Raw genomic sequence first — 144,179 nt, forward strand, 5'->3', positions numbered from 1 at the left:
AAAAGTTACTCTAGATGACAATGGAGTCTATAGACGTTGTAGAAAAGACTCTAAAGACTGTATAATCCATAACAGACAGTTGCTCTTGCCTAGGCAGTCCTGGCCTGGATAAGTATTACATAGTTGCTCAATCATTTGAAGTATACATTGGAATACCAGCAAAGACATAATGTGACATATACTGCAGCATTCCCACTATGGGCTAGTCACTATAATACACTGAACATACTCTGTTAGTCACTACAAACATATACTTTTTTGTGCAAGGTTCAAGAAAGCTCTAGTCACTATTAAAGTGAATGTACCTGCCTTAGGTACACCATGGAGTAAGTCAGAACACATTTTGCTGAAATATCATCATATGTCTTCAGCTTAGCGCACACATAATGTGAATGGGGTCTTAAAAGGGCTCCCTGAAGGTTGGTCATGTCTGTACAGGGCACTATGGTAAAATGAGTTAAAACAAATTAGTTAAATGACACTAAGTAAGGTATCTGTATACTTATAAATGATACAGTAAAAGAAACAACATTCTACTGTTAACTCAACTTTATTAAAACTAAAACGCAGCAGAGAACATTTGACGTCACTTTATAACCACGTGCTCAAATTCCACCAATCAGCATCCTCAACATTTTCCCGGTTGCTAGGACGACGATCAAACACGCGAACTGTAACCAGGCCGAGTTGCCTTATGGGTAAAGTAGTTTTTTTCTCTTAGCAGAATCCCTGTTTACAATGGCAGCGCTGTGATCGTTAGGACTACAATACCCAGGCGTCTTTGCGCTGCAGTAGAAACGGCTGCTCTAAGTCCCGTAGTGGTCCGAGGTGCTAAATAAACAACGAACAATAACGCAAGGTAAACCGTGACTGTAATATAGAAGCGATTTTATTCTGTATATACCCGGCTTGTAAATTGTGTATACTTCTGTGTGTTAGATCTGTTTCTGGGAGATCAGCAATGTAAGGCACATTACTATTTCCTAATCTTTATAAGTAGAGGATGCATAGCACTGTATAACTGCATAGATCTGGTTTGTCAGGATTCTGGGAAAGCTGGGTGACCGCTCCTATGGAGACTAATAGTGGTGACTGGCAGGTGCTAGTGCATTATATAGTGTTCTGCACCAATACCTTACAGATAACATGCAAACTGACATATAATATATGTAAACTGATTAAAAATGCATAAATCTATATAAAAAAAAGTATAAAGCGTGTTTTATCGTTCCGTGTAATAGTACCCTAAGAGTTATAGAGACTGTGCTGAGCTGCAGCATGCAAGCCTCCTCCGCCCCCCCCCCCCACCCCTCCTAAAGGGATTAATCAAGGCTAGAAGCCAAGCCCTGTACCTCAATCATGTAGGGCAGGGAGAGGTGAGGGAGGAAGGGGGCATGCATGCTGCAGCTTATCTCAGTCTTATCTCAGTCTGATTTTATAACTTCTTTTTCCACACAATATCAATAGGAGATTTTTTTTTTTCCAGACGCAATACGGTTTCCACATCAAGTTTTTGCCAATGTGACCATATCCTGAATGGGGATTAAAAAAAAAAAAAAAAAAGACAAATTTGGTCAGCTCTCCTAGAACATCATTCACACTAGGCAGGAGCACGTTGCTATGGCTGGAATTGCAAACACACAAAAACACAGAAAAATGCACAGTAAATGGGTAGTTTACACCATTTAACCAAGAGCCTCATTATTTTTGTGGAAGTTTTTTTTTTGGCAGTTTTTTTTTTTTTAAAGGGAACCTTTCACGCGGGACGCAGGTGCAGAGCCCCCCCAACTCCCCGGTGCAGCCCCCGGATACTTACCCTTTCCTACAAGTCTAGCTCCTGGAACCGGTCCCGGGACAGAGATATCGGCGCCCGAAGCTGTGCGCTCGCTGTATGCTAATCAGCAGAGATGAGTCCGATGCCCATGGAGGATGAATGGAGCCATCATTCTCTATGGGCATCGGACACATCTCTGCAGTGCGCGCGCACCGCTTCCGACGGGGATATCTTCGTCCCGGGACCGGTTCCAGGAGCGGGACTTGCAGGAAAGGGTAAGTATCCAGGGCTGCACCCGGGGGTTGGGCGGGCTCTGTGCCCACGTCCCAGGTGACAGGTTCCCTTTAACTATTTTCATGTCTGTAGTGGGTCTGTATCTTGCCATTGCGGTGAGCTGTTGCATTTTTCTGTGTTTTTGTGTATTAAAAAAAAAAAAAGCCAGAGGAAAGAAGTTCACTGTCTCTGACTTGAACAGTTGCAGTGACATTAAGTATTTTGGCTGCAGTGTCACATTAACAGTGTATGGTGTGTCATCACAGCTGTTTTGATGAGATGGATTGACGGCGAATTTAAAGGGATACTCTGGGGGAAAAAAATATTCTTAAAGTGTACCCGTCGTCATAAAAAACTTTTGACATGTCATAGAGACATATCAAAAGTTTTTATTGGTCTGGATCTGAGTGTTCAGACCTGTACCGATTGTGAGAATGAGACGGGAGAAGAATGCACTGAGCGCGGTTCTCTCCCAGCTGTGTGTCACATGATGAGTTGGGCTCATAATGTAAGTCTATAGAACCCGACGCTTTTCACTGGCACAGAGCTGAGAGCGGATCATACTGCAGTGTTGTCCTCTCCCTGATCGTTCTCACGATCGGTATGGATCTGAACACCCAGACCTTGACAAATCCAATTTTTTATTATGACAGGTACACTTTTAATCAACGGTTGTCACATCATACAGATTTGTAAATTACTTCTATTTAAAAATCTCCAGTCTTCCAGTACTTATCAGCTGATGTATGTACTGCAGGAAGTAGTGTTTTCTTTCCAGTCTGACACAGTGCTCTCTGCTGCCACCTCTGTCCATGTCAGGAACTGTCCAAAGCAGTAGCAAAAATATCTTTAAAAAAAAAAAACTTCTCCTGCTCTGGACAGTTTCTGACATGGACAGAGGTGGCAGCAGAGAGCACTGTGTCAAATTGAAAAGAATACACTACTTCCTGCAGGACATACAGCAGCTAATAAGTACGGGAAAACTGGAGATTTTAAAATGAAGTAGTTTACAAATCGATATAACTTTCTGACCACAGTTGATTTAAAGTAGAAGTCCGGTGAAAATTATTATTAAAGTATTGTATTGCCCCCCAAAAGTTATACCAATCACCATTATACACTTATTACGGGAAATGCTTATAAAGTGCTTTTTTCCCTGTACTTTCCCTTCTGCTGCATCAAGGCTTCACTTCCTGGATAACATGGTGATGTCACTTCCTGGATAACAAGACAGACCCCTGATGAAGTCAGCACTCTGCTGACAGAACCCGTAGGGTAGGGTTAGTACCGGGGTCACTCTCATCTCTTTATAGTCTTTTACTCTGGTTGAGACATTTTTGCATGCATGATATACTTATTTTGTATATACCATTTCATGTATTGTGCAATTTCATTGTTATTATTGCATGCTGGCATGTCATATTTATTCATATAGAGGATCCCGGTTGGTGGGGAGATTTATTGTATTCTCCCCCCTTAGAGTTTGTTTTTATTGCTGTAAACAGCTTCTCTTTTTTTCTGTGTGTTTTCTCAATTTTTTGTATAATAAAATCTTTTCTTACATATTATTTTTGGATGTGCAGAGCTTTTCTTTCCTCAGATTCTTTTTTCTTTTTCTTTTGTTTAGTATAATTTGCTGAGGTAGCTTGCACTCCTTACTATTGCTTATGATTTAGTGTGCGCTCACACTTTGCATATTGTGGTGTCACTTCCTGGATAACATGATGATGTCACTTCCTGGATAAAAATGGTGATGTCACTTCCTGGATAACATGGTGATGTCACTTCCTGGATAAAATGGTGATGTCACAACCCGACTCCCAGAGCTGTGCGGGCTGTGGCTGCTGAAGAGGATGATGGCAGAGGGACACTGAGGGACACAGGGCACTGGAGGGACACTGAGTATCCCCGTGCCATCATCCTCTCCAGCAGCCACAGCCCGCACAGCTCTGAGTGTCGGGTCGTGACATCACCATTTTATCCAGGAAGTGACATCATCATGTTATCCAGGAAGTGACATCACCATGTTATCCAGGAAGTGAAGCCTTGATGCAGTAGTAAGTGCAGGGGGAAAAGCACTTTATAAGCATTTCCTGTAATAAGTGTATATTGGTGATTTGTATAACTTTGGGGGGGGGGGGGCAATACAATACTTTAATAAAAATTTTCACCGGACTTCTCCTTTAAAACTTTTTTTTTTCCTCTGGCGTACCCCTTTAAGATCTCGTAATTTTTTTTCTTTTTTAATTCTCATAAATCATCATTGATAGAAGTTAGCGATTACCCCTTTATGTTCATCAGTAAAGTGTATTTTGAAGGGATTGGACTCTGACCAAGATTATGGCACTTAGACACATAGGAATACAGAATAGGCAGACTTATAGTGCGGAAAAGCTGGGTGACAAAACACTCAGCTTTCTTACAAAGAAATGAGTGAATGTCATGTACTGTCAGTACAGTGGTCAGTAGTACATCTATATACCTAGATAGGAGTAAACGGATCTTCTTATCACAGGGCTGCGATGAAAGACATATAGCCGGGGTGTGGGGGGCACCACTATACAGTATATCGCTGTAAAGAAATCCTCACTCACCGGGAAGGCGATACCCTGGCAGCTGACAGATTAGAGCAGAGACAGACAGCGTGTGGGCAGCACGTGGGCACACTACAAGGAAGAGAGAGATCAGATGTCACCTTCATTGTCTAATGCAACAGAAACACACACAAGCAAACACAGGGCGGCTGGGATACTGGTGCAGATAGGGTCAGATCCCCTGCGGAGAATATTCACCAAGAAGAATTAATAGGCTGCTGTGCTGACAAGTAGCAGATCAGATGCTGATCTTATTTTAGAGATTAGCATTGTCACCAGATCCGCTGAACACAATATGGGGCATGAGGCATGACCGTCCCTGGTGCATATGTGGAATTGTCTTTATCCAGCATATTACCCACATTGACTTCAGTCCCGGATTACAGCTCCCTATAGATGCTGATGCTACGAGCATATGGTTTACAGTGGTTTTATAGATGTGGTAGTGCCATACCCCTACCTGTATATTACATTGCATTACTGGTGTAAGGCTGAATGTAAATCCCCAGAATGAGCAGTGTGCAGACACTGAAGCAGCAGGAAGTGCTGACATATTTCAGCTCTGATGCTTTCAGAATTCTGAATGCAGCTCTGGAGTATAATATAGGCTGTATTCAATGTAGTAACGTGAATGTATGTACACAGTGACTCCAGCAGCAGAATAGTGAATGCAGCTCTGGGGTATAATATAGGTTGTAACTCAATGTAGTAACGTGAATGTATGTACACAGTGACTCCAGCAGCAGAATAGTGAAGGCAGCTCTGGGGTATAATACAGGTTGTAACTCAGGATCAGTACAGGATAAGTAATGTAATGTATGTACACAGTGACCCCACCAGCAGAATAGTGAGTGCAGCTGTGATGTATAATACAGGATGTAACTCTGGATCAGTAATGTAATGTATGTACACCGTGACCCCACCAGCAGAATAGTGAGTGCAGCTCTGGAGAATAATACAGGATGTAACTCAGTATCAGTAATGTAATGATTGTACACAGTGACCCCACCAGCAGAATAGTGAGTGCAGCTCTGGAGTATAATACAGGATGTAATTTAGGATCAGTAAAGGATAAGTAATGCATTGTGTTTACATTTATAGTGGCCAGAATCTCAGATTACAGACACAGCATGTATATAGGCATTTGCTCCTGGGCTCTGATGCTTAAGGGGGACCCCAAAACACGTCTGCCACATAAGAATAAGTCATTGTTATAAATGGCACACAGTATATGTTACAGATTGGGCCCAAAAATGTCAAGCTCAATATGCCTGCCATCCTGGTAACTACACATGCATATTATACCCGGCATGTGTACCTCACTGTACATTTGTACAGTCTGAACAGTGACCACCAGCCTGAGTTGCCCCACAAGTCAGAGGACATGATGAAGTGTCTTCATAAATTCAGTGCAGTCATTTCCATGTACTTTGTCATTTGTTCATCATCAATATGAAAAAGACATTTTCTGCAAATAAGCCAATTACATCATTGCCATAGAGCAGTATTGCAGGTCACCCGGGCCCATCTCCACCGCCAGTTATTGCAGGCCTTGCGCCATTACTCACTTGCCGCACTACTTGTTCCCATTATTCTGCCGCCTCATTAGCCGCCATCCAGTATTCACAAGCAAAGAGACCCTTATAAAGTACATAAAAACTTCAGACCGGATCAGTGACTGTGACAGTCATCATAGGTTAGGGCTGTCATATTTACTGTGGACAGGGATGGATGGGGATTCATTAAACTATAGAGAACATTGCGCTCCATAGGGTTGTAAATCCACTTATCCTGCACGGTCACACAAAACACAAACTCTGCATATGTCTTATCTATTCCAATTACTGAGGGCGCATAAAGGCATATCTATATAAGTATAAAAAAATCCTTTAATCTGTCCTGAGTAACAGTTTATAGGTGTCAGACTGTCATATATGTACATGGAGTCCCTTTCCTGACATCTTTGCCTGTTGTCTTTACATCCTTGGTCTCAGCCTCCTTTTCTTGCATACATTCCCTGCCTGGCCTCCATATCTGATGTCCCTGCTTTGTTTCCTTTCCTAAAGTCCCTCATATGAGCCTCCTTGCATGATTTCCATGCCTGATATCTTTGCCTAGGCATCCTACCTGTCATCTGTGCCTGGCCTCCATGCCTGACATCTTTGCCTGGGCTTCATACCCTTCATTTCTGTATGGCCTTCATGCCTGACATCTTTGCCTGGCCTTCTAACTTTACAGCATTGCCTGGTCTCCATGCCTGACATCTTTGCCTGGCCTTCTTACCTGATATCTCTGTCTGGCCTCCATGCCTGACATCTTTGCCTGGCCTTCTTACCTGATATCTCTGTCTGGCCTCCATGCCTGACATCTTTGCCAGGCCTTCTTACCTGATATCTCTGTCTGGCCTCCTTGCCTGACATCTTTGCCTGGCCTTCTTACCTGATATCTCTGTCTGGCCTCCATGCCTGACATCCTTGCCTTGCCTTCTTGCCCGACATCCTGGCCTGGCCTCCATGCCTGACCTTCTTGCTTAATATCCTTAACTGGCCTCCATATCTGGCCTTCTTGACTGACATCCATACCTGGCCTTCTTACTTAACATCTTGGCTTGGCCTCCTTTACCCAGCATCCTCAACTTCTTTAAAAATTGGAGATGTCTTTACAAACGATTGGATGTCCTGCTCACATACATGGATCCCTCTGCAGCCGTTGAGGCTGCTAAAGTGACAGTGAAGAGCACCCAGGGTAGGATGTGCTGATAGGGAATAAGCAGCAACAATAGAAGAACAATAAGAGAATTTTGTTGATGTAAGATATGCTAATAATTGCATGTTTGGGAATTAAAAATACAATTCGATTTGTAGGATAAACCCTTTAATGGGACCCTTTAAGAGGCCTCATCCCTGTTGTGATAATCGCAGCCCTCTGCCCCTGCAGTTACTACATTGTTCTACTGACAGGGTGAATGGATCAGAATTTTTTGTGATAATAGTCTTATAATGACTGCAATTATGTTATTATGATACAAAGTGCGAAGACGGTAAAATAAAAGTCACGCATCGCGGTGGGAAAAGTTACAGCAGGTAATTGCACTTTTCTATGTGTTACCGTCGTGGCGTCTTTAATGTCAGACTTGTATGTTTACAGATGATTCATTACGGGAGATGCATTAACCTGATAGTCCATCTCCTGAAGAAGTACAGGCCAGACGATCAGAGCCTTGAGCATTTCCTGGAGGAATCTCTAGAAGACTTTCAGGTAAGAGCATGTACTCTTTAAAGGGAAGTCACTAACCTGCTTATATGTCCCTATAGTGCACAGGGCCAGAGAATAAAAGTAAGGGTCCTGTTAGATGGGCTGATGAAGGCCCTGTCAATATAGATTAGCGCTCGTTTACTGGGCCTATTACACGGCCCGATAATCGTTTAGGAAGGGCTGCACGGACATCATTAGCGATGTCCGTGCAGCCCTTGCCCAAACAGTTAATACATTGCCTGTCCATGTTCCCAGTCTTCTTCTGTGCTCTGTATGTGTCCCAGTCCTGTGGCTGCAGCTTCAGAGCGGCATGTCTTACCTGACAGAACACTCAGCCAATCACTGGCCGAGATGCATGCAGAGCGCAGGAGAACACCGGGAACACGGAAAGGTAATGTATTTACCATTTGTTGAATCGTCAGCCATCGGCCGTGCATCGCCATTGCACGTTGGGATGCGTGGTCGGTGGCCAATAATTTTAGATCTGGCCCTAAAGAAAGATCGTTTCATCAGCTGATCGTTGTCTTTATTACACGGAACGATTATCGGCGGAATCAGACGATCATCGCTTTGTGTAATAGAGCCCCAAATCTCTCACCTTGATCCCCAGCAACATTTTCTAAAATTGGGCATTATAGAAGGGGTTGTCCAACACAAACATCTTAAAGGGATTTTCTCCCAGAATTTCCTATTATACCAATGTCCTATAGGTAAGTTATTGCATATGCCTAAACTATTAGCTTGATATATACATGATATACATTGCCCATTCATTCCCTTGGCTTCAGTAGACAGATAATTGCTGTTTGGCTGATGCTTAGTAATGGAATAACATACCTAACATTACATTATTAAATGAGCCTGACTCCAATGCTGTGACGTCCGTTCTTGCACCAGCCTGCGGCATGTACTGAATGCCAAGTGGGCACAGGATTGTGTAATATAAAGATGTGTCGTGTAAATGTCATGAGAGGATGTACGAGCTCTGGAGTGGAGGAATAGTTGTATTCTGCTGTAATTACTTCTTCAGATCCCAATGTATTCTTTTTCTGTTGTTTTAGACGAGACTTTGTGGACAGTTCAGTGCCAGTACTATCCATCATATGCCTGTGAGAGGCTCTCCTGTCCACTAATCTGCCATGTAATAAAAAAAAAAAAATAGTCATACTTACCTGGCTGCAGCATTGCGCTCCTCTCTCTGCTCTGTGGGCACGAGTGACGCCTCTTGTGTCCGGAAGCATAATGATGCCTCTGACCACAAGAGTCGTTGACAGGGTGGGCAGCCTAAAGCTTCTTGCTCTGTCAGGGTGGGTTCACACTGAGGAATTCTCGCGATTCCGTGGCAAAATGTGTGCGGAATCCGCAAGGAATTCCGCCCGTAAAGAATGAACATTGTGCATGTACATTGGCTTTAATGGGCTTTCTGCTTATTTGTTCACACGGCGGAATTTCTGTGCTTAAAATTCTGCCGTGGATCCGCTTTCCGCCTAAAGAATTGACATGTCAATTCTTTCGGCGGATTCCGCTAGAGGAATCCTATAGCAGTCAATGGGGCTTTAATTCTGCTTGAAATTCTGCTTGAATTCCGCTCAAATTCTGCTCCTATTCTGCCAGAGCTGAACAGGCGAGGAATTTCAAGCAGGAAACTTTCTGCTTCTATTCCTTGAGAATTCCTCAGTGTAAACCCACCCTTAGTGACCATGCTGCTTTTAACCGCGATCGCTCATTAGGAGCTCTTGTAGTTAAAGGGCAACTCGCAGCACGTAATGCTGGCACGGGGGGCCCACTCTAGCTCACAGGGGTCTGAGCCTGGTGGGACCCTCTGCTGAACCAGCTGCAGCACCAGCAATATATTTGCCTACGCGCTTCTGTAAGTCCTGCAGGAAGTGGTGTATTCTTTCAGGTCTGACACAGTGCTCTTTGCTGCCACCTCTGTCCGTGTCAGGAACTGTCCGTGTCAGGAAAGCAATAGCAAATCCCCATAGAAAACATCTACTGCTCTGGATATTTCCTTACATGGACAGAGGTGGCAGCAGAGAGTCACATTATTATGAGCAACATCTAATATCCAGAGTAACCGCCATGTGCAGCATGGATAACACCTAGGACTGCCAGTGACTCAATAAGATCCTGATAGGTTGTCACAGGTGTCTGGAGCCATGCTGACTGCAGTGTATCCCGCAGCTGCTGGAGGGTGCATGGAGGAGGATCCAAAGAGTGAACATGATGATTAAGATGGTCTCAAAGATGCTCAGTTGGTTTAAAGTCTGGGGAATTAGGTGTCATGGTAGTACATGGAAGTCTTGGTCAAGCTCTTCCTGGCTGTGTGACATGTTGCATTGTCTTGCTGAAGGATCCCATCCACCCTGGGGAAAACCATCAATCAATGAATTCCTACCTATTTGGGTTGAGAGCGCCTCCACATGGAGAATGCTGTAAAAACACCTCTTCGATAATAACGCTGCCACCACCAGCTTGTGTTCTTGCAGCCATGGAGTTTCCTAGAGGCTGTACAATAGCCTACAAAAGTCATGCCTGCCTTAGGGTCCTATTACACTGAGCGATTTTTAACGACTAACGATAAACGATCACAAACGAGATTGTTTATCGTTAACCTGAAATCGTTCACCATATTACACAGAACGATAATCATTAGTTACGATCGTTACTATGATCGTTTTTGCGATCGTTACTATGATCGTTTATTCCTTCTGATCCCAGAAAAATAATGAACAATGTGCAATTACACTGAACGATTAGTGAAAAAACGCGGAACGAATGTGGAATTACAGCAAACGATTAACGATAATTTTAGGGTTCAGATCTACATCAACGATCAACGCCATACGAACGATTTTTCGATCGTTGCTTGCAATTACGCAAAATGATTATCGTTTAAATTCGAACGATTTTTCGCACGATAATCGTCCTGTGTGATAGGGCCCTTAGCTAAGGACCTGTAGAGCATCTGTAGAGAGCCCCCCGACCACTGTGCCCAGCATAGTCTGCTTTCCAGCAGTTGTAACACTATCTGAGCAGAAGAAATAGTCTAATTGCTCCTGTGAGACGTCTTAATCGTGTTACAGTAGGTTCTTGTGTGGCTGCCAGCGCTGGAGTGACATTCATAATGACTCATTTAATTGTGCACTTGAAGCCCGTGCGCTCGTCTCACTTTCCGCGAGCTTCAGAGTCGGAGATCTGATATTAGAATGTCAAACAGATGTAACTCCGAGTCATAAATCTGTCACCAGAAAATCCAGAAATATAATTGAAAATCCTGACAAACATCTGAATCATCCGCTGTCTCCAAAATTCTGAGTATTTCATTGTCTAATGACAGATGTTTAATCCACGTCCCCAGAAGTGAGGTAGGTGCTTGGCCTGATGGGATATACAGCTGATTACAATGTGGCATCACTTCTTATGGGATTAGGCAATGGATTACCCATGGAGCATCTAATGCGGAGGAAGGCATATATATATTTATATATAGGCCCGCCTGCTACTCACCTCACTTGGTTCCCATATTGTGGAATATCCACATCTAGTTGCTGGGCAGTTGGACTCTTCTTCCTCTTCTGTGTTGGGTTGAAAAGCCAACTGGTACCTGGAGATGATGTCAGGCCAGGTGGCCTATGCAAAAGGGTATCACCCCTCCCTAAATTGTCTATTCATGATGCTTTGTGTGGTGGCTCTTGCTCATATGCTGTTCTTCTTGTGTCTGATTCCTGATTGATCCTGATTGTGTTCTTGATCTTATTCCTGGAGATCACTGCTGCTTTGCCCTTGAGATTGTTTGACCAGTATCTCTGGTGACCCTTGGCTCCATTTCTGTCTATATTCCTGTATGACCCCTCTGGCCTGTTGCATCCTAACCGCTCTCCAATGGCTTTCATCTAGACTTTGCTACCATTTCATGCTGCCCATCCATGACATATGTGGTGACCACAACCTACATGTACTTCTACAGCAAACATAATACCTCCTTGTTGGGATTAAAAAAATTTTTTATTGATGACCTTTCCTTACAATACAGAGTTGCATTTTTTTTTGGGAGTTCGCGCAACAAAATTGCGTATTGTGTATGATAGACAGAATCATAAATCCCCCCAACAAAAAGAATAAAGAATAACAGCTATTGCTCTTACATACATAATGTAATAATATGTCACCCCACCTAGCGTTCTTTCAATTCTTCCTAAGAACTTTACTTGTCTGCTCGTCCGCTGCTGGTGGTCGCACATGCTCAGTAGCTCAGTCTCTCCGGCCAGATTCTATTGTACATTGGCAGTAGTAAAAAACAATAAGCAAGAAGTCTGTCGTATTATAAAATTCGGCAGCCGGCAGGGGGGAAATTGATTACAAGTACTAACTTACCTCTCCCTGTGCCTGCGATGAGTGGCAGGACCGGCCCCAGGACTGTCCCGGCTGATGGACTGACTGCTCAGCCAATCAGTGACTGGAGCAGCGTCTTACCCCAGTCACTTACTGGCTGAGCGGCCAGTCCATCAGCTGGGTCGTGACGTGTCCTGGAACCCACCGGAGATCGGCCAAACTTTTCCTTTAAGTATTATAACCTGCACTGGTATTACTAGTGTGTCCCTTTCTTCTCATGAATGAAATAGTCATTAGCTGATAGGTGGGAGTGTTGGGGCGTCAGACCCCCACTGATCTATTATTGATGGTCTATTCTAAGGGATATCCTTCTCACGTTCCTACTGCTCTGCATCCCTGTTTGGTATGTTCCATATCATGAAGGTATTTTCCGCTATAATGTTTTGCTTTGTGATATGGTTCTTTACCAAGTATTGTATTCCTGTTCGCTGAGCTTCAGGGGCCCCCACGTACCACTGTACAGCTTCTGCGGTATAGAATTTTTTTTTTCTCACAAATTCTGGCGATTTCCATTTTTATAGGGTTCTTAGACACTTGAATGGGTTTTACGTCAGTCATTTGCATTATAATTAGTATAAATCCCTAGCGAGGTTTTGTCATGAATGCTGCAGAACAGGCTGGCCGACATGGAAGCCCAGACACGCGTGTGTGCAGCTTTATAGAGCTTCCCTCAGAGGCCACTGATATAATGTATTCACAGGTGTAACATAGAATAGCACCAGGGGGTACTATTCATATCAATCTTCACAGCCCATCAAGAGAATGACTAAAATAAGTGAAGACTAACAAACTCAGACTGGATAGTTAGAAGGAGGTAGGACGTCATTATTGGTGGTAACTGAGTATATAGTGTAGGATTATACAGAAAGTAAAAAATTCTTGAGGACTTTACTCTTGAGAGGGTATAAAATTAGTATAGAAATTAGTATGGAAGCAAAAATCACAGTTTATAACTCCATATTCATAATCTACATAGATCACTTGTTTGAAGTGCTGTACTGCAAGTGCTGCAACCTCCTCCCACCAGGAACAGCACCATGTGTGCCATAGTGGCTGTACCTGGTATTGCATCTTGTCCTATTCACTCAGAGTAACCACAGTTATCACAGACTGTTGAGCGTTAAAGGGGTTATCCAGGGAAAATCTTTTTCTTTCAAATCAACAGGTTTCAGAAAGTTATATAGATTTGTAATTGACTTATTCTGAAAAATCTCCAGTCTTGCAGTACATATCAGCTGCTGTATGTCCTGCAGGGAGTGATGTATTCTTTCCAGTCTGACACAGTGCTCTCTGCTGCCACCTCTGTCCATGTCAGGAGCTGTCCAGAGCAGGAGAGGTTTTACATAGGGATTTACTACTGCTCTGGACAGTTCCTGACATGGACAGAGGTGGCAGGAGAGCACTGTGTCAGACTGGAGAGAATACACCACTTCCTGGAGGACATACAGCAGCTGATAAGTACTGGAAGGCTTGTGTTTTTTTATACAATTTACAAATCTATATACATTTTTCACCAGAGTATCCATTTAAGTATATGGGAAAATGCATTTTCTATGTATAGCTGATCCATCTATTTTATGTCCATTACCTCCTCCTAGACTCTTAATAATGATGAAGAACAATTTGTCCTTGATGTTCTTTCTGGATGTGTTCAGTACAGAAATCTACTGGATGTCGTTGTACAAGCTTTTTATGCCCGAGATGGGAAGCATTATCTACTGTCAGAGCAGAGTTTGTATGCTGGTAAGTATGCCAGGTACAATGGATGAGCATGGTGCATAGAAGGCAATGTGAGGAGTGAATGGTATAAAACAGTGAAGACTTTAAAGGAGGAGATTTACCAAACATGGTGTAAAGTGAAACTGGCTCAGTTGCCCCTAGCAACCAATCAGATTCCACCTCTCATTTTCCAAAGAGTCTGTGAGGAATGAAAGGTGGAATCTGATTGGTTGCTAGGGGCAACTGAGCCAGTTTCACTTTACAGCATGTTTGATAAATCTCCCCCTTTATGCTTATACTTTTGTGATGCCCCAATATGAAGACATTCTGGTATCTAGCATATAAATATGATGTTAGTGTTATAAATGTTCTCTTGTTACACATTATTATTATTATTGCCATTTTACACTTTCTTTCTCTTTTTTTTGTTGCAGTAATATGTTATATTGTTGTATTTAAGCTTGAAGATTTTGGTCTTCAGACCTTTAGTAGAATCATCAGATACCAAGATTTCGACAAGATGGTCAAGGTAAAAAAAACATACAGTACATTGTAAAAATCCAAAGCATAACAAGCTTTTTGATAAAAGAGAATTTAATAAACTTTGATATGTCTTTACTTTGGCGGTAGTTTTTCTTTTCTGACTGTGCTTTTCTGTTAGGTGCAGGCGTCAAATCACCCTGACAATCAGTGATTGGTGACCGATCCTGTGGATACAGAAAACCCCTTTAAAAGGGGTAGTTCAACCCCAAAAATTTCAATTTCAAATCAACTGGTGGCACAAAGTGTGATAGATTTTTAATTTACTTTTAATAAAAATCTCAAGTCTTCCCATATTTATCAGCTGCTGCACATCCTGCAGGAAGTGGTGTATTCTTTCCAGTCTGACACAGTGCTCTCTGCTGCCACCTCTGCCCATGTCAGGAACTGTCCAGAGCAGTAGTAAGTACTGGAAAATTTGAGATGTTTTAATAGAAGTAAATTAGGCCTTATTCCCACCTTCCATGTTTCACAGATGACATGGAAAAGGGAGGCCTGTAGTTGAAATCCCTCCACCCCCCACCCTCATGCCTGCATTTCCAATATGATGCTGGGAAGGGAAACTGTATGAATATGCGCAACATTGCAATGTCTTTACAGTATATATTCATTCAGTTTTCTCCCTCCCAGCATCATTTTAGAGATACTGCCATGCGGAGGGGGGGGGTCAACTACAGGCCCTCCACATCCGTGTCATCCATGAAACATGGAACGAGATAATGAGGCCTTCAAATCTATATAACTTTCTGCCACCAGCTGATGTGAGAGAAAATTTTTCTGGGTGAACTACCCCTTTAACTGTGCTCCAAGCTCAGTTCAATAGAAAACAACATTTCCAGAATACCTCTTTAAATAGATATCTATGTATGGGATTTGGAGTTCTAAATTATTAAACAATAATTTATTTAAGGAAATCAGCTCAGAAAAATTTAAACCTTATTGATTTAGAGGGCTTTAACCCATTGGACAATGTTTACTTGTTAGTAGGGTGTAATGACAATAAGCTGATCACACACTGTCCTCCTGCTCGGACCCCCAGTGATTATTTGTAATCTGTGGGGACATCTAGTAGGGATGAGCGAACCGGCCGAGGTTCGTGTTCATATGAACCTGAACTATCGGCTTCTGATTCCGCTGTCTGCCCGCTCCGTGGAGAGGGTGGATACAGCCTAAGGACCTTCTAGAAAACTGGGATACAGCCTATGACTATGGCTGTATCCCAGTTTTCCAGGCGGTCCTCAAGGTTGTATCCACCCTCTCCACGGAGTGGGCAGACAGCGGAATCAGAAGCCGATAGTTCAGGTTCATATGAACACGAACCTCGTCCGGTTCGCTCATCCCTAACGTCTAGCAGTAAGCCCCCTTCACATTTCAGGAAATTCTATCTGGATTTCTTATCAGGAAACCTGGATAGATTTTCTGACCCATAGGGTTCTATTTGACATAGACACCTGTCAGAATTTTTCTTAAATGGTGTCTGTACTGGCAAATAGGCCCGGAAATTATAAGACTTGTCCTGCATGGATGCCTCATAGTACCCTATGAGGGTATCTGGAATTCTGGACAGCACCGGGTGCCCATCTGAAAGCTATGAGGAAATTTCGGATGCATTGCTTGGTAGCCTGGGCCAGCACCGGCACCTAGGCAAGTGCCGCCAGGTGCTGAAGTTGACACTTTAACTGTACCCGCCCTTACGCGGATTAAGTTAAATGTGGCGCTTTGTTTGGCAGGGCCGGGAGCCATTGGCTCTTAGCCCTGTCAGTCACTACCGGAAGCTATAAGGAAATTTCGGATGCATTGCTGGCAGCCTGGGCCAGCACCGGCACCTAGGCAAGTGCTGCCAGGTGCTGAAGTTGGCCCTTTTAATGTACCCGCCTTTATGCGGATTAAGTTAAATGTGGCACTTTGGCAGGGCTGGGAGCCATTGGCTCTCAGCCCTGTCAGTCACTCTTCTGGCTGGAGGCAGCATCATGCCTCCAGCCTTAAGCGACCGTTCTATCTCCTAGCGCTGTGGCGTACAGGTGACGTCACTTGTGCACAGAGCTGGGAGAAGTTGGCTAGCCCCTACAGTGGCCTGCAGCAGGTGAGCGTATATATTTTTTCTACTCCATTTTTATGGTCAGGAAACACTGATGTTTTCCTAAAGCCTTCTGATCAGTGTTTCCTGACTGGGCTTAGTGTTCGCTTCCTGTACAGCGCCATCACAGGGGATATTTGGTATTACATGGTGCCCATACACACCAATAGGCTTTTTGCGTAATAAGGAACAGGACAGGTTCTCCAGACAGAGAGACACTATTTGTATGCTGGGGCAGAATTCCTTTATAGGGTATATGAAAATGGATTTTCTAACCCTGTGCCAACTCTCTGTCTCATGTATTTACTCAGATTCACCTTCCTTTATGCTTCGAGTTCACACGGAGCTGTTACGTGCCGCTTGTCAATAAAGGCGTGGATTGTTTTCATTGCACTCAATGAGATGTAGAAACAGAGTGAGTGCCCACAGATGTTGATGCAGTAATAGGAAGAAAGATTGGTGCGCCAGGTGGGATGCGAACCCACTCACCAGTGACATCACACCCGGCCCCACAGTCCCCACAGTAATGAACATATGCAGCTACAAATGAGCCACCTATAATTAGATTCCTCTGCCACCTTGTAATAGCTGGAGCCGCCTGCCAGATCCCGAGCGCCTGACGTCAGCGCACAGATAACTACAGTGCTACGGAAACATATATGTGCCTGGAATTTATATGCGGCATCTGGAATGGGAGCTGCATAGTCACAGTCTCCATATCATTGCATATGTCCGGGTCTTGTGTGTGTATAGTCCTTGGAGCACTCAGGAGGGAGCTGTGTACTTTAGGTTCCCCCTTTATCTAGACCCTACATTCAGTAGTGATGCTTTACTATTGTTGTAATAATCTTGTATCACGGCAGCATTCACAATCCTACAGATAGCCTAAGAACATATAGCATCTCCTGCTTGTTCAGTGTCTTTATAGACAAAGCTTTTGCTCCGTTTTCATTCTTTCACTTTGTTCACACAGTGTATTTTTTAAGACAGGAACGGCCATTGTTTGGGATTAAAGGGGTACTCTTTCTTTTTCAAATCAACTGGTTTTAGAAAGTTATATAGATTTGTAAATTCCTGTGCTTACCAGCTGCTTTATGTATTGCAGGAAGTGGTGTATTCTTTCCAGTCTGACACAGTGCTCTCTACTGCCACCTCTGTCCATGTCAGGAACTGTTGAGAGAAGCAGCAAGTCAGTGCTTATAGATTTTCTGTTTTGTAATTTGTTCTTAAAAAACCTAATAAAAACATTGAACCAGAAAATCTCTTGTGCTCTGGACAGTTCCTGACATGGACAGAGGTGGCAGCAGAGAGCACTGTGTCAGACTGGAAAGAATACACCACTTCCTGCAGGACATACAGCAGGTGATAAGTACTGGGAGATTTGACATTTTTAAATAGAAGTAAATTACAAATCTATATAACGTTCTGAAACCAGATTTAAAAGAAAAAGATTTTCGCTGGAGTACCCCTTTAAAATAACACAGTGTAGTGCGCAATGGCTTTTGTTCAAATATGGCCTCATTTCTGGCCGCTCGAGTGTGTACAATGGCCATTTTTCCCACTCAGGCAATGTATGGCCGTTCTGACGTCCGGACATTGCAATGAACTCTATGGTTTAGTTGGATTGAAACTACACCCAAATGTGCCCGCAGTCAAAATAAAATAAAATGATGTTACTGTGGTCGATATGGCAGTATCGGCCGCAGGAACATGTCACACAGCGGCCATTGTTAATACATAGTGTGAACATAGCCTTATAGTAATAAAGCACAATCTGCCCACACTTCTGGAGCCATCTGTACACACGTTGGGGGAGATTTATCAAACATGGTGTAAAGTGAAACTGGCTCAGTTGCCCCTAGCAACCAATCAGATTCCACCTTTCATTTTCCAAAGAGTCTGTGAGGAATGAAAAGTGGAATCTGATTGGTTGCTAGGGGCGACTGAGCCAGTCTCACTTTACACCATGTTTGATAAATCTCCCCCCTTGTGTTTCATGTTGCCCTCCCAATGATAAAATGATCTTCTCAGTTTCTTAGGTTTTTCTGCGATGTCCTAAACCTGAACACATGGATAAAAGACGAATGGAGTCATATATACGATTCAAATTATGTGAAGGAAAACTGGATTAATCCATTGTTAAAGTAAGTATGACGTCTTTGTCTATGCAGTGGCGGTCTTTGGCACCAAGCACCCCAAGCTATCGCTTGTGGCCCCCACCATCCAGGGGGGCCCCCACGCTCCGCTCTTGTGCTCAAGACCGCTGGACAGGGACACTGCCCTGCTCGCTGCTACCATCTGAACTGTAACTATGAGCACTCGTAGTATAAGTTTTTGTTTTATTGTGTTATATATGGGAGGGGAACCCCCGAACCAAGACTACGAAACGCGCGTAGGGGTGGTGGCGTCCCGGAGGATATATACTGAAATTACCTGGCATGTACTGTATCTATGCTGTGTCTCCAAGACAATTGGGGTCAGGAATACTTACAGGCAGCCTTGTATTAGGATGTATGGTCAGACAGATTAGTACTGCTTACAGATATGCACTGGCACTTTACATGATCTGCCTATGTAATGGCGTGTTTAGTTGGTCGGGGACACAGCATGTGCAATAATAGTATAGCATAAATACTACCTCCTCCGGGATAGCCACTCTTCTTTAATGTTTTGTTTTCTCTTTTTAAAAGAATGAATTGTTTTTAATATTGTATTTAATTAAGATTATTTTTTTGGCTACATAAGTTCAGCATTTTCTCCTTTCTTCTTGGGCAATTATATGGGAGGGGGAGCACACAGGGGTCTGTTTAACTGGGGGAGCGCACATCGGGGGTCTATATAAATGGGGGGAGCACACAGGGGGGCTATATAACAGGGGGAGCACACAGGGGTTATATATAACTGGGGGAGCACACAGGGGGGCTATAGACTACTGGGGCTTCACAGTGGGGTATATATACTAGTGGGGGCAGCAGAATGGGGTCTATATACAACTTGGAGAGCACAAATGAGGTTTATATCTAAGTGGGGGAGCACACAGGGGGGCTATATACTACTGGGGGAGCATACAGGGGTCTATATACTACTGGTGGGGCACACAAGGGGTCTATATACTACTGGTGGGGCACACAGGGGGTCTATATACTACTTGGGGAACATACAGGGGGTCTATATACTACTGGTGAGGCACACAGGTGGTCTATATACTGCTGGGGGCAGCACACAGGGGGTCTATATATACCTGGGGGAGCACACAGGGGTCTGTATACTACTGGGGGAACCACACAGGGGGTTTATATACTACTAGAGGAGCACACAGGGGTCTATATCCAAGTGAGGGAGCACACAGGAGGTCTATATCCAAGTGGGGGAGCACACAGGGGGGGGGGGCTAAATACCCCTGAGGGAGCACACAGGGGGGCTACATACTAGTGGGGGAGCACACAGGGGGTATATACAACTGGGGGCAGCACACAGTGGGTATATATGAGACCGGGGGCAGCACACAGGGGATCTATATACAACTGGGGCAGCACACAGGAGGTCGATATACTTCTGGGGGAGCACACGAGGTAGGGGGGGGGCTATATATAACCGGGGGAACACACAGGGGTCTATAAACTACTGGGGGAAGCACACAAGGGGTATATACTACTGGGGGCAGGACACAAGGGGTATATACTATAGGGAGCAGCACACAAGTAGTATATATTACTGGCGGTAGCGCACAAGGGGTATATACTACTGGGGGCAGCACACAGCGGTCTATTGTTGTGGAGCGTGTGTCGAGAGGGGGGGGGCCCAGACATAACTTCGCTTGGGGCCTCAGAAATTCCAAGACCACCCCTGTGTCTATGGGCACTGCAGCAGGTCAATGTTCCTTCCGCCAGTAAAGACAGCTACTTTCTTCTAAAAAAAGCGCCACCCCTGTGCTCAGTTTGTGTGTGGTATTACAGTTCAGCTTCATTCACTTGAAAGAAACTAAGCTGCTATACCGCACCCAAACTGAGGACAGGAGAGGTGTTTCAGGAGCAAAGCAGCCATGTTTTTCTAAGTCTAGAACCCGTGCCATCCTGACAAGAATACCAAGGAAGACTATCTGTAATACTCTATTATGCATAACAAGATAGCCAGGAGTAAATGATATTCCTGAATGTATTACTAATGATTTTTCCTTGTATCCCAGATGTTCTCATTTACCGTTCCATTACTTATTTGATGTTCCCTGAACCTCCGCTCTGTGCACATATTTATTGCTCATGATGGATATGTCACAGACGAGGCCTTATGTCTTGTTCTGCCATCAGTGCATTTTTCTCGTTCTCTAGGTGGCAGCCTGAAGTCCTGAATTTATTAGATGCCATTGAAAGCAAGATGGCGAATGGGCCTAATGTAGAAAAAGGCTCAAAGATGACGGAGGTGAAAGAGTTCAGCCTAACAAAGCCGAAGCCAAGGACCATCCCAGTACCACAGAAAATACCCATCCAAAAGCCACACCAACCAGTAAGTCATCACCTGGGAGACTCGATACACGATTGGGGGAGTCATATTATTGTTGAGCAGTATCTTTCCATCCATTCACACTATGTTTTTGCAAAAAACGGATTTGTGTTTTTCCATTGAATCAAAATGCATCCTTTTTTTTTTAACAAAAACAAGGTTATGAACGTTTTTGTGTATGTTTAAAAAAAGGATGCATTCTGATCCATTTTTTTAATTATAGAAGTCAATGGAAAATCGGATCAAAATGGATGCACACAATTACATCCATTTTCCATCCGTTTTTTGCAAAAACATACTGTGGCCCCTGCCTTGGTCACTCTAAGAGGCCATGATGGGATACCGCTAGGATATCCCACCACTGCCTGACCGGGTCCAATTGCTGGGACTTATGCTAGAACCAAGTGAGAGCTTCACTGTGGATTTTTTGGGCACTACATGGTTGACATTGACTATAATGTGACAGCCATGTACAGCCAAGTACTTGTCTGTGATTACAGATATTGGCATCTCACCAGTCAGCATGACCTAGATATACAGCTAGCCATAGCAGTACAGCACATGCATGTCCAGTCACCGCTCTTTTTAAATGGGTAATCCTGCAAAAAAAATATTTTTAAATCAACTGGTCTCAAAGTTATGTAGATTTGTAATTTACTTCTATTTAAAAAGTACTTATCAGCTACTGTATGTCCTGCAGGAAGTGTTGTGTTAGCTCTAGTCTGACACGGTGCTTTCTGCTGCCACTTCTATCCTTGTCAGGAACTGTCCAGAGCAGGAGAGGTTTGCTATAAGGACTACTTCCTCCAGGGCATACAGCAGCTGATAAGTACTGGAAGACATTTAAATAGAAATAATTTATAAATCTATATAACTTTGTGACACCAGTAAAACAAATATTTTTCGCCGTAGTACCCCATTAAACAGGGGGACATGTGACCCATATTTTTGTGATTGTGGGAATCCCAGTGGTTTACCCCCCCCCCCCCATCAAACACTTATCTACTATCCTGCTGTTAAAGGATGTGCAGCATCATGGGAAATCTCCCCATAGACTACTGCGTTAATAAAGCAGGGATCACAGTGCTAAATCATTTTGCTGCCTCTTCTTTTGCAGGAACGGCGGGAGTCTTAGAAGTCAGAGCCCAAGCTCATATTATAGTAATATAGCCTTGCAGATTCTCATAATACCTCACCTACCTTCATATTGAAAAGATAGAGATGTTTCACGTAAAAAGATAGAGATAGAGACACTTGGCAGACTTCTAATATTCTAATAATTATAGTGGTCTTTTCTGGTCATATCACTTACACCAGAGGTAGGGAACCTTGGCTCTCCAACTCTCCAGCTTTAGCTTTGGCTGTCCAGGCATGATGGGAGTTGTAGTTTTGCAACAGCTGGAGAGCCGAGGCTCCCTACCCCTGACCTACACTCTACTGGTATCACATTAAACCTCAGGATGTGATCAAGGATGGGTTGAGGAACTGTATGAGTAGTTACTGGAAAACCCATTGTAAACGTCTGTCTTTTCTGTAATACAGGTCCCTGAGAGCACGTATAAAAGTCCTAAAGAGCAAGACGTTCTTCAAGGAAAGAAACTGAGAAATCGCCAGAAAGCAGAGGTATCATCCACATCAATAGAATCTCTACCTTTTCATGTGCAGAATTTATTATCACAATATTTTGGGAAGTTGTTTAGTTACTTATTATTCCCCGTCTTTAGACCCAGACCTGTAAATCAGGGAAAAGAACCTTAGTAAGGAGTTTTTATTGTAAGAGCAGTAGACTATGAACAGTAAGCAGGAAGACTATGGATCTTTCTGCCAATGGATGTGATTGATAGTAAATTATTTAGGGGGGGGAGACTTTCATTGTACGGAGAGGATAGACCCTAACAATAGAGTCTAGAAACTGTTTCTCTAATACCACCTATAAGTAGCCATCTTGTGAGTCAATGTTTGACCCATAAAGGATGAAGTGTCCACAGATTAGTGTCTGGTTTGCTAAGCCTGGGTTCACACCACGTTTTTGCAAAATACAGATGGAAAAACGGATGTAATTGTGTGAATCCGTTTTTAACCGTTTTTCTATTGACTTCCATTATTAAAAAAAAGGGTCAAAACGCATCTTTTTTTTTAATGTACACAAAAATAAGGTCAACTACGTTTTTGTGGACGCTAAAAAAAACTGATGCAGTCTGATCAGTTTTCTTTTTATAATGGAAATCAATGGAAAAATGGATCAAAACGAATGCACACAATTGCATCCGTTTTTCCATCTGTGTTTCCACCTGTTTTTGGCAAAAACAGATGAAAAAAAAACGGATCGCAAAAAACGTAGTCTGAACCCAGCCTAACCCTCATAATTATGTTTCAGTGCTGTTTTATGGATCAGGCTTTATCATACAGGGTAGCTGCCTATAGGTGGCACTAAAAAGGCAGTTTTACTTCTGGATAAGACAGTTAGCATACTTTTTTTCTATGGATCATTGGTTATAAGATGCCATACACCAGCTGGATCACCTCATTGAGAAACAGTACCCCACCTCCCCATTGGATTCCTTGTGGCCCCATCTAGTGCTGCCGCCTCCAGCTCTGGATCTCCTGGCTTGGGACAGGAGTGATTCTCCTGCTGGATGGACAGTTTATTGCACACGGCCTACTCCAAGACACATTGGCCTGTGTATTGTGTACCTATTAATCATTCTTTACTTTCTGTGTATTTTGACCAGACACAACCACACGTTGCCCTGTTCTGTACACGTTAACCATCATCTAATGGAAAGTACGATTTTTAGAAAGTTTTAAGTGCAAAGTACAAAGTACATATTTAATAGCAGACTGCATTAAAGACCCTGGTCACGAGATTTACCCTTCTCTAGTCCGGTGATCTAGTTTTCTGGTCTCCTGGTTCACCTTTGTGTGATATACATATACAATGGTGTAACTTGGCGCTCTGGGCCACCTCAGTGAAAAATCTGTAACCCAGCCTCCACATACTATGTGCCTTTTAAAGACTTTTGGGCCCTCTGTTATATAAAAACCTGGCTGTGATTCCTACCTGGCAAATGTCACTATTTAGGGTGCCTTTACACAGAGAGATGTATCTGACAGATTTTTGAAGCCAAAGCCAGGAACAGACCATAAACAGAGAACAGGTCATAAAAGAAAGACAAATTTCTCCTCTTTTCAAATCCATTCCTGGCTTTGGCTTTAAAAAAATCTGTCAGATAATCTCTCTGTGTAAAGACACCCTGAGGGTGCGTGCTCACTACGGAATTCCTGCGTATGACCCGCAGCGGATTCCGTCACTCGTACCCGCACGTGGCAGCGTGCATCTCCACCCGTGCCATAGACACTATTCTATGCAGGGGCGGATTCCGCATTCTGCCGAAAGAACTGACATGTCAATTCTTTTGGCGGAATCCGCCCGTGCATAGAATAGTGTCTATGGCACGGGCGGAGATGCGCGTCGTGTGCAGGTACGAGTGACGGAATCCGCTGCGGGTCATAAGCAGGAATTCCGTAGTGTGCACGCACCCTTAGTGTGTTCTGTGGACAGCTTTTTCTCATGATCTCTCCACGTACCTGAACAATCAACTTAACTGAGTGTGAATGTTTCCTAAATGGAAGAGGAAGAGTAAGAGAAGAGTCAGAAGGGTGCCATACACATTAGATGGTCAGCTCCTCCTGCCAAAATTGGAAAGTTTGGCCAGCACATCTAATGTGTTAGGGGGATTAAAGGGGTACTCCTAATTTATTTATTTTTTCTAAATCAGCTGGTGTCAGAAAGTTATACAGATTTTTAAATTTTTCTGTACTTTCAGCCTCTGTATGTGCTACAGGAAGTGGTGTATTCTTTGCAGTCTGACACAGCGCTCTCTGCTGCCACCTCTGTCTGTGTCAGGAACTGTCCAGAGTAGGAGAGGATCATCATGGGAATTTGCTATTGTTTGTGTAAACAATTCTAGAAACCCCATTGACTCGCATAGGGTAGGTTCTCCATTCACGAAATCCACGTAACATCTGTAATGCAAAGAAAGTAAGGCGATAATCCCTAGATATAACTTTTATCTGCATGAAATTAGTTTGGTCCTATTCCCATGCTATGAATGCTCTGTAGGATAGGGCGCCACATTGCTCTTCACAGATTCCTGGTGTCTCTTTCCCGGTTAATTCTCTGGCAGGGTCTGGTCAATGCCTCTTTTGCAGCATGTCAGCATATGTGGTAACACAGTCTTGACGGGGAACGCTGCAAGGACAATTGTTCTCTATATAAAAGCTTTTAAATCAACAGAGCAGCTTGTCAATAGGAACACACCCATTAATGCGATTACCAATAGAGAGCAGGAAAAGTGTCCATGCAGCATGATTCAGCCCTTGTCGCACAATGGACAGAGCTATTCACTGGGATCATCACTCCAAGCGCTGACCAACCGGGAACACTGTGCACAGGAAGAGATAGGGTGAGGACACATAGGCTGGCTGGACAGGGGCAGGATAGGTGCAGTGTCAAAGGGTGCAGGGCGGCAGTACAAAAAGGTGCAGGACGACTAAGGGTAGTAGAACTACACGGACATGGAATTATAGCAGAACAGGGACATGTGGAAGTACAGCATTACAGAGAACAAGGGTATAGCAGTAAAGAGACTTGTACCTTAGTAGTAAAGGGACATTTAGTAGAGGAGTAGAGGGATGTGTAGTATAGCAGTGCAGGGACATATACAGTAGCACTGCAGAGTCATTCACCATAACAGTACATGGAGCTACAAGGATATAGTACAGAGAGGGAGGGGTAGCAGTGCTGGAAAAATTGGAATAGCATTGCATAAATATATAAGCAAGCAGTACAGAACAGCAATTGCAGAACATAGATCTGCAGGATAGTAGTACAGGGATGTGCAGTATAGTAGTTCAGGGATGTACAGGATAGTAATAAAGGGACGTACAGGATAGTAGTACAGGGATATACAGGATAGTAGTACAGGGATGTACAGGATAGTAGTACAGGGATGTACAGGATAGTAATACAGGGATGTACAGGATAGTAGTACAGGGATATACAGGATAGTAGTACAGGGATGTACAGGATAGTAGTACAGGGATGTACAGGATAGTAGTACAGGGATGTACAGGATAGTAGTACAGGGATGTACAGGATAGTAGTACAGGGATATACAGGATAGTAGTACAGGGATGTACAGGATAGTAGTACAGGGATGTACAGGATAGTAGTACAGGGATGTACAGGATAGTAGTACAGGGATGTACAGGATAGTAGTACAGGGATGTACAGGATAGTAGTACAGGGATATACAGGATAGTAGTACAGGGATGTACAGGATAGTAATACAGGGATGTACAGGATAGTAGTACAGGGATATACAGGATAGTAGTACAGGGATGTACAGGATAGTAGTACAGGGATGTACAGGATAGTAGTACAGGGATGTACCGTATAGTAGTACAGGGATGTACAGGATAGTAGTACAGGGACATACAGGATAGTAGTACAGGGATGTACAGGGTAGTAGTACAGGGATGTGCAGGATAGTAGTACAGGGATGTACAGGATAGTAGTACAGGGATATACAGGATAGTAGTACAGGGACGTACAGGATAGTATTAGTAGTACAGGGATGTACAGGATAGTAGTACAGAGATGTACAGGGTAGTAGTACAGGGACGTACAGGATAGTATTAGTAGTACAGGGATGTACAGGATAGTAGTACAGGGATGTACAGGATAGTAGTACAGGGATATACAGGATAGTAATACAGGGATGTACAGGATAGTAGTACAGGGATGTACAGGATAGTAGTACAGGGATGTACCGTATAGTAGTACAGGGATGTACAGGATAGTAGTACAGGGACATACAGGATAGTAGTACAGGGATGTACAGGGTAGTAGTACAGGGATGTGCAGGATAGTAGTACAGGGATGTACAGGATAGTAGTACAGGGATATACAGGATAGTAGTACAGGGACGTACAGGATAGTATTAGTAGTACAGGGATGTACAGGATAGTAGTACAGAGATGTACAGGGTAGTAGTACAGGGACGTACAGGATAGTATTAGTAGTACAGGGATGTACAGGATAGTAGTACAGGGATATACAGGATAGTAGTACAGGGACATACAGGATAGTAGTACAGGGATGTACAGGATAGTAGTACAGGGATGTACAGGATAGTAGTACAGGGATGTACAGGATAGTAGTACAGGGATGTACAGGATAGTAGTACAGGGATGTACAGGATAGTAGTACAGGGATATACAGGATAGTAGTACAGGGATGTACAGGATAGTAGTACAGGGATGTACACGATAGTAGTACAAGGATGTACAGGATAGTAGTACAGGGACGTACAGGATAGTAGTACAGGGACATACAGGATAGTAGTACAGGGATGTACAGGATAGTAGTACAGGGATATACAGGATAGTAGTACAGGGATATACAGGATAGTAGTACAGGGATGTACAGGATAGTAGTACAGGGATATACAGGATAGTAGTACAGGGACGTACAGGATAGTAGTACAGGTATGTACAGGATAGTAGTACAGGGATGTACAGGATAGTAATACAGGGACGTACAGGATAGTAGTACAGGGATATACAGGATAGTAGTACAGGGATATACAGGATAGTAGTACAGGGATATACAGGATAGTAGTACAGGGATATACAGGATAGTAGTACAGGGATATACAGGATAGTAGTACAGGATAGTAGTACAGGGATGTACAGGATATCAGTAGAAGCACGGTGGCTCAGTGGTTAGCAGGATAGCCCACTGTAGCCTTCGGTACTCCAGTTTCCTCCCACACAAACAAAAAAATACAGGATAGTAGTACAGGGATGTACAGGATAGTAGTACAGAGACATAAAGGATAGTAGTACAGGGACATACAGGATAGTAGTACAGGGACATACAGGATAGTAGTACAGGGACATACAGGATAGTAGTACAGGGACATACAGGATAGTAATACAGGGACATACAGGATAGTAGTACAGGGACATACAGGATAGTAGTACAGGGACATACAGGATAGTAGTACAGGGACATACAGGATAGTAGTACAGGGATGTACAGAATAGTAGTACAGGTATGTACAGGATAGTAGTACAGGGACATACAGGATAGTAATACAGGGACATACAGGATAGTAGTACAGGGACATACAGGATAGTAGTACAGGGACATACAGGATAGTAGTACAGGGACATACAGGATAGTAATACAGGGACATACAGGATAGTAGTACAGGGACATACAGGATAGTAGTACAGGGACATACAGGATAGTAGTACAGGGACATACAGGATAGTAGTACAGGGATGTACAGAATAGTAGTACAGGTATGTACAGGATAGTAGTACAGGGATGTACAGGATAGTAGTACAGGGATGTACAGGATAGTAGTACAGGGATATACAGGATAGTAGTACAGGGACATACAGGATAGTAGTACAGGGACATACAGGATAGTAGTACAGGGATGTACAGGATAGTAGTACAGGGACATACAGGATAGTAGTACAGGGATGTACAGGATAGTAGTACAGGGATGTGCAGGATGTGACATATCACCTGGCATAAGGATACGCCGGTCCATTCATCCGCATGCTGTGCGGCGTGTGAATTCTGTCAGGAGACTGAAGCATCGGGTTAGTCAGATCCGGTCCCAGTCTTCCAGATCTCCTTGATCCGGTCTCCCTGAGCAGCTCTATATAAGACTTCAGCTGCTTATGGGAGTTGCCTGTGATTTGGTTTTCTAGCATTTATCTACCTGCTGATACCTGTTGTTCTACCGACCTCTGCCTGTACCTTGTATTTCCCTTTGTCTCTGTGATTTGGATTTTGATGTGCTTCTCCTGGACTTTCTGATCTCGGCTAGATATCTGACTTTGTCTCTGTTTTGTGATTGTGTTCTTACGTGTTCTCCTGGTTTGACCTGGTTAGTCTGACTTTATTATTTCGGTTCTTTTTCCTATCCCTCACATTATCTTAGGAAGGGACTATCACCCAGTTGGGGGCCACTGTTTAGGGTGGTCATCAAGTAGGCAGGGACAGCGGGAGGGTTTATTTCTAGGGCTGCTCTCACGCTTACCCCTCCTGACATTACAGAAACAAGCAGGGTAGTAGTACAGGGAAGCGCAGAGCCGCATTACATTGAGCGGCAGGGTTGCAGTATGAAGAAGAGTTGGATAACAATGCAATTCAAGCAGTACAGAGACAGAGCCCTGCCCTCATCCCATTGTTTGGACTGTCTCCTACATCCTTACAGCATACAGCATCTGTGGAGCTGTTTGCATATGTAAAAGATACAATCTGTGGAAGAGCCAGCTTCTCATTGAACGGACAGGAATCACCTGTACAATTTGAAAAATGAAACAGGCCTCCAGGAGGTGGTATAGATGTTTAGGAATCACCTCTAAACATGTTTGTTCATCTGCTATTAATAGGCTACTGAATACACCTAGTAGCAGAAATGAAGCTGCAGAGCGCACGGCAGCCCCTTCATTCCAGCGATTGGCAGGGTTCTCTTTAGCCGGACCCCGAACGATCAGCATTTCTGACATCTCGCTATGACATGTCAGAAGTTTTTAAAAATGATTGTTACACTTTGAAGTGACACTGTCACCCCCTTTTTGCATTATGACTGCTCTACACAGGTGTAAAGAGTAAATTTTTGCAGTTTTCATACCTTATTTTATATCATATGTCATGGTGCTTGTTCCAGTAAAAAGTGGTCTTTTTTCATCTGCGGATTGAGATACCTATGCGGGGCTTCATGACCGAAGCGCCACATAGGCCCCGCCCCTCAGTGGCCATTGGAAGGGCTGGCCTAAAGTTCTAGGCCCCACCTCCACTAGATTGGCCCACATCAATATCCGTAGAGGGGGCAGGGCCTATGCAAAGATAACGTCATAGAGGGGAGTAGCTGAGTGGCACTAGGGGCAGGGCTAAGTGGCGATTTGACCGTGAAGCCCCGCCCAGGTATCCCAATCCGCAGATGATAAAAGATCACTTTTTACTGGAACAAGCACCATGCTGTATGATATAATATAAGATACGAAAACTGCTAAATTTACCCTTTACACCTGTGTAGAGAAGTCAGAATGCAAAAAGGGGGTGACAGTGTCACTTTAAATTTATCTGACTTTGGCTTCAAAAATATTTTAGATAAATCTCTCTGTGGAAACAAACAATAGGGGAGATTTATCAAAGATGGTGTAAAGTGAAACTGGCTCAGTTGCCCCTAGCAACCAATCAGATTCCACTTTTTATTTTCTAAAGAGTCTGTGAGGAATGAAAGGTGGAATCTGATTGGTTGCTAGGGGCAACTGAGCCAGTTTCACTTTACACCATGTTTGATAAATCTCCTCCAATAAGCTTACTCATCTGAAGCAGTGCCTAGGGGCGTGTACAGAGGGCGTGTGCGGCTGCTGGCCAATCAGCATTCATTTTCACCGAACCAACCTTTGCAGAGCAGAGGAACAACTGAAGTCACTTTCTGCTGTTTTTTTTTGCTGCTTTTTGCTGTTACAAAACACCAGATGGCCTTAGTGATGGAGCCTGGACTACAGTTTCCAGTAAGTTAGAGACCAATTGGCTGAATGTATAGCATTTTATTTCATATAGACAACAGGCAAAAAAATAAATGATGTAAATAGCAAAGATGTAGTATTTCACCTCCCCTGCTGATTTAAAGAGAATGTACCATCAGGTACATCCTCTTTAATGTGACCCAGGGATAGAACGGCGCCGTCACGGTCAAGCCGATGCCATGGTCCGTTTTTTGAATCACGGCCCGGTTCCCGTGTACGGCTCTATTCTATCCACGGTTACCGGGACGGGGCTGAAGCACAGCCGGCCTGCCCCCAGAGGGAGGGAATTCCCTCCCTCTATGATGCGGCTCCGTTAGAATCAATGGAGCCGCGTTTCTCCCCTCTAGCCTGTGCCCGTCCTCTCCTGCAGGCGGCGAGCGATGAAATGACATCATCGCACGCAGCCTGCAGGAGACGGAAGACGTGCGCCGCTCTGGTGGGGAAGGGGACGGCATTCACAGCAGATGCTGTGAAGGCCAGCTCCTGCCCCACCAGAGCGGCTCGCACATCACAGGAGAGCCGCGGGCCGCATCAGTAGGTCTCAGGGGCTGGATGCGGCCTGAGGGCTGGAGGTTCCCCACCGCTGCTATAAAACGTTGAGCCGACCACCTATTAAATACCATAAGGATAAATAAATAGACTCGGATACGCAGCTTCTTAATGTACAGTGACTTCTTTATTAATTTTATTGAAGGTTACATAGATACCTAGGTGATAAGGTTTATATCAAGTTAAACATGTGTAGATCCAGAGGAAGGCAGAACCCTTATGAGACAGATGTCTGTTGCCCCAGGGAAAAAAATCCTCCTCGACTCCAAGTATGTAAATCAGAATAAGTCCCTGGAACATGTCTCATCAACAGAAATCTGGGACCTGTAACTTGTGATATTATATAGACCCTTATATTACTTAGATGGTCACATCAGAAGCCAGGACAATAATCATAAATAGGGCCCTGATGATAAGTCTTTCATGGAGTCACTTGTTGAGTCCAGTGACATCTACTGGTGAGGACAGAGACCAATCCCGGAATCGGCCTCCTACAGCTCCTTTGGTCTTGACCATGCCCCGACTGATAATCTGGCAGGCCGGGCAAATGCTCGATGGGCTGCCCAGATTGCCAGTCTCTGGGGGCCGTCTGGGCTGTAAAATTAAATGCTGCAGTGCACCCGGCACTGCCTATTCAGCTGCTGAGGACCCCACTTCAGGACTGAGGGCCGCTGCCAGGCACTTGCTGTCACAAATCGCCCTCACTTATCATACATCATTGGAATGAGTGTGTGCTAATAGCCCTACCCCAGGAGAAGTAGTAGTAGGAGGAGATCTGCTGCACAAAGTCTTCTTACAGAGGCTTCCAAGAGAGGATAAGAAGAGCCTATGTGTGTGTCTGTCCCTGTATTAGTATATATGTGGGTGACTGTATGTGTATATGAGACTGTATGCATCTGCCTGTGTATACAGCATGTGTGTGTATGTCTCTCCATGGTTATTTATGTGGCTGACTGTATGTGTATATGTTAGTACATGCATGTGCCTGTGTGTACAGCATGTGTGTGTATTGGTACATATGTGCCTGACTGTATGTGTGTATGTGACTCTGTGTATCTCTATGTATGTATGTATATATGTGCCTGACTGTATGTGTATATGTGACCGTATGTATGTGCTATTGTGTACAGCATGTGTGTGGGTGTCTCTGGATGGATATATATGTGCCTGACCATATGTACATATGTAACTGTATGTGGGTATATATACAGTACAGATATATATATATATATATATATATATATATATATATATATATATATATATATATATAGACTGTATATATGAGACTGTGTATGGTCGGCATGTCCAACATGCAGAGCAAATTTGTTGCTGCAGAGTACTTTGCACCACAATTTTTTCATTTTTTCAAAATAAATTTTTTTATTTACTGGGATGGGGAGGGGGTATGATATTTTTTGGGGGTTCGTAGGGTGCTTTGTATGCCAGGGCTGCTTTTTAGTCCCAGTCCGGCACTGGTCTTGACATGACGGCCGTCATGTCACTTGCCTGTAGTAGAGTTGTCACCTCCAGCTGCATCTCTGCAATAGTCATCTGTAAAAACACCAAATATAACCGGTTATGGCAGAACATCGGAAGAAGGAGCTGTAGAATATTATATCGATGGAACTAACACAATATGCTCCTTGTCACTATTGGTCATTGTATTCCTCTTACCTGTGCTGTATTTGGATACTGCTTAAAAGAGACCTGATAGACATCGATCCTGGAACACACCTCTTTATCTACAATAAAAAGAAAACACTATGTAATCCTATGCTGATGAACTTCATAACATATTTTCCTGGAATATCAATACAATTGTCAATTATGTAAAAACACAAATAAAAGAACAAAGATTACTACAGAGGGAATAGTTGCCACAGAAAGTAATTATGATCCCCAAATGTTCTTTAACCTTGAAATGTTGGGGTCTTCAATGTTGAGTGTAATAATAAAGAGGGGTTACACCTTCCTAAAAACCTTCAGCCCTTAACTGTTCAGTGTCCTCACACCAGAATATGACATTGGATCAGAAACTATTAGCGTTTATTAATTACATTACATGCTATGACTACTGTGAGAAGGGTCTTACCTTATTTAGGGTCTTGTGAGTGTCCATAATGCAGAGCTTTCCTCCTTAGATGGCCAATACATGTTGCAGGGGACTGGTGACTCTCAGGACTCATGTCCTTCATGGGTCATGTCCGGTATTGGTCATAGACTCTACCTAGAGTCACTTATTGATGTATTTTTGGAAATGCGGTGATCCTGCCGCTCTGCAGACAGGAAATGAGATGCAGTCTCATTGCCTCATGCTGGTACATTGCTGTGGGGTCACCATCTTCTTCCAGTAGGTCAAAGGCAAAGGCGATTGCAAATACCCCACAGTCATAGCCGTTTCTCTGCTGGTCGACATGAAGAAATCTGAGATGTTTTAGGGGCTCATCGATCACATGGCTGTACATATTAATTATCTGCTGACAGATGGATGGAGTCAGATTGTTGTTCTTCATACTGTCTGCCACCAGGATGTTACCATCTTTGTAGCAGGTTGTCAGCCAGTGCATTCTGCCCTCATCGTAGTGTATTTGAACAGCTTTTCTAACCACATTGTATCCTGGTACAAGGAGGGCTGCAACAGGCTGTAGGCCATCAAAGTCCTGAAACTGTGTCTGCAGGATAGTCTGGGCCATGTTAATGATGTCATCATCCAGCATGCCGCTGTAGCCTGTGCCCTTCAGGATGGATAGGTGCTCTGGAGACAGGTGGTTTATCTTCTCTTGTCCCCGGGAATCAGGCCTCTCCACTTGTGGTGTTCCCAGCTCTGCGCTTCCTAGATCTCCAGCCGGTAGATCATAGTAGCCTTCTGGCACAGCTCTTTTGGCTGGTGGGAATGTGCCCGTCTCACTGTCCTCAGAGGTTGGTGCTTTTCTTTTTCGACTCACTTTATGAGGCTGCACCAATTTCTTCTCTGACATTGTGAGGTTCTCTTTTTTTAAAGAGTGCTCACCTTCCATGGCTGCGTCTATCCTTCGTCTCTTAGCAGGTGGTGACATGCGGATAAGAAACGGATCTGCAGCATCATCTTCACGGGGTCTTTTTCGTTGGCGTTGAGGTGTGAGGAGCCCCTCACGTGCATCATCTGCACTCTTCTCAACAACATGGGGACGCTTATCACTAGTCATGATAGCGTCAATCACTATCAATCACTATCAATCACTTCTGTAGTACTTCCAGCAAGGAGTAAAAGCAGTGAAATGACCCTGCTCTGTACTGTGTCACACTGTATACGCTTATCTCTTTGTGATGTCATCTACTGTATGTGTTCTCTGTGATGACATCACTACATTGTGTGTAGCTTGTGGCTTTACAATAGTCAATACTACAAATCTCAGTTGTTTATGGACTAAGATATTTGGATTTTCTAGTGTCTATTTCTTTATTTTTTTATTTGTTTGTAGAATGTGAAATTATACAATGATCTAGTATATAGGAATTCATTAACTTATATAATTTATTCAAATTATTACATTTCTTATCAGTGTAGTTGACCCCTGTCTGCACAATAGAATGGTACAGCCCATGGATCAGTCCTGTGGAATACATGGAGTTAGTTATGTGACTTCCGCCTTCCTCTAGGGCAATGGTCTCTAACCTGTGATGCTCCAGCTCTGGCAAAATTACAGTTCCCATCATGCTCAGACAACCCACAACTGTTGTAAAACTACAACTCTCAGCTTGCTCAGACTGCAAACGGCGGTTTGCGTTGGCCGGCAGTTGAAGTGTTGCAACAGCTGGAAAGTCACAGGTAGCAGACGGTCTAGAGCATTGGTCTCCAAACTGCGGCCCTTCAGCTGTTGCGAAACTACAACTCCCATCATGCCTGGACAGCTAAAGCTTTGGATTTGGCTGTCCAGGCATGATGGGAAATGTAGTTTTGCAACAGCTGGAGGGCCGCAGTTTGAAGACCCATGGTCTAGAGGGTAGTTTTCTGTCTCTATAGACTGATGGACATAAGAGTCAGCTGTATATAGAGTCAGTGATGTAACTAGGGCCCTATGCTGAAGTAAATGGGGCTGAGATATGTTAACAAAGTGTATCTGCAGCCTACGTTGTATAGATCTGTAGTATGACTGCTCTGGGCCCATATACTGTGCCATTATGTGTCCAGCTCTTGCAGCTCTAGTTTCCAGTTAGGAGACCACAAGAGCTGTCAATCAGATGTCATCTAATACTGAAGAACGCATATATGCCGTAATTGGTTTAATGCTTTGCAGTAAAATGACATTGGGGCAGCTATTCTCCCACCCATCCATTGCTGATCCCCAGTTCAGGCCCCAGTCTCCAGGCTCTGGTTTTCTGACTGGAGCAGATGTCAGGTTACCATTGCAGTCAGCAGCATTAGAGGTCACGTGCTGTATTCCTGGCATCGCTGCTCAGAGATGGGAGCCATGATGCCAGGGAAATGTTCTGTGACCTCTGAAGCTGCCGATCGACTGCAGTGGTCACATGACAACATCTCCAAAAGAAAGACTGGGGTGCTGACCGGAGCATGAACTGAGGATCAGCACCAGATCGCTGAGGTTAGTAACTTGCTTCTTTGTTAGTTTAATGCATTTAAGAGCCTTTTGAAATTATTTTTAAATAAACATGGATAACCCCTATAACTGTCTCTATCTGCAGACTTAGGCTATGTTCACACTACGTAAAAGTACAGCCATTGTTGCCATTTGTGTATGCACATTGCCTATTGATCTATGGGATCCCGGCGGAAGCGTATACACATCGTATATGCTCCGGCCGGGATCCCGTGCGGCCCCGCAAATAACTGACATGTCAGTTTTCTGCGGCCGCAATTTAATGAATTGCAGGCGTAGGAAACCCTGTCAATTCATACAATGAAGCGAGCAGCTCCGGCCGCTCACTTCATTGTGTGTTGTGGGAGGTTCTGATACGGGCGCACGCTGATGCACCCGCATCAGCACCCTGTGGCCAAAAGATCATCTGGCCGGTACTTAAGACCAGAACGGCCGGTCTCTTCACGTTGTGTGAACATAGCCTTAAAGGGGTTATCCAGCGCTACAAAAACATGGCTACTTTCTTCCAGAGACAGCTCCGCTCTTGTCTCCAGCTTGTGTGGGGTTTTTCTGCTCAGTTCTATTGAAGTGAATGGAGCTTAATTGCAAACCGCACCTGAACTGGAGACAAGTTATCCAGCGCTACCAAAACATGGCCACTTTTCCCCCTACTGTTGTCTCCAGGTCAGGTGCAGTTTGCAATTAAGCTCCATTTACTTTAATGGAACTGAGTTTCAAAACCCGACCCAAACTGGAGACAACAGTAGGTGGAGAGTGGCCATGTTTTTGTAGCGCTGGATAACCCCTTTAATGTAGAGGTAGTGGGCATGCTCAACCACTGCTCCATTCAAACTCTCTCTGATGTCTTTAGTCATTGGTGGGGGTCCCAGCAGTGGAGCCCCCAGGGATAATGTTTATCTCCATTTCTGTGCTTAGATGATAAATGCCATCTGTGAAAGGACCCATCGCCCACCTTTAACTCCCATTAAGCCATAAAGCATGCTACCTTTATAATGCAGATGGCCAGGACTTCCTTCACTTATTCTCTTTTTGTTTTCAACCAGCACAAGAGTAAAAAGCTGCCTATATTGTACACAAAAACATGTCCGCCCCCCTTTTTTGTGTATGCTTAAGAAAAACCGATGCGTTTTGATCCGTTTTTTTCATCATATACAAAAACGGGGTCGACCATGTTTTTGTGTACAGTATAGGCAGCTTTTTACTCTTGTGCTGGTTGAAAACAAAAAGAGACTAAGTGAAGGAAGTCCCGGTCTTCCGCAGTCATTTGATTGATGGACACATTGAGGCTAGGACGTCCTGCGTTTACTCTCTTCTTTTTTTCAACCAGCACAACAGGAGACTGGACCTGGATACAGGTAATAGTGTGTTTACACAGACAGATTTATCTGACAGATTTTTGAAGCCAAAGCCAGGAACAGACTATAAACAGAGAACAGGTCATAAAGGAAAGACTGCGATTTCTCCTCTTTTCAAATTCATTCCTGGCTTTGGCTTCAAAAATCTGTCAGAAAAATCTCTGTGTGTAAACGCACCATAAGTATAGTTCTGTTTTAAAGCATGATAACTAAAAGAAAACGACCCCTCCATTTCTTCCTGACCAGTTGCACTGTTTGCATTTTACCTTTTATTACAGATGTCGGTTCTATACAAGGCATAGTAATCCATACAGTAAATGCCTTCAGAGCTGCACCATCTAGTGGGCAATTCATGCATTGCAGGAGCTTACATTTTTTGGACATAGGAAGGTTACATTGATTGGACTATTGTTATATGTCTGGAGCTGGAGGATCCTGATCACACTCATATTTCTACCCATATGTTTTTCCTTGATGTCTTTACAATATGTATGTTCTCAATTTCAGGAGCTGTTGATTGATGCAAACATGGGGCAGTTTAACTGTGCCAATCCTGAGAAGTCAGAGAAAACCAAGGTATGTAATGTGCAATGGCGAGCAGAGGTACATACATCCATATGTATCATCCTTATGTATGGTTTGGTGGAATGCTGCAGTGAACAGATGTTTGGTTATGACCTTACCATGTATGTTCTCTATTGCACTTTCTGGGAGTACCATGACCTTAAAGAGGAACTCCGGCAGAAATTATTTCTTTCAAATAAACTGGTGTCAGAAAGTTATATATTTTTGTAATTTACTTCTTTTTAAAATCTCTAGTCTTCCAGTATTTATCAGTTGCTGGATGTCCTGCAGGAAGTGGTGTATTCTTTCCTCTCTGACACAGTGCTCTCTGCTGCCACCTCTGTCCGAGACAGGAACTGTCCAGAGCAGCAGCAAATCTCCATAGAAAACCTCTCCTGCTCTGGACACTTCCTGACATGGACAGAGGTGGCAGCAGAAAGCACTGTGTCAGACTGGAAAGAATACACCACTTCCTGCAGGGCATACAGCAGCTGATTAGTTCTGGAAGACTGTAGATTTTTAAATAGAAGTAAATTACAAATCTATATAGCTATCTAAAACCAGTTGATTTGAAAGGGAATAATTTTCACCAGAGTACCCATTTACTGATGTCACTGCTATAGGATCTGTGAGATATTCCTGAAACATAGTCTTTGGAAGAAGAAACTAGCTGCTTCCTCTCTTACTGATGTCACTGCAATAGGATCTGTGATATATTCCTAGAATAGTACTGTATAGTAAAGTGGATGTCAAGTAAATATGCTGGTAAATGTGTCTGCTCTTTTCTGTGGGAAATGCACAATGATATAAAAATTGAGTTCTTCATAAAGATTATTATGTGTTATCTGCTTTGTTTCTATACAGCGCGTCCTGTCAGAAATAATGAAAGAAGAAGATAACAAATTAGCTTTTAATAAAACAAAAGCTCAGCCGGCTCCGATAAAGAAGGTAGGAGTCTATGAGATTAAAAGCTGTGTGGGTTATGCTGGGTATTATACATCACATGTTACTTTAGCGTTCTAGACAAGGTTTGGGGGTGATGCCGCCATAGTGGTCTAGTGCCCCATCCATAAATCGAGAAGGGTTTAAGAACAAACGTACTTATCCATAGGACAACACTATAGTATTGGTTATCTGTTTTATTAAGAGGCAAAAGGAGCAACCAAACAAACATAATAGGATAAACAGATGTGTATATGAAACCATATCAGATAGAAAACAGGAGTGTAAATGGAGCGTAAATGGTCTACATGTCTCTTTTATGTCCTCAAGGACACTGACACAGGGCTCTCTGCAGCTAGTCCGCACATACTCAGGACTGATGAGGGGCAAGATGCTTGAAACAGCTGTCTGTTACTTTAACTTCTAGACAAGTTTTCTGACTTGGCTTTTAAACCCCTAGTCATGTTCTGAGGCTTCTTAAAGTAGCACACACACTTGCTCAAAGGGAAAGCTATCTCCAGAAGGTGGCACTAGAAAGCTGCTGAATGATAGGAGCACCCCTTTGAAAGTCATGTTGTACCTGACTGGAGTATATTTGGGGGGAGGGGAAAACTTGTTGCTATTTTGCTAATTTTCTAACCTATTTTTCCTTTCAGGTGGATAATGTCCCAGTTAGACTCAATGCCGCCGCCATACTAAGAGAAGGGGCCCTGTATCAGCGTCAGGTAGAAGAGGAGCTGAACAGGTAGAGTACACAGAGGAGACCCATGTAGTGTAGCATCCCTTTGTAGGGTATTTGGGAGGAAGAGAAACATTAGTGCATAGTTAGTAGTACTGTCTAACAAAGTGTAAACTTAGACTAAACTGTCCAAAAATGCACTGGGTTTATCACAATGGCTCATGTTGTTGGATAAATCTAGCGCATCAGATTGTCTAGTCTAGGTAAAGGAGAACTATTTTTGGGGGCGCGTGTGGTCACACTAAAGTCAGGCCTTTTTTTCTAAGCCGCACCTTCCTTATTAAATGAAAAACAGTAAAATGGCAAAAGTTTCTAAAAAGTTTCTAAAACACATAATAAGGCCTAAAAGTGCTATGCAAGGCATGTAAAAAATTGTCCAGAAATCTACCACATTGTCAATAGTAGATCCACCCAGTTATTAGTAGATCCGCCCAGTTAATAGCAGGTCTGCCCAGTAAATAGCAGATTCGCCCAGTATATTGCAGATCCACCTAGTAAATAACAGATCTGCCCAGAATATAGTAGATCCACCCAGTAAATAACAGATCCGCCCAGAATATAGTAGATCCACTTAGTAAATAACAGATCTGCCCAGAATATAGTAGATCCACCCAGTAAATAGCAGATCCACCCAGTATATAGTAGATCCGCCCAGTAAATAGTAGATCTGCCTAGTAAATAGATACAGCCAGTAAATAGTAGATCCGCCCAGTAAATAGCAGATCCACCCAGAATATAGTAGATCTACTCAGTAAATAGTAGATCCACCTAATAAATAGTAGATCCTCCCAATTACTCATAGTTTATCATAAGTCCTTTGAAGAACAAATCCTCCCTGACTCCTTCTACTCCGCTAATATTGTCCTTATTCTAAAACCTGACAAGAACCCACAAGAATGTGGCTCATATCAGCCAATTTCTCTTCTAAATGTGGATCATAAACTTCTCACTAAAATACTTGCTAATCGTTTTAATAGGATAATTCCCACCCTTATTCACCGTGACTAGTTTGGGTTTGTCCCTGGACGTAGTACTTCGGACAATCTTAGACGGGCACAGATTGCTCTTCAGAGAGGAGTTGGGCCTTGGTGGCGCTGGATGCTGCCGAGGCATGTGATTCCATAGAGTGGGCCTTTTTATTAGCGGTCCTCTGCAAATTTAAGTTTGGACCTATTTTTATAGCATGAATCAGTCTTTTATATCGCTGTCCGAAAGCCGCTATGTCCCGTAATGGTCTGATGTCCCCCTCCTTCAGCTTGGAGTGGGGCACTAAACAGGGGTGTCCCCTTTCTCCGCTCCTCTTTATCCTGGCCATGGAGCCTCTTGCAGTGTTGTTGCGGTCAGATCCCATTTATAAAGGTGTGTCATATACCAGATGTGGATAGTTCCCTACCCAGGGCCATAGAAATAATAGATATGTACGGTACCTATACTGGTCTGTGTATGAATTGGACTAAATCATTCCTACTATATACCCATACTGATAGATCCCACTTACTAGGCTCTAGTGTGGAAGGCCTCCTTGTAGTAAACAAATTTTGTTACTTGGTTGTGGAGCTTAGTGCGAATTCTACTGCTCTACTCTCCCTGAATGTGGACTCTCTTATTACCCTGTTTAGAGATGAGTTCAAGGTTTGGGGATCCTTGCCGTTGTCTGTTGCAGGCCGTATCAACCTGATTAAAATGGTTGACCTTCCTAAATATCTTTATGTACTCCAACATGTGTTTGTTCCCATCATTTTTTCTTACCATAGACTCATCCATCATCTCCTTTATATGGGGTTCCTCTCGTTCTAAATTACAGCTGGCCAAATTACAACGACCCAAAGATATGGCCGGGTTTTCACTCCCAGACCTATACCTATACTATTTAGCCAGACAATTCAAATATCTAGGGAATTGAACATTGGCTGATCATTCTTTAGCATCCCAACAACACTTATTAGACGTGTATCCTCTTCCTTCTTTCTGGTCAGTCATGGCAGCCCCCACGGTACCCACAAGACATTTACTTCCTATACAAAAGGTGTCACAACAAGTATGGAAAGCAGCCCACAAATTAACTAAATATGACGGGATCCCTGAGGAGACCCCATTGTGGCACACATCCTATCATACACATTTATTGTCCTTACCAGATGCTAGATACTGGGCGAATAAGGGAGTCTTCTACATCTCTGATGTATATACACTTAAGTCCCGTCATGACATTCCCATTACTCATTTTTACAAATTTTTGCAACTGCGTCATGCACTTCAGACGCAATTTTCAGGTGCCGCCACTTCTATCTCTTCCTATGCACTTATTGGGATACTACACACTCAGGGGCCTAGAGGTCTGAAATTCATGTTATACTCCCACCTGATCAAGGCTAAAGCAGTACATACTCCTGTGCCAGGACTAGTAAAAAAGGAATCCCTTTAATCCCTGCTATGTCCTCTGAGGCATATGAAGAAATGGTAGAATTCCCTCTCCATGTGTCGCCGTCCCCTAAAAATAAACTTATACAGCTTTATTTTATACATCAATGTTACCTAACCCTGGTTAGGTTACATCGCATGGGGAGGATAACAACTCCCGCTTGTCCCAAGTACCGACTTTTGGCACATGGTATGGGCATGGGATTGTCATATTTTGGATGTCGTACATATCTTATTTACTTTATGTGGTATGCATGTGCAGTTTGATCCAACTTTATGCCTTTTTGGATTGCTTGACGAAGAGGTGCGGACCCACCACTTATGTATTTTTCTCAGAGAAACACTCTTCCTGGCAAAGAAAGCCATCGCCTTGCGGTGGATTGATAGACGCCCGCCTGATAAACAACAATGGATATCCCTGACTAATGCAGTCACATCTTATGAACACATTGTATATCTTCATAAAAATTACCCCGCTAAATTTCACAAGATTTGGGACCAATGGTGTAGCTCTCCTCTCACTATGATCTCCCCAGCTGATTTACCATCTCCATAGAGTGATATGTAGGAATGGTGACTTCACATCCTCCGTTGATACATAGTTTGCCGTCTCCGAATTTACTCTGCTGTTTCCGTTGCTGGTGTTAAGTTGTTAAGTTGCTGGTGTTTACCGACCCTCCTGTTTCTTTCTATTTTTTATAAGACTGTTTTTAAGTCTTCTATAACTGTTTTTTTATTGGTCTTACCCTGTAACATGTTTTACACTTTAATTAAACTGAGTTTAAAAAAAAAAAAAAAAAATAGCAGTCCCATAGCCTACCATAGTTGCTGCCTTCATTGTGAATAGGCATCACATCCAGAAACTGGAAAATCAGTATCAGTGGCCATGGATATTTTCTGGTTATTATCATACACGCTCACACGTTTTTGTTTAATTTTATTCATTGTAGAAATCGCATAACCAGCAATTACTCATTTTCTGCCGAGAATATTAATTTCTTTTTACAGCCGAAAAAAATGCCAGCATATCTGTCTCCCATGATTTGTGTCACCATCTGGCTCACACTTCTGCAGACGGAGGCATATATTTCACATGATTAAGATTGCAGACTGCATACTAGTGAGGTAGTGTGGTTAGTGAGTGACAGCCGCTGGAGTGAGGGAGCCCCATGCTGGATTATGTGATCCTTATAGATGAATTACCCCATAAGTGGGCCAGATGTACTAGGCCACCTTCATAAATGCTGACCCTGCTCCATGTGACTGTAGAGTCTGCCAGGTGCCAGGCTTATTCTAGGTCAGTGTTTCCCAACCCGGGGATCTCCAGTCATTACAGAACTACAACTCCTATCATATCTGTGCTATATTTGCTTTGCCTCCTTATTGCCAGTCTATAGAGCAGTCTTATTGCAGGAAGCAGGAAGGCTGTGCCTTACAATACAGTAGATTACAGTGCAGTATTGTATAACTGTAGGATAGATACACTGCTATTTTAAAGGACAGATGCCTTGAACTTTATGGGTGGGTGTTCAGAGATGAGAGGAAAGCTTTGATTTACCTTTGAGGAGTGGTGTAAATCATCCTCAGCAGGCAGGCTTTCCCTGGCTTTCTCTTTGGTAAACCCTGCACCCATTTTCTGTAATTTGTCCTTATCTAGCTGTTACTAGAGACAGATTTCCCCACACAGCACGAAGTGGACAGCACATTAGGGGGTAAAGAGTCATTTTTGGCAACTGATTTACAAATGTGTTAAAAATCGCATAAGCGATCAACCGGAGGGAAATTGTAACCTTCAATGGCCATTTAATGATTGCAACTTAAGGCCCTATTACACCAATCGATTATCGGCTGTTACAGACGATAATCACTTGGTGTAATAGCTCCTGTTAAAAGGCAACGATCAGCCGACATGCACGGTGTAGGCTGATCCTTGTCTTTCAACATGTTGAAAGATTTTTGAACAATAGCAACGGTCTGCTGGCCATCGATCCGTGTAATAAGAGCGGTGGCAGTAGGCCGCCGCTATTTTCTATGGGCTCCGTCCGGGAAGCCCCTCCTGTGGCCCCCCCGCTTTGACCCACTCACTGTCGGCATGTGTAATAGTGCCGGAAGCGAGTGGGGAAGGAGGAGCAAGCAATCGCTGATCTGACAGTGTCCCTGGTGGTCTAAGGTAGTCAAAGAGTGCATTGTAAATTGCCTGGCGGTCTAGGGCAGTAAAGGAGTTCATTATAAATTCCCTGGTGGTCTAGGACAGTGAAGGAGATCAATTGATAGGGACTCTGGGCAGTTGTCTAGCTGACCACCTCCTGAAAGCTTCAGTTTTTGCCATTGCCTTCAGTCAACAAGATCTGCTAAACTGTACTATATCTTCTAGAATTGAAAAGCTGGTGGATGGGGCCCGGGACCCTAGCGAGTTTCTGGAATGGCAGCGACAGATGCAGGCAAAGGACCTGGAAAGACAACTAGCTGATATAGAATGCCGGCGCCTGGAAGGGAAGCTGAGCCGCGAGGAAGCTGTTCTGGCACGACAGAACCTTATCCAGGAGAACAAGAAAAAGGCTCTAATGAAGAAAGAGGAGGTAAGACGTAGACACGGGAAGATTTGTGAAGGCTTAAAGGCATAAAGCACATTGACAGCGCCGGGTAGGTGTCTATTAATCTGAACAAATGTATGGCTTTAAGACAGGAGGGATTCAATTATCTGGACTCTATTGGCATTCCCTCTATTAATCTTTATTCTAATTTCTAAGACAAACAACCTGGCTTCAAGTATGACGGGGAGGAATAAATAAAAATTGTAAATAGTTGTATGAACTGCAGCTCTATTCAGTCCATTAGGGCAGTGTTCCCCAACCCGTGGCTCTCCAGCTGTTACAAAATAACTACAACTACCATCATACCCTTACAGCTTTTGGCCTCCTTGCCCCAAAGCACTGTGGAAAAGACATGGCTCAAATGCATGTCCAGCAGATTTCCTCAGAAGTGTCAGTCTTAGGCTTACCACCATTCAGCATCACCAATACCAAACAGAGAATGGGGAGATTCCTATACAGCACCCCTAAAGTGTACATGTTGGGGCAGAACAGCCTTCATGGGTGACCTTGTTCCCAGTTCCACATTGGCATGGAGCCATTCTGTACAGACTTTCAGACAGTGGTTAGGTAGGTGGTATATGTCACAGTATTAGCCACATGACGCCAAGACACAAGGTTTCCCAGCAGAACATTGCCCACCACACTGCCTCCAGCGGCTTGTCTTCTTGTCAATTCTTTGAGTAGAGAGCGGTGGAAGTGAAGACGTGCGAGGCGGCAGGCGGGATTCTGCAGTGGGATTCCGCCTGTTTTACTCCGCCCTTCCCAAGCATTCTTGTGCCAGGTGAGAGACACACACATACCTCAGAGCAGGCCTCCTTCATTCGTTGGTCTATGGTCCAGTTATGCCCATTGGTGGAGTTTTCAGTGTGACAGGAGTCAGCTTGGACATTCTGACTGGTCTACAGCCCCATGCAGTCATTCCTTCATATAGCCAGTAGGAATTTTTTTTCAGCTTTTTGGTCTACAGCTTCTCTTCTGTGGCATCAGACCAGTCAGGATAGCCTCCACTCCTCATACACATCAATGAACTTTGGGCACCCTTGACCCTGTCATTATATCAACCAATTGTTCCTCCATTTTTGGAAGGTTCTCACCACTGTGTACAGGAATACCTCACCTTTATGGAGATTTTCTTACCCAGCCATCACTATCATAGTTCAGGACATGTCATAGTCGATCAGATGATTAGGCTGGGTATTGACATATTCCAAAAACCCTAAAGACTATGGGGGAGATTTATCAAACTGGTGTAAAGTAGAATTGTCTTAGTTGCCAATAGCAACCAATCAGATTCCACCTTTCATTTTTTAAAGAATCTGAAAGGAATGAAAGGTGGAATCTGATTGGTTGCTAGGGGCAACTAAGACAATTCTACTTTACACCAGTTTGATAAATCTCCCCCTATGCCCCCAGTTCTTACACAGTAGCTGTCGAGGGTTGCAAATAATCCTGCAATCAGAACACATACCTTTTATGCTTCAGCTACAAGAACTGACTGTTTATTACCTAATATATCCCATTCCCATAGATGCCATTGTCACCAGATCATCAGCGTTATTCACTTCACCTGTCAGAGATATCAGTGTCATGGCTGATCGGTGTTCATTGTGTATCTTACTTATTGTAGTTATGTAAAAATACAATATAAAATGCAAAAATAACCTTCATCTATTGACTGTGATACAGAATAAAATGAAACAATGAGGTGACAAGACTTATCCCACCGGAGGTCACAGCGCCTCGCATGTATTTTGCTTTCCGCAGTGCTCGTTCCTCACATCATTACAATGCTCTACCATTTACCTGTACAGTATTGTGTTCTGCCTTTATCATTTGCTAAAGTAAAGGAGGCCGGGTACACAGAATGACTGCTGTCAGTCACTGCTGTAGTATTACTGTCTGTGAGAATATTGATGATTGGTTCTCTGGTAATGTTCAGTTCTGTACACAGTATTTTATAGTCCTTTGACCAATAAAGTGCCAACATCAGGGATAATATGTACATATCATGTTCAGTCTGGGCTAAATAGTCAAGTAGGCGGTCCTTTTCAGTGATTGACATCTCTGAATCCACACATATACACAGTCAGGTGTCAATTACTGATTAGGACCGCCCACTTGACTATTTAGCCCAGAATGAGCAGAGATTTACATGAATAAATACCAGGTTAACCTGAAACTACTCAGGATCTATTCAACCCCTTCTTATCTCTAACCTGCCTGCAGAATGGACTGCATGTTCGGTGCTACCTTCACTCTAAACCCAAAAATGACAATTCCTCATAGAACATTTGTTGATGTATCAACTTTTAGTTTCCCCTACATAATTATTTTTCCCCTTGAGATGAATGTATAACATCATTAAGCTCGCTCTTTGTGAAGAGGTCATTTCACTGGGAGCTGCATGTCGCTGTAATGCTATACAGATCACTGTACAGCAGCCTCCTCTTATCACCACAGACAGAACAGAAAGTCTCAGCTTAGTTTTAGCCCCAATCATGAGAATAAAAACTGCAAGATCACAGGATTATTTTATAATATAGATAGAAAATGGAAAATTCGAAAAAAAAATTTCACCAAAATGCTTTAAATATATGTTTAACCTAAAAACTTTATTTAAACAATAAGTTATTTTCTGATGACACATTCCCTTTAAGTCAAAGTTAAAGGTAATATACCTCTTATCTAGCAATATATATATATATATATATATATATATATATATATATATAAATTAGGTTAATTATATTATTGCATGTTCTCCTCTTATTTGTTCTGTAGACAGAGATGCTGATGCGGCAGTACGCAGAAAAACGTCTACAAGAGGAGAAGGAGATGAGGGACCTCGTGGAGCAGGTGTCTGAGGGGCACAAGAACACGAAACAAGCGAGACTGAAGCTCCAGAAATACAAGCAGCAAATAGGTATCTCCCTGGGATCATCACAAGACTAGTACAGGAATCAGGCCAGGATCAATAGGTCCCACAGGAGGGTAACATTCCAAAACTTTCCTCACTGGGATCCAGTCTAAGGCCATGTTCACACAACGTATGTTTTGTGTAAATCATGGCCGCTGTTGCAATTTGGCAGAAAAGCTTTTGCAGTTCACCAGAAATGAAGATCATGCGGCTGGTACTGAAACTGAAGTACCGGCTGGGATGATCTTTAGTAACACCGGTCGTTCTGGATCAAAACGGATCCATGTTTTTTTTTTCCGGACAAAAAATGTGGTCGGCCACGTTTTTTGTCCGTCGAAAAAACAGATCCATTTTGATCCGTTTTTTTTTATAATGGAAGTCAATGGAAAAACGGATGCACACAGTTGAATCAGTTTTTTCCATCCGTTAAGCGGATAAAAAAACGGATTGCAAAAACGTAGTGTGAACCCATCCTTATACTACGTGTAATATGGCCTTATACTATATACTAGTGAATAATAACAGAAAATGCGACCAGAGAATGGTTTTCAGATCTGACATTTGCAAAAGGAAAGTTTCTTTCTGTGATCCCACAGTCTGTCATCGTGAAAAATTATTTTCTGTACCCACAATCTGCCCTCCCCAAACCACTTGTACCTTCAGATAGCTGCTTTTACTCCAAGATCTGTCCTGGGGTCCGTTCAGCAGGTGATGCAGTTATTTTCCTAAAAACTTGGTCCAACGGCAGTGGCCTAGAGTATCTGTGCCCTAACTTTGCACCACCCCTCCGTCCCTCCTTCCCGCCTTCCTCATCATTAGGAATGCCACTGACAGGATATTTCCTATTCCTCTGCAGTGAACATTGAACAGGTGCCTTAACGATCCAGCCCATGTGCCATGCTTACGCAGCTGATGAATAGGAGAAAATCTGCCTGGGGCATTCCTAATGATGAAGAGGGTGGGGAGGAGGTGCGGAGAGGTTGTGCCAGCCTAATGCATACACAATCTAGGCCACAGCCGTTTGACACAGGGCTGCAAGTTTAAGGTTGCCTTCATACCTACCGACTGAGTCGGCTAGGTCCTGGCAGATCACTGTCATTACATACACGCAGTGGTCTAAACGACCGCTGCGTGTATGTAAATCTGCCGGCCGCTTAACCCCTTCTGATGCCGCCCGCCTCCCGCTCCAGCTCTGTATACATTACCTGTCCTCGCTCCACGGGGTCCCGGCGTCCTGCTCTCGCGCCGTCAGTGGCTGCGGCAGGGCAACACACTGATTGGCCGCGCACGAGAGCAGGACGCCGGGACCCTGTGCAGCGAGGAGGTATGTATACAGAGCGGAGCGGGAGGCGGCCGGCCGGCCGGCATCAGAAGGGGTTAAGCGGCCGGCAGATTTACATACACGCAGCGGTCGTTCATGACGTAATGTCGTAATGACGGTGATCTGCCAGGACTTAGCCGACTTGCAGCGTTATTAACGCTGCGAGTCGGTAGGTGTGAAGGCACCCTAAACGTTTTTTTTTAGGACAATAACTGCATTACCTGCCGAATGGACCCCAGGACAGATCCTGAATTAAAAGCAGCTATCCAAAGGTATAAGCAGTTGGGGGGAGGGGGCAGATTGTGGGTACAGAGTCGGTTTAAGAAATCAACGAGGGCTGTAAATGCAGTTTTGCAATATATTTGCTTGATATATTTTTGTTTTTTTGTTTTAAATGTTTAAATCAACGTCATACATACAGCCAAACTGTGCTCCATGCTTCTTCTGTGCCGATATTTGTTCAAAAACAGAGACCAAACGCAGGAAGTCCCAGTCCTTTGTGCGCTCATGCAAGGACCTGTTCATTATGCAGGTTGTATATCACCTGAGGGCTATTTACTTAGACTAATTATTATATTACTTTTTGCCAATTATCAGCTATACATGCTTACCCGCAGACAACGCTTTTTGTTGTGCAGAAATTCAGTCAGTATAATGTCACTGTGTGTTTACAGAGGTTTTGGTGCTGTGTGACAGGAGAGCTGACCATACATTGCGAGCACCCCCAGGATTCTCTTCTACTGAATGTGGATGTGCAGCGGCTGTACACATGCACATGCATAGACTTGTCCTGCTCCAAGTGCACTCAGGAATGGCTGTCAATCAATACCAAGCCATGTCTGTGAGTGTGAAAAGGTCTGGGTCCTCCTGTATTTGGTCTTTTTTTGAACAGAGAAAAGACCAAATATCAGCACTGAGATAGCATGGACAATAGTTAGACAGAAAGGGAGACACCTAGTGGCCATATGTATAGCATGGATTTAAATATAGAAAACATAAAAAAATAAAGCGAGTATATCCTAAAACTGCTTGTGATCAGAACCCCTGTTGAGTTCTTAAAAAAAAATTGCAACAGTGACTCTTTAACTGTAATTATTACAGCTGCCACCATAGGGAGCATATATAAGGTAACTGCATTTGAACAAGCAGAGCTGTAATGTAAAGCATGGGGGTCAAAACAAAGGAATAGTCCGACCTTCTGATAAGACAAAAGGTTATATACAGTAACCTCAGAAAAATAACAGTGCGGTCCTACCTTTACATAGTCACTGGTATATTAGTATCGGACCATATTATTGACTGGGTCCTTATCTCACGAGAAAGGAGACAAAAAATTCATGAGATAGGCAGTGAATAAATGGAGGAACCCTTGGTAGCGGTATACAGCTAATGCAGGCAGTACCAGGAGAGTGTGCACAGTGTATATAGCTAGGGGTAAAGGAGGCCCATGGTGCATGAATGCTAGGTATCTGGAAGACTTCTACAAGCCACTTATGGTCATGACCAAAGGTTTATGGATACATGGAGTTATAGCAATACTTCAAGTAAACCTAACTACACCTCTACCTTTCCTGGGTTTACCCACCAACATCAGACCTATGTCCCAAAAAATTAGTCCATGATGGATCCAACACCATCCATGATGGATTCTTTGATTTTACTTTCTTTGATGTGACAATTCTCCATAGTTCCTTTATTCATTGTCTTCCTCTAAGAGAGCGCTGTCTGTTCTTACCATCTGATTTCATCTTTCTCTAGTACAAGAAGTTGCAGAGGAGAGTCGGGAGCTGTTACGCCAAGCCCTGGAAGAGGCGCAGGAGGAGCTCAGGAAGAAGTTTGAGCTGATACGTGAGATACGAGCTATGGAGTCGGTGCCGATTATCAGACAGAAGTTTGTGGATCTGACACAAGTGAGTAGCAGAGCAGTCCCTGCTGGGGGGGGGGGGGGCAAATACATTTATACACTATACACTTAAGCAGACACTGTCATTTTAAAACAAATTTGACATGGTAGAGACATATCAAAAGTTTTGACTGGTCAGAGTCTGGCAATAAAATTATATAGGCAAACTGGATATGCAACTGGTTCAGTAATATCGCATGCTTAGTTTGGTCTACTTGGTCTGATTGGTCTACTCCTCAGACTGCTGGACACGGGTTGAGCTGTGAGATGTCCATAGTGGAGCTCCGGGAACGTCTGGCTTTACTAAAGGAAGCTCAGAGGAAAGACGAGGAGGAAAAGAGAGACCAGATCCTTGAGGAAAAGCAATCAAAACAGCAGCATCTTCTGGATACTCTGGAGCAGATCTCTCTACACAGGGCTGCCCAGGGCAAAGCTGCTCTTCTCAGGTGAGTGAGGTGTCCACCATTGTAACTGTGACAGTAGACACTTCACTATGTGCTCTTTTCCTGAAACTGATTTGTTCTGAAACCATGTATGTGCAAATATAGGATTTTCTTGAGAAGAGGGATATTAACCAATGGTATTGAGATGTGATCTCCTTGGTCTCATTGTCTTAAATGCTACTTTTTTGAGTCCTCAGGAATTTAGGATCATAGGGAGAACACTTAACATTGTTGGACTAGAGTGACTAGAGATGAGTTAATCTTGAGCACGCTTGGGTCCGTCCAACCTGATTGTTCGGCATATGACTACTAGTGGCTGAAGAATTTGGATGCAGCTAGGGGCGTAGCTAGGATTTATGGCGCCCCATAGCAAAAATCTTTACGGGGCCCCCCTCCCCTACGCTATATATATATATATATATATATATATATATATATATATATATATATATATATATATATACATACACATCGGTGATGTGGCCAAAAAAATTTAATCTCTTGTGGCCAGAGACAGAATCAAGAGTGACAGGCAGAGCAGAGAGCCCATGGCTGCTTGCTCTGTCAGTCCACTGTATTTAACTAAAACAGCCTATTAGGAGCCATTATGGTTATATACATAGGTACAGGAGCAGACTACCTTCTGCTTAACCCTTTATATACTGCATTGTGTAAGTAACCCAAACCTCACTTACATGCTGCAACACACAAAAGGGTTAATAAGCAAAAGACAATTAGCTCTCTGCTTCACTACTCCTGCACTGATATGCCCTGACCTCTGCAGGATCTCAGAGAACAGAGATCAGAGGTTATCAGAGCAGTGAAGCAGAGAGTTAATTGTCTTTTTCTTACTAACCCTTTTTTATGTTGCAGCATGTAAGAGAACACTGGGTCACTTACACACTGCAGTACATAAGGGGTTAAGCAGAAGGACACAGGAGGTTCTTATCTTCCCTGTGCATCATCGGGCCCCCCTCCCCCATGGGCCCCATAACAACTGCCTACTCTGCCTCTTTGGTAGCTACGCCACTGGATGCAGCCCTAGGGAGTCCTGGAAACCATAGATACATTCTATGGCTGTATCCATGTTTTCCAGGCAGCCTTAGGGCCCTATTACATGGAGCGATATTTTGCCGAATCAAGCCAATTCGGGAGATCATTGCTCTGTGTAAAAAGGACAATGATCAGCCAATAACAATGATCATTGGCTGATTAGGTCCTGACCTAAAATCATCAGCCATCATAATATCATAACAGTGATGCGAGGCTGACAGCTAATGAATCTGTAAAGAAAATATTAAAGTTCGAACATTACCCCTCCATGCTCTCTGGTGTTCTCTTTTTTTCTCCTCGCTCCCCAAAGCCGCTGGCACACCTTCAGAGGCAGTCTGAAGTTGCACTGGCGGCTGCGGGGAGCGAGTACAAGCGAAGAGGACAACGGTAGGGTGGAGAGGTAATGTTACAGCCCTTGCTGCACGATAATCAAGCCGCGTAATAGGCTCTGTAAATGAGCGACGATCTAGCACATGGGCACTCATTTACTATAGTGAATGGGACAGGTAATAGGGCCCTTAGGGCTGCATCCAACTTCTGCAGCCACAGGTAATCAAATGCTGCACGCACAAATTCAGACGGACCCATGTGTGCTTGAGATTTGTTCATTTCTACTGATGACATGATGTAAAGTTGATGCGTCTGTCAGTCACTGGGGTGTGCACAGGTTTATAGATCAAACAGGCAGAAGGGTCAGACATCTACTGGCTGCCAACCCGCTTCTTGGCAAGGTTCAAAATCTCAGTGTTAGCTTGGTAAAGAAAATAGTCTTAGGTCAATAGGTGTTCAGAGGGTTGCAAACTCCCGGAGTGTGTTTTAGTATCTTGGACTCTGCAAACCAGGGGCGTAGCTAGGATTCATGGGGCCCCATAGCAAAAAACTGTACAACCCCCCCCCCCCCCGCCAAACACAGACAATGACGCACATATACACACACAGAGGCACCATTAACGTATATACAGATACGCCACTGGCATACACACATATATACGCTGTAATGTGATTACACTAGTGCTGATGTATACACCATGAGTAGACTGTACACAGGGAAATCATCTCAGTGTAATAAGAAATACTCAACCAGAAATAAAAGAAAATGCAGCAGATATTAGTGATGGGTTCTTTTATTAGAGCCCAGCATTAATAGAAGCTGCTGCAGAACATCTTTGGGAGCAAACCTGTCAATCACTTGAGACACTATTGACATACACAAACACACATATATACCAGTGCTACAGACATTGCTGACATACACACACACACACACACACACACACACACATATAGCCACAGATACATACACATACTGACATATAAATATATACACAGATACATATATACACACACTGACATATACATATAACCACAGATCAATATATACACTCACTGACACACATACACAGCACTTACAGCTCCCAGGCTTCCCCCTCCTCCTCCTGTAGTCCGGGCTGATCTTCACATAGAAGTATTGAGGACCTTTGGGTCATGTGACCCAAAGGTCCTTCATCCCTCTCCTGTGCCGTCTGGCAGGTCCTGCTCCTCTGTTCAGCCCGCTCACCCGGCACTGGGGGAGCGGGGTACTTACCATGAAGGCAGGGCAGGCTTCCTCGGGCCCCCTTCCTGCAGGGGCCCCATAGCAGTCGCCTTCCCTGCCTTCATTGTAGCTACGCCACTGCTGCAAACTGCTTTTTAAAGAAGTGTTTGCTTGTACATTGGCTGCTCACTGGCCCTATCACACAGGGCGATATCGAACTGTTCAGCGAATAGTCACGTCATGTAATAGGGCCCTTAGTGTAAGTGAAATCCTAAAGTGTCACTGTTGTTATAACTTTCAAAATCTAAATCAACAGTGGATGTGATATAAAGCAAGTTTGCAATATACATTTATTATTTTTGTTGTTGTTGTTATCATGCTGTAAAACAAAGCTGTACTTACCAGAAATCCAGGTCCAGTCTCCTGAAGGCAGATTTTCTGACTTGTGCTGGTTGAAAAAAGAGACTAAACACAGGAATTCCGGCCAGTACAGAGAGTCACGGCCCAATGTGTCCATCAGTCACATGACTGCCTTCTCTGTGAGCGCTCAGATGGCCAGGGAAATGCTGGACTTCCTGTTTTCTGACTTTTGGATAGAAAAAAAAAGTCAGAAAACAGGAAGTGCAAGTTAAAAAAAAAGAATGTTAATTGCAAACTTGCTTTATATCAACTGTTATATCTATTGTTGATTTAGATTTTGAGAGTTATAATGACAGGTCCACCTTAAAGGGGTAGTGCGGCGCTAAACAATTATTCACAAAATTACACACATTACAAAGTTATACAACTCTGTAATGTATGTTATGTATGTGCATGGCCCCCTTCCCTGTGTTTCCCCCCACCCATGCTAGACCCGGAAGTGAGGTGCATTATACTCACCGCATCTCGTGTCGACACCCTTCTGCCATCTTGGGACAATGACGTAGTCTTCGGGAAGCCGGCCGAACCACTCCATCCATCCCTCATGCCGGCCCCCCTCTGCGGCGTCATCAGCAGCTCAGCCGCCATTAGCTGAGCACAGTTATGCTCAGCCAATCGCGGCTGAGCACAGTTATGCTCAGCCAATCGCGGCTGAGCACAGTTATGACGTGGCAGAGGGGGGGCGGCATGAGGGACGGATGGAGCGGTTCGGCCGTCATTGTCCCAAGATGGCTGATGGGGGTCGACACGAGATGCGGTGAGTATAATGCACCACACTTCCGGGTCTAGCGTGGGTGGGGGGAACACGGGAAAGGGGGCCATTCACATACATAACATACATTACAGAGTTGTATAACTTTGTAATGTGTGTTATTTTGTGAATAATTGTTTAGTGCCGCATTACCCCTTTAAGCCCAAATTAGGACATAATGGGCAAATAATCCTAATCAAAATCTGACAAGCATGGATTTACCTCAAAGGGGCTATCCAGGATTAGAAAAAGCACTGATACTTCCTTAGAAAAACAGCACAACCTCAGGTTGTATGTGGCATTGCAATGCAGCTCCATTCACTGCAGTAGAACTGCTGTCTCTGGAAGAAAGTAGCCATGTTTTTCTAATCCTGGATAACCCCTTGAACTATGAACCCACCAGAGGGGAGTAGGTGAATGACTGCTATACAGTAGTAAAGTAAAATAAATAAGGCACAAACTTCTAGCAGTCACCTCTCACACCTCATCCGATCCTCAACCATTATATTCATATTACAGTCAATTCACCAAAACAGACATCATTTACTTCTATGTGATTTTTTTTGTCCTATGAGAAATCGGTTGTTAATCTGTTTTTGGATTTTTCCGAAATATCATTTCCACAATGCGCTGCGAGATCAGCGGAGCATGTCATTCATCAGCGTGTGCCTCATTGTCCTACAAAGCTCCCCAGTCACCAGGGGATGGCGGCAATGTTAATCATCCTCTGAACTGCAGCAGCGAATAATTAAAGTCTTTACTGGTAAAAATGGATTATTCTACCCAGAGACAAATAGTGGCCCCGTCCAGTATAACATAATCCTTTTTATATAGATGCGCTTAAGATCTTCCGAGATTTCTTTTTTTGTTCTATCAATTGCTCAGTAATCTTTTTTGCTAGGTAATATTGGTTACAGCTTGGGGACAAAATGTAGGTGGACTGAAGATTTGCAGACAGTATGACCCGGTATTGAATGCACTCTAACTCCATGGTCATCTCTTAAAGGGGTATTCACATTATGGACTATCCCCAGTATTTAAATTTATGCAGTACATCCTAGAAATCTGGTGTGACATATAAACTTTACACAAGATCACCCAACCTGTGACTTATCTGTTGCAGAACTACAACTCCCAGCATGCCCTGAGAGCAGGACATGCTGGGAGTTGGCGTTTTGGAAAAGTTGGAGAGTCATAGACTGGAGCTTACTGATTTATAAGAAGCACATTCTAAAAAGCTTTGCCCTGATATGTGACATGCACTTGAAATAGGATCATTCAACCAATGGTTGCAAAACTACAGCTCCCAGCATGCCCTGTGATCTACACAGAGCAAACTTATTCTGCACTTGTAGGACCATCTATGCAACCCAGCTGCGTATTGCATCTGCTTAGCTGCTAGCGTGATGGTCTGTATAATGAAATCTGTCCATACGCATCGTCCAGCCTGACAGTTTTGGCAGGATCAGATGACAGTCTGTGTATGGTGGCAGTCTGTTAGCTGATAGCAGATGACAGGGCTAAGAAGGACAGGTCAAGTGCATCCAAGACTCTTTGTTCCCAAAGGGGATAAGCTGGTACTAGAGAGGTGTCTGGCGGATGCTCATCCCTTTGTCTCAACTGAAATGAACATGAATGATACATTCTGGGATTGTTTGGTATTACTGGCAAAAGAAGTCAATACATTTTACTATTCGGTATCAGTGTAAGGTTGGACATGCTGAGAGCCCCCCATGCCATCCACTTACTCCATTCAGCTAGTATGAGACTTGATACAACTTCTGATTTGGAAGCTGTTTATTTCCCCCAGCATCTGACCTAGTATCATTGGGTGTTACCATGGCCAAGGTATGTAGGATCTTGGGCACCATCACAATGATATCAAAGTTGTGGAGCAGCAGTCAATATTGTGCCACCACTATGTCAGGCTGCCTTTCCATAACTTTACAAGGACAAAAGAGCAAAACGTTGGAAGATAAAAAAAACCCTGATATATTGGAGGAGTCAAGAGATGCACTCACCTATTTGAATTATGCAGGTGTAGGCAGAGCTTTACCATAAGCATCCTCTGTGGATGCTGTGGATGCACTGAGCTGACAGGTCAGCGCTTGCTTCCCCTGCTTGCTGCGTGCGCTAATCCACAGACAACGAGCAGGGAACAGTGGAAGGAGCCACTTGAACAATCCTTAGATCATTTGGGTGGCCCACTGAAGTCAGGGGCGGTCTACTGCAGCCGCCCCTATTGCAGGCAGCAGACCACCACTGCACAAATCGCATCCATCTGGTCTCTGCTCCGCTTTGCATTGGCTCCTGGTGCTGCCACTCCTTGTTCTGCCAAGAAGTGTAAAAACTGTTTCAAGTTGATTCCCTTCTGCCAGGCTCTATGTCTGCTTCACATTGGCAAGCTGTCAAAGCGGGAAACTAAAGTAGAGCCCGACATGCCCATTAAATCTTCTTTTAAGCGAACATATACACCTTCTGTACAGGACTCTGAAACATGCATGAGGCCATGTTTAGGCTGAAGTGCGTTGGATCTTGCTGTCTTCCACATCACTTTATGTGCAGTCTGTAATAGGCTCTGTGCTTTTTAATGGATCATAATAAAGGATCATACTGTTTTGATAGGACATTAGAGTCCTGGAAACGGTTGCACAAGAAAACCCCACCAGGTGAGGTTGGTGTATAGAGTCTATATACCTTGCCTGAGCTATAAGCCAGTACATACATATGTTCCATATTAGTGTGTGTTTGTTGATTATTTACTTAGTTGATTTTTTATTGAACATGGAGGATATGTAATTACGGCGTACATGCCGGGAGCTGACGGTGACCCAAATGTTCAGGTGTTAAATTGCCTAGTACATTACTTGTGTTAAAAGGTTTTAAAGAAGCAGCTAATTTTAAAATATCCGGTAAAATTCGCCCCATTACCTGATTTATGTAGCTGCGGTAGCGGCGGCAGCATAATTAGCTCCTTCCTAGACGGCTCATTTACATGCAGACGTGGTACAGCTGCACTAATAAATACAGTTCAAGCTGGAGAGGAGACTTATTTACATATCACAGCTGCAGGCGGCGCAGAGGTAAATCGCTGGCGACACCCAGGTGGAACAGGCACAGCACGCCGGGACACCAGCTTCCAGGATCTACTATTGCTCATCTTACTCCTCCAGTAGGGAAGTTATTTCTCACCGTCCTGGAGTATATCGTGTGTATTCTGAACTCCTTACAGTAATTGACATACAAAACAGATTCATAGTCAGAGGTGGCCCCAGGCTGTGAAGGGCTCAGGGCTTTATTTTGGATGCTTTCCTGTAGGTCAGACATTTGTAGTGACCTATAGGTGGCACTAGGGAGTTTTTTCTTTTATCATTAAAGGAGAAGTCCGGCGAAAATGTTTATTAAAGTATTGTATTCAGTGGCGGATTAAATGTACCCTGGGCCCCGGGCTGTCTGCCCTACCTGGGCCCCCCCTCCCCTCCTTCCATGCTTTCTCATGCTTGAGAAAGGCTGATATACAGCCGAAACGTTGCACACACCACACACACAGTATACAGCCTGACCCAGAGTAACACCACACACAGTATACAGCCTGACCCAGTGTAACACCACACACAGTATACAGCCTGACCCAGTGTAACACCACACACAGTATACAGCCTGACCCAGTGTAACACCACACACAGTATACAGCCTGACCCAGTGTAACACCACACACAGTATACAGCCTGACCCAGTGTAACAGACACACACAGTATACAGCCTGACCCAGTGTAACACCACACACACAGTATACAGCCTGACCCAGTGTAACACCACACACAGTATACAGCCTGACCCAGTGTAACACCACACACAGTATACAGCCTGACCCATTGTAACAGACACCACACACAGTATACAGCCTGACCCAGTGTAACAGACACCACACACAGTATACAGCCTGACCCAGTGTAACACCACACACAGTATACAGCCTGACCCAGTTTAACAGACACCACACACAGTATACAGCCTGACCCAGTGTAACAGACACACACAGTATACAGCCTGACCCAGTGTAACACCACACACAGTATACAGCCTGACCCAGTGTAACACCACACACAGTATACAGCCTGACCCAGTGTAACACCACACACAGTATACAGCCTGACCCAGTGTAACACCACACACAGTATACAGCCTGACCCAGTGTAACACCACACACAGTATACAGCCTGACCCAGTGTAACACCACACACACACTTACTTATTACAAAGAAACTCCTGGTTGTCAGCAGACAGCAGCTCCATGCCTCTCTCCTCCTTCTTCCTCCTGGTCCCGGCACTGGGTTCTTCCGTCCCTCCCCCTCCTCCCATGCAGGACCCCAGACTGCAGGCTCACTGCAGTTTTGCTTCTATCTTCATCCAGGTGGGCACCGGGTTCTTCCTCCGCTCCTACCCCGACAGCAGAGGAGAGCAGATGGGGGAGGAAACAGGGCCCCAGACTGCTGGCTGCAATGAGGCACAGACTCGGTCAGCTCAGCCTCACTTCCTGCATCACCAGCTTCCTCTGACCGCTGCGCTGCGCTGCGTCCTGCCCACCTGGAGCAGCGTACAGCCGCAGCTCACGCAGGACAGGGAGGGGGGACTCCAGTGACAGCGCGCCACAGCAGCACATCACTCAGGGGCCCACGGGGCCCCGAAAGTGATGTGCTGCTTTGTAACCTCATGCATAGTAATAATGTGGGCGGCATGGGCCCCCCGGAGCCTCGGGCCCTGGGCGGCCGCCCATACCGCCCATATTATAATCCGCCACTGATTGTATTGCCCCCCAAAAGTTATACAAATCCCCAATATACACTTATTACAGGAAATGCTTATAAAGTGCTTTTTTCCCTGCACTTACTACTGCATCAAGGCTTCACTTCCTGGATAACATGGTGATGTCACTTCCTGGATAACATGGTGATGTCACTTCCTGGATAACATGGTGATGTCACGACTCGACTCCCAGAGCTGTGTGGGCTGTGGCTGCTGGAGAGGATGATGGCAGGGGTATGCTCAGTAATCCCTGTAAAGCCCTGCAATCCACTCTGTCTCCTCCAAATGCTTCCCCCTCCCCTGGTCAGAAGACTAAAGACCCTATTTCACGGAACGATTGTCGGCCGTTGCAGCCGATAATCGTCCCATGGAATAGAAGGCAACGATGTCGGCTGATTGTTGTATCGTTTGTCTTTCAAACATGTTGAAAACGAATGTGACAGCAGCTATCTATCTATCTATCTATCTATTTATCATCTATCTTTCTATCTATCTATCTATCTATCTATCTATCTATCTATCATCTATCTTTCTTTCTATTTATCTATCTATCTCCTATCTATCTATCTATCTATCTATCTATCTCCTATCTATCTATCTATCTATCTATCTATCTATCTATCTATCTATCTCCTATCTATCTATCTATCTATCTATCTATCTATCTATCTATCTCCTATCTATCTATCTATCTATCTATCTATCTCCTATCTATCTATCTATCTATCTATCTATCTATCTATCTCCTATCTATCTATCTCCTATCTATCTATCTATCTATCTATCTCCTATCTATCTATCTATCTCCTATCTATCTATCTATCTCCTATCTATCTATCTATCTATCTATCTATCTATCTATCTATCTATCTCCTATCTATCTATCTATCTCCTATCTATCTATCTATCTATCTATCTATCTATCTATCTCCTATCTATCTCCTACCTATCTATCTATCTATCTATCTATCTATCTATCTATCTATCTATCTATCTATCTATCTATCTATCTATCTTTCTTTCTATTTATCTATCTAATCTATCTATCTATCTATCTATCTATCTATCTATCTATCTATCTATCTATCTATCTTCTATCTATCTCCTATCTATCTTCTATCTATCTCCTATCTATCTTCTATCTATCTCCTATCTATCTCATATGCAGGCAATCTGTGCTGATTTATGAAGTCTCCAGGATTTTGCTATGTACAAAATAAAAAATAGCAAATATTTTCCCGACAGATAAAGAGAAGGTCTGGAAACCTTGTTCCCTGCAAATGTTCATTTTCACAGGCAGGCAATGTAATTTTCCACTTCAGCTGCCGCCTTAACTCAAAGCTGCAGAGTCAGGGTAAACTTGGCGTTAAGTGTAACAATGAATCACCCGTGTGACGGCCCAAAATGTGCTGCTATTTGTGAGCCCTCACCTGATTAGAACAAGCTTGCTTTATTAGGAGATGAAAATATACTTTTTTTTCTTCTTTTTTTTTTATTAAGGTATATACTAGATCTGTTTTATTTCATTTATCTTTTTGACAGGCTGGAAGAGAAAAAATCTAAATCTCAGCTTGGAAAAGCTGCTATAGCAAACAATGATCGCGTCACTGAACTGCAGAGAAAACTCGAAGAGAAAATGTCTGAACGAAAGAGACAGACCGAAGCCTTGAAGCTGAACCCCCAACGTAACACCACCAAGTCTTCTAAAGTAAGTGTATAGTCTGGGTATGGGAAAAGTAAAGTAAGTGTATAGCCTGGTATAGTCTGGGTATGGGAAGTTGTACTAGATTACCCAAACATGTTTCTGTCTATGGAGCCTAAAAAAAAATCACAGAAATACGCCTGCAAATGATCGCTGACATATATATTATACCACACTAATAGCAAAAAAAATCACAGAAGGGGTATATACTACACTCTAAAACTTGACTTTTAATAAATATCTTATAAAAAACATAGCCCCACAAAACAAACAAAGAAGGAGAGGAGCCCCCTATCAAATAATATCCTCCTCACAAAATAAGGCAACCAGGTGATACAATAATTTAAGGTAAGAGTATTGCAAACTTTCTTACCTATTAGATGAATAGGATGTAGTATCACTCCAGATGTTTAACAGGGAGAGGACAATTGGTTAGTGACAAACAAAAAACATATGGAGACAGTTGGGCACAATACCTCATAGGTGAGTGTTAGATCTAAAGCCTACTCCCACAGGGTCTATGGAGCACTCGCCCTAAAAAGAGCGACCCCTACCCCGATCTACCCCTTGGTCAGTCCCTATTAGTCCCTTAAAGAAAAAAATCTAATGCCCTTAAGGTCTCCAACGCGTTTCCTCCAAACACTGGATTCATCAGGGAGAGATATCCATAGGCAATGCAACAGGACTATAACCAAAAAACATTGACATACACAAACAAAAAGTTATACCCAGGCTAGTGAGCCTCTAAACAAAGGGGTATCAACTGATTCAGACAGTGGTCTGCATATCAGATATATGCCGGCTCTCACCACTCTCACTGGCGGAGTCCCGGGAGGTACAGCAGTGGCTCCTCTCCTCACTCACTCACCTATGAGGGACTGATAGGGTTAAGTATTGTGCCCAACTGTCTCCATATGTTTTTTGTTTGTCACTAACCAATTGTCCTCTCCCTGTTAAACATCTGGAGTGATACTACATCCTATTCATCTAATAGGTAAGAAAGTTTGCAATACTCTTACCTTAAATTATTGTATCACCTGGTTGCCTTATTTTGTGAGGAGGATATTATTTGATAGGGGGCTCCTCTCCTTCTTTGTTTGTTTTGTGGGGCTATGTTTTTTATAAGATATTTATTAAAAGTCAAGTTTTAGAGTGTAGTATATACCCCTTCTGTGTCTATGGAGCCTGTCTCCTGCTGTGAGGTAGAACAATCAGCTTTCTGCTTAGAGAAGCGCCCAGCTGGGCACTTCTCCCAGTTATATCTACAGGTGTTTACTATAACTATATATACCAGGTAGACCACCACTTTTAGAGCAGAGTAGTGGTCGGTAACCCACACAATGAGCTGCCAACAATGGGAGGGAAAGAGCAGCATATCAGGAGAAGGAGGCAAGTTTGCTAGATGAATGTATTAGCAAAAATATTTACTTAGCGAGTCCTTTAAGTACAGTGGTGCCTGAATTACGAGCATAATTCGTTACGGGACCGTGCTTGTAATCCAAATCCACTCTTAAACCAAAGCAAATTTCCCCATAAGAAATCATAGAAATGCAGACAAATGGTTCCACACACCAAAAATAATGATTTATTATTCTGAATAACAAGTAAAACAGATGAAACAAACATTCAGAAACAGCAGAATATGTGATATTATAAGTTACTGTACAGTAATGGAGAGGATGGGAAACACAAGGGGGGACAGAGACTGCAGGGAGCATGAAGGAATGAGCAGGGCAGATGTGGGCACATACATGCAGCGCTCTCTGTCCGGGGAGAGAGGGGTTACAGCTATGAACAGATAACCTCCACAGTCCTGTCCCCTGATGTAAGCCCCAGCCTGAAGTGGATCTGCTATGATTTGGAAGGTGAGGGAGACCTCCTGGGTCAGAGTACAGTGCTGTAGACCCCGCTATGCAGACCACGCCCCTCCCCCACTCCCCCTCCCACCCAGCACAGGGAGCTCTTAAACCAAAGCAATGCTCTTAAACCAAGTCACAATTTTGAAAAACGGTGAGCTCTTAAACCAAAACGCTCTTAAAGCGTCTCTGTACCCACAATCTGACCTCCCCAAACCACTTGTACCTTTGGATAGCTGCTTTAAATCCAAGATCTGTCCTGCGGTCCGTTTGTCAGGTGATGCAGTTATTGTCCTAAAAAAATACTTTAAAATTTGTAGCCCCGTGCCCTACGGGCGTATTTGTGCCCTAACTTTGCACCACCCCCTCCGTCCCTCCTCCCCACCCTCCTCATCATTAGGAATGCCACTGGAACATTTACTTCTGTTTGAACATTACACAGGTGTCTTATTGATCCAGCCCATGTGCCGTGGTAACACAGGTGGTAAATAATAGGCAATCTGCCTGGAGCATTCCTAATTATGAAGAGGGTGAGGAGGAGGGACGGAGGGGTGGTGCAAAGTTAGGTCACAGATACTCCTGTAGGGCACGGGGCTGCAATTTTAAAAGTATTTTTTTAGGACAATAACTGCATCACCTGCCGAATGAACCTCAGGACAGATCTTGGATTAAAAGCAGCTATCCGAAGGTACAAGTGGTTTGGGGGGTCAGATTGTGGGTACAGAGTCGCTTTAAACCAAGGTACCACTGTATAACTATATTTGTTGAGATAGGAAAACCCTTTTAAGGTATAGTTCTGCTTTCAAACTAAATTTGCATTCAAAGCCATATCATTTAAAAACTATACTGATTTATTAATCTAGATCTAATATTGAGTCAGATCACAACTTACCTATCCAGTCACAACCAGAGCTTCACACTAAATTCTGCTGGTTTCCTGTTAGCTCTCAGGCGGCATCACCTAACTTCTCACACATGACCGACCGTGATGGTTCATTGTGTATAGAGCAAAGGTGGCAAGTCTTTTTGCTGAGTCCAAATGTGAGATATTATAATGTGTGATCTATGGCGTTAAAGTCCCAACAAGGCTAAAATAAGGCGAGATCCTATAAACAAGCTATTGCATGAATTCTGACATGATTTGATCACAATACAGTTGCGCTTTGGATGTGACACACACTGCCTGATGATGTGGTGGTGAACAACAGCATTACAGTCTGATGAAGGGCAAACAAGTCTACTGCAATGCAGTAATTACGGACCTTCATCTAAGCTGTAAAAGGGATTTTCCCATCTTAAGGCTATGTTCACACTGCGTAAGTTCCACAGAAATCACGGCCATTGTTACAATGGCCGTGATTCCTCCGGTACTTGTGTAGTGCTGCAGGCTGAGGGAATTCCGGCCGGAGTGTATACACATAGTGTACACTCCGGCCGGGATCCCTAGCGGAGTCCCTAGTGAATAGCGGTCGCAGAAAACCCTGTCAGTGCACAATATGGAGCGAGCGGCCCCAGCCACACCCTCCATAGTGTGCAGCGGGGAGTTCTGATGCGGCGCGCACGGATGCACTAGCATCAGAGCTAGAGATGAACAAACGTTCGTTCAAAAGTTCGTTCCGACCAGACTTCCATATTTTTTTGAAAAGTTCGGTCCGACCGGATTTCGGATTTCTTTGGATTTAATAGTTTAAAGCATCTATATGATACTGGGTAGTGTATTTGGTTGAATTTAGGGATTTACATGTCAGTAACATCATTATCTTTTCAATATCTCAAAGTCATTTTTTTTTTTAAGACTTCAATATTCACCATTACAGGGTCTATGCAGGAAACTCACCATTACAGGGTCTATGCAGAAAACTCACCATTACAGGGTCTATGCAGGAAACTCACCATTACAGGGTCTATGCAGGAAATTCACCATTACAGGGTCTATGCAGGAAACTCACCATTACAGGGTCTATGCAGGAAAAAGGTCACAAATGCAGTGAAGGAGCAGCAGTAGTCATTGGAGGCCATTGTAGTTTTATTCTACAGGCGTGCACGAGAGATATATATTTGTGTCTCAGGAAACAACGTATGTCATATACACTCTCGCAAGGTGCCACTATAGTACTTGGATATCTGTATAGCACTTTTTTTTTACTATTATACAGACATGCACTAGAGGTATATATGACACTAAGGTTGAGAAAACTCTTTTCTGGTTTCTATTTTCTTTCTGGCGTTTTTGTTCTATGCACCCTTTGCTATCCTATGCCTAATCTATCTATCTATCTATCTATCTATCTATCTATCTATCTATCTATCTATCTTTCGCCCTCTCTATTTTTCTCTCTCAATCACTATATGTTTCTCCTCTCCGCTTTCCTAATAATCGTTTTGGCTTTGCATTTGTTAAATATCTTCTCAGAACAGCAGCACGACGATTAACAGGGTTTTGTCACTGACGAGCTGTGTGCACTAGTAACAGTCTCCTTCTCAGCAGAATGTCTCATGCGGTCATGTGACCGCTCCTCTTAAAGCAATACCGACGTCACAGGGGGTTGGCTAGTTCAACATCCCTGCTGATTGGTTGATTGGTTGATGTGTTCCGGGCATCATGGGAAAGCGCTTTTCCCGCCCGGAATACTTCCTGCTTTCTAAAATGCCAGCTGCCATTTTAGAAAGTAAGAAAAAAAATCGGAATGGACTTCCAAAAATCCGAATCCGATCGGACTCGGACTTTTTGGAAAATCCGACCGAACCGGTTCGCTCATCTCTAATCAGAATCCAGCGGCGCTAAAGATCATCCGGCCGGTACTGCTGTATGGAACGGCCGGTCTCTTAAAAGGTCTGAAAGGGGTATTCAGCTTAAACATAACTTTTCATATGTTGCTGTCCATGGTGAGGTTAACAATTCATTTTATACATTTTATTATCTATTCAGTCTTTTTCCCCCAGTTATCAGCTGCTGAAGGCACAAAATTGGTGTGTGAGCTTTTCTCTCCATCTCCCGTCTGAGATGGCTGATATAAACAATTACCAGGAAGGCTGTATCTGCAACTTTGTAGCTTCTTTAGAGAGGGCATTACAAAATTGTTACAAAGTTGTAGATAGGGACTTGTTTACATCAGCCTTCTCAGAAGGGAGGAGGGGGATAGGGAGAGAAAGGCACACTCACAGTTTTTTGCGCCTTCAGCAGAAAGCAGCAGCTGAGAACTGAGGGAAGGAGACTAAATAGATAACAGGTATGGAATAAATTGTTAGTCTCACTATGGACAGCAATATATGTAAAGTTATGTTCGAGTGGAATACACCTTTAAGATTTTATCCTCAATCCACAGGATAGGGAATAACAAGCAGATTAGTGGGGGTTAGACCTCTGATCCCAAAATGGGAACAAAATTGTACCTGGAATGAACTCTGATACGTTTGATGGCCCCTAAAGGTTGTATATGCGCACTGTGCACCATTCATTCAATCAGGACAATTTCATTCAATCAGGACAATTTTCTATTGCCACCTAGCAGAATTCCAAATCCCCTATAGAACTTAAAGGGGTTATCCAGCGCTACAAAAACATGGCCACTTTTCCCCTACTGTTGTCTCCAAATTGGGTGAGGTTTTGAAACTCAGTTCCATTGAAGTAAATGGAGCTTAATTGCAAACCGCACCTGAACTGGAGACAACAGAAGGGGGAAAAGTGGCCATGTTTTTGTAGCGCTGGATAACCCCTTTAAGGGGAAACTAAGAACAGGTAAGAAGAATCCTTTGTATTGTTGGTGTTTGTTGAGATCTATTCCAGTAAAATCTTTTCTCTTGCAGAGCTCCTATGAAGAGAAGCACTGGAAGGAACTGGAAGAGAGCAGGGAGCGCCAGGCCCGTCTGCTCCAGTATGGAGTCGTGTCCAGAGAAACCTCTCATAGGATGGCCGCTTATCAGGCTGCAAGGAACGGGACCTCACAAGCCTGTGTGATGCCGTCATAAACTATCCACGTCAATGGACTTAATGCTCCCCTCTCTCCCTACAGACTGTTAGGAAACTACAGACATAGTAATAAATAAAAAAGTACATAAAATAATAACAAGAGAGAAAATATTCTTCAGCACATTTTCTGAGTGATGCTATATTTCACATGTTAGGACAGGTTCCTGTATTATTGCCAGTGCAAGCACTATATATATATACTACTTTAGATTGCATGTTTTAGCAGATTATTACAGCATTTTGTTTCTGTCAGTCATTCCACTATGTATTGTAATGGGAAACCAAATAAGATGAGGTTGTATTGCTAGTTCCATAGGTACATGTGGTTGTTATACCTCATAGGAAATTGGGTAAGTATGATGACCACACTGAACACAGTATAAAATCTACAGCATCAAATGTGTGAACATACCCTAATATAGGGCTAAGCTGACTAGCATTGGAAGTGGAAACAAAGGGACTCACACTGGCTCAGCAGTCTGCAATCTTTTTACATCGAGTAAAGAGTAGAGATGAGTGAGCCTAGAGCATGATCAGGTCTGTCCTACCCGAACACTTGGAGGGAGATTTATCAAACATGGTGTAAAGTGAAACGGGCTCAATTGCCCCTAGCAACCAATCAGATTCCACCTTTCATTTTTCAAACAGTCTGTGAGGAATGAAATGTGGAATCTGATTGGTTGCTAGGGGCAACTGAGCCAGTTTCACTTTACACCATGTTTGATAAATCTCCCCCTTGGTGTCTGAAGAGGTTGGATGCAGCCCTAGGGAGTCTCAGAAAACATGGATACAGCCAGAATAATGCAAAACATTTACACCCCCTGTATAATGACTCTCATTATTAAATTTAAAGGGGTTGTATCATCAAGAAAGTTTAAACGGATGCAGTATGTGAAATTAAACATAGTTCATATTTTTTTCTTGAAATATACAGTTTCAGAGATATAGAGTTACTAATCCCCCATATGCCTGTATTTTTTTGATAACTTGTTGCTGTTGGTTTCGATTCTAAGGTGGGCCAGACATGCGTAGTTCAACTGCAATCTCCAGGGAGTACTGACAATTGGTCTCCACTGAGCCTGCAAGCAGGGGGATTGTGGGGAAGTGTGTGGACTGTTGCATGGCAACAGCAGGGTCACGGTTTAAAGAGGAAACCAGGAAGTAATTAAATTCATGGTGATGACAAACTGTGATGTTAAAGGGGTAGTGCGGTGCTAAGCAATTATTCACAAAATAACACACTTTATAAAGTTATACAACTTTGTAATGTATGTTATGTATGTGAATGGCCCCCTTCCCCATGTTCCCCCCTACCCGCGCTAAACCCGGAAGTGTGGTGCATTATACTCACCTGATTCGTGTCGACCCCGGCCCCCATCTTGTGACAATGATGTAATCTTCGGGAGGCCGGCCGAACCGCTCCGACCGTCCCTCGTGCCGGCCCCCCTCTGCCGCCTCACCAGCTGCTCAACCGCGATTAGCTGAGCATAACTAAGCTCAGCCAATCGCGGCTGAGCAGCTGATAACGCGGCAAAAGGGGGGCCGGCATGAGGGACGCGTCATCAGCTGCTCAGACGCGATTGGCTGAGCTTAGTTATGCTCAGCCAGTCGCGGCTGAGCAGCTGATGAAGCGGCAGAGGGGTGTCGGCATGAAGGAGGGCTGGTGCGGTCCGGCCGGCCTCCCGAAGATGACATCTTTGTCCCCAAGATGGCGGCCGGGGTCGACACGAATCAGGTATGTATAGTGCACTACACTTCCGGGGGTGGGGGGGACATGGGGAAGGGGGCCATTCACTAACATAACATACGTTACAAAGTTGTATAACTTTGTAATGTGTGTTATTTAGTGAATAATTTTCTAACGCCGCACTACCCGTTTAAGTGAACTCAGAGAAGCGGACTCCAATTTTTTCATTAATAATAAGCAGACACATCCTATTCTGTAGAGCAGGGATGGGGAACCTTCAGCCCTCCAACTATCCCTCCAGCTAGTTTTGTGACAGCTGGAGGGCCAAAGGTTCCCCATCCCTGCTGTAGAGACATATCAATGCTGAGCATTGCCCTCCTTATCATCACATGTGGCGTACAGTGCAAGGTGACACAGATAATGCAGCATCCACCATTCACAATCAGAGATCTTCAAATATGTTAAAATCTTGCAAAACTGAATCTGTCTTGAAGGAAAAAAAAAACATGAGTGTAAACTGAGCCTAAAGCTGTAACAAATAAGAGGAGGCTGCCAGGCTTAGAGCAGCACATAGTCCTACTTATTATGATAACACTGGTGTTTTATGTCTCTTTCTAGCATCTGGGCTATAACCCTGATGTAAGGAGATGTCACCAGAGCTCTCTGCAATAATCCCTCATTATTTGTGTCAGGTACAATGCGGAGACAGATGCACTGTGGCTGATTCCTGCCCTAATACCTTTGGTGCGATCGTATTAATCTGTAAACAATGTGTATTGGCTTTACACCATAGATGTGAGAAGAGCCAGGATGAAGGTGACAAGCGGTCGGCTGAGCTCTGTGGCCGCCCTGTTATTTATTTATACGTGTCCACACCGAACAGACATTTTTATAGGAGCTTGTTTTTTTCCCTTTTGTAGAGTCACGGATCACTGCTCGTAAAGATAAAGGGGGAAAAGGACATTATGTACTTATATGTAACAATGTGGTGGTATTAATAATAGTGCCACACTGATTATAGTGCTATAATGGTGCAACAGTTCTGAAACTGGAATTACACATAAATAAAATTAATATTTAATTGTCATGAAAAATAACTTTTTACATGTCAAAAGTTATTGATCACAGACGTCTTTGACGTCCCAGCAGGGAAGTCGGTTCTCTCAGATACATAACTGCTATAACACTGCCTCCTGTGTGTAAATATATAACTACTAGTGTTTTTGCACTCCTCCTGGCAAGACCCACATGACCGCAATCAGCAGGAGTGCACATGTTTTAATCCCTCCTCTCTTTTCCATTTTGTCTGCAGCAGCTATGGTGAGTGTAATATCTTATCCAGACTTGTGCTGTTTGGGGGCAACCTCCTCCGCCGGTGGTGCCGGCTGGGTGTTTTTGGGGGGGCTGTTTTGGGTCTGGTCCTGTGACATGGGGGTTGCGGGGCCGTTCCATGGCCTCCCTTCCCTGCCTGTGCACGCATGGCGGGGGTGGTGGTCACTGACCGACACAGTGTGGACTTAGTGTAGGGACCCATGTGTATCAGAAGGACGCTGGTTGACCTCAGGGAGATCAACCAAAACACCGCAGAGACACCATCACGTGTCTCAACGTCAGTGTATTCTAGAACATTTCCCCCTGGGAAATCAAATATGCAAAGAAAACAGCAGAGACACCATCAAATGTCTCGACGTCAGTGAAGTAGCCAGACCTTCCCTCCGGGAAGGAACAACCAAGCCAAAGGCGTTCTCCAGTCAAGGAGACCACCTTAGCAAGGTATCCATCCACAGACAGCTGTTTCAGAGTTTTTGCCCCTCATCAGTGTGGAGTAGGTTTCTGGCTAGTGGGAGCAATGACTAGTAAGTGCATGCAAAAGGACGCTGGTTGACCTCAGGGAGATCAACCAAAACACCGCAGAGACACCATCACGTGTCTCAACGTCAGTGTATTCTAGAACATTGCCCCAACATGCACTTACTAGTCATTGCTCCCACTAGCCAGAAACCTACTCCACACTGATGAGGGGCAAAAACCCCGAAACAGCTGTCTGTGGATGGATACCTTGCTGAGGTGGTCTCCTTGACTGGTGAACGCCTTTGGCTTGGTTGTTCCTTCCCGGAGGGAAGGTCTGGCTAGGTCACTGACGTCGAAACATGTGATGGTGTCTCTGCAGTGTTCTTTTCCATGGGGCAGTGTGGCTTGATCAAATTACACACAAACTTCTGATGTTTTTTTTATATGCAGCCGAGAGGCATTAGTGTCAGCCATAGGTGTGAGGTGCAGCGCTTCTTTTTCTCCTGGATTGTATAACTACTATAATACTGCTTCTATGTACAAGAATATAACCAATACAATAACCAATGGAAAAAAAAAAGACAAAGACAAAAAAAAAACAGGTTCCCTTTAAATTCTTGTAAATAGGGGCAGTATTATATTGATTATTGGGCAAGGTAGAGTGCAGTTGGCACTGCCAGTAACGCTGTGCTGGACACAATCACCAGGATGAGACCTGTGTGCTTGTACTAGGGGTGCTCCCAGACAACAAAAAGATGTATATAACCAATGAAGAAAAAAAGAGTTGGGGCACTCACCAGTCTTCCAAGCTAAAAGTCCTTTATTGCATAAGACTTCAATCCATAGGTGAGGAAGGGCAGATGGACTTGCGGGCGCGTTCACCCCCGGAACGATGTTTCACGCCTACTCGACGCTTCTTCCTGATGGAAGCGCCAAGTGGGCATGAAATGTCATTCCGGGGGGGTGTACGCCCGCAAGTCCATCTGTCCTTCCTCACCTATGGATTGAAGTCTTATGCAATAAAGGACTTTTAGCTTGGAAGACTGGTGAGTGCCCCAACTCTTTTTTTCTTCATTGGTTATATACATCTTTTTGTTGTCTGGGAGCACCCCTAGTACAAGCACACAGGTCTCATCCTGGTGATTGTGTCCAGCACAGCGTTACTGGCAGTGCCGACTGCACTCTACCTTGCCCAATAATCAATATAATACCGCCCCTATTTACAAGAATTTAAAGGGAACCTGTCACCCCCCCGTGCCGGGGTGACAGGCTCCCGACCCCCCGTTAGAGCCCCCTATACTTACCTAATCCCGCCGGGTCCCGCTTCTGGAGGTGGTCGGGTGATGAAGATCTCAGCCGCTGCAGCGCGCGCGCTGAGAGATGAGTCCAACGCTCATAGAGAATGACGGAGCGCTGGACTCTCCCGTCATTCTCTATGGGTGTTGGACTCATCTCTCAGCGCACGCCGGGCTGCAGCGGCTGAGATCTTCATCACCCGACCATCTCCAGAAGCGGGACCCGGCAGGATTAGGTAAGTATATGGGGCTCTAATGGGGGGTCGGGAGCCTGTCACCCCGGCACGGGGGGTGACAGGTTCCCTTTAAGGAGCATATGATTGCTGGATGGTTCCTGTTGTCGAGAAAAAAATAATTCATTGACCCGTGAAAATATTGGGCTGCTGGCAGGTACGGCTGACTGAGGTGTATGGTGGCCTCCTCATTCTCCACCCACAGATGATGTTAGGGCAGAGAAAGGTCAGTGTGATGGTTTTTAAATGTTTTTAAAAGCCTATTGTTCTCAGAAGGAAAAACATACACGAGACAGTTCTGACAACATTTATTGAAAATTTATGGCAACCTTTACAGACATCATTGTATTATTGTATCTATAAGGATAGAAAGCAATGTCATCTGAGGGGTGGCGGGTATACTGTGGCCACTAACTTTCTCATAAGTTAAAAAGGAAACTTTGGACAGTCCTATCATACATGAAGCACAGCCCATATCTCCGAAAAACAGGACCTCAGGCCTATATACTGTGTAAGGCATTGGATGTCTCTACCACCTGGTTAGTAGATTCTAATTCTCCTCCTAAGATCTGTAGGCTAAAGGCTTCATATGGTAAAAACAATAAATGCTTTATGCCTATCTGCCTCAGGGATGGAAACAGAAATCCCCATGAAGCAGTGAAGTGATAGTTACCAGAAGTTACCACTGCCAGGACAGTATAATAGATGAGCAACAATGTATGAGCAAGTGGATGAGGGCTGTAAGAAGAGGATCATACTTCATGTGACCATGGTGTGCATTTTAAAAAAGAAGACTGCTTCACCGCGTGCTGCTGTATTCATACACTGCAAAAGTACGAACAGAGGACAAAATGAAGCTGCTGACTTTTATGGAAACATGCCTTCAAGAGTCGCCTCATCTGCCTCTCTGACCTACGGTGACTTACATTTTTCCCATACTCCTAGACCCGAGAACAGGCATGGTGGAGGAGTAGGTGCACTTCTCTCCCCAGACTGCACTTTCCAGGTCATTCCCCCTTTATCCCCTTTATTTCATTCTCTTCTTTTGAGGTTCACTCCATACGAATAATCTGTCCATTTTCCCTAAAGAGTCGCAGTCACCTATTGTAGTGTCCCATTGCGGGTGTTGCTATCCTTCACACCCCTCGTAAAAGACTGTACTTGTTTGTGGTCTTGTCACAGCTATAGTGTTACCAAAGATGACCACTAGATGTCGCTGTATCGTACAACTAAGGTCTAGAAGCTGCACAGCTGAAGTGTCTAAAGGGTTATTGTTTGTGTAAGCCCCAGATTCTGTTAACCAGTAGGATTGCTCCTTTCTTCTATCCTATCACTTCTCTTCTTTCTCTATTACACTCTTTCCATCCAACCACAGTGCATCTTAAACGATGGTTAGGAAGTTACTCCCTTGGGTGAAGGAGGAGTCTTAGCTGAGCTTTGGTGGAGAAAGAACACAACTCAGATAGCTCCTCACTGTGGTTCTACCCAGAGCCGGACTGGGGCTGAAAAGCAGCCCGGGCACAAAACCCCCACCAGCCCCCATATATATCGTTGCCCCCCCCCCACACACACACACACCCATTTTGCCAACTATTTCCAACAGAAGAATTTTTAGCTCTACTTAGTCACATTACTTTCTTACATATGTGAAGCCCAGAATTATCACAGAAGAAAAATAAGTGTACACTACCAATATAATTAATAATACCGCCATACACTGACCATATAGTCACCAGATACAAGGTGTACACAGATGCAGCAGACTATTACACCCTCAAGACTACAGAATAGAATACAGCAGTGATATTACATACCAGGTGTACACAGATGCAGCAGAGTATTACACCCTCAAGACTACAGAATAGAATATAGCAGTGATATCAGCTACCAGGTGTACACAGATGTTGCAGACTATAGAAGAGTATACAGCAGTTATCAAACGCAGTCACAGGTAGAATACAGAACAGTTACAGAGGCTCTGTCCGCTCTCCTGTCATTGTGCTGTTCCCCTATCAGACTCCCAAATATATTATCCCTCGCACAGTAAACACTTGCTGTTATTATTACTATGTCACACACTATTAATACTATTATATAGTGTGTGAGCAGCAGGACTATCCTCAGAAGATGCAATATTAGCTGTCAGCAGGGGTGAACACAGACAGCAGAGGATCCCTGTGCAAGGATGTGCCTGAGCCCCCCATAACCTAAGTATCCCCCCACTCTTGCCCCTACATAAGTGATTACACTGGACTCACAGGTGGCGTCTTCTGTGATCAGAGTCGCTCACTTTCTTTTTTCTTTCCCATCAGGCCCGGCCATCATGACTATTCTCCCGAGCACAATTCATCTCCACAGAATCTGCCAGACAAAGAATTTAGGCTCCTGGCATTAGCACCATCCTCACTTCTATACACAGTCCCCATGAATTGCCACACACTGTAATAGTGCCCACTCTGTGCCCATATAATAGCCCTCTCTGCACCCCCATATAGTATACATAGCCCCCTTTGTGACCTCATATAGGGTATATATATCCCCACTGTGCCCCCATATAGTGTATATATATATATCCCCACTGTGCCCCCATATAGTGTATATATATATATATCCCCACTGTGCCCCCATATAGTGTATATATCCCCACTGTGCCCCCATATAGTGTATATATATATATATATATATATATCCCCACTGTGCCCCCATATAGTGTATATATATATCCCCACTGTGCTCCCATATAGTGTGTATATATATATATATATATATCCCCACTGTGCCCCCATATAGTATATATATATATATATATATATATCCCCACTGTGCCCCCATATAGTGTATATATATATCCCCACTGTGCCCCCATATAGTATATATATATATCCCCACTGAGCCCCCATATAGTGTATGTATATCCCCACTGTGCCACCATATAGTATATATATATCCCCACTGTGCCCCCATATAGTGTATATATATCCCCACTGTGCCCCCATATAGTATATATATATATCCCCACTGTGCCCCCATATAGTGTGTGTGTATATATATATATATATATATATATATATATATATATATATATATCCCCACTGTGCCCCCATATATATATCCCCACTGTGCCCCCATATAGTGTATATATATATATATATATATATCCCCACTGTGCCCCCATATAGTATATATATATCCCCACTGTGCCCCCATATAGTATATATATCCCCACTGTGCCCCCATATAGTATATATATATATATATATATATATATCCTCACTGTGCCCCCATATAGTATATATATATCCCCACTGTGCCCCCATATAGTGTATATATATCCCCACTGTGCCCCCATATAGTGTATATATATCCCCACTGTGCCCCCATATAGTATATATATATCCCCACTGTGCCCCCATATATATATATCCCCACTGTGCCCCCATATAGTGTATATATATCCCCACTGTGCCCCCATATAGTGTATATATATCCCCACTGTGCTCCCATATGGTATATATATATCCCCACTGTGCTCCCATATAGTGTATATATATCCCCACTGTGCTCCCATATAGTATATATATATCCCCACTGTGCCCCCACATAGTATATATATATATATCCCCACTGTGCCCCCATATAGTATATATATATCCCCACTGTGCCCCCATATAGTGTATATATATCCTCACTGTGCCCCCATATAGTATATATATCCCCACTGTGCTCCCATATAGTGTATATATATCCCCACTGTGCTCCCATATAGTATATATATATCCCCACTGTGCTCCCATATAGTATATATATATCCCCACTGTGCTCCCATATAGTGTATATATATCCCCACTGTGCCCCCATATAGTATATATATATCCCCACTGTGCCCCATATAGTGTATATATATATCCCCACTGTGCTCCCATATAGTATATATATATCCCCACTGTGCTCCCATATAGTATATATATCCTCACTGTGCTCCCATATAGTGTATATATATCCCCACTGTGCCCCCATATAGTGTATTTATATCCCCACTGTGCCCCCATATAGTGTATGTATATATATACCCACTGTGCCCCCATATAGTGTATATATATCCCCACTGTGCCCCCATATAGTATATATATATCCCCACTGTGCTCCCATATAGTGTATATATATCCCCACTGTGCCCCCATGTTCGTATGCCCCCTCTATGCCCCATATAGTTTTTAAATGCCCCCTTTGTGCCCCATAGTGTTCTATGCCCCCTCTTGCCCCCTACAATGTATAAAGTACTTCTATGTGCCCCCTTAGTTTTATATGCCCCATATGGTTTTTAAATATCCCCTCTGTGCCCATATATAGCTTTTTCCATGCCCCCTCTTTGCCCCAAATACTTTTCTATGTCCTCTGTGTCCCCTTGTTATGCTATGCCTCCTCTGTGCCCCGTATTTTGCCACCACCCACAGTGCCCCACCAGCAGTGACCCATCCATAGTGCCCTACCCGCGAAAAAACAAACAAACATCATCTTACCTGTCACCCGTTCCTGCCGCTCCTCCCCCGGCAGCGCGCGTCTTCTCGCTCATCTTCCGGCGCAGGCAGCATAGTACAGGAGACTCTGCCTGGGCCGGACGTCGCAGCCTCTATCAGACGTTAGCGTGTGCGTGTGTCTTTAAGACGCACACGCTGACGTCACACGCTGACGTCTGATAGAGGCTGCGACGTCCGGCCCAGGCAGAGTCTCCTGTACTATGCTGCCTGCGCCGGAACATGAGCGAGAAGACGCGCGCTGCCGGGGGAGGAGCGGCAGGAACGGGTGACAGGTGAGATGTTGTTGTTTGTTTTTTTTCCCCCTCCCGGCCCACCACGCAGTCTTCAGCCCGGCAGCGGCCCTCTGCTACTGATTAAGCAGCACAGCGGCAGAGGGCCGCGGCGGGGCTGTTTATTTATAATGTCTTTTTTTTTTTTTTTTTTGCAGTCTGGGCGGCCCCCGGACTGGTAATCCGGCCAGCCCAGCGGGCATTTGCCCGGTTTGCCAGATTACCAGTCCGGGCCTGGTTCTACCTGGGCCCTGGCCCCCTGCCGAGTCCCCTCTACCAGTCAAATTCTAGCCAGTACCCCGCATGGGTAGGACACAGAACAGTCAGTCCTTACAGACCTCTTTCTTGAAGCACCACACACGCTGTGTGATGCACTGTTAAAGCCTTCAAGAGAGGACTAGCCTACAGACACCCTCAGCCCACGCCGAGGACTAGGAGCAACTACAGTGCAGGATAGTATCCGCCAAAGAGCTAGGAACTGATCCGGGTGGAGCAAAGTCACGTAAAGTCTATGAACTCCATCTCGCAGCGCGGTTGTACTTAGGAAATCCTAACCATTCCACTCATCCCAGGTAACAGGGTCTGGGGTCTGTGTCACCTGTTAGTACGGTTCTGATAAGGCTAGTGGGCATCAGGTGGTGTGAAGACTAAAGGAAACGTCAAAACACAGGCACAGATAGTTTCTTCTTCTACAAGTATTCTTCTATGCACTCCAACCTCCCGGCAGAGCACATTACTACTTGGGTTGAGACTCTCACAGCACCCTCCTTTCTACTACGCTACCTCAGTACAATCTTATCAACTCTACTACATCCTACTCAGTACACTATCCCAAGGGACCTGGCAGCAACCCGACAGGACACCAACCACAGGGAAGAAGGGTACAACCGGCCTTACCCTCTAAAAGCAGGCGTGCCATCACACCTGTGTGCCCACCAGGCACTAGCATCATGTGACAAAACCCTTAAGGCCCAGCTGTATAACGGCCATCCACCACAAGAAGTGCGTCACACTTCCATCTAGCAAGTGACCGGCCGTCCCACTGCTACATCATCCGGGGGTCACCCCACTATCACCCTTCCTTACTTCCTATATACTGACATTCCTGCTCTCTTCATGTGTGATTTTACCACTCCCATCGACAGCCCAGTCTATCCATCTAACCTCCTCCCTTAGTCTCCCTCAGCTGGACCCACCCTATACAGCCAGCTATCAACCTGTCTCTTCTTCATCTCTAAACTCTTGGAACATCTGGTCTACTCCCACCCACCCACTATCTCTATAAAAATTATCATCCTAACCCCCAACAGCAGGCTTGTCATACGCTGGCCCGCAGGACAAATTTTGCATTATTTTTGACCCGTCGAGGAAATAAATTCATTTCCTAGAATTGGCCTGCTGACAAGATATCCCAACAGATTATAATATTGGCAGTCTTTTGGAGGCTGGCAACTATAGGGGACACTTCTTTGGGGGGCTAGTTACTCTATAGGACACTACTGTGGGGGGCTCCCTACTATAGGGGACACTACTGTGGGGGGCTGACTACTGTATAGGACACTATTGTGGGGGCTGGCTACTTTATTGAGCACTATTACCATGTGAGGCACTACTGTGTGGGGCTGGCTACTCTATGGGACACTACTGTGTGGGGCTGGCTGCTCTATGGGACACTACTGTGTGGGACTGGCTACTCTATGGGACACTACTGTGGGGAGCTGGCTACTTTATGGGACACTACTGTGTGGGGCTGGCTACTCTATGGGACACTACTGTGGGGGGTTGGCTACTTTATGGGATACTACTGTGTGGGGCTGGCTAATGTATGGGACACTACTGTGTGGGGCTTGCTACTATAGGGGACACTACTGTGGGAGGCTGGCTACTATAGGGGACAATACTGTGTGGGGCTGGATAATGTACGAGACACTACTGTGTGGGGTTGACTACTCTATAGGACACTACTGTGAGGGGCTGGCTACTCTATGGGACACTACTGTGGGGGGCTGGCTACTATAGGGGACACTACTGGGGGGGCTGGCTACTCTATGGGACACTAATGTGTGGGTCTGACTACTCTATAGGACACTACTGTGGGGGGTTGACTACTCTATAGGACACTACTGTGGGGGGATTGCTACTCTATGGGACACTAATGTGCGGGGCTGGCTACTATAGGGGACACTACTGTGCGGGGCTGGCTACTATAGGGGACACTACTGTATGGGGCTGGCTAATGTATGGGACACTACTGTGAGGGGCTGGCTACTATAGGGGACACTACTGTGCGGGGCTGGCTACTATAGGGGACATTACTCTATGGGGCTGGCCAATGTACCGGACACTACTGTGGGGGGCTGGCTACTATAGAGGACACTACTGTGTGGGGCTGACTACTGTATAGGAAACTATTGTGGGGGCTGGCTACTTTATGGAGCACTATTACCATGTGAGGCACTACTGTGGGGAATGCTGCTTGCACACTTCAATAGATATCAAGGTTGGCCCATGACTTTGTCCAAGCTTTTAATTTTCTCCCACTGTGTATTTGAGTTTGACACCCCCGCCCTACAGTCTGGTTATTCTACAGAGACTGCCCTAACTAAAGTCTCTAACAATCTCCTCACTGCCAAATCTAAGGGCCCTATTCCACCGGACGATTATCGTTTGAATAATCGTTAACGATTAACGATCTCAAACGACTGCTATTGCAAAAGACCTGAAAACGTTTACTCATTTCCATGGAATGATAATCGTTACTTATGATCGTATTTACGATCGTTTTTCTTCGCTATTTCTTCGCTATTGCGTTGGTATCTACTGTGAAAGACCGAACGATGTCTTATTCAATGCGAACGATTTGCGAACGAGCAACAATAAAAATAGGTCCAGGTCTTATAAAGTGATCAACGATTTTTCGTTCGGTCGTTAATCGTCAGCTGCATTTCAACTGAACGATTAACGTTTAGATTCGAACGATTTAACGATAATCTGAACGATAATCGTCCGGTGGAATAGGGCCCTAAAGGTGACCAATCACTAATGTAACCCTAAGGGCCGTATTACACAGCCCGATGCCTAATGTAATCTGCAATTGCTTACAGATAACCTATTACACAGCTCGATAACCGTGCAGTAAGAGCTGTATACACTCACCGGCCACTTTATTAGGTACACCTGTCCAACTGCACGTTACCACTTAATTTCTAATCAGCCAATCACATGGCGGCAACTCAGTGCATTTAGGCATGTAGACATGGTCAAGACAATCTCCTGCAGTTCAAACCGAGCATCAGTATGGGGAAGAAAGGTGATTTGAGTGCCTTTGAACGTGGCATGGTTGTTGGTGCCAGAAGGGCTGGTCTGAGTATTTCAGAAACTGCTGATCTACTGGGATTTTCACGCACAACCATCTCTAGGGTTTACAGAGAATGGTCCGAAAAAGAAAAAACATCCAGTGAGCGGCAGTTCTGTGGGCGGAAATGCCTTGTTGATGCCAGAGGTCAGAGGAGAATGGGCAGACTGGTTCGAGCTGATAGAAAAGCAACAGTGACTCAAATAGCCAACCGTTACAACCAAGGTAGGCAGAAGAGCCTCTCTGAATGCACAGTACCTCCAACTTTGAGGCAGATGGGCTACAGCAGCAGAAGAACACACCGGGTGCCACTCCTTTCAGCTAAGAACAGGAAACTGAGGCTACAATTTGCACAAGCTCATCAAAATTGGACAGTAGAAGATTGGAAAAACGTTGCCTGGTCTGATGAGTCTCGATTTCTGCTGCAACATTCGGATGGTAGGGTCAGAATTTGGCGTCAACAACATGAAAGCATGGATCCATCCTGCCTTGTATCAACGGTTCAGGCTGGTGGTGGTGGTGGTGTCATGGTGTGGGGAATATTTTGTTGGCACTCTTTGGGCCCCTTGGTACCAATTGAGCATCGTTGCAACACCACAGCCTACTTGAGTATTGTTGCTGACCATGTCCATCCCTTTATGACCACAATGTACCCAACATCTGATGGCTACTTTCAGCAGGATAATGCGCCATGTCATAAAGCTAGAATCATCTCAGACTAGTTTCTTGAACATGACAATGAGTTCACTGTACTCAAATGGCCTCCACAGTCACCAGATCTCAATCCAATAGAGCATCTTTGGGATGTGGTGGAACGGGAGATTCGCATCATGCATGTGTGATGCCATCATGTCAATATGGACCAAAATCTCTGAAGAATGCTTCCAGCACCTTGTTGAATCTATACCACCAAGAATTGAGGCAGTTCTGAAGGCAAAAGGGGGTCCAACCCGTTACTAGCATGGTGTACCTAATAAAGTGGCTGGTGAGTGTATATAGTTAGTGATATCCGTGAAGACCTTGCTTTAAAAGTGTAAAATAATAAAGTATATGCATACCCCTCCTACTGCTTCCCGGTGCTTCTGCCCACTCCACGGTATCTTCCTGCCTTCTGCCCGCAGCCACCAGTGGAACTTCAGAGACGGTTTCTAAAGTGAAAGGCCACTCAGCCAATCACTGGCCGGGACACTGTCCTGTCACACCCACCGCTGTGATAGAATCCCAGCCGGAGTGTATACATGTTGTGTAAGCTCCAGCCGGGATCGCTAGTGGCGCCGCAAAAGACTGACGTTAGTTTTTTGCGGCTGCTATTCATTGAATAACGCCCGCAGAGAACCTGTCAGATCAGGCAACGGAGCGTCTGAATTCAGCAGAAGTGAAGATCATCTGGCTGGTACTGCAGTACCGGCTGGGATGATCTTCTCTGACACCAGCCATTACATGACCCGGCCAGGTCACGGAACGGCCGGTGTGTTACGCCATGTGAACATGGCCTTAGGCTGCATTCACACATTTTACAGGACCATATATAATGTCCACAATCTTTGTCCACAATCCACATAAAAGTTGCCTATAGTGCATCTGCAATCCGTATGTTTGAGGATCTGCAAAAAATGGGAGGGAGATAAGTTAACATGATCTGCAGATCCCATAGACATCTACTGGCTAACTGTTCCGCAACCGCGGTCCACAAATGCTCTCAGTTAAAGATCCAGGGTCCTGTGGGCCCCCTTAGTGCAAGTGCCCTGTAGCAGTGGCGTGGTCTGCTTTGATGGCAGCCAATCCACTAACCCCTAGACAGAAAGCTGCTGCCTTGGGGTAATGTTTGACCTATCTTTTAATCCCCTTCATGTTCTTGTCACTTGCATCTAAAAAACCTCTCTGAAATCCGTCTCTGTATGGATTGTAACACTACCCTTACTTTTCGATCTGTTGGTAGAACTTGTTTATGATTAGACTACAGCGCCATCTGCAGGCCACATGAGGCAGATTATTCCGCATAATGTAAGAAAACCAATATGCAGAACATTTTCTGAAAAAATGCCACTAAAAATGTTGTGGGCCCCACTGATCAGATATCGTTGTCCTGAGGATAGGCCATCAGCAAAATGTCCTTCAAAATCCCTTTAAGACATCAATCTTTTTCCCTACAGTCTGCAATGGCGTTTTTATTGGCTCTACAGTTTTTAAAGATGACACCTTTAAATGCACACGGTCACCCTCAAAAACCTGCACGCATCTAAAATCCTTCAACTGGAGAACCTCATTACACTTCAGAAACAGGCTAAAAAAAATCAGTTCTTGAAGTGACTTCTGAGTTTACAAAGAGCGTCACTTTATAATCACACTCGGAGCTCTGCTGCCACCTGCAGCTAAATAAGGGAAGCACACGCTAAAGAGGTGGAAACTACAAGCAAATTAGTGCGCATGCGCCAACTTTGACCGCGCTTGCGCACTCAATCCCTTCTGCTCCCGAGACTACAACTCCCAGAATACAGTTCGTGGAACCGGAAGCTGAGTCGGTTTGAAAATTAGACAGTTGATAGTTACGAAGTGTCTTATGGTCCGGACGGGAGCGGGACCGGGAGGAGCCGCTAATGAGGGTGAGCTGGGGGCGGCAGCGGGGTGCTGGGAGCGGTCACGTGATCCTGCGAGGGCCACACTCTGACGTCGGAGGACCCCAGCCTGTCATATGCTGGGAGGTAGGCCGCAGAGCTGACATCTGTCGCTGTACACGTGACCCCGGTGGTCGGCTCTGCTGTATGATATACATGTATAGCCGCCATACGTAGGTGTATGTCTATGGTCTGTCTGTGTCTGGGAAAGCTGGGTGACAAGCAGTGCAGCTCCTATCAGGGGCCACACAGCTTTCCTCAAGGATAGTATACAACCTGATACATGAATGACTTATCAGTATCACGTCTGACAGTAAAGCAGACCCTGTCTCCCATAGCAACCAATCAGTGGCCAGCTTTCACTGTACCTCAGCGGTTGTAAGCTGCCTCCTGATTGGTTGCCATGGGTAGCAGTGTTTAAACAGCCGCAAGATGGCGGCTGACAGGATGGGATCCTTCTGTGGTAATTCTGCCGGACGTGGTTACTCCTCGCTCCTGTGGGTGTAGCCGTCACATTATGCATGGTGATATCACAGCATTACCATAAAGCAGCATGTCATAGGGATAATGGTGACGGAGAGATGAATGCAATGAATATAATGTGCAAATATGGTCACCCAAGTGAAAGAATACTGTGCCATTGTTCTTGTAGGATATAGAGCGGAGGTCCACGTGATGACCAGGCGGCGGTGTTACATGACCACCTCATCCAGTGGTTGGCGAGGGTAGTGATGTCACTATAAAGCTGTCACTACGGAGCCAGCATTACTGTGAGGGGACGTCACTATGTAGCTGGTGTGGTTAGAGCCCCAGGTGGAGGGGACATCACTATGTAGCCGGTGTGGTCAGAGCCCCAGGTGGAGGGGCCGGGGGAGGCGTTACTATGTAGCCGGTGTGGTCAGAGCACTAGGTGGAGGGGGCGTCACTATGTAGCCGGTGTGGTTGGAGCCCCACGTGGAGGGGGCGTCACTATGTAGCTGGTGTGGTCGGAGCCCCAGGTGGAGGGGACATCACTATGTAGCTGGTGTGGTCGGAGCACTAGGTGGAGGGGGCGTCACTATGTAGCCGGTGTGGTCGGAGCCCCAGGTGGAGGGGACGTCACTATGTAGCTGGTGTGGTCGGAGCCCCAGGTGGAGGGGACGTCACTATGTAGCCGGTGTGGTCAGAGCACTAGGTGGAGGGGGCGTCACTATGTAGCCGGTGTGGTCGGAGCCCCAGGTGGAGGGGACGTCACTATGTAGCTGGTGTGGTTGGAGCCCCAGGTGGAGGGGACGTCACTATGTAGCCGGTGTGGTCAGAGCACTAGGTGGAGGGGGCGTCACTATGTAGCCGGTTTGGTCGGAGCACTAGGTGGAGGGGACGTCACTATGTAGCCGGTGTGGTCGGAGCCCCAGGTGGAGGGGACGTCACTATGTAGCTGGTGTGGTCGGAGCCCCAGGTGGAGGGGACGTCACTATGTAGCCGGTGTGGTCAGAGCACTAGGTGGAGGGGGCGTCACTATGTAGCCGGTGTGGTCGGAGCCCCAGGTGGAGGGGACGTCACTATGTAGCTGGTGTGGTCGGAGCCCCAGGTGGAGGGGACGTCACTATGTAGCCGGTGTGGTCAGAGCACTAGGTGGAGGGGGCGTCACTATGTAGCCGGTTTGGTCGGAGCACTAGGTGGAGGGGACGTCACTATGTAGCCGGTGTGGTCGGAGCCCCAGGTGGAGGGGACGTCACTATGTAGCTGGTGTGGTCGGAGCCCCAGGTGGAGGGGACGTCACTATGTAGCCGGTGTGGTCAGAGCACTAGGTGGAGGGGGCGTCACTATGTAGCCGGTGTGGTCAGAGCACTAGGTGGAGGGGACGTCACTATGTAGCCGGTGTGGTCGGAGCACTAGGTGGAGGGGGCGTCACTATGTAGCCGATGTGGACAGAGCACTAGGTGGAGGGGACGTCACTATGTAGCCGGTGTGGTCAGAGCACTAGGTGGAGGGGACATCTCTGTAGCCGGTGTGGTCAGAGCACTAGGTGGAGGGGACGTCACTATGTAGCCGGTGTGGTCAGAGCACTAGGTGGAGGGGACGTCACTATGTAGCCGGTGTGGTCAGAGCACTAGGTGGAGGGGACGTCACTATGTAGCCGGTGTGGTCAGAGCACTAGGTGGAGGGGACGTCACTATGTAGCCGGTGTGGTCAGAGCCCCAGGTGGAGGGGACGTCACTATGTAGCCGGTGTGGTCAGAGCACTAGGTGGAGGGGACATCTCTGTAGCCGGTGTGGTCAGAGCACTAGGTGGAGGGGACATCACTATGTAGCCGATGTGGTCAGAGCCCCAGGTGGAGGGGACATCACTATGTAGCCGGTGTGGTCAGAGCACTAGGTGGAGGGGACGTCACTATGTAGCCGGTGTAGTCGGAGCACTAGGTGGAGGGGGCGTCACTATGTAGCCGGTGTGGTCAGAGCCCCACGTGGAGGGGACGTCACTATGTAGCCGGTGTGGTCAGAGCACTAGGTGGAGGGGACGTCACTATGTAGCCGGTGTGGTCAGAGCACTAGGTGGAGGGGACGTCACTATGTAGCAGGTGTGGTCAGAGCCCCAGGTGGAGGTGGCTGGGGAGGCGTTACTATGTAGCCGGTGTGGTCAGAGCACTAGGTGGAGGTAGTAGCTTCTAACATTTAGGTGCCTGTACACCTCAGATTAAAGTTGATGAAATTGGATGATCAGTCAAAGGCTAAACCTTAAAGGGGTACTCCTTTTTTCTTTAAAATAAACTCGTGTCAGAAAGTGCCAGAGATTTTATAACTTAAGGGTGGGTTCACACGTAACGGATCCGCTGCTGATTCCTGCCCTATACACCCTATGGGCAGACAAACTCGCAGCAGAATGCACAGCCCGCTGTGAGTATGTCCACAGCCCGCCCCGTTAACCCCCTGCCGCCGGAGCGTATATATATCACCTGCCCCCTGCTCCGGCTTGCTTTGGGGCTCCCGTTGTCTTCACATCCCGCTTAGGGCCCTATTCCACCGAACGATTATTATTCAGATTATCGTTAAATCGTTCAAATCTAAACAATAATCATTCGTTTGAAAAGCAGTTAAAGTGACTGTACCACCAGGCCCAGGCTGAAGCACTGGAGGTGGGCCGAACCACCCCCAGTGGGAAGAAACCCCCATAACGTGACTCCATTAGAATCAACGGAACCCTTTCATAGAGGGGCTAGGGTTTTCTCCCACTAAGGGTGGGTCGGCCCACCTCCAGTGCTTCGGCCTGGGCCTGGTGGTACAGTCACTTTAACGACTAACAACCGAACGAGAAATCGTTGATTGTTTAATAAGACCTGGACCTATTTTTATCGTTGCTCGTTTGCAAATCGTTCGCATTGAATAAGACGTGGTTCGGTCGTTCGCAGTTTGCTAGACGACCGCAAGAACGATCATAAGTAACGAATATCTTTCCATGTAAATGGGTGAACAATTTCAGGTCTTTCGTAATAGCGGTCGTTTGGATCGTTTATCGTTAACGATTATGCGAGCGATAATCGTTCCGTGGAATAGGGCCCTTAGCTGCGGTGGGGCAGCACACTGATTGGCCGAGCGGGACTTGCCGGGAACCCCCGAAACAAGCCAGAGTGGGGACCAGGTGATGTATAGGCTCCAGTGGACGGGGGTTAACGGGGTGGGCTGCTGACATACTCACAGCGGGATGTCCATCCTACTGCGAGTTTGTCTGCCCATAGGGTGTATAGGGCAGGGATCCGCAGCGAATCCGTTATGTGTGAACCCACCCTTAAGAAGTCCAGACATTTTTAAAATCCTGCAGCCGGCAGTGGGGATTTGATAACAAGCACGAACTTGCCTAGGGACCCCTGCCGGAAGGTATTTTACCTTGAGTTTTGAGTGCTGATGACGGCACGACCCGGGGGGGGGGGGAGGTTGATATGCCTGTCCCGGCTGCACTGCTGCCACCTCTGTCCGCCGGAGTACCCCTTTGACGGCGAATGGTGGTTTTAGCCAACCAGTGGCGGAGTGTTGTCCTGTGGAGTGAAGCTGGCCATGTTGGACACTAAAACATTCTCAGTATATAGTCAGCTGATCCTGCTGGTAAGGTGTATCAGCCCGACTCTCCACTGACACAAGATGTCGGTGGACATAGGGCGGTTGTGATGGATTTTCACTGCCCAAGCTTATTATTTTCAGTGGGATAAGCCAGCACCAGAGCTGTCTGGCTGAAGCTTACCACTCACCTCCCCCATAGGGAACACAGGAACAGTCGTCTCTGCCAAATGCTCATGTGTTAGGGAGAGGAATGACTGTATGCTGAACGATCCTTCAGTCTATGGTCATTGAAGTTGTATAGGCGCCTTTAGCAGCCAATATGGGCATGGGGTGCTAATACAGTTTATACCAATACCACACAGTATAAACTTAGTAGAATGTTCTAGGTTATTACTCCCTCCCCTATATGCTTCAGAGGGGTCATCTACACAGCTGTCTGTGTGGGTGGTCCACAGGTGCTGTAGTGGGGTCTGCAGACACGAGCTGTCATCATGTCTTGTACATCTGACCTGTCATCACACATGGATACGAGAGATGCATCCATCCAGAGGTATAAATGCACAACCAGTACGGGTAGCCGGTGCATTGTGTAATATGCAATGTGGCTGCCATATTGTGCAATGAGCACTGTAGCTCTGCCTCCTGCCACATGGTATGTGTCAAAAATTCCCGCCCCCCCCCCCCCCCCTTGCATCGCTGCACATGGTAAATAAACATGAAAATCTGCATTAAAAAACACTTGATACATGATATATGTGTGGTCTGCTCCTCCATAGGTAAGTGTTATGATGTGGAGACTCCTGTGTCCAACTGGTATGGGAAAAGCAGATGGACGATATGTCCTGCGGCTGCTTTTTAGAACATTTATATGCAATGAGTATTCGGTGGGAACAGCAGAACACATGTATAACAGAGATGGGGAACCTGCGACCCTCTAACTGTTAAAAAACTACAATTCCCATCATGCTGGGCAGTCAAAGCTTTGGCTTTCCAGGCATGATGGGAATTGTAGTTTTGCAACAGCTGGAGGGCCGAAGGTTCCCCATCCCTGATATATTCAGTAGTCTTCCATCCATATATTACATCTTGATCTAAGTTTGGCCATTGGGTGTGTGAGGGTCCGGGTATTGTACCCATACTATGACCATGTGAAGTTGTCACTGTAGATAGAAGTTTCAATTTTTTTTCTGTCTTACTAAAGGTTAAAGGAGAAGGCCGAAGAAAATCTTTATTAAAGTACTGTATTGCCCCCCAAAAGTTATACAAATTACCAATATACACTTATTACAGGAAATGCTTATAAAGTGCTTTTTTCCCTGCACTTTCTACTGCATCAAGGCTTCACTTCCTGGATAACATGGTGATGTCACTTCCTGGATAACATGGTGATGTCACTTCCTGGATAACATGGTGATGTCACGACGCGACTCCCAGAGCTGTGCGGGCTGTGGCTGCAGGAGGGGATGATGGCAGGGGGACACTGAGGGACACTGAGCATCCCTCTGCCATCATCCTCTCCAGCAGCCACAGCCTGCACAGCTCTGGGAGTCGCGTTGTGACATCACCATGTTATCCAGGAAGTGACATCACCATGTTATCCAGGAAGTGACATCACCATGTTATCCAGGAAGTGACATCACCATGTTATCCAGGAAGTGAAGCCTTGATGTAGATAAACACAATGATTTTCTCCAGCTCACTTAAAATTCAATTCTTTATTCGTATATAGTGAAAAGGACGACGCGTTTCAGGCTTGCTAGCCCTTAATCATGGCTCTGAACACATCAAAATACAATACATATATGTTAGTGGATTAGTGACAAACATAAAATATAGAATATATATAAAGAAATGAAAAATAAAAAAAGGAAGTGTTGAGTCTGACATACAAAAATAAAAAACAAATATAAGTACATATGGACAATTAGTGATGTTAGAATACATAATGTTATATACAAACAAGAACATGGTACCCAAAGGACATTGTGACAATATGATGAAAACACAATGAAAGTATATGAACTCATAAATATAGATATAAGTATAACAAGCTAAAACTGAACTCTATTGGCCCATGTGTGGAAAAACTGCTTGTATGTAGATATATTATATACTCGTATATGAGGAACGGTATGAGGACTTGTGTCCAATTTGGGATGAATCATGTGAATAGCGCTTACCTTCTCTATAACGTATATGTATGATATGGGGACTAACTCAACATAGCATGTATCTAATGCAAAATATGAAAAGGGGGCTCACATGGGAGTATTACCAGAATAGCCACACTAAATAAAGTGTGTGTGTGTATATATGTGTGTGTGTGTGTATATATATATATATATATATATATATATATATATATATATATATATATATATATATATATATACGACGTATACCACATAGTTATTAAAATTAATGCCAAAAATATACCTATTTCCTCGGGTTATGGAAACGACTCACAGATGCGGAGACCGTCACCCAAGAATGAATGAGAAGATAGAAGACATAAATTAAATATATAATATAAATAATGAAGAGGGAAAAACCACAATGAAAATGTCTTCTGCCATAACTAGCTCTAGAATCTAGATGGTTGACTCACCATAGTCCATTCCCCATAGTGATAAAATATAAGTACGGTGTGCATGTCTACGCCGCATGTGCCGCCGCTGGGATGTATAAATATCAAAACATGGGGGCAGGGCATCGGGCCGGACCAATACGGAGGATGTCAAACGCCTGACGTTGTATCCACTCACACATACTATCACGAGATGCGTTTCGCGATGGAACGCATCTGATAAGAGGGGAGGTTCCCGACACTTCCGAAGCCTTAATGTAGTAGTAAGTGCTGGGAAAAAAGCACTTTATAAGCATTTCCCGAAATAAGTGTATATTGGTGATTTGTATAACTTTTGGGGGGCAATAAAATACTTTAATAAAAAATTTTGCCGAACTTCTCCTTTCAAAGAAACCACAATTTTGCTGATGAAATTCCCAGCAGTGTCTAATGGATATTGTACAGAGCCGCCCTGCCAAGTCTGGGGTTCCTCTGTCTGTGACTTCACACTCTGGTAAAACGTCTTTTATGCCGATTCGCGAGGCAGGGAGAGAGACGGGAACTAGTCATTTGTGCTGTGACTAGTCATGTCTCTCTACCTGTCAACGTGCTCTGCGTTAGTGATTGACAGACAAGGAGGCCAGTTAGAAGCCTCTGTACATCAGGCAGGTTCTCCTTGGTATGCTCCAGTTCCTGGCCTCTGAATAATTATGTGTTTCTGACTTATTTTAGCAGGTCAGTGAAAGGACGTCTGGGTTTCTGGTCTCTTAAAAAGGTCAGTTCCTGTAGTTATTGCCGTGTGCTTTAATGCTATAGAGTGGTGGCTGAGCATGCATGCAGCTACTTTATTTACTTGGACAATTGGTAGGGGTCTCAGTCAGATCAGTCAGATACTTATCACCTATCATACATTGATTCTCTCTGTTGTCATGGTTTACATGATAAACATCTATCAGGAAGGATGATCGGCACGGACAAGTAGGAATCATTATTTAGACCTATAGCTGCAGGTAGGGCATTGTCAGGTCTTGCTCTGTGTAATCCCTCTGTCTTCTATGTAATCTTTTATGCCTGTTCTTTGTTTTTCAGGTTTTGAAGAACAAGCTTGTAAGAACTTGGATTTTTCTCTGTAATTGTCACTAAGACTCTCTGAGAAGCACTGCGAAGTCCTATTCTTTCTGCACTCTTTATGGTGTCTTTATCACTTTTTTGTGTCTAACTAGCTATCCAAGACCACCATGAACTCTGTAAGTATTACCGATGGTGTCTGAACATTTTGCTGGTTAAGGGTAGAAACACACACACCGGATCTGCCACGGATTTCATGCTGAGAATTCGGCAGCGAAATCCCCTGTGGATCCCTTGCCTGTCATTTTCCATGAGAACACATACTCGCAGTGGAATTGGCACTGCTCTACATCACCTGCTCTGCTCTCCAGTTTGCTTTGGGGTTTCCCGGCTGGATGTCCCACTTAGCCAATCAGTGCACTGCCCCGCAGCAGCCACTGATTGGCTGAGCAGGACGTCTAGACGCTGGGAGCCCCCCGAAGCAAGCTGGAGTGAAGAGCAGGTAATGTATGCTCTGGCCGACAGAGGGTTAACAGGGCTGTCACATACTCGCAGCAGGTTGTCAGTATGTATTCCCATTGAAAATGACAGGCAAGGGATCTGCAGCGGATATCGCTGCAAATTAGCAGCATGAAATCATCTACGGATCCGGTGTTTGTGATCTTGGCCTAAAAAGGAACTCTGAAAACAAAAATTGGTATGTAGTATACTAGCAGTATTTCCTATTTAAATGAACAACAAAGCCCTTATGTCTCCATTAAACTGCTTGCAGTATATAGAGCCTATGGTGCTGGTAGGTGGAGGGCTTTTTCTATCACGCTACGCGGGAGGTTGCCTACGGCTGATGTCACTTTCTTTGGCACTCCTATTTACCTGCTGTGTACACTGCACCTCCATGTATGACACTTATTTACTCTAAAAAGATAAATGGAAATGATTTGTTATGGAGTTTATCTGAGGTTGTATGAAAAATGATTTTTTTTTCTCCCCAATACAACTGTCTTCAAAAAAGAGGCAAAATTAAAACTAAGGTGACTGGGTCCTATGATCACACTATTTCATGAAAATTTAATTGTTTGGTTCTTTAAAATAAATATATTTTTTCCCTTTTGTAGGGTCAGAGAAAACGTAAGGGGTCCGAGGGGGGTAAGTCTCGGCCATCTCAGAGACGGAGAAGAAGTGCAAGTACCACCAGCTCAATGGCAGCAGTTACAGAACCCATTGAACTTGAAGAAAGCGGTATGTGCGTCTTATTAATATCCCATTGCGTAAAGAAAAAGCTGACACACTGAAAATGCAGTCCAATCTGCTGGCATCATGTTACAGAGCAGGAGGAGCTGAGCAGATTGATATATAGGCTGTGGGAAAAGTCGCAGGATAATGTCATTTATTCATGTAAATCTGTTTACTCTGGGCTAAGTAGTCAAGTGGGTGGTGCTGCTTAGAGCTCCCTGTATGCACACTGAGTAGGACCACCCACTTGACTACTTAGCCCAAAGTGAGTGGAGGTTTACATATCTAGATGATGCGTTATCCTGGTGTTTTTCCAATAAACCTATATATGAATCTGCTCAGGTGCTATATCATGCTTTCTTCAGATTGGACTTCATGTTCAGTATAAAAGGTTCTGATTTAAATTTCCATGTGAAAGATTTTATTTTTTAGGGGGTTTTATAGTATACTCCAGTAAAGATGTTAAACATGCTAGAAAGTGTATCCTCTATATCAGTGTATCAGAAAAGTTGACATAAAATGGCTGCAGAAAGGGGAGAAACAATGTCGGCCTTTAGCTGGCTGAAGTTCTTAGGCGGTCGGTCACTTGTAGGCAGTCTATTGCTGGGTTTACATTAGGGTTTTCACATATATGTTTTCTGAACAACTTGTCATTCATGGTTAGTCTATGAACTTTGTCCACATTGGACCCTAACATGATGAGTTGTGGTGAACAGATTACTGATTGTACTCTGTGATCTGTGGCCTGATCTGCAGATCTGTCCTTTCAATGACTTTTTAGCTACAGTTTCTGGTGACAGCAACCAAGAAAATTCAACATGGTAGATCAACTGTGGCCGCCTTTTGTTATGTTATGACTACACTTGAAAACCTAATACTTTATGCTTCAAAGACTGAGCTTCATCCCTTTTACCTGTGATTGTTTGGGATCTTGGGCTTTATACAAAGTCATATCTCTTTTTGGACAGGAGAGGAAGTTGTCGATCTGACATGTGAATCGTATGAGCCAGTGGTGGTCGACTTAACGCACAATGATTCTGTGGTTGTAAGTACCATTACTGCTTTATAACAGGGATTGGGAATCCAATGCACTCTATAGCTTTCCTGCTGTTGCAAAACTTCAATTTTCATCATGCATGAATAACCAAAGCTTTGGCTGTCCAGGAATGATGGTAATTGTACTTTTGCAACAGGTAGAGGGCCCCTTGTCCCCCCTTACTGCTCTATAAGGATTGGCCTTAATGATAGTACTACACTGTTGGGTTGACTTTATGCACACATATAATATAATAATAATTAGAGATGAGCGAACAGGGTTCGGGTTCGAGTCCATCCAAACCCGATCGTTCGGTATTTGATTAGCTGGGGCTGCTGAAGTTGGATAAAGCTCTAAGGTTGTCTGGAAAACATGGATACAGCCAATGACAATATCCATGATTTCCACATAGCCTTAGGGCTTTATCCAACTTCAGCAGCCACCGCTAATCAAATGCCGAAAGTTCGGGTTCGGATGGACTCGAGCATGCTCGAGGTTCGCTCAACTCTAATAATAATATGTGTGTATATGTACACACATAATCTCATGCACCACTATAGGTTAGCACTACTATGACATATTTTATATTATTTTCTAAACTATTTTTCTAAATCAAAACTTGTAACCTATGTTTTCTTTTTTCTTTTTTTTTCCTTTGGGACTAGATTGTTGAAGGTGAGTGGATTTCTCTTTCACGTATTAACTCAATATCATATTTATGGATATCTTTGTTTTATTTTGGTATTTAAGTGGATTTCTGGCCTGTAACACTTTTTCACATGTGGCCTGAGATTCTCTTTGCTGTCTATGCTGAGCAGGTGTCGCCTGCCGGGACAGTACAGCTGTATTAGAAGTACAGAAGTATTGAAGAATAGTATAGCCGCAGGAAACAAACAGTGGTAGGGGAGTGGGACAGGCAAGATTTTTTTTTTTTTTGTTCCCAACATTCCACGGGTGGACAACCCCTTTGACCTCTGTGTTTTGTGTCATTTAAACAAACGGACACTCCAAAGCCGACTAAAGGGGCTGTTATCTATTGATTTTGGGAATGATTTATTAAGGAGCCCCAGAAAAAAAAAATTTAAAGCATGCTAAATAAAAATGTTTGATTACAATGTTTTGTTAAATTGTCTCCCTGGTTAAAGGCTGTAGTTGTAACCTCATATGTTTTCATGTTATCTCTGTATTCTAGAACACCCAAGTGGGAGGAGAAGGAACAGTACCCGCGCTACCACCCAGGTTACAACCAGCTGTATATTAAGCAGTGATGACGAGGACACAAGAGACAATGACTTAATAGTTGGCAGAAGATCCAGGGACCCCCCACCTACAAGCCATAACAGCACAAGGTATCATCTACTGACAAAGTTTCATCATTAGACACGTAATGGCCAAACCTGACAATTTCTGAGAATGCACCAGCAATCTTTCGGCAACCCAATCTGTTTGTGTTTGGACAGATAAGCTCCTGCCATAGTCACCTGGCAGTGGCTTACCTGATCTCTGTAATCGAGAACACGGCTGTTTGGCCAAGCAGCTCATATAAAGGAGGAGCACAGGAGAAGCCATGGATAGAAGATGGGGAAGTGATTAGTATGAATGAAGTCAGCTAGCTGTAGGAAGGTTTTACTTGCCATCTATCTTCCACTATGTAAAATAAATACTTACCTGTTTATGGAACCTTTTGGTACTTGTCTCCACAGAACATCTGGGAGTGTCAGCTGTCCGATTTGCATGGATGGCTACTCAGAGGTGAGTGGTTGTATATATTCTTTTGTCGCTCTCAAAATCTTTTGGCGCTAATTAAACCATTACGTTTATCCTCCATCCTTTACAAACTCTGGGTACTGTGCCTCCGTGAAGAGCATATAATAATAATAATAATTATAATTTTTATTTATATAGCGCCAACAGATTCCGCAGCACTTTACAATTCTGGGGGTACATACATAGACATTAATCAGACATTACATTACATTCTTGTAAGCTTTGATTTGTACTCTATATTCTTAAGATAAATAGCACCATATATCATCTATCTACATTGGGGCTGCGTTCACACTACGTATATTTCAGTCAGTATTGCAACCAAAACCAGGAGTGGATTAAAAGCACAGAAAGGATCTGTTCACATAATGTTGAAATTGAGTGGATGGCTGCCATATAACAGTAAATAACTGCCATTATTTCAATATAACAGCCGTTGTTCTAAAATAACAGCAAATATTTGCCATTAAATGACGGCCATCCACTCAATTTCAACATTGCGTGAACAGATCCTTTCTGTGTTTTCATTCCACTCCTGGTTTTGGTTGCAATATGAGGACCACAATACTGACTGAAATATACGTAGTGTGAACGCAGCCTCAATGTGTAAGTGGAGTAAGATTTAGTTATTGTTGTCGGCCTTGTTTTATTAGTTATGTATATTCGTGAACTTATACTGCTACTGATACTTTTCTTCTGTACCAATGTTATATTATGTGAAAACTCAATAAAATGTTAAAACTATAAATCAGACATTACAGAGATCTACATATAATTATCCATGCATGGTCCTGCTCGCGTGCATGAGCTTACAGACTATTACTGGTGACACTGCCGCAGTGGTTGAGAACAGAGAGGACACTAATCCTGTCCATTTAACCACCATATTAGTCTAGACAGTGCAAAGGTCCCCATATAACTGATGGCAGATTGTTTGACTGTTAATTTCCATCACAACCGACCCCTGTCACCACTGACATCTGTCGGTGGGGGTTCAGGATAGCCCCATACACTAGACTGAGAGGACGGCCCCATACACTCTCTAAACTGCTGTGAGCGACGGGTTCAGCCGTCAGTAGTCTAAAGTATACCAGGGCGCTTTAGAATGTGTTTCACAGTGGCTCGCTGTGCTTGATAAATCTGGCGCATCTTTAGACTGTCCTGTCTATATTTATACTAGCTATTTGTTGAATCATCCTTATACGAAAAATGTCAAAAGCTGTTAACTGAATCCTTTTTTTTTTTTTTTTTCCCCCCAATAAAAGTCTCCCACCTTACCTCAGTCTGTTCTTTCTCTCATAGATAACACAGAGCGGACGTCTCATCGTTTCTACCAAATGCGGACACATATTCTGCAGTCAGTGCCTCAGAGACGCCCTTAGAAATGTCACATCGTGTCCAACCTGCCGGAAAAAACTGACTCATAAACAGTATCACCCGATCTATATCTGATCGGTGGTCATGAACTCTATTACACTGCACTACTCTCTCCAGTTTTCCTTCAGACGTCAAAAAATCGCAGTTAAGCTGGAGAACACGACAAAGTACTTTGTGCGTTTTTGTGGGTTGTTTCTTGAATGGAGGGTACAGAGAGTTAACGTGGGGGTTGTGAGAAGAAACTATGCATTTGCCCTCCCATGTATTGAGGGTATAACTGGGCTGTGCTCTTGCCTCGGCTTAATGTTGGTATCTGAATGACTGGGCAGCAAGTGGCGTTCGTTCACAAGAATGGTGTTTCTGGAAGTCCCAGAGCATCGTTCCCCGGACTGGTGCGCCTAATGTTGAGCGTCTTTATCCTCTGCAGACCCAAGATGGGTGTGTCTGCTCGGTGTATAAGGGGTAGCTGCTTGATTATGGGAAATAATACTTCCATGCAGGTTCAGCCATAGCTAATAAGTCATTGCTGCCACAGATGTATTCCTTCCTGCCTTGAGGTAGAGTGACTTTTACATGAAAAGTAATAGTTATACTCTGCTTTTTTTCCAAAAACAAAGTTAAAAAAGAACAACTATGTTTTTTACGTAGCTCTTAAAGAATTTTCTTTCTTTTTTTTTTTTAAAGCAGATCTGTTGACTTTATATACTGCCCTGTGTAAGGATTGCATGTTACAGCTACATGTCCATACTTCTGGTAGCCAAAACAGCCCAGTGACTACAGTGGTCTTATGGTTATGTGTTAGAGACTGCTCCCACTGATCCTTTCTGCACTGATGCATACCAATGTGCAGACATAGTGGTCACTGTTCTTAGGAGTCGGACGATCGCTCATTCCTCAGTACACTATTATTATTTAGACATCACATCTTCTTTTGTACTGGAAGTATATACTTGTAGCAGTAATATACTGTCCTTACTTAGTGCAGTATATTTAGCCAATAGATCCACTTTAAGTGGTGGTCATCAGTAAGTTGTTTTGTGAGATTTCACAATTGTAATTCATATAACAAATTCTACATGTTACTTTTATGATATTTAGTTAATTTACAGGGATATTAAATATTTATCTTACGTGCCAACACCTATGTTTGTGGAAACATTTGGCAAATAAAGATTGAATTGGAGAAGGAACGCGTCCCTTCTGAAAGTAGTTTTGTCAAATATAGTACAGAGTGCTCTGTCTTGTTCAGAGTAAATCTGCCACATTAGTTGTGGAAGACCTTAAAGAAGCAGTCCGCTTTTTATTTTTAAAAATTTTATTGTGTTGATTGCCTTCCTGTGGTGCAACAGTAGTCTGGTGCTAAGGTGCCGTTCAAATCCCGCTCATAGAGATTCATTGAAGACGCTGACTTATGGTCTTTAACCCTTAGGCGACCCTGGACGTACCTGTACGCCCAGGGCTGCCTACGTGTGTTCAGAGCGGGGCCGCGTGGCGGCCGTGCTCTGAACCGCCCCCGTCCTGGGTGCAGCATGTTGCCTGGGACTGCGGCTATTAAAGGGCACGGTCCGATCGCCATGACCGCTAATAAAGTAATCGGATGCAGCTGTCAAAGTTGACAGCTGCATCCGATTACTTGAATGCAGTCATCCCTGGTGTCTAGTGGGGTGGATTGCTCCTCCGGGAGGTTGTCCCGGAGGAGCGAGCCACTCATCCTGCTGCCGCCAGGCTCAGCGCCGGAAGCAATCAAAGTGCCTATCTCATGGATCTATGCTGTATTAGTATACAGGATAGATCTTAATGAGAGATCAGAGTACTTACACTAGAAAAAAAAAAGTGTTATTATTAAAAGCCCTCTCCCCTAATAAAAGTTTGAATCGCCCTCCTTTTCCCATGTTATAAAAATAAATAAATAAACATGTTTGGTATCGCCCAAACTATTAATTTATCACATTCCTGATCTCGCACGGTAAATGGCGTAAACGTAAAAAAATCCCAAAGTGCAAAATTGTGCATTTTTGGTCGCATCAAATCCAGAAAAATTGTAATAAAAAGCGATCAAAAAGTTGCATATGCGCAATCAAGGTACCGATAGAAATAACACATCATGGCGCAAAAAATGACACCTCACACAGCCTGGGAATGGAGTGATTTTAAGGAACATATATTTGTTAGCAATGGTTTGAATTTTTTACAGGCCATCAGATAAAAAAAACGTTATACATGTTATATATCGTTGTAATCGTAACGACTTGAGGAACATATGTAACAAGTCAGTTTTACCCCAAGGTGAACGGCGTAAAAACGAAAAAAAAAAAAAAAATAATAAAAGAAATGCATTTTTTTTTTCCAATTTCACCACACATTCAATTTTTTTTCTGGTTTTGCAGTGTCCTTTATGAAAAAATTTAGCCCGTCATTGCAAAGTACAATTAGTGTCGCAAAAAATAAGGGCTAATGTGGGTTTCCAGGTGAAAAAAAATGCAAGTGCTATGGCCTTTTAAGCACATGAAGGAAAAAAAGAAAATGAAAAAACTGAAATTGGCCCGGTCCTTTAAGGGTTAAAAGACCTGGGGAGAAAAAAGGAGAGAAAAAAATGCTAGCAGGAACCGAACAGCATCAGAGCACCGGAATGATGTCACGCCACAGGAATGTGATCATGTATGTGTGCCAGCCTGCAGGGGAGGCAAGAAAAAAAAATAATCAGACTTTTACTTTAAAGTGTAACTGTCCTTTAATCTTTTTATTTTTTTTTTGTAGAAATCAATAGTACAAGTGATATTAAGAAACTCTGTATTATCAGGCAAAAAGCCTCTTTCTGTTCTAAAAAAAATAACCTGTTTTCCTACCACCCCCCCCCCCCCCCCCACACACACACACTTATCTTTGCATTATCTGCCAAAGCCGTCTTCAATACAGAGGAGCCAAGTGCTACTTATTCATTTCTGCAAAGTGACAGTTATGCTTTAGAGTGCTTTCACACACACCGGATCCAGTGTCAGTGCATCCCTATGCAAAAACATACTCGCAGCAGGATTGACATTCCGCTGCGTGTATGTAAGTTAACCCCACCCCCCACCCCGTGGCCGGAACATACATCTCATCCCCGCTTCGGGGGTTCTCGGCAGGACATTCTGCTTAGCCAACCAGTGGCTGCAGCGGGGAAGCACACTGATAGGCTTGCATGCTGCTGCTCAGCCATGAAGACCCATGCTGTGAAGCTTCTTAACATGTATTTTTGCTGATTTTATTGCCAGGGGGTAAAAAAAATCTCTGCAGATCCTGAGTGGGGAGAACTTTGTCGACGTAGCACTCGGTGGCTACTCTAACTTTACTTAGTCTCCACTTTATGGCTGAGTTGCTGTGGTTCCTAAATGTTTTTTTTTTTAATAATTCCACTCACAGCTAATAGTAGAACATCCTGCACTGACTATCCTGTCACTTCTTCTTACTACTACTGCAATCCACTGAACTCTTAAAGTGACTGTACCACCAGGCCCAGGCTGAAGCACTGGAGGCGGGCCGACCCACCCTTAGTGGGAAAAAACTCCAGCCCCTCCATTAGAATCAGTGGAACCCTATGATAGAGGGGCTAGGGTTTCCTCCCACTAAGGGTGGGTCGGCCCGCCTCCAGTGCTTCAGCCTGGGCCTGGTGGGACAGTCACTTTAAGAACAACTAAAGACCCTATTGCACCAAAAGATCTGACGACAGATTATCTGCCAAAGATTTGAAGTCAAACCCAGGAGTGGATTTGAAAAGGGGAGAAATCCAGTCTTTCCTTTATGACCTGTTCTCTGATTATAGTCTGTTCCTGGGTTTGGCTTCAAATCTTCGGCAGATAATCTGTTGTCAGATCTGTTGGTGGAATAGGGCCTTAATTCTTTCACAAATGTTTGTAAAGGCAGACTACACTGGTAGGGGCTGCTGAGAAGTCATATACTATTATTATTATTAGTCAGAATGAGGTTTCTGTTACTATGCAGATAGTGACATGAAAGGTTCAATATTAAAAATATTTATCTTTTAAAGGGAAGGTATGTGTCATCATAAAAAAATGACAAAACATAAATGTTTAAATCTAGGGTTTTTGTTTTTTTAAATTTTACATTTTCCTATTTGTATTATAAAATAATCCTGAAATCTTTCAGTATTCACCCTGGTCACTAAAGGCTGTATTACACCTCGCTTGCCCCTCCTTCCCTGCTCGCTGCCTGTGCTATTACATGCACAGAAAGCAGGGAACAGCGGGAGGGGCTGCCTATTGCAGTCAGTGTCTGTCTGCTGCTGCTGATCCTGTTGCATGCGAAAACGAGACCATTGCTGCATTGATCGTTGCTTTTCAAACTGTTGAAAGACATTATGCATGTCAGCTGATCGTGTTCTTTTAACATGTCCTATTACACCAAATGATTATCAGCCAAGTATGGGCAATAATCTTTAATGTAATAAGGCCTAATAAGCGGACACTTCCTCCTTATCACAGATACAGATGAGAGTTAACACCAATGTGTAGGTAACAAAGGATTTACCATTAACAATAGGTGCTGGTCACCCCCTGCTCCTCCTCCAATGGCATCTGCACAGGTCACAGAACATGCCTAGAAAACTCTTCCCTCTAGAAGCCTCTTCCCTCTAGAAGCCAGTCTAGAGTCCGCTCCAGACTGTTGTTTTTTTTATTATCCATGTGGCTGCTGTACAGCACATCTCTGGTGCTGTTACCAAAGTTGAACACTCAGACAGTAGGCCCGCTACCATAATATTGTACAAATATCACATGCGGGAAAAAAAATGGAAAACAGATAAAAATAAACCTTTTGGTATCTAGTTTAGATCAATTTAAAAAAACAAAAAACAAATCTAAGGCGCAAATTAAAGGGGAACACAGGCAATAAAACACAGGGGAACTATCAGCAGGTTAGATGAATGTAACCTACTGATAGCGCCCGAAACGCTGAGAAGGAAGGTATGTGCCTTACCTTCCTCCTCGGCACTGGTCCTGTGCTGTTAATCTTTGTCATCTTTGGCTTGGAGCACTGCCCCGCCTCCCAAATGTCCCTGGTCGGCCCACTCCATTTTAATGACCGGATGATGCTGTGGGGGTGGAGCAGTGCACCAAGCCAAAGATGACAAAGATTAACCGCGCGGGACCAGTGCTGAGGAGGAAGGTAAGACACATACCTTCCTCCTCAGCGTTCCGGACGATATCGGGTCAGAATCTTCCAACCTGCTGATAATTCCCCTTATCCAGTGCTACTAAAACACGCCCACTTTCTTTCAGAGACAACATGACTCCATGTCTCCAGTTCGGGTGCAGTGTGCAATTAAGCTCTATTTACTTCAATGGAACTGAGCAGCAAAACCTTGCCCAAGCTGGAGACTAGAGTGGGGCTGTCTCTAGAAGAAAGTGGCCATGTTTTTGTAGCGCTGGATAACCCCTTTAAAGGGGTACTCCAGCGGGGGGGGGTAATGTGGCTGAGAGAAAAGACATCCACTCACCTCCCCGGATTTAGCGGCGGGTCCTGTATCGCGTCGCTCCGTTTCCCGGCCGCTTCCTGGTGTCTGACGCAGGCTCGAGACGTGACGTTAAACGGATCCCGCCTCTATCACTGACTGGCTGAGCGGACTTGAGACGCCACGTCTCGAGCCCGCGCCAGACACCAGGAAGCGGCCGGGAATCGAGGACCGGAGCACCGCGATACGGGACCCACCGCTGGATCCGGAGAGGTGAGTGGACGTCTTTTCTCTCAGCCTCCTCCTCCCCCCCGCTGAAGTACCCCTTTAATGTCTGTTTTGTAGTCCTTGGCCATCTGTTGGTAACATATAGAATTGCATGTTAAAGTGCACTTGTCGCTATACATTTAAAAACCTAAATCAACACCAGATGTAAAATAAAGCAATTTCTATTCATTATTATCCTTTTTTATTTTAGTTATCATGGAAAACACAGCACTTCCTGTGTTTAGTCCATTTTTATTTTAATTTTTTTCAAAGAATCTAGGCACAAAGTCCTGTGTATCCCAGACTATCTGCGCTCACAGAGAAGGCAGCCATTTTATTGATGGACACATTGAGCCGTGACTCTCTGTACTCGTCAGATTTCATGTGTTTAGTGTGTTTTTCTTTCAACCAGCACAATAGTAAAAAGCTTCAGGAGACTGGACCTGGATTTCGGGTAAGTATAGCTTTGCTTTACAGCATGATAAGTAAAAAAATGTTTTAATACTAATGAATGTAAACTGCAAACTTGCTTTATATGACATCCCCTAAAGATTTAAAAAGATATAACGACAGGGACACTTTAAGATGAAGTAACCCAAAGTAATTCTGTGGATAAAATCACAAGTCTTTTTGTTGAGCAAAGATGAAAATCCAGTGTCGCCAAATATCAAGACAACTGTTCATAGTACACAACATTTATGCTACATTATCTTGGTCTTTGACTCTTATTTCTGTCATACAGTATCTCTCATATTGATAAGCATGAATGTTGAGTGGATCTTAAAGGAATATTTCAGGAAAAATACTTTTCCCCTATTCACAGGATAGGGAAAAAGTAGATTGCAGGAGGTCCAACCCCTGAACTCCCCAGCGATCTCTGTTTTAACCCTGCTGGCTCTGTTATGAATAGAGCCCTGGGTCGGCACATGATCCCCGGCTCTATTCATTCCAATGGAGCGACGGAAAGAGCACTGTTCTTGGCTCTTTCTGTCGCTCCATAGGCGTGCCAACCCCGGGCTCTATTCATTACAGAGCCGACGGGGTCGGACCCCCCATGATCTCCTGCTTTTTCCCTATCCTGTGCTTAGGGGAACAGTACATTTTTCCCAGAATACCCCTTTAAGGCCCTATTACACAAAGCCATTATCAGGCATTATGGACAATAGTCAATTTGTGTAATTAAAGGCAACGATCAGCCAACATGCATGATGTCGGCTAATCATTGTCTTTGTAATAGGAGCGGTGGCAGCAGACCGCCGCTATCTCCAATGGGCTCCCCTGCAGCTCCCTTGCCCCACCCCCGCACTGACCTAACCGCTGTTATACTTAAAGGAAAAGTCTGGCGAAAATTTTTATTAAAGTATTGTATTGCCCCCCTAAAGTTATACAAATGACCAATATACACTTACTACGGGAAATGCATATAAAGTCCTTTTTCTCCATGCACTTACTACTGCATCAAGGCTTCACTTCCTGGATAACATGGTGATGTCACTTCCTGGATAACATGGTGATGTCACGACCTGACTCCCAGAGCTGTGCGGGCTGTAGCTGCTGGAGAGGATGATGGCAGAGGGACACTGAGGGACACAGGGCACTGGAGGGACACTGAGCATCCTTCTGCCATCATCCTCTCCAGCAGCCACAGCCCGCACACCTCTGGGAGTCGGGTCGAGACATCACCATGTTATCAAGGAAGTGACATCACCATGTTATCCAGGAAGTGAAGCCTTGATGCAGTAGTAAGTGCAGGGAAACAAAGCTCTTTATAAGCAGTCCCTAGGGCTGCATCCAACTTCTTCAGCCACCGGTAATCCAAAGCAGCACACTCCGGTTCCTGCATCTCTTATGATGATACATGTAGATCTCTCTGTATCCCATATTGCTTTTAAGCTTCACACTCTTTGGGGATCAGGATGTTCTTATGATTGGAGACATTATACTCCGTGTAGAGGAAATGAAATCTAATCTGCTGTTTGCCATGGAAGGACTTGAAGCCTCGGTGACAATGGTCTGATTCACACGGAGGTGATGCAGTAATGGCAGGCTTGTAAATAAATAAGCAGCCTCATACCGCGCACGCCTGGACCCTGCTGACTCATATGTTATAAGGAAACTCTCGGGTCATTTGGGAATTGTGGATTGCAGGGAAAGTAGCAATAGATGCACTTAAAGGGGCTTTCTCACCACTGTTTTTATTTAATCGTGGTCAGATCATCATCTTATATAAATTTACAGCAATTACTGTCATTGTATGTCCTATATTACCTGGCGATGTGGTATGTGCCGGACAGTCACATTGCCGTGTCTATATTATACAGCGGTGCCTGAGTGTCCCTGGGCCGGCTCCCTGTCTGCAGCCTCGTGCTGCATTATTTAACATTTTGCTGTTTCCTACATATATATTGTATAAGAGCATTGCTAAAATATACATATATAACGGGCAGTAAAGCTACACTAAAGCATATATATTATTATGCACTATGTTGGACATGAGCGCTGCAAACCAATTCTCTATCAATAAGGAGGCATTAGGAAGAAATCTATGCAATTTTATTATATTTTCCTTTATTTCTCACCTTCTTTGTCAACCTCTTCCCTCTTCACCATCGTTTTTGCATTTTCGTTTTTCCTCCTCCTGTTTAAAGGCCATAGCCTTTGCATTTTTTCACCTACAGACCCACATGGGCCCTTATTTTTTGCGCCACTAATTGTACTTTGCAATGGCAGACTTAATTTTTCCAAAAGTATGCTGAGAAACCAGGAAAAAAAATTATTTGTGCAGTGAAATTGAAAACATTTTTTAATCTATAAAACTTTTATTTTATCTGACTTTTAAAAAATCAAAACCTTTAAAAAAACAATGTGTTTAAAATTGCTCTATTCCCAGCCCTATAACGCTTTTATCCTTTGGTCTATTGGGCTGTGTGAGGTGTCATTTTTTGCGCCACGATCGGTACTTCCTATCGGTACCTTACTTGCTTCTATGTGACTTTTTGGTCACTTTTTATTACAATTTTTCTGGATTTGATGTGATAAAAAAAAAATGCGCAATTTTGCACTTTGGCGGGTTTTTGCGCTTAGGTCGTTTACTGTGCAAGATCAGGAATGTAATAATTTAACAGTTTGGGTGATTACGTACGCGGCGATACCAAATATGTTTGTTTATTTATTTCTTTTTATTTATAAAATGAGAAAAGGGGGTGATTCAGACTTTTATTAGGGTAGGAGATTTTTTATTAATAAAAACATTTTTTTTTTACTTTTATACTTTTAGTCCCCCTGGGGGACTTTTATTATTACTACAGTGATCTCCCATAGAGATCACTGCAGCATACTTAATACAGCAAAGATTGCTTAGATGGTGGTTTCTACTGCCACAAAACCTTTGAGTTGTATGCAATCTTGTAGCTGTACAAAAAATTATTGAGGGACATTGATTAAGACCAGCGTACTCGTACTCTGGCCTTAAATTAGGCCCCGCCCCCATTCAACCCACTAGATTTACTTAGAGGCGCACTGTCTGGTGGGACCTGCGCCTACCACATGGGGGGTGCAGATATCCAGGTGTAGATTTTTGGGATGATTTATGCCCATAGGGTGAGCGGGCTGCATGCCACAGAAAAGGCACAAGCTTGTGCATAAACTGCATTGGAGATGAGTGCTGTTCTTCTACTATTTTATGTTAGCTGTTATTTTCACGGGCCTTTGTTGTCTCCAATGTCCGGGCTGCCTGAGTCCTGGGGCAGAAGCAATTGTGTACGTTAAAAGTAACTACTTAAAAACTGATCTGTTAAATGGACTGCAAAAACACAGTGTGAACCCAGCCTTACTAAACACATCTGTCATACTTGGGTGACATTCCTCCATGTGTGCTGTAATAGTAGCCATATTGGTTTTCATCTGGTTTCAAGCGACAAAAATTAGTCAGATGCGAAGAAATGTGCTGTAAACTTTTTTTTTTTTATGTTTTCAGTAGAATTTCACAAATTAGTTACAGTAACATTCTTAGATATAAAACTTCACCATCACATGCAAACACACCAGGCTCTCTAGTCTTCACGCAGTCAGCAGCAGCCCTCCAGAGTTCCTGATGTCCATAGAGAACCTGGCATTTTTTAACGTGGTGCTGAATATTTAAATCTTATGGTGCAAATTTGCGCGATAAGGATCGAATTCGAACGATAATCGTATGTGTAAACGCAGCGAACGATCAAACGACGAACGAGAAATTGTTCATTTTGATCTTTTAACATGTTCTCAAATCGTCGTTCACAAAAAATTCGCAGATCGTTCCGTGTAAATAGTCGTTCGCCAATTTAACCAATGTGTGAGATCGGCTTAAGCGATCGCAAAACGATTTTCCGTACGATATAATATACCGTCTAAACGTTGATCGATATGAAAAAATCGGTACTCCGACATCGTTAATCGTACGATCGGGCGAATTATCGCTCCGTGTAAACATAGCATAAGAATGTTAGGTTGTATCCACGTTTTCCAGGAATCCTTAGGGATGCATCCAACTTCTTCAGCCACCAGGAATCAAAAGCCGCAAACTCAAGTTTAGATGAAAAAACAAGATAAAAACCCCATATATATTTTTAAAAAAATTATTTTAATTAGAGATGAGCGAACCGGGTTCGGGTTCGAGTCGATCCGAACCCGAACGTTCGGCATTTGATTAACGGTGGCTGCTGAAGTTGGATAAAGCTCTAAGGTTGTCTGGAAAACATGGATACAGCCAATGACTATATCTATGATTTCCACATAGCCTTAGGGCTTTATCCAACTTCAGCAGCCACCGCTAATCAAATGCCGAAAGTTCGGGTTCGGATCGACTCGAGCATACTCCAGGTTTGCTCATCTCTAATTTTAATTAAAGAAGCAGTTCACAAATTTTTTTTATATGACCAACCCCAACCCCCCGCCGCTAGGTGCTGGCATGTATACTCGCCACAGGTGATCGGTGTCCCGGCGCGCTCACGTCACCCCTTCCGCCAAAAGAACTGACGTGACAATTCTTTCAAAGGACAGCGGAATTGGCCCGGCCATAGAATGATGTCTATGGAGCAGGTGGAGAGGCTCCATCCGAACTTATCCGCGCAGGTTCCGTAGTGTGAAACCACCCCTATTCTATAGGGCATTTTTTCCCACCTGAACCCTCAGTGTACTTTGATCTGGGAGTCGGACGTAGTGATACACCTTGTTCTCTCTCATCTTGCACTTTGTTCATTGGTAGCTCATGCAGTTATGTTGTTCTCTCTTTATTGCGTTTTATCCTCTGTTTACAGACAAGGTTGTATCATGTTTCTTCCATGTTTATAGACCTCATTGGAAATCCCCCAATGAGGAAGCTGTGATTTGTAGGGTCATTGTGGTATCTGGTCGTGCAGGATGTACATGGTGGGTGTAGTGTTGTCCCCCAGTGAATTTACAAGACAAAAGCAATGTTTATACCCAGGAAATTCACTATGGATGACCTAGGTGGTTGAGTGCATCAACAAGCACTATGATTTCTTCATCACTATGGTCTTCTTATTTTTTCTTTTGCTTATATGGCGCCAACATATTCTGCAGTGTTGTATATAGATCATCACTTATATCAATCTGAACCCGAACTTTCGGCATTTGATTAGCAGTGGCTGCTGAAGTTGGATAAAGCCCTAAGGCTATGTGGAAAACATGGATATAGTCATTGGCTGAATCCATGTTTTCCAGACAACTATAGAGCTTTATCCAAGTTCAGCAGCCACTGCTAATCAAATACCGAACGTTCAGGTTCGGATGGACTTGAACCCGAACCCGTTTCGCTCATCTCTATTTCTAAACCTTACTGATAGTAAAGGGGTTATCTGAAGACTACAATTTATCACCTATCTTATTGGATCAAATTGGTGGGGGTCTTTGCTCTGGGACCACCACTGATCACAAAAAGAGCAACTGCTTGACTTCGGTCCATTTACTTGAACGGCTATATGCAGCAGTCCCCTACTTGGCTCATGGCAGGGAGCAGCAAGGTGCTTTATTCTGATGATCGTCTATGTCAGGATATGAATGGAGAGTAGGAGTAAGAAGCTGCCGACTTCTCCAGTGGTGGATTATCTTCCTGAGAACAAGGATATGCAGTATTGATTCAGTAAATATCCAGCGTTAGAAAAACATGGCTACTTTCTTCGGGGGACAATGTTACTCCTGTCTCCAGTTTAAGTGTTGTTTGCAATTAAGTTCCATTCAATTTAATGGAATTGAGTTGCACGGCCCCACCCAAACTGGAGACAAGAGTGGTGCTGTCTCTGGAAGAAAGTGGCCATGTTTTTCTAACTTTGGATAACCCCTTTAAAATCTAACATGCTCGATCCATATCTACCTAACATCTGCGATCAGGGGGGAATAGGAAGCCCAGCGGTTCCATCTTTAATCTCCACAATTAATGGGTAAGGGGAGAGTTGAGTATCTATAATTCATGTGTTTGTTGTAGCACAGAAATGTTGTTTCTGTAGCCAGAATCACTGCAGGCTCCATATTGATTTAGTCCACCCTTATGGCAGATGCGCCTTTGGCTATCTATCTAACCATCCCCCCCAGGTACTGTAAAGTTGTGATCTCTAACAGATGGTGCTCAAGCTGTTTCAAAAATACAATACTCGGCATACTCACACGGCCTGCAGAAAACTGGTGGTTGTAGTATTGCAACAACTATGGAGTCTTGGAAAACATGGATTCAGCATATGGCTGTACCCATGTTTTCCAGGTACATTTCAGGCTGCATCCAGCTTCTTCTGCCACCGATAATCAAATGCTGAGAGTTCAGGTTTGGACCAAACCAAACATGCCCGAGGTTTGCTAAACTTTAGGTATATTATCGTAATACAGCTTTTCAATATATTTAAAGGGGTATTTCACTCAAAAATAACTTCCATACTTGTTTATATATATATATATATATATATATATATATATATTTATTTGTATAGCGCCAACAGATTCCGCAGCGCTTATTTAAATATATATAAATACATTACAGGTTATATATTATCTATTCAGTCTCCTTTCCCCAGTTCTCACAGGATGTAAGGATAACGTGCTTATTGTTTTATATGCACCAGCAGTAATATATTACAAAAGGCCGACCGCTGGACTATCACTTTAACAAGAGCGGCCTGGCCACAAATAAGAGGTTTAGTTTTAGGCCTTGGTTAGACAACTCTCCCTTTCCTAAAGAGAATCTGTCAGCTGTAAGGGTATGTGCACACTACAAAATCCGGGAGGATAACCCTGGATGTTAATTCTTTGGGCGGACAGCGGAGTCCGCCGGTGCATATATTGGAGTCTATGGCACAGGTGGAGATGCACATGGGCGTGAGCAGCAGAATTCGTGGTGGGTTTTCCGCAGTGTGCACATATCCTAATTCAGGTTCCAAACTGTTGACACTGTTAGATACTGTTAAGTCAAGGAGACACACGGTACCTTTCATTTATCCAGCTGTGCTTCCACAATGTAGAGAAATGATTTTATTCTATAGTATAAATTCTAGTCTAGTTTTCAAAATTTAGAATCAAAGAGGCTTCTCAGCTGCTTTTTTCTGCTAAAGACACAAAAAAAATCTGTGTGTAAGCTTTTCTCTCTGTTGCCCCCTCCCTTCTGAGATGGTTGATGTAAAGAAGCCCCTGACTGGCTTTATCTGCAACATTGTGGCTTCTTTATAATGCTGGAAGGGTCATTCTGAGGTCGAATTGCTAATGAACTTTTTCAAACCTCTAAATAGCTACAAGCTGTAACATCACCTCTCCCTGCTTGATTGACACCTGGAAGCTGAGTCCCAAGCAGGGTCAGGTAAGGGAGGGAGGGGGAAATAAGGCGGTGTAACACTTCAGGAGCTTGGGAAAGCCTCTTTGACCCTTTATACTATAGAATTAAAGGGATTATCCAGCAGCTACAAAAACATGGCCATTTTCCCCCCTACTGTTGTCTCCAGTTTGGGTGGGGTTTTGAAACTCTGTTTCATTGAAGTAAATGGAGCTTAATTGCAAACTGCACCTGAACTGGAGACAACAGTAGGGGGAAAAGTGGCCATGTTTTTGTAGCACTGGATAACCCCTTTAAAACAGTTTACTATGTCCTGGAATCACAGACAGATATATGAAAGGTACCACGTGTCTCCCTGATCTAACAACACCTAACAGTGTTAGCAGTTTGGAACCTGAATTGCCGCTGACAGATTCCCTTTAAGGAACTCGAGACAGTGGTGAGACCAGAGGGAGATCTGATAATCCATGATCTGGTTTTTAGATCCGGCAGTATTCCTAGGAATAACCATTACTATAACAATAGTATTGTAGTTGTAGAAGTTCCCAGGGGGATATATTACAGAGGAGTTTTCCCATGATATAAATGACTGTGAGTATCAACAAGCAAACTGAAGGCCCCCATAAACAGCAGCCTACAGCTCATTGATGGGTTATAAATCTCTACTCTTCTGTAGTTCTGGATCATTGCAGCTACAAAAACATGGCCACTTTCTTTCAGAGACAACACGACTCTTGTCTCCAGTTCAGGTGTGGTTTGCAATTAAGCTCCATTCACTTCAATAGAACTGAGCAGCAAAACCCTGCCCAAGCTGGAGACAAGAGTGGGGCTCTGAAAGAAAGTGGCCATGTTTTTGTAGCGCTGGATAACCCCTTTAAGTTATTTCTATAGACTTCCATACAACGGCCCCACATACCTCCAAAGCTAAGCTACACATACATGGATCATTCCACAAGCTGTGTGTTGCATCCTAGCTGAATAGAGTCAAAGCTATTGATCCAACAACTCCTTGGCAGTACTAACACTCCGTAGTAAGTGATAGATAAATACGAGACGCAATGATGTTCTCTGCCATCTGCTTCATCACGTTAAGCTATTCAAGAGAAATGTAAGGTTCTCTATACTATTGGTGGAATATTTTCCATGCTAAGTTTCCAGATAGTCCCTGTAATTCAATATTAAAGGAGAATTCCGGGCAGACCTATATATTTTCACAAGCACTGGCAATGGGGAATGTGTTATATCTGAATCCAGCCTTAGGGGGTGGAGCTAAACGTGTAAGGGACTGCTGTGCGACAAACATGTCAATAAAAGAGTATGCTGTGTGATCTTCAATATGGTGCAGCAAGGAGTTTTTCCTTAAAGGAGAAGTCCGGGGAAATTTTTTTATTAGAGTTTTGTATTGCCCCCCAAAAGTTATACAAATCACCAATATACACTTATTATCGGAAATGCTTATAAAGTGCTTTTTCCCTGTACTTACTACTGCATCAAGGCTTCACTTCCTGGATAACATGGTGATGACACGACCCAACTCCCAGAGCTGTGAGGGTTGTGGCTGCTGGAGAGGATGATGGCAGGGGGACACTGAGGGACACAGGGCACTGGAGGGACACTGAGCATCCCCCTGCCATCATCCTCTCCAGCAGCCACAGCCCACACAGCTCTGGGTGTTGTGACATCACCATTTTATCCAGGAAGTGAAGCCTTGATGCAGGAGTAAGTGCAGGGAAAAAGCACTTTATAAGCATTTCCCATAATAAGTGTATATTGGTGATTTGTATAACTTTTGGGGGACAATATAATTCTTTAATAAAAAAAATTTCCCAGACTTCTCCTTTAATAGGGTGCTATACACACTTTGCCTTATATGTTCAGCCAGCAACTGTATAATATTTTCACAAAAAAAAGGAAAATAAAAATAAACAACATATACTACGCATATGGGAGAAAAGATGAAACTTTGCTTGTCTTTAGTTAAGAAAATATATTCTGCTGTGTACCACCCAGAAGGATACTGACATTTGTTGGGTTCATAGGAGACTTCGCAGTATACATTGGGAGCATTTCCCAGCGCATATGTTCAATGAATATGGTATGAATAGAGTCTGGTACAGCGTGAGATAAAGCATGGCTTCATTTGTTGAATATGAAATTGAAGGTATAAACAGGTACGGTATAGTTCCTGTAAATGGCTATGGGTGCCTTATTGTGGCGCCATCTAGTGCAACTGGTTGGAGATCACTGAGAGTAGAGATGAGTGAATTGCTTTGTTCCTATCTGCATTCTGCTCATCAGGCTGCGGCTTTGAAGTCTGCTCCGCTCACTGACGCTCCTCCCCAGATGTGGGAAAAGATGGATACAGTCCTGGGAAACTTCTCCAAGTTTCCTAGGACTGGATCCAACTGTTCCCAGCACCCGCAGAGGAGCAGTTCAGAGCGGAGCAGACTTCAAAGCCCCGCAGCCTGATAAAGACAATGCAGATAGGAACAAAGCACTTTGCGCGGCTCTGTCATTGCGCAACGCATATCCGTACACTTCCAAAGATGCTGCTGAGCGGGGAATAGACTCCGGTACAGGCCTTCCATGTCCGTGTGAAACACGGAATGTGTGAATGCGGCCTAACTGCGAGCCAAGGAGTGAAGTGCATAGCCTTGCGCTTCTCCCTACTTGTTCTAAGTAGAGGTAGGGGTGTGAGTAATTAGACCCCAACTGATCAAAACTTTTCATATGTTTCTTAAAAAAAAAAAAAAAAAAAAAAAAAAAACATTCCATGAAATAGGCTGGGTTCACACTATGTATATTTGAGGCAGTATTTGGTCCTCATAGCAACCAAAACCAGGAGTGGATTGAAAACACAGAAAGGCTCTGTTCACATAATGTTGAAATTGAGTGGATGGCCGCCATTTAATGGCAAATATTTGCTGTTATTTTAAAACAACGGCTGTTATATTGAAATAATGGCAGTTATTTACCGTTATATGACGGCCATCCACTCAATTTCAACATTGTGTGAACAGAGCCTTTCTGTGCTTTCAATCCACTCCTGGTTTTGGTTGCTATGAGGACCTGACTTGCGGACCAAATACTGCCTGAAATGTACGTAGTGTGAACATAGCCTTATACTTTATACAGGGTGGTCCAAAAGTAGGTGGACAGTATATGTAATAGGGTTATGAAGGGGGAGATTTATCAAACATGGTGTAAAGTGAAACTGGCTCAGTTGCCCCTAGCAACTAGTCAGATTCTACGTTTTATTCCTCACAGACTCTGAATCTGATTGGTTGCTAGGGGCAACTGAGCCAGTTTCACAGATTTAGTTAAATGTGTGTAAATGTTATTATTTTCTGTTCACCTGTTCTCTTGTTTTTTACTATATTACATACTGAATGTATGTAAAATTCTGTTGTCTACTAGTCCATACCATAGTGGGCAAAAGGGTATGCCAGCTGATGGCAGGGCGACAATGGACACATTTGGTGTATATGCTGCATATGGGGTTTTTAATGTTGAATACACTGAATATGGAAAAAAGAAATGTGAACAGGCCCTTAGGATGAACTCTTTCTCAGTTATCCATGGTGATAAAGAATACTGGAGGCCTAGTGAGGACATGGCAGTGATCTGCTGTGCTGCCTACAAATTAGTGACAGGGGGGCAGCATTAGATAATGGGTCCCCATGGAGCAATTTACCTAAATCTTCTCATTACAGGATTTAGAAGCGGTGACTTGCAGCAGATATCACTGGTTCTGGCAGAGTTAATAGGATAATGACTACACCTGTAGCCTGACTATAATAATACGCCCTGGGGGCCCGTGTGGCCCTCCGCTGGGCTTTACTGTAGATGTTCAGCCTTAGTGACAGATACAGGAACGCTGCAGCACATCCTGACGGTGAAACAGGAGCTGACGTCACCATAATCACTATATACAGGCACCAAGAAGACGCTATCTTTCTGCAAATGAGATACTCACCTCTCCCCATTCCTCCACTAGATGGCTTAATTTTATGCTGGATATAAGTGCTGATTCCATAGATCAGTGCTTGTTTACAGAGCCCTTGCACAACTCAAACACCATGTAAGAAGGGCCATACAAACTATCCTTTGGATAGGGAATAAGGTTTTCATTGGGATAGTTCCTTTAATTTAAAAGGTTGTGATCAGACCTTGATGTCTAGGATGGTGGTTTATGGTGCACTATTCTCCCTATTAAATGTGCAACTGCTGACAGAGGCTCTAAGCAATGGTGTGAGCAGAGCCAATGTATCTCTACATGGCCTTAAATGGGAACTCCACATAAGGAAAACTGTTTTTCTATTAAAGGTACAATAAAAGTTATATTGATGTGTCTATACAATGTATTACCGTATCTGTACGGTTCTGCCACACTGGTAGCTGATAGAAATCCAGGAAGTGAAGAAAAATTGCCTATGTTCTAATCCACATTGTCTTCTGCTCCCACTGCTCTTCCACCTTAGGAGACAAAGATTCAATGCCTCTGTTTCACATAGTGTGTGTTTGCTGAGCACAGGCTGATGATGCAGATAGGGGGCAGGGCGTGATGTCACAGGAGGCTTGGCTGGATCCTCCATTTCACTATCTTCGACCGGCCAGAAGCAGCTGCTGCAACTTCATTGATTGTGCAGAAGACTGCAGTGACATTAGGGCTGTGTTCACACATGTTGGAGTTACATTGCAGTACTGCAGCGTCTTCACAAAAATGAAGTTGAATGAAGTAACACAATTAAATGATGCTAAACGGCACAGAGGATCAGAACCGACTCTGTAAATCCCACTTGGAGAAAAAAACGAGGCATACAGTATATCCCATTTAACATAATATTGGATAAAGTCCGTACTGTGGGGCTCAACCTCAAAGATAAAAGATGCTTGATCATAACATGTGCATGGAGATGAGAGGAAAAAAAAAATTAAAATTAGGTTTTTTTTCCTTTATTCCAATATCAGTGTTACAGGTAGAGAATACAGAGCTGTGTGGTGTTACAGGCAGGGCCGTATTTACCATTAGGCACCCGTGGTCCGGTGCCTAGGGCAGCACCTTGCAGGGGGACAGAAAAAACACATTTTTTTGTTTTTATTTTTTTTAGTTTTCCTCCTCCCGTTCAGACTTGCCAGTAAATCTGGTGTCTTTTCCAGGGGGGTGGGGGCAATGGTGGTATTGGTAAGTTCTGGTATCACCAATAGGTGCGTGAAGATGGGGCGTCTTCAGGTTTAGTGCCTAGGGCAGCAGCAGCTGTTAATACAGCCCTGGTTACAGGTAGAGAATACAGCGTGCTGTGTGGTGTTACAGGTAGAGAATACAGCGTGCTGTGTGGTGTTACAGGTAGAGAATACAGCGTGCTGTGTGGTGTTACAGGTAGAGAATACAGTGTGCTGTGTGGTGTAACAGGTAGAGAAAACAGTGTGCTGTGTGGTGTTACAGGTAGTAACTGTGTGCTGTGTGGTGTTACAGGTAGAAAATGCAGCATACGGCGTGGTGTTAAAGGTAGAGAATACAGTGTGCTGTATGGTGTTACAGGTAGAGAATACAGTGTGCTGTGTGGTGTTACAGGTAGAGAATACTGCGTGCTGTGTGGTGTTACAGGTAGAGAATACAGCGTGCTGTGTGGTGTTACAGGTAGAGAATACAGTGTGCTGTGTGGTGTAACAGGTAGAGAAAACAGTGTGCTGTGTGGTGTTACAGGTAGAAAATACAGCATACGGCGAGGTGTTACAGGTAGTGAATACAGTGTGCTGTGTGGTGTTACAGGTAGAGAATACAGTGTGCTGTGTCGTGTTACAGGTAGAGAATACAGTGTGCTGTGTGGTGTTACAGGTAGAGAATACAGTGTGCTGTGTGGTGTTACAGGTAGAGAATACAGCGCTGTGTGGTATTACAGGTAGAGAATACAGTGTGCTGTGTGGTGTTACAGGTAGAGAATACAGTGTGCTGTGTGGTGTTACAGGTGGAGAAAACAGTGTGCTGTGCAGTGTTACAGGTAGTAACTGTGTGCTGTGTGGTGTTACAGGTAGAGAATACATTGTGCTGCGTGGTGTTACAGGTAGAGAATACAACTTGCTGTGTGGTGTTACAGGTAGAGAATACAGTGTGCTGTGTGGTGTTACAGGTAGAGAATACAGTGTGCTGTGTGGTGTTATAGGTAGAAAATACAGTGTGCTGTGTTGTGTTACAGGTAGAGAATACAGCTTGCTGTGTGGTGTTACAGGTAGAGAATACAGTGTGCTGTGTGGTGTTACAGGTAAAGAATACAGCGTGCTGTGTGGTGTTACAGGTAGAGAATACAGTGTGCTGTGTGGTATTACAGGTAGAGAATACAGTGTGCTGTGTGGTGTTACAGGTAGAGAATACAGTGTGCTGTGTGGTGTTACAGGTGGAGAAAACAGTGTGCTGTGCAGTGTTACAGGTAGTAACTGTGTGCTGTGTGGTGTTACAGGTAGAGAATACATTGTGCTGCGTGGTGTTACAGGTAGAGAATACAACTTGCTGTGTGGTGTTACAGGTAGAGAATACAGTGTGCTGTGTGGTGTTACAGGTAGAGAATACAGTGTGCTGTGTGGTGTTACAGGTAGAGAATACAGTGTGCTGTGTGGTGTTACAGGTGGAGAAAACAGTGTGCTGTGCAGTGTTACAGGTAGTAACTGTGTGCTGTGTGGTGTTACAGGTAGAGAATACAGTGTGCTGTGTGGTGTTACAGGTAGAGAATACATTGTGCTGCGTGGTGTTACAGGTAGAGAATACAGTGTGCTGTGTGGTGTTATAGGTAGAAAATACAGCGTGCTGTGTGGTGTTACAGGCAGAGAATATAGTGCTGTGTGGTGTTACAGGTAGAGAATACACTGTGCTGTGTGGTGTTACAGGTAGTAACTGTGTGCTGTGTGGTGTTACAGGTAGTAACTGTGTGCTGTGTGGGTGGGAACACAATGAAACTGCAAATAGTTCAGTAACATAATGAAACTGCAATGTGTGAACACTGCCTAGATGTTCTACAACAGATTTGGGTGGAGAAAGGGCAGGGTGGAGGACTGTGATAAAGCATTGCAGGGAAAGCAATGCATTCTGGAACCTGTAGTACTGTGTACAACTGCTCAACCAGGAAGTACAACACAGAATACAGATTAAAGACCCCCAAAGCAAATGGATATTTAGTAGTTTTAAAACTGAGTTAGACAGGTAAACAATACTATATGCTCTGACATGTAAGAGCCATATCAAGACAGGAGAAAAGTAATCAGGGGTGTAAGTAGAAATGGCTGGGCCCCATAGCAAGCTTTTGATTAAGCTCCCCCCAGACTGATAACAAACCCATCCAGTGTAGTCATAACCTTTAACATTTAACTGCAAGTGCTTGTCAGGATATATGCAGCACATTGAAGGCCCGCTCAGCCACCGGGTGCTGCAAATGATGACAGCTCAGGGGGCCCAGTGTATTTCCCATGATGCGGTGGGCCCGATAGCAACTGCTATGGCTGCTATGGTGATAGTTACGCCCCTGAAAGTGATCCACTTTTATTTTACCTTAAATCTTTCCTGAAAAAGGCGATTTGCATGCAATATCTGTACATTTAGGTGTCTATTTTAGTTGTATATAAATTACGTATGTACAATCTTATTTTCTGTATTAAAAAATATGACAATGTTGTTGAGAATCAGTATCCACTAAATAAATGGGATCTATCTGTTGGAATATGACGTAATAGGTGTAAGTAAACAAAAGACTAGTAGAAAAACATTCACATTAGAAGATCACTCTTTTATTCTACCCCTCCTTATTATAACTTCAACACCTTTTTCCTTTTTTTTTTTTTATACTGACACATCCCTACAGCTTGTAAACTACAACTCCCGGCATGCCCCGGCCACTTCCCTTCGCCATCTATCGCAGTCACCTCTAACTGTATTTCAGGCGCACAGCATTCTGGGATTGGTAGTTCAGTCAGGCGTATACTGCGGCTTTTCTACCTTACACAGCCTATTATGCAGCTCTACGCCTAAAGGTGGCAGCAGAGAGTATACTCTGTCCCAGCAGCACGTTGACGTAGGATTACGTGATGACGTCTGTGCGTAAGACGGGAATAGCTTTCCTCCTTGTAGTCCGCCATATTGGAGTCTAGCTTGGCTCCGCTATAGTCGGTTGTTCGCCTTCTCCGCCGCCCTGTGTTTTATCGTTGCGGATATATCCGCGCCCCGGGCCCCTTCGCTGTGGTAGAGCTCCGGTGTGCGGTTCTCGGTAAAGAAGACGGTGTATAAGCTCAGACATGAGCCCGGCCGACGCCAAGAGAGGGGCGAAGCGGAGGAAGAACAAGCGGGGCGGAGGCAGCGGCAGCAGTAGCGGCAGTAACAGCAGCGCAGCCGGGGATGTGAAGGCGGCGGCGGCTCTGAGGGGACAGCACAGCGCGGCGGCCGGAGGGAGCAGCGGAGGAGCGGGCAGCTCTGCGGGAGCAGGCCTCATCTCCTCCACCCCGCCCGGGACTGAGGTGAGCTGCCGGCCCGAGGGTGGAGGGCACCGGGGGAGGGCTGCCGCATACTGGTGACCGGGCACTGGCATCGCTACCATGCAGCCCGGGCACTGGCATCGCTACCATGCAGCCCGAGCACTGGCATCGCTGCTGAGCAGCCCGGGCACTGGCATCGCTACCATGCAGCCCGGGCACTGGCATCGCTACCGAGCAGCCCGGGCACTGGCATCGCTACCGAGCAGCCCGGGCACTGGCATCGCTACCATGCAGCCCGGGCACTGGCATCGCTACCATGCAGCCCGGGCACTGGCATCGCTACCATGCAGCTCGGGCACTGGCATCGCTGCCATGCAGCCCGGGCACTGGCATCGCTACCATGCAGCCCGGGCACTGGCATCGCTACCATGCAGCTCGGGCACTGGCATTGCTACCATGCAGCCCGGGCACTGGCATCGCTACCATGCAGCTCGGGCACTGGCATCGCTGCCATGCAGCCCGGGCGCTGGCATCGCTGCCATGCAGCCCGGGCGCTGGCATCGCTACCATGCAGCCCGGGCGCTGGCATCGCTACCATGCAGCCCGGGCGCTGGCATCGCTACCATGCAGCCCGGGCGCTGGCATCGCTACCATGCAGCCCGGGCGCTGGCATCGCTGCCATGCAGCCCGGGCGCTGGCATCGCTGCCATGCAGCCCGGGCGCTGGCATCGCTGCCATGCAGCCCGGGCGCTGGCATCGCTGCCATGCAGCCCGGGCGCTGGCATCGCTGCCATGCAGCCCGGGCGCTGGCATCGCTGCCATGCAGCCCGGGCGCTGGCATCGCTGCCATGCAGCCCGGGCGCTGGCATCGCTGCCATGCAGCCCGGGCGCTGGCATCGCTGCCATGCAGCCCGGGCGCTGGCATCGCTGCCATGCAGCCCGGGCGCTGGCATCGCTGCCATGCAGCCCGGGCGCTGGCATCGCTGCCATGCAGCCCGGGCGCTGGCATCGCTGCCATGCAGCCCGGGCGCTGGCATCGCTGCCATGCAGCCCGGGCGCTGGCATCGCTGCCATGCAGCCCGGGCGCTGGCATCGCTGCCATGCAGCCCGGGCGCTGGCATCGCTGCCATGCAGCCCGGGCGCTGGCATCGCTGCCATGCAGCCCGGGCGCTGGCATCGCTGCCATGCAGCCCGGGCGCTGGCATCGCTGCCATGCAGCCCGGGCGCTGGCATCGCTGCCATGCAGCCCGGGCGCTGGCATCGCTGCCATGCAGCCCGGGCGCTGGCATCGCTGCCATGCAGCCCGGGCGCTGGCATCGCTGCCATGCAGCCCGGGCACTGGCATCGCTGCCATGCAGCCCGGGCACTGGCATCGCTGCCATGCAGCCCGGGCACTGGCATCGCTACCATGCAGCACTGGCATCGCTACCATGCAGCACTGGCATCGCTGCCATGCAGCACTGGCATCGCTGCCATGCAGCCCGGGCGCTGGCATCGCTGCCATGCAGCCCGGGCGCTGGCATCGCTGCCATGCAGCCCGGGCGCTGGCATCGCTGCCATGCAGCCCGGGCGCTGGCATCGCTGCCATGCAGCCCGGGCGCTGGCATCGCTGCCATGCAGCCCGGGCGCTGGCATCGCTGCCATGCAGCCCGGGCGCTGGCATCGCTGCCATGCAGCCCGGGCGCTGGCATCGCTGCCATGCAGCCCGGGCGCTGGCATCGCTGCCATGCAGCCCGGGCGCTGGCATCGCTGCCATGCAGCCCGGGCGCTGGCATCGCTGCCATGCAGCCCGGGCGCTGGCATCGCTGCCGAGCAGCCCGGGCGCTGGCATCGCTGCCGAGCAGCCCGGGCGCTGGCATCGCTGCCGAGCAGCCCGGGCGCTGGCATCGCTGCCGAGCAGCCCGGGCGCTGGCATCGCTGCCGAGCAGCCCGGGCGCTGGCATCGCTGCCGAGCAGCCCGGGCGCTGGCATCGCTGCCGAGCAGCCCGGGCGCTGGCATCGCTGCCGAGCAGCCCGGGCGCTGGCATCGCTGCCGAGCAGCCCGGGCGCTGGCATCGCTGCCGAGCAGCCCGGGCGCTGGCATCGCTGCCGAGCAGCCCGGGCGCTGGCATCGCTGCCGAGCAGCCCGGGCGCTGGCATCGCTGCCGAGCAGCCCGGGCGCTGGCATCGCTGCCGAGCAGCCCGGGCACAACCTGTTACTATAACGGCCACAGCCATCCCTGCTGTGCAGCCCAGGTTTACAGGGGGCGCTGCACATGTGCCACCCACTACCATGGCATGAATAGGCCTGGTGCTGGTGTCTGCACTGGGGCCGTATATACTGTATACTATGGACTGGCCCAGTGTATAGACGCAGCCTTATCCAGCACAACTCTTGTGCCCTTTGGTTTGTTATGCTGATGCTACCGCAGTTGACGTGGTAACAGCCTCGCAGTATACCAGACCTGTGGGCACCTGTTAGGCTTTCAGTTCCGCTGTAAACTTTACTCTTGAGGTGTACGCCAGGCTTCCTGGTTATACAGTAATAGACTGGTGGTGGGGGCACTGCAAGTCCCAGCCCAAATGGGAATAACGTCTACGAACAGCAGCGCCGCTCATCTGCACAGGACGTGTCTGGTATCGCAGCTCAGTCCCATCTCAAGGGAAGGTTGCAATACCAGACTTGACCTATGGACATGGAGTGGAGCTGCTGTTATGGGGGGGTGGGGGGAGTAGACAGCTTATTATAGCTTGATCGATATATAGGGGGGAGCAGTTGTCTATAGCGACCTATCAGATTAAAGCTTTAATTTGTCTTAGGCGTTTTAAAAATGGAAGCTGAAATCTGGTTGGTTGGTTATGGTCAGCTGCTTCATTGATGGTTCAATAACTCCTGACTTTTTACCAAAACCAGCAGTGGAACAAACACTGAGAACTATGTACCCACCCCTGGTTTTAGTGAAAACCACACTAACTTCTCTGGTGGTGGCGGATTTCTATAGGTGTAAATAGAGCGCGGGTGTACTAGTTGCAGTCACATATCCATTCCATGTATATCCACCTCCAGGTGACTGCGGCCTGGCATAGAGCATGGAGAGAGGCAGCTATTATGCCGAGATTTATGCATGGGCTCTTATTCATAGGACCCCTGCCTAATATTTACCGGGTGTCTTATGGTACGGCCTGGTGTGCCCTTATACCCAGAGTCAGGCTGGACAGGAGACTAGACCAGGAGGTGCTGCTATTGGAGGCATCTGGGATGCTCGGCTGCAGTGGGTGGCCAACCTAGTATTGGCGAGCAGCATTCTACTCTGTGACATTGTGTTCAGGTTAGAGATGAGTGAACTTCAAACACGCTCTGCTGCGTTTCTACATTTGATTGCCTGAGGCTGCAGAAGTTGGATGCAATCCTTGGTTTTCCCGGGACTCCCAGGGCTGCATCCAACTTCTCCAGCCGCTGGTAATTATGCTGAATGGGCATCCAGGAGGAGAACAGCACATCTCCCCCCACACAATGGTCTCTTCCAGCCCTGAAACAAGCTGCCAAATATTGACCCACCCTTATCTAATAGGGCCTGCCCGGGTGATCACTGATCGTCCGGGCAGCCCATAGAGGATAGCAGTGGTCTGCTGCTCCTATTCAACGGAGCGACGGCAGCAGATCGCTGATATATCAGTCGCTTGTTTTTTAACATGTTGAAAAACAAGCGACTGCAACAATCAGCCGTCATGAACGAAGTCGACTGATGTTGCAGTCTATTCCACGGGACGATTATCCCGATAATCGTTCCGTGGAATAGGGCCTTTAGTTTTGTGAGCTTTATAGTCCTCTCTATAATTTAATTCCATTTTGAATTGAGCCCCAGAATTGGATTGTGAGCCCCAGTTCTTCCTGCTGTATGTAGCTGTACCTTATGAGATGGAGCTTCTTGTTGTGTCTCCATAATGGTGTATAATACAGAGATTTATCCGACAGCTAGTGATGGATTTGAAAATAGGAGAAATCTCAGTCTTTCCTTATGACCTGTTCCCTGTTTATAGTCTGTTCTTGGCTTTGGCCTAAAAAAATTTGTCAGATAAATCTGTCTGTGTAAATGCTCCCTAACTCCTGTCTCCAGTGTGAGATCCAGCATAATGTAAGTCTATGGCGCTGGATTTGTGGTGTTAACCCCCATGTCATAAGGCACAGGTGTCAAACTTGTGGTTGTTAAACTACAATTCCCATCATGCCTGGACAGCCAATGCTTCAGCATGTTGGGAATTGATACAAATGGAGGGCTGCGACTTTAAAGGAGTTATCCAGTGGGGGGGGGGGGCACTTTTTTGGGGGGACCGGGGAGGAGGTGGCTGAAATAAAAGACGTCCACTTACCTCCCCGGTCCAGCATCACGGCGCTCCGGTTCCCGGCCGCTTCCTGGTGTCTGATGCCGCCCGAGACGCTACGTCTTAGGGCCGCTCAGCCACTCAGTGAAGGAGGCAGGATCCGAGCGGACTTCAAACTGATCCCGCCTCCTTCACTGAGTGGCTGAGCGGCCCTGAGACGTAGCGTCTTGGGCGGCGTCAGACACCAGGAAGTGGCCGGGGACTGGAGCGCCGCGATGAGTGACCCGCTGCTGGAACCGGGGAGGTGAGTGGATGTATTTTATTTCAGCCACCTCCTCCCCAAAAAAAGTGCCCCCCACGCTGGATTACCCCTTTAACATGCTTGCTGTAAGGTATTGTTACAGATGGCTGAGAGCCATTTCTGGCATCAACCTAGATTTACATTACAGAAATGACCATTGTGCACTCTGAAAAACTGGAGGTACACATCAATACTTTAATTTAAATGACACTTAATTTACAGAATCTCTTTTTTTTTTTTTTGTCAGGCAGGAGTAAAAATACATTGTTTACATTTAGAGGCTAAAAACCTCCCCCCTCAGCTGAGGGTTTGTTACGGCGTGTCAGTGTAGGTATCGCACGAGAGAGATTTGTGCTGCATCATAGGATTGTGTAGCCTGACACTTTGCTAGGGTTCACACACAGCAGATTTGTAGCAGAAATTTCTGAGACTGAAAATCCGTTCCATCCATCGGAATAGATGAGGACGGTTACTCAAATTTCTGCTTGAATCTGCTATGTGTGGCTTTAATCCCAACAAGCTGCTTAGCGTGAGAAGTGAGTCCACACGCTGCGGATGTCACAGCCAATGTGCAATGAAATCCGCGTTCGACAGTAGGATTTTTTTTGTGGATCTTACCCAGGATTTTGCCAAAAGGCAAAATCTGCCCCAAAAATCCCTAACAAAACGAACTAGCCTCCAGTCTGTAGCATGTCTGTACTGTCTTCCTGCACAGTCCTGTGTAGGTTCACACTAATCTGCAGTGCTTGTGCAGGGTGTGAATTCGCACCTAGGTCTATAGAAGGTTTTCCTTCACAACCAGCAGTCTTGAGATTGTGAGAAACTGAAATGTATGTTAGGCTTGTAAAACTCTTCATTACTTATAGATGATCAGCATCCCTGTAAGGTTAATGCAATATGGCCGCTTGTCCCATGCGATGCTTGCAGAACAGATGTGCAGTGTTGTTATGGAGATCTGTACCATCAACTACCACAGATGCAGATCATTACTATTGACATCCAGGTATATGGTGATTTGGGCCTACAGAACATAACCACATTGCACCCGGATTTAGAAGTGGACAGGGTCCGTCCCATCACCGATTTTTGCGTTCCTACTTCTATATATAAATCACATTGTACTTAAGAAAAGTAATTTATAAACATTATAGCTCCTGTCCAATGCTTTGTGTCTCCATGGTTACAGACTACAAACAAACCTTGTGTAGTCTGCACTGTAGTTATAGTGTACATAGAGGACATTACTGCAGGGTTAGACTACATTCTCACATTGTGTGCACGGTCCGTATATGTGCAGACAATGTACTATGGACTATGGAACTCCCGGCATTATCATTCAGTGAGCTCCGAAACTGAACATAAGTACTCACTTGTCCCTTTGCCCGTGCAGTGCCACAGACCCCCGCTGGTCTCCTGCTGCTGCCACATCGCAACCTGGCTGATGGATATCCCGCTCAGCCAGTCACTGACAGCACTGCAGTCACTGTCAGTGCATTAGCCAGGTCGTGTACTTTCACCTGAGAAAGCCAGGGGGAGATGAGTTTTGGTGGCTATCGTTTATCGTTAGTCGCTAAAAATTGCTCCGTGTAATAGGACCCTAAATCTCCTACTGTTTGTGTATACAGCTGCAATGCAGATTTGTCTCCATGGTTACAGACTACAACAACAACCTGTGTTGTCTGATGCTGCTATCCTGTGTTTAGTGTATTTAGTAAAGCTATTTATAATGCACTTAAAGCTATTTTTTTTTGTTTGCTCTATGTGTGGTGCTTTTATGCTTGATATAACAACCTTGTGTTGTCACTCAGCTTTCCCATGCCCCTGAATGACACTCCTACAAGAGTATGGAGTAATACCAACCATTTACAGCAGGCATGGAGAACCTTCGGCCCTCTGGCTGTTGCAATACTACATTTCCCATCATGCCTGGGCAGCTGAAGCTAAAGCTTTGGCTGCCCAGGCATGATGGGAATTGTAGTTTTACAACAGGTGGAGGGCAGAAGGTTCCCCATGCCTGATTTACATCTGTAGGGGAGCAAGGTGATGGACCATCTGTCATAATAGTCTCCCAGATTTTTCCAGAACTGCATTGCTTAGGAACCACTCAATAGACTCTTGAAGGGGGACTCCCAGAGATGACAAGGAGGGATGAGTATTTGGTTGACATTTATTCGAGCTGTATGGTTAGCTTTATTCCCAAGTTGGATTCTTGAAAACTGTGTATTATGCCTGGAAAGAGCAGGTAAAGTGGTGTAAATGCCACTTTCCTGTAGGCAGATATTGTGTAAATTGCCGTGTCTTGGGGCCCTGTCTCCAGGCAACTCCTTGTGCGTCGCCCTGTGTTGCAGCCTCTGATGAACTCTCCGCACTGACTGCTCAGCTCCACTTAGTGCCGACTGAGAGGTTATCTGTGTCCAGATAGCATGGGGGGGATTTAATAGTCTATGTATATGTGCACTGTGTCTTCTCGCTTGGCGGCTGGTTATGTAATAGCCATGTAAATAAAGCCAGTGCCTATATGTGATGTTGTGATTGCTCAGCTGCTGGCCAATTGGGCTGTCAGATCAGGAAAAGCTTGGGTCAGGGAAAAAACAACTATAAAAAAAGTAACATTGACAGGAAGTAGTTTTTTTTTTTTTTTTTTTTAAAATTTTCATTCTTTTGTGTTGTATGTAAGAGGCGTAGTCTCTGACGTGTTCTATTCAGTTTACATTACTTTGTTTTTTTTTTTATTTAAGCAAATTTATCTTCCAAAACTTTTACATATTATCTGAATTGTGTGAATGTTTCAGTCTTTGTGCACCTGTCATTGTTACGGCTGAGAGGATGCTGTGTAACTATTATTATTGTGCCAGAACTAAAATAACAAGTGAAGCATTTTTGCAAATAGGATTTTTTTCCTTTTTATTAAGACTATGGTTGTGCACACAGCTCCTAGGAAGTCTATGTGCATCCATGCTTACAGAGTGCAGACACACATCACATACATCAGCAGATTAGTCGGGGTACATTCACATAGGCGGAGGCTCTACAGAGTTTGCAGGGCTTGTTTGTACTATATAAGCATAGTGATATAGGTTTGCATGGAAGCTGTATACACAAGACGGGCTATTCCTATTCGAGTTTGTTTGCAAAATTGCTTTGTTTATTTAGGATGCATTAGTGCAATAACCAGTGGTTGCAAAACTGTACACACCCAGTAATACTGCCCTCTAGTCAATGAATTTTTATGATGGTGCCTTTGGTTCCGAACGCTTACTGGGACCTGTCCATGTATACAGAGCTTGTAATTCAGAATGGAAGAGTATTCTGAGCAGGACTCGCCTGTGATATCCTTACATGCGAGGATTAGATAAAATTAGCATATCGCAATGCAGCTGAGGGGCAAAAAAAAGAATCTGGAAACGTTTTGCAATTTCAGTTATGTAAAGGGGTAATTCATTGCTACAAAAACATGACCACTTGCTTCCAGAGACAGCACCACTCTGGTTTCCAGGTCAGGTGTGGTTTGCAATTAAGATCCATTCACTTCAATGGAACTAAGTGGCAAATCCCAACCAAACTGAAGACAAGAGTGGGGCTGTCTGTGGAAGAAAGTTTTTGTAGCGCTGGATAACCCCTTTAATGCACATAAACTTTCTCTAAAAGGAGTGTGCGCCTCACAATATTTTTTGATATGTTATCTAATTGTAATTGTCATCTGTAAGGATTTAGTCTCACTTAAGTTTTCTTTGCTTATGATTAGTCTTCCAACTCTGTACGAACAATCCCATAGGACTGGTCATGTTATGTCAATCAAGTGTATAACCAGCCTGTCCCTAAGCTAGTTGGTGTCTGCTATGGTGTCTCCCATACACTCTATAGAGTAGAGCATCCTGATTTTCTTTATCCCTATAGAACACCCTCAGGTGGACATTATAGAACAGTCATGAGCAGTATAAGGGCCCCATTACACCAACAGATGTCTGACAGATTTTTTTCAGCCAAATCCAGGAACAGACTATAAACAGAGAACAGGTTGTAAAGGAAAGCCTGAGAGTTCTCCCCTTTCAAATCCATTCCTGGGTTTGGCTGAAAAACTGTCAAATAATCTGTCAGACATCTGTTGGTGTAATAGGGCCCTAAGCTGTGAATCAAATACTTGGGTGAAGAATACCCAAGACTAGAGACTTGAGCAGGTCTTCTGTGTCTTTCCAACGACGTCTTAGGGTCCTATTCCACGGGCCGAGGAGGGCCCGATCAACGATGTAAACGAGCGGCGATCAGCTAGATCGCTGCTCGTTTACTGGGCCTAGTCCACGGCCCGATGATCGTTGAGCGAGGGCTGCTAGGACATCATTAACGATGTCCTTGCAGCCCTTGCAGCATCATACATTACCTGTCCAGGCTTCTTCTCCGCGCTGCCTTCATCCCTGGGTCCCGCACGCTCTATCTTCAGAATGGCCGGTCAGCTGACAGGCCACACTTAGCCAATCACAGGCCGCGGCGGTCCCGGCCTGTGATTAGCTGAGCCCTCTGTCAGCTGACCGGCCATTCTGAAGATAGAGCGCACGGGACCCGGGGATGAAGACAGCGCAGAGAAGAAGCCTGGATAGGTAATGTATGGTGCTGCTGCTTGTCAAATCGACGGTCGCCCGCCGGGCACCGCTTTTCAATTGTAGCGATGCGCTGTGGGGGAACAATGATTTTTGGTCTGGCCCTAAATGAACGATCAGCCGATGACATGATCATCGGCTGATCATTCTCTCTATTTCACCGAACGATAATCGGCCGAATCAGGCCAAATGGGGCCAATCCGGCCGATTATCGTTACTGTGGGATAGGGCCCTTACTCTGTAGCCCCCCCCCCTTCCTTTTCTGTACACTTCTATAGGCAGCTGTAACTGATCCATCAGTAAGTTAGCTTTTCTTTAAAGTGTCACTGTCGTTATAACTTTCAAAATCTAAATTAACAGTGGATGTGAAATAAAGCAAGTTTGCAATATACATTCATTATTTTTGTTATGCTGTAAAACAAAGCTGAACTTGCCAGACATCCAGGTCCAGCCTCCTGAAGGCAGATTTTCTGACATGTGCTGGTGGAAAAAAACAGACTAAACACATCAGCCAGTACAGAGAGTCACGGCTCAATGTATCTGCCAGTCACATGACTGCCTTCTCTGTGAGCACTTAGATGGCCTGGGATACACAGGACTTCCTGTTTTCTGACAGTTTCCTGTTTCTGACATTTTTCTAAAAAAAAAAAGAAAAAAAAAAGTGCTGTGTTTTCCATGATAACTAAAAAATGAATAATGAATGTAAATTGCAAACTTGCTTTATATCACATCTACTGCTGATTTAGGCTACGTTCACACAGAGCAAAAGGGTCGGATTACGCAAGGAAATATTTTCGCCTGAAATCAACTGACGCTGAATTCCAAGCAGAATGTAAGCAGAATCCCTGCGTATTCCGCTAGGAAAGTGTTTAGCTCGTAATCAGCTCTTGACAAATTTAGCACGGAATACTCGAGGAATCTGCGCTGAATCCGCATGCATTCAGCGCTGAAATTCAGCAAGTATTTGGCGAGTAAACTAGACTATACCAGAATATATACTAGAATCCTTCCCCCCCCCCTTTTTTCCCCATTTCCGCTTGTATTACGCGCTGAATACGCGCGTATTCCGCGCTAAGATAGAAAATTCCGAACCCCATTGGTATGTATAGGCTTCCGCTAGCGGAAGAATGAACATGTTCATTCTTCTGGCGGAAAGCGGATTAGTTTAGTGCGGAAATTCCACCGTGTGAACTGCAGAGCAGAATTTCCATTCAACACAATGAAAATTAGCTCTGCACCTATTTTAACGGCTGAAATTTCAGCGCTGATTCAGCGCAGAAATTCAGCTGCTTTTGCTCTGTGTGAACGAGCCCTTAAGATTTTGAAAGTTATAATGGCAGTGACACTTTAATTGTAAAAAGAGCCTGATAGGTTGAGGCGTTTTCCTCTTACAAGATATTATACGTCAAGTTTTTTTTCACTTGTACTACTGATTAGTTCAAAGTTTGTTGAAACTGTTATGACCATTTAACCGTGCATGTATACATGTGATTCAAATGGGGCAATGTCTGTCCTACGGAACCTGTACCCTGCATATATGTGCGAGGGTTAACAGGGAAGTAGTAATCTCTTGTAGTTACCTGGAAGGTGTACTTATAAATTGACTTAACTTGGACCATTCCTGTTGAGCCATCTATGTAACTATTTCAGTGACTAAGGGCCCATTTACACAGAGCAATAGGCGAGGAATTAGGGTATGTTCACACTGAGCAAATACGTTGGAATTCCACCGCGCTCAGTGTCCTGCAGTGAGTGAATGGTAGGGCGGGCGTCCGCTTCCTCCCCTCTCCGCTCAAAGAATTGACATGTCTCTTCTTTTAGCGGAGAGCAGCGGAGGAGCATGTGCTCTGCCATAGACCGTCAATGACACACTGAGACAGAGGAGGAATCAGCCTGATTTGCTCCTTGTGAACATAAAGAGGAAAGGTTTCTGCTTGAAATTCCTTGCCTATTCAGCTCTGGAAGAGTTTGAGCCCCATTGACTTCGGAATCTGCCCAACAAAGTGACATTTTAATTCTTTGGGTGAAAAGTGGATCCGCGGCTGAACACTCCACTAGGAAATTCCGCTGTGTGAACAGCAGAGCGGAAATCCTATTAGACTCAATGGAAAATTGCTCTGCACAGATTTTTCTGGCAGAATTTTAAGCGTGCATTAAGCGATGAAATTGCTCTCATTTTGCTCAGTGGGAACTGGCCATAATATAAAAAATGCAATGTGTTTGCTAAGTTAGCACGTGGTAGGGGAAAGTTGGGTGCATGACTGCACAGGGAGTGTTTGTAGTCTGTAACCATGGATACACACAGGTCTGCATAGATGAGAATTATCATCAATAAAGGACAATGACCATCCTCTTGTGGATCTGTGGCCTCCCCTAGATGTCCTTAACGTTGCAAAAAGTCATACATGCCGTTCTCAATTATATTGGTCCTAAGGCTTTAGAAATTACCTGTAAAGAAATGTCCGTCATACAGAACTGTTCATTGCTGGGCGGTTATCTCATGAAAGTGTCATATAAACAAGGCTACGCACAGCAAGGCCTCGGGATGTGAAAACAAGTGCTTTACAGCTGCTGGGCTTATACTGGGTGTAGATAGGAGTCTGGCGCTCTTTACAGTGTGAAATATCAATAGGAATCAATGCGGCCTGTGATTGGCTGAGCGGCCTATCTGCTGACAGGCCGCAGTGAAGCTAGAGCGCACACGGGACCCCGGGAGAAGCGGACGGCAGCGGCAGGAGCAGCCCTGGAACGTGGATGGGTAATGTATATCGTTAGTCGCCGGCCACGCACCGCTATTACACGTAGCGGTGCGCAGTCTGCGCCGACAAAAATAGGGTCTAACCTATATCAACGATCAGCCGATGATCGTTGTCATCGGCTGATCGTTGCAGTTATTACATGGAGCGATAATCGGCCGAATCGGGCCAATTCGGACGATTATCGTTCCGTGTAATAGTACCCTTACTGTCGCTGTAAGCCTTAAAGAGTTACTCCAGCATTAGAAGAACTCAGATACTTTCTTGCAAAAACAGCACCACCTCTCTCCCCAAGTGTTGATAAGCGTGTTGTTGCAAATCAGCTCCATTCACTTCATTGGAACTGAGACACAAAACCACATAAAAAGCGGCGTGTTTCTGAAAGAAAGCGCCATGATTTTTCTAAGGCTTCATTTTCACATCTTTAGCTCTCTTCATTGCTACAGACAGGACTACGGATGTGCACCCGCAACCATCTACAGCCTTTCCATGCTTGAATGGACCTGTTCATCCGCTATAGGCAATTGCTGCCCCAAGATGGATTTGTAAAAGTATGGATGCGTATAAAGACTGATATTAGGGATTGCGTCTGTATTTTGCGGATCCGCAAATATGGACAGAACTGACTGATGTGTGAATGTAGCCTAAGCCTTGATAACCCTGCTATAGTTTGTTTACAGCTGTGTGCGGCTCCATGCGTCTCCATGGTAACAGATGACAGCCAAACCCTGTAGACGTTTTTTTCCATCTGTTCCTCACCTTATACTTATATCCATTTAGTAGGATACTAAGAATTAGGAAGGAAATATGAGCCCAGGATAACATTACACTGCATTGGCCAATTCTCATGTATAGCCAGGCATAGGAGCTGCTACTAAAATCATAGGAAATATTTCATTTAGACATGTTGCAAAGTGAATTCATTTTTAATAAAAACTAAAGTTATATAACTTGGCGGGCATATAGCCTGTAACCATGATGGTGTGGTGCCAGATGGTGGAGGGCAGCATCTGTGCTTCAGGGATGTGCTCAACAAGTCCTTTCAAGTATCCAGGAGAGGAGATTGTGAGCACGCTTATTGTCTGCCGCCTCTTCCCTACAGTCTTTAGGTGGGTGCAGGGTTAGAATAACCTTGAATGGTAAACCTTACATAGCAATTCAGATTAGAGCTCCATCTCCTAACTCCACCAACATGGCTGAATGGAAGCTTTAATCTGTCAGACACCTTGGTACAGGATATTTGTCATCTATTGATCAAGACTGGTGAGTCCCCCCCCATTGACTCGTGGTTAGGACAGCATGAAAGTAAAGGGATTATCCAGGGTTACATAAAGCACAGCTACTTTCTTGCCGAAACAGCGCCTCCCTTGTGCTCTGGTTTTGTGTGGTATTACATTTCAGCGTCAGCAGCGGAGATCGGCTCTTCAGCTGATCACTGTCTTTAACACACGGGGTGATAATCTGCCAGATCAGGCAGATTGTTGCTCTGTGTAATAAAGCCCTTAGCTTTATCCACCTTATTGCTGCGTAACTAAGCGGATCCTATACACCCCTTTAAACAGGCCTTTCATGCTTTGGGTGGATGTATAACAATGCCTCCCAGTATTGTCTGATGCTCTCATCTACCCTATTTATCTCCTGCTCTTTACCTGCCCCTCCACCCATGTGTACACTGCTGTGAGCCCCCAGTTCTCAATTCTTTGCAGGTGAATGGAGCAGATACTGTAGTATTTTATTGAGGAAAGATGATGGGCATGTAGAGCCGGCTGACTGAGTGCTGCCTGGGAGCACTGTGAGCAGTCATACGCCATCACCTGCCCTGTGTTCAGAAGTCAACAATGCTGCGTGTATCAGCAGTTTACATCAACTGCACTTCATGTCATGTGCCGTATACTATATGGTAGCTAGACTATCACTTTAAACTAAGAAAACAAAAATCGTTTAGAATGTCATTTTTCTTTCGTCTGTCCTCATCAGGGAAAGCTGGGTGATAACCCATACGGCCACTTGACAGCTCCCATAAAGGCTGGCATTGAAGGCTTAATAGTTTTGCAGGGGCAATCTAATTGCTCTCACTGTCATTAATATATATATATTTTTTTTTGCATAAATCAATAGTACAGGCGATTTTAAGAAACTTTGTAATTGGGTTTATTAGCCGATAAAATCATTTTTATCATGAAAAAGCAGTTTGAAACTCTCCCCCCTGTCTATATTGTTCTCTATGGAGAGGGGAGAGACGAGGCACAGAAACAAGACAACAAAGAGTTCATTTACTGCTACATCAGCACTGACCTCTGAATAGGGGCTTTCAGAAGCTCCCTGTGGTTTAAGGGCCCTATTACACGGGACGATTATCGTGCGAAAATTTTTTCGAATTTAAATGATGATCGTTCTGTGTAATTGCAGGCAACGTTAATCGTTCGCTGTAATTCCACGTTCGTTCGCTCCGCATTTTTTCACTAATCGTTCCAGTGCAATTGCACATTGTTCATTGTTTTTCTGGGATCAGAAGGAATAAACGATCATAGGAACGATCGCAATAACAATCATAATAACGATCGTAACTAATGATTATCGTTCTGTGTAATATGGTGAAAGATTTCAGTTAACGATAAACAATCTCGTTTACGATCGTTTATCGTTAGTCGTTAATCATTAAAAATCGCTCAGTGTAATAGGACCCTAGTCCTTTGTTCTCTGCTCTCGACTAATCTCCTTCCTCCCATCTCCATTGCACAGACAGGATCCGACTGATGTAAAACAGTCAAGATTTCCTGATTCTGAGCAGTGGATGACAGAAAGGAGAGGAGGGAGGGGGGGACTTGTGGAAAGTCTTTTTAAATGCAGATAATGGCATATTTGGCTAATAAACCCAATTACTAAGTTTCTTAAAATCGCCTGGACTATTGATTTCTGCAAAAAAAATAAAAATAAATTAACGACAGTGACTCGTTAAAGTAAAAATGTCTGGTGAAAATTTTTTATTAAAGTATTGCCCCCAAAAGTTATACAAACCACCAATATACACTTATTACTGGAAATGCATAAAAAGTGCTTTTTTCCCTGCACTTACTGCTGCATCAAGGCTTCACTTCGTGGATAAAATGGTGATGTCACTTCCTGGATAACATGGTGATGTCACGACCCGACTCCCAGAGCTGTGCGGGCTGTGGCTGCTGGAGAGGATGATAGCAGAGTGCCGTGTCCCTCAGTGTCCCCCTGCCATCATCCTCTCCAGTAGCCACAGCCCGAACAGCTCAGGGAGTCGGGCCGTGACATCACCATGTTATCCAGGAAGTGAAGCCTTGATGCAGCAGCAGTAAGTGCAGGGAAAAAAGCACTTTTTATGCATTTCCAGTTATAAGTGTATATTGGTGGTTTGTATAACTTTTGGGGGCAATACTTTAATAAAAAATTTTCACCAGACATTTTTACTTTTTTTTTTTTTTTTCTTCTCAGAAATCAACGACAGTGACTCGTTAAAGTAAAAATGTCTGGTGAAAAATTTTTATTATAGTATTGCCCCCAAAAGTTATACAAACCACCAATATACACTTATTACTGGAAATGCATAAAAAGTGCTTTTTCCCCTGCACTTACTACTGCATCAAGGCTTCACTTCCTGGATAACATGGTGATGTCACTGCCCGAGCTGTGCGGGCTGTGGCTGCTGGAGAGGATGATGGCAGGGGGACACTAAGGGACACGGCACTCTGCTATCATCCTCTCCAGCAGCCACAGCCCGCACAGCTCTGGGAGTCGGGTCGCGACAGCACCATTTTATCCAGGAAGTGACAGCACCATTTTATCCAGGAAGTGACATAACCATTTTATCCAGGAAGTGACATCACCATTTTATCCAGGAAGTGACATCACCATTTTATCCAGGAAGTGAACCCTTGATTCAGTTGTAAGTGCAGGGAAAAAAGCACTTCATAGGCATTTCTCGTTATAAGTGGATATTGGGGATTTGTATAACTTTTGGTTGGCAATACAATACTTTTAATTAAAATTTTCTCTGGACTTCTCCTTTAAGTCCCCTTACACCTTAGACTTTAGTCTGCTGTACCCACCACTCGCGGGTCTCTTCCATATGACTAACAGATGATTAGAGTGCTAGGGAACTGGCGTGATGGAAAAATGAGACCTGACCCCTTTGCAAGCTGCAGCCAGAGCTCTCTTACTCCAGCTTACTTCTTGTCTCCCCATAAAGAAAATGAAATATAATTTAAAGTTCTATCGCTGTGTTAAATTTAAGAGGATGTACCTAGTGGTACATCCTCTTTAACATTTATTTTTTGTCTGAACTCCTAAGGCCTCATCTCCACATCAGTGTGTTCTGTTTGTAAATTACCATCCTGATTTATGAACAGAAAAAGAAAAAACGTGTGGTTGCCCACATATTGGTATGTGCCCGCCAATCTGTGACTCAGAAATCGGAGCTGCGCTTATATGTTCTGTCTTTACATCAGTGTCATTGGTGTCAGTGCTATCCTTTGGCGGGCTCTTCCTCCTGGCCATTTATTTATCCTCCTATGTATATTTGCAGATTCACAAAAACTGATGAATCATGGATAGTGTATCCATAATGTATGCTAGTGTGCATGTCCTTTTACTCAACTTGCAGGTAGACACAGATGCTCAGTCTGACCCCCTTCCCCTCCCCCAGCCAGGTCTTTGCATGGTGATCCTCTAGTCACTACAGTACTGACGCTGTTCTGTGCCTTGTTTGTAAAGCAAAGCTTCTGCAGTAATATCACAGTATAGCAGAGATGATGTCCTCTGCAGCAGAAGGGACTATATTAGCTGCCAGAGGGGGAAAGAGACTGATTTTCCCAAAGATATCATGTAGAAAATATGAAACAAGAGCAAATAATCACCTAAAAAATGTATCCTCTATACATGTTTATTTTTGGTTGGTGTTCTCCTTTAAGTGATGTGATGACCTTATTTCTTATGATGTTTGGCTGACCTGATACAGGGGGGTGGATTTGTGATGATAGATTGACTAGTCCTTGCTCTGTACAGGGTATACGGAATGTTCTGGGCTGTATCCAGTTACGTGTCTGTGGGTTCATGTATCACAGATACATATGACGTCTCCCTGTAGATGATGTGCTCCCCGATGCATCTCCAGTGTGACAACTAACTGAGCTTTTCTCGATGTAAGACAAGGATTGTTCCGAGCTGCGCTCTGCATGTGACGGTGGTAAAGTGTCCTTTTCCCATGCCGACCCTTTGTATATATGCAGCAGGAAGCGGGATTGTGTACAAGGAAAGGGTTGAGGGCCTGCGGGGAGGAGGAAGTGTTGTCTCCTCATTTACATCATAATGCTCCGCCGGCGTCCTCACCGGGTTGGGGTGACTTCATGCTATGTGGAAATGAGTCTGCTGCCTCTTAATATGCACAATGACTCCAGTTACCCAGTTAGTCTCTTTAATGTGTACTATGATGTGTGATGGGTTCCTTGCAAATTTGGACTCATGGAACATAGAGAGAGTTGTCACATACGGACGTATTTTCATCCATGTCTTAAGTTGTTACTCCAACTTAAATAAAACCACCTACAATACTCCCAGCTGAAGAGCTACAGATGGAAACAGACTGCCAAGGAGTTCATCAGATATTACTGCCTCATTGTTGCACCCGGAGCCCTTCTAGGTGCCTGGAATCCATATTTAGTATAAGGACCCCTTGTGTATGGCATCTGTTAATGGTAATGCCTGCTTTTAGGGAAACTACTTATCCCAAGCAGAAGCAGAGCTGGCACTGAGTGCTGTGGAAAACGGACGTGGAATGCATGTAACGGACGCCCCCCTCCGCCTCGGCATAATTTGTAATTAGATGCTGGGAACAAGGGAACTGTACAGATATGTGCCATGCTGTAATGAAGCATCCGTGCGGCACTGTCATTGCAGCGCATAGGCATACACTTCCCCCGCTCCCAGCATTGTATTAGTGTAGTAGTCCATTCACAATTCTGCTGGTTGTTATTGGAAACAGTCAATAATCTTGTTGTCAGAGACACCCCTAGCAGCTGATGGGCTCCTGTGATGTGGTAGCATTGGGAAGGAGAGTACATTTGGACAGTATGAAGAGTTACTTTGGGAAGTTTCCCTTTTAATAATGATAGAGCAGAACAATAAAGTATAATTTATATTTGGCGACCATGATGTTTTGATGCCTGGAGACCCCTAGTGCTTTGGTGCTTGTCACTCTTTTACGTCTTGCAGTAATCCATTATGTTACATATATGCATGATGTATAGTTTCTGGTTAAATAGAAGTCTGACCTCTAGGACATCTGGAATCCTCGAAGAACTCAGTATGGCTGCCGTACATCCTCCGTGTCGCTATTCTCTGGTGGTGTTCTTCCCCCGATAATTTGGCTGCCTATTTTTATCCTATTGCCGCCTGGTAACAGGATACGGAATTATTCATATTTGACTTGAGCGGCTGATATTATGAAGCGCTGCTTAGTATTCGTCTCTGGCAGCGCTGAAAGTGCCAGCCTTTATTGTGCCAGCATGACTTAGTCCTCTCTCCTCATCATTAGCTGCTCCGTGTTATCTCTACCCGTATCCGACTAGTCACAGGTCTCCGCTGTATTCTCTGCATGGATAGATCTCTTCTCCAAGCTTCTCTTAGTCCCTGACCTGTGTTGCACCCATAAAACAAGTGATGATGGGGGAGAAAATGGGTACTGTGACTTTGTGGCCGCTCTCCCCTCTTAGACCCTTGCAGCCAATGTGCAGGCCCATAAACTTGAATGACCCAAACTTAGCTTGTTTGTAAAAAGATTTGGCACTCTATAGTAACTAGTCACTTTTTTTTTTTTTTTTGCAAATTTTCAGCATTTGTCTGATAGTGGAACCTTAAACCTCACTGTGTAGCTCCCCAGCGTGACGGACGTTTGTTTCCTCGCACGTGGTTGTCTGTGCAGTTAGGATGTGTCTGTTACTTTGCATAATTTGTGGTCACGCAGATGGTCTGAAATATCATGTGCTGTGTATAATGTGGGTGAGGAAATACCCTGGCTGCGTCCTGCTAAACATATAGCCATACCTGCAATGTGGTTGTGAATAATGGGGTCTAGATCTATGTGGGAATAATAATAATGATTAATAATATAATAATAATAATTGCGTCATGTAAGGTGACATTTCATGTAATGTTACTTTATATGCAATTTATTAAGTTTATAAATTATATTTTCCTGTTGGAATACCTTGTTTAACATATGTGAATCCAACCCTATAGTGGTGACCAGGATTTGTTGTATACCTTGAATTGTGCATGAGCCAACTCATTGTATGTCTTTTTGTCTTTTAGATGGCATTAAACGGTACCCCTTTCACAGATGGACCCCTCAGTTCTGATTTCACAGGCGTCTCACAGGTAAGAGGTTATATGTGAAGTATTGTCTTAAAGGGGTTTTCCAGGACACACAGCAATTGATGGCATGTTCCCAAGATAGGCCAAGACTGTTGCAGGGTTGAGTGGCCATGTCTGTTTAGAGGCGGTAGTAAGACACCGGTGGCTGCACCATGAAGCAGTAGTATATGCGGCTGTGATCAGGTTTCAGTTCTGGGTTTTCTATTCTAAAGACTGTGTTGTGTTCTGTGACTTTATTCGTATGTATAATTATTGGGAGTGCCTCTCCGGACCTCTGGGCAAACCTCTGTACAATCACACTGTCTATTCATAGTAAACTGGTTCCAGTAATGATTCCGTGTACAGACACCGATGGAAGGAGGAAATTGGGAGTACTTGTCTCCAGTCTTTTGTTTGTATAAACCATCAGCATGTGCTTGTTGGGTGTCCCTAAATAGGTCCCCTTACTTCAGTGACCATGTGCACGCAGCCTTGTCTTTTAATATAGCCCAGCCCTGGTCAACCAAATGGATAACACTCAGTACCTAAGTGATGTACATGACTGGTGGTGTGCTCTTCAGCGTTCACATGAAGCTGCGTTACCAGACAAAGCCACATGCATAGGCGTGGCCCCATGGTTTGAATAGGGTGAGGGTCCCAGGCCCCATACAGCAATGGTTTCCTACGTGCAGGAAGGGTGATGGTTACTATTTTGTCTGGGTTTCCTTGCTATTCAGTGATTCCTGCATTACTGTATTACCTAACCTGCATTAGTCTCCCTGATCAGGATGTGCGGCTTGCTCCTATACCACAGCAATTAAAACCCTGTGATTCATGGAGCTTTTATGTTACGTGTGCTGCACAGAAACTCATTTTCCAAAGGTTACCGAGCTTCCCAGCAGCCTGCCACAGCCCGGCGTAAGAGGTGGCTCGTGTGCAGATGTTGTACATGCAGCGCTGCATATCTACGTTTTTTTTTTTTTTTTTTAGTATTTATACAGTGTGTGACTTGGCACCTGCAATAAATCAGCTGGTTGCACGCGGTCCAAAGAACACTGCAAGGTCACATCCAGCCTGTAGACACCAAGCAGAACATCCCAGTTGTTTTAGCCAGTTCATTATGTGGATAAACAAGGTTACTTGGGAATTATGCCAGGGGCTATGTTCCACTCCAGTTCTGCATCTGTTATCCACAGAAATCTGCAGCTTACATATGCAGATCTACTATGCAGTTACTGCAAGACACGCTTTGTATCTAACCACCTTGCAGTTGTCATGGGAAGATGACATTGCTATCCTGGGGACCATTGTGGCCCTCTTGGATCTTCTCTTTGTGCAGGTGCGTTGTGGCGCAGTTCTGCGCAAGTGCGTTGTGGTGCAGTGCTGCGCAGGTGCGTTGTGCGGCGCAGTGCTGCGCAGGTGCGTTGTGCGGCGCAGTGCTGCGCAGGTGCGTTGTGCGGCGCGGTGCAGGTGCGTTGTGCTGCGCGGTGCAGGTGCGTTGTGCTGCGCGGTGCAGGTGCGTTGTGCTGCGCGGTGCAGGTGCGTTGTGCTGCGCGGTGCAGGTGCGTTGTGCTGCGCGGTGCAGGTGCGTTGTGCTGCGCGGTGCAGGTGCGTTGTGCTGCGCGGTGCAGGTGCGTTGTGCTGCGCGGTGCAGGTGCGTTGTGCTGCGCGGTGCAGGTGCGTTGTGCTGCGCGGTGCAGGTGCGTTGTGCTGCGCGGTGCAGGTGCGTTGTGCTGCGCGGTGCAGGTGCGTTGTGCTGCGCGGTGCAGGTGCGTTGTGCGGTACAGTGCTGCGCAGGTGCGTTGTGCGGTACAGTGCTGCGCAGGTGCGTTGTGTGGTACAGTGCTGCACTAGAAACAGAGCTATTAGGCTAGACAGAGGTTTAGGATGGATTTAGGAAGTATTGCTCTCTTCCTAGAAGTTAATTTAAGGTACCCCTATACGTTTAATAACTTACTGGGCATAGGACATATCCACAGCAACTCGATCTTCTGGCGTCTGTTTAGAAAGTGCTCCAGTCCTGAGAGAGAATCATTGTGACAGTAAGGGTCCTATTACACGGAGCGTTTTTTAACGACTGACGATCGCAAACGAGATTGTTTATCGTTAACCTGAAATCATCACCATATTACACAGAACGATGATTGTTAATACGATTGTTTACTCCTGATCCGACCAAAACAATGAACAATGTGCTATTACACTGAACGATTAGTGAAAAGATGCGGAGCTTGAGCAAACGAATGTGGAATTACAGCGAACGATTAGCAAACAATGATAATTTTAGGTTCAGATCTAAATCAACGATCAAAGACATGCGAATGATTTTTCGATCGTTGCCTGCAATTACACAGAACGATTATTGTTTAAATTTAAATAATATAACGATTTTTCGCTCAATAATCGCCCCGTGTAATAGGGCCCTAACCCTTTCAGTAGGCCAGGTTCACATCTGCAATAGAGGTTGCGTATTCTACCAAAAATGCTGAAGAAAATAGTACAGCATGCGGTGCGGTTTTGTCTTGTCAAATACATAGCAGCACGAATGAAGCTTGTCTGCCCCTATTTAAGCCAGAAGGCTCTGTCGGGCGCTCTTTATTTCTTGCATGCATTACGTCCAGCGTGGTCATTGTTTTCGTAGCTCTGCCCCACTGATAAAAAAAAAAAGGCATTTCTGGTGTAGACCCAAAGAGGACGCCTGTAAGTAGAGTAATTTTCCTATGGTCAGATATATTACTTGGTACAAATGAACAGAAGAAACTATTGATTTTTGGAAAAAGTTGCAACTGAAGATGCCCAGTATACATCATTGATTTAGCAGTCTTATAGGTTTGGTGTAGCACTTACTGGAACATGTAGAATTTAGTGAAAATCAATAAGAAAGTCACATGTTTATTACCCTATTCATCTCTAGTGTTAGAAGTTAGTACCAGGCAATGATGATTGTGAGAGTCTTCAAATTGTAATGTTAATTTCTTTTCCTTTCTAGGCACCGTTTACATTTGGCCTGGGTCAGAGGGCGCCTTATACCACAGGAGAACATTGCCTTCTCTGTAGGAGTGAACGTAAGGACCTGACACTCTCAGAGTGTGGCACAAAAAATTCAAGCAAACTAGCACTTTCCACATCTCCAAAAGCCAATGCCAAGATGCACCTTCCCTTGTGGGTATGCTCAGACTGCCGGCGGACGGTAGAAAGCGAGGATATCCACCCCACACCAGACCAATCTTTAGTGGTAAGTCTGCTGATACGTCGCACACTTTTGTTTGCACACACATAGGTTACTAGTTTCTGTAGTTAGTGATGCACCAAAACTTCATTGATCCATACATAGGAGTAAATGTAAAGTTACAGCAGAAGGTGCACTGCCTGCAAACCTTTACAGAGCTTGTGTTTCAGATACATTGCATCGTTGTTAGCATGCCTCCAATGTGTGACGACCACTTTTTTTTCTCCCCCCCTCTCTCTTTTAGAGTCAAGATTTCCTTTTGCACATGCCACCGGGCAACAGCGGTTCAAAACAGGAAACTGTTGGCGGAGGGCGAATGTTAGTCGGCGCTCAGACTGTTGCACCCACCGTGGCCCTTAATAACTCTGCACCTCCTGAAATGTCATGCAGTTGTGAAGCATGCAATGAGCGCAGGTAAGACACTTGTTTGATACAAGATCTTATTGGGTACCATGAATGCAGTTGCATAGTTTCAGCATCAATTGGTCTGCGTATCCTAATAGCCCAGCAACCATGTATAGAAAACAAATTAGAAAAAGTCCATTTATTAAAGGGATATTCCAGTGAATTTTTTTTCTTTCAAATCAACTGATTTCTGAAAATTATATAGTTTTGTAATTTACTTCTATTTAAAAGTTTCAAGCCTTCCAGTACTTATCAGCTGCTGTATGTCCTTTAGGAAGTGGTGTATTCTTTTCAGCCTGACACAGTGCTCTCTGCTGACAGGAACTGTCCAGAGCAGTAGCAGATCTCCATAGAAAACCTTTCCTGCTCTGGACAGTTCCTTTCTTGGACAGAGGTGGCAGCAAAGAGCACTGTGTCAGACTGGTAATACATTTCCTGCAGCGCATACAGCAGCTGATAAGTATGGAAAGACTTGAGATTTTTTTAAATACATAAGCACATTACAAATCCATATAACTTTCTAAAACTAGTTGATTTAAAAGACAAAGTACTCCTTTAAGGACTGTCTGGTGTAGATGACCCAAACATTTTGACTTTTATGTAATCTATGCCACACTGGAAGCTTGCCATTGAGGGTCATGGGTTTATGCAAAGGAGCAGGGAGCGAGGACTATCCATCTAATCCGATATCACACTGGGGCTTTCTGGATTAAAGGAACTATCTGTTCACCACTAGTGTTGAGCAGACCTGAAATGTTCGGCAACGGTACCTGAACCTGAAAGTTCGTCGTTTGATTCCCTGCAGCTGCAAAAGTTGGGAGCCCTGGAGGACAGGGATACAGCATCCAACTTCTGCAGCTGCAGGGAATAAAGCGCCATGGGTTCCGCTTCGGATAAAGTTGCAGAACCCAAATATTTTGACCGATCCGCTCATCTGTACTTGCCACAGATTCAGCTTTGTCTTTATTAAAGGGATGACTCCTCAGCACTAGTTTATATTGAGGCACAGCCTTATGAGCAATCCTGGGGAATTTTTAGTCTGTCACTGCCCTGAATTGTTCCTCAATTCGGTAATAGACAATGTACAATGCCTGATAAATGAAAGCTCTCCCTTGGAAACTCTATTAGGACATCCCGGAGAAATAGGAGTGCAGAAGTTTGCATCCCCTGAGCTTCTACTGATTGCATAGGAAGCGTCTAACATGTGGCAGATGTGGGAGTATTAGCACTCGTCTAGCTGGAAAACACTAATATTGAAATATGATGTTTGAGTCTTTGCTAACAGCACCACCTGTGGGCACTTACTAATTCCTTACTTACCTTGTGGGGTGGCTAATTTTAGCCCCAATAAACAAAGTCTTTGCTCTGGTAGCCCTGAAGGCATGATGCTTGCTAAACCACTGGGGGCCTCCTCCAATGACTTGTCGTGGTCCTAGTGCATTAAACCCACCAGCCACCCATGCAAATGCTTGGGACTCCTCCACCATAGGTACAGCTATGCCTCCTCTAGTAACGATGTAAGCTAGGGCCAGTGTTAGGCCAGTATTTTAGCACATTTACTGTTCAGTGTTCTTCCCTTAGGCGATATCATCGCTTCATGACTGAAGCTACGTCTCCATTTGTCACAAAATGCTATGAACCTGTAGTAGTTACAAAGGAAAATCTGCATTGGATTTTGTTGCTGCTTGTGCTGCAAACTGTGAACTTCATCCCTGTACATTGAAGGGGTGTAATGTGCAGCTGAATAACTCTGTACCAGAAATTTCCAATAGATGTAAATGGTGTTTTTAAAACCCCACCCAGAAATATTGTACTGTAGATTGCATTGCAGATCCACCACATCTAGCCTACAGTAGTAGAAATTAAGTCCGGGACACCAACGTCCTCGGGTCATTGTTGCCCTCTGTGGGGTAAATGATACGGCTGACAACACATCAGAGTCTCGGGTTGAAAGCACTGCAGAGATTTTCATTGTGCCCAGTTTGTTTTTGTTTTTTTGGCTGAAACGCATCAATCCATCCATTCAAGTTTTTTCTTCTATGGGGATACGTGGGAATGTAAACTGCAGGTAAAGGCTGGTGCAGACTTTGCAAAATTGACACTTAAAAGATTTTTTTATTTCAATTTAATTTTAGGGAAATTTCAGCAGAGACTGAACGGGAATCCCAGCAGCTACAAAATTACTGGTCAGATGTACGGTACATGATTCGTTGCATATACCGTCAAGCTGGAACGCCATTGGCGGATGACCAGGACCAGTCACTGGTGCCAGAGAAGGATGGAATGAAAGAGTTGGTAGATAGGTAAATGCATGATGGATGTACAAGAGCGTACATTTTATTACCTGTTGCCCAGTGCATGGTATAGAACAGGAGCGTCAAACTCGTGGCCCTCCAGCTGTTGCAAAGCTACATTCCCCATCATGTCTGGACAGCCAAAGCTTTAGCTCTCCAGGTTTGATGGGACTTGCAGTTCTGTGACAGCTGGAGAGCTGCAGTTTGACACCTGTGGTATAGAACGTCTTGAAAGTGGCCCTGTGATCAATGCCTTACTTTTTCTTTTACTTTGCTTGCCTGCAAATAAAGGGTTTTCCCACTTGGATGGGTGAGCCTTTCTGTCTGCAATGTGCCCAAAGCCATTCAACAATAGTGCTTAGTGTCCCTGTGACTTTAAAAACTTTTGCCATGTCACTCAAATATGTCAAAAGCTTTTTATTGTTCAGAGTCAAGGTGTTCAGTCCCCTTCCGATATCTAGATAGAGCCAGAAGATGTGCTTGGCTCAGAGCTTCTCTTCCTATCTCTGTGTCTCTCCTTATTCAGGAGACTGCTTTACCATTGTACCTGTATGGTGCCTGTCTCCTGCAGTGAGCTAGGAGTGAAGCCCTTAGCCATGTACTAGTCACTGCTCCATCTGTCAGCCAGGGGTGGTCTGAGCACCCACACTCTCTTTATATTCTATGGTGAATGGTTGGCAGTGGTTGTTATCATCAGTCCAGATGATAAGGCAGTAAATGAAAGTGGAAAATCTTTTTTTGTTTTTTAACTTTCGATGTGTACTAACATGCTATTAACTCCCAATGCTTCAAACTATAATAAAACATCTTCTAATGGCATATGACTGCAGAGAATGCTCTTTGTTGTTTTGCAAATGTAAAGTAAATGTATTAATTTA

At 44.6% G+C, this 144,179-nt stretch overlaps 4 protein-coding genes across 6 annotated transcripts in view; 3 read left to right on the plus strand and 1 right to left on the minus strand.

Moving 5' to 3' along the window:
• The first annotated feature begins 688 nt into the window (after positions 1-688).
• CFAP99 (cilia and flagella associated protein 99) lies at positions 689-67,743 on the plus strand. Of its 2 annotated transcripts, none has more exons than XM_069976389.1 (16): positions 689-859; positions 7,789-7,899; positions 13,890-14,034; positions 14,445-14,539; positions 18,659-18,771; positions 20,956-21,130; positions 22,670-22,750; positions 37,767-37,835; positions 38,688-38,771; positions 39,422-39,510; positions 44,300-44,504; positions 47,301-47,442; positions 50,516-50,667; positions 50,901-51,106; positions 61,210-61,375; positions 67,033-67,742. In XM_069976389.1, exons 2-16 carry the CDS (start codon positions 7,789-7,791, stop codon positions 67,192-67,194), a joined length of 1,995 nt encoding a protein of 664 aa, XP_069832490.1. In that variant the 5' UTR covers positions 689-859; the 3' UTR covers positions 67,195-67,742. The 2 variants fall into 2 exon arrangements, with proteins under 2 accessions (XP_069832490.1, XP_069832491.1); XM_069976390.1 differs by lacking the exon at positions 689-859 and adding an exon at positions 942-963 and having other exon boundaries at positions 67,033-67,743.
• On the minus strand, positions 32,687-34,542 carry LOC138797324 (uncharacterized). Its single transcript, XM_069977321.1, has 3 exons — positions 33,399-34,542; positions 32,981-33,048; positions 32,687-32,857 (listed from the first exon to the last, which is right to left on the minus strand). Exon 1 carries the CDS (start codon positions 34,489-34,491, stop codon positions 33,544-33,546), a length of 948 nt encoding a protein of 315 aa, XP_069833422.1. The 5' UTR covers positions 34,492-34,542; the 3' UTR covers positions 32,687-32,857; positions 32,981-33,048; positions 33,399-33,543.
• A 15,098-nt stretch (positions 67,744-82,841) lies between the features above and the next one.
• Positions 82,842-97,249, plus strand: RNF4 (ring finger protein 4). The gene is made up of 9 exons (XM_069977322.1): positions 82,842-82,966; positions 90,311-90,353; positions 90,668-90,825; positions 91,762-91,885; positions 92,848-92,924; positions 93,581-93,590; positions 94,108-94,264; positions 94,619-94,667; positions 95,985-97,249. The coding sequence occupies exons 3-9, from the start codon at positions 90,817-90,819 to the stop codon at positions 96,132-96,134; spliced, it is 576 nt and encodes a 191-aa protein (XP_069833423.1). The 5' UTR covers positions 82,842-82,966; positions 90,311-90,353; positions 90,668-90,816; the 3' UTR covers positions 96,135-97,249.
• A 20,441-nt stretch (positions 97,250-117,690) lies between these two features.
• FAM193A (family with sequence similarity 193 member A) overlaps positions 117,691-144,179 on the plus strand; it is a 51,876-nt gene continuing 25,387 nt past the window's right edge. For both annotated transcript variants that reach the window (XM_069977324.1, XM_069977325.1), the window contains exons 1-5: positions 117,691-118,084; positions 137,332-137,397; positions 140,363-140,608; positions 140,847-141,016; positions 143,143-143,310. In XM_069977324.1, coding sequence (XP_069833425.1) covers positions 117,866-118,084; positions 137,332-137,397; positions 140,363-140,608; positions 140,847-141,016; positions 143,143-143,310 — 869 coding nt within the window. In that variant the 5' untranslated portion in view covers positions 117,691-117,865. The remainder of the gene's footprint in view (positions 118,085-137,331; positions 137,398-140,362; positions 140,609-140,846; positions 141,017-143,142; positions 143,311-144,179) is intronic.

This window comes from Dendropsophus ebraccatus, chromosome 7 (assembly GCF_027789765.1).
Source record: "Dendropsophus ebraccatus isolate aDenEbr1 chromosome 7, aDenEbr1.pat, whole genome shotgun sequence".
In the NCBI taxonomy this organism is placed as follows: Eukaryota; Metazoa; Chordata; class Amphibia; order Anura; family Hylidae; genus Dendropsophus; species Dendropsophus ebraccatus.

Coding starts and splice junctions, on each gene's coding strand:
- RNF4 (XM_069977322.1), top strand. Junction 94,265..94,618: donor ACAAGCCATAACAGCACAAG/GTATCATCTACT, acceptor TTGTCTCCACAG/AACATCTGGGAGTGTCAGCT. Junction 94,668..95,984: donor GCATGGATGGCTACTCAGAG/GTGAGTGGTTGT, acceptor TTTCTCTCATAG/ATAACACAGAGCGGACGTCT.
- CFAP99 (XM_069976389.1), top strand. CDS start 7,789: ATGATTCATTACGGGAGATGCATTAACCTGATAGTCCATCTCCTGAAG. Junction 21,131..22,669: donor TCCAAAAGCCACACCAACCA/GTAAGTCATCAC, acceptor TCTGTAATACAG/GTCCCTGAGAGCACGTATAA. Junction 37,836..38,687: donor AGAAGTCAGAGAAAACCAAG/GTATGTAATGTG, acceptor GTTTCTATACAG/CGCGTCCTGTCAGAAATAAT.
- LOC138797324 (XM_069977321.1), bottom strand. CDS start 34,491: ATGACTAGTGATAAGCGTCCCCATGTTGTTGAGAAGAGTGCAGATGAT.